At 36.1% G+C, this 140,936-nt stretch overlaps 16 protein-coding genes, 1 non-coding gene and 1 pseudogene across 18 annotated transcripts in view; 8 read left to right on the forward strand and 10 right to left on the reverse strand.

Moving 5' to 3' along the window:
- LOC116105423 (ACT domain-containing protein ACR6-like) overlaps positions 1-797 on the reverse strand; it is a 2,397-nt gene extending 1,600 nt beyond the window's left edge. Inside the window, exons 1-4 of the mRNA XM_031391850.1 lie at positions 640-797; positions 329-374; positions 132-246; positions 1-41 (exon numbers count right to left, since the gene is read on the reverse strand). The exon at positions 1-41 is cut by the window's left edge and continues 27 nt beyond it. Of these exons, the coding sequence (XP_031247710.1) occupies positions 1-41; positions 132-246; positions 329-374; positions 640-686 (249 nt within the window). The 5' untranslated portion in view covers positions 687-797. The remainder of the gene's footprint in view (positions 42-131; positions 247-328; positions 375-639) is intronic.
- A 3,976-nt stretch (positions 798-4,773) lies between these two features.
- On the forward strand, positions 4,774-9,476 carry LOC116105432 (recQ-mediated genome instability protein 1). 2 transcript variants are annotated; one of them, XM_031391860.1, is made up of 9 exons: positions 4,774-5,295; positions 5,448-5,618; positions 6,140-6,285; positions 6,848-7,104; positions 7,525-7,646; positions 7,725-7,853; positions 8,209-8,319; positions 8,396-8,524; positions 8,666-9,476. In XM_031391860.1, the coding sequence occupies exons 1-9, from the start codon at positions 4,774-4,776 to the stop codon at positions 8,837-8,839; spliced, it is 1,761 nt and encodes a 586-aa protein (XP_031247720.1). In that variant the 3' UTR covers positions 8,840-9,476. The 2 variants fall into 2 exon arrangements, with proteins under 2 accessions (XP_031247720.1, XP_031247719.1); XM_031391859.1 differs by having other exon boundaries at positions 7,504-7,646; positions 8,666-9,475.
- Positions 9,477-9,579: 103 nt separating this feature from the next.
- Positions 9,580-11,275, reverse strand: LOC116105408 (11-beta-hydroxysteroid dehydrogenase 1B-like). Its single transcript, XM_031391836.1, has 6 exons — positions 10,937-11,275; positions 10,658-10,850; positions 10,490-10,575; positions 10,272-10,403; positions 10,026-10,190; positions 9,580-9,924 (listed from the first exon to the last, which is right to left on the reverse strand). Exons 1-6 carry the CDS (start codon positions 11,117-11,119, stop codon positions 9,598-9,600), a joined length of 1,086 nt encoding a protein of 361 aa, XP_031247696.1. The 5' UTR covers positions 11,120-11,275; the 3' UTR covers positions 9,580-9,597.
- Positions 11,276-11,591: 316 nt separating this feature from the next.
- Positions 11,592-13,566, reverse strand: LOC116105442 (11-beta-hydroxysteroid dehydrogenase-like 4A). Its single transcript, XM_031391869.1, has 6 exons — positions 13,344-13,566; positions 13,055-13,241; positions 12,874-12,959; positions 12,592-12,723; positions 12,364-12,492; positions 11,592-11,956 (listed from the first exon to the last, which is right to left on the reverse strand). The coding sequence occupies exons 1-6, from the start codon at positions 13,524-13,526 to the stop codon at positions 11,693-11,695; spliced, it is 981 nt and encodes a 326-aa protein (XP_031247729.1). The 5' UTR covers positions 13,527-13,566; the 3' UTR covers positions 11,592-11,692.
- Positions 13,567-30,671: 17,105 nt separating this feature from the next.
- On the reverse strand, positions 30,672-32,771 carry LOC116105427 (annotated as a pseudogene).
- Positions 32,772-34,804: 2,033 nt separating this feature from the next.
- LOC116105426 (11-beta-hydroxysteroid dehydrogenase 1B-like) lies at positions 34,805-36,775 on the reverse strand. Its single transcript, XM_031391853.1, has 6 exons — positions 36,489-36,775; positions 36,189-36,381; positions 35,990-36,075; positions 35,634-35,765; positions 35,387-35,515; positions 34,805-35,271 (listed from the first exon to the last, which is right to left on the reverse strand). The coding sequence occupies exons 1-6, from the start codon at positions 36,669-36,671 to the stop codon at positions 35,089-35,091; spliced, it is 906 nt and encodes a 301-aa protein (XP_031247713.1). The 5' UTR covers positions 36,672-36,775; the 3' UTR covers positions 34,805-35,088.
- Positions 36,776-37,967: 1,192 nt separating this feature from the next.
- Positions 37,968-39,511, reverse strand: LOC116105445 (11-beta-hydroxysteroid dehydrogenase 1B-like). Its single transcript, XM_031391873.1, has 6 exons — positions 39,329-39,511; positions 39,016-39,208; positions 38,834-38,919; positions 38,605-38,736; positions 38,368-38,532; positions 37,968-38,264 (listed from the first exon to the last, which is right to left on the reverse strand). Exons 1-6 carry the CDS (start codon positions 39,509-39,511, stop codon positions 37,968-37,970), a joined length of 1,056 nt encoding a protein of 351 aa, XP_031247733.1.
- A 1,241-nt stretch (positions 39,512-40,752) lies between these two features.
- LOC116105406 lies at positions 40,753-41,646 on the reverse strand. Its single transcript, XM_031391834.1, has one exon. It carries the CDS (start codon positions 41,540-41,542, stop codon positions 40,982-40,984), a length of 561 nt encoding a protein of 186 aa, XP_031247694.1. The 5' UTR covers positions 41,543-41,646; the 3' UTR covers positions 40,753-40,981.
- A 3,406-nt stretch (positions 41,647-45,052) lies between these two features.
- On the reverse strand, positions 45,053-46,461 carry LOC116105437 (HVA22-like protein e). The gene is made up of 4 exons (XM_031391865.1): positions 46,201-46,461; positions 46,081-46,107; positions 45,833-45,955; positions 45,053-45,727 (listed from the first exon to the last, which is right to left on the reverse strand). Exons 1-4 carry the CDS (start codon positions 46,245-46,247, stop codon positions 45,436-45,438), a joined length of 489 nt encoding a protein of 162 aa, XP_031247725.1. The 5' UTR covers positions 46,248-46,461; the 3' UTR covers positions 45,053-45,435.
- Positions 46,462-48,548: 2,087 nt separating this feature from the next.
- LOC116105440 (palmitoyl-acyl carrier protein thioesterase, chloroplastic-like) lies at positions 48,549-50,846 on the forward strand. The gene is made up of 6 exons (XM_031391868.1): positions 48,549-49,044; positions 49,472-49,605; positions 49,787-49,900; positions 50,001-50,178; positions 50,305-50,373; positions 50,464-50,846. The coding sequence occupies exons 1-6, from the start codon at positions 48,640-48,642 to the stop codon at positions 50,722-50,724; spliced, it is 1,161 nt and encodes a 386-aa protein (XP_031247728.1). The 5' UTR covers positions 48,549-48,639; the 3' UTR covers positions 50,725-50,846.
- A 13,348-nt stretch (positions 50,847-64,194) lies between these two features.
- LOC116105435 (protein NUCLEAR FUSION DEFECTIVE 4-like) lies at positions 64,195-68,519 on the forward strand. Its single transcript, XM_031391863.1, has 3 exons — positions 64,195-64,657; positions 66,116-67,023; positions 67,506-68,519. Exons 1-3 carry the CDS (start codon positions 64,334-64,336, stop codon positions 67,990-67,992), a joined length of 1,719 nt encoding a protein of 572 aa, XP_031247723.1. The 5' UTR covers positions 64,195-64,333; the 3' UTR covers positions 67,993-68,519.
- Positions 68,520-68,923: 404 nt separating this feature from the next.
- Positions 68,924-69,777, reverse strand: LOC116105436. Its single transcript, XM_031391864.1, has one exon. It carries the CDS (start codon positions 69,674-69,676, stop codon positions 68,936-68,938), a length of 741 nt encoding a protein of 246 aa, XP_031247724.1. The 5' UTR covers positions 69,677-69,777; the 3' UTR covers positions 68,924-68,935.
- Positions 69,778-71,661: 1,884 nt separating this feature from the next.
- Positions 71,662-73,727, forward strand: LOC116105415 (calcium uptake protein, mitochondrial-like). Its single transcript, XM_031391841.1, has 7 exons — positions 71,662-71,986; positions 72,142-72,209; positions 72,294-72,517; positions 72,602-72,685; positions 72,824-73,037; positions 73,116-73,412; positions 73,484-73,727. The coding sequence occupies exons 1-7, from the start codon at positions 71,662-71,664 to the stop codon at positions 73,697-73,699; spliced, it is 1,428 nt and encodes a 475-aa protein (XP_031247701.1). The 3' UTR covers positions 73,700-73,727.
- Positions 73,728-74,536: 809 nt separating this feature from the next.
- On the forward strand, positions 74,537-78,740 carry LOC116105433 (zinc finger CCCH domain-containing protein 16). The gene is made up of 10 exons (XM_031391861.1): positions 74,537-74,783; positions 75,055-75,247; positions 75,397-75,497; positions 75,599-75,694; positions 76,606-76,699; positions 77,050-77,270; positions 77,437-77,543; positions 77,626-77,857; positions 78,275-78,347; positions 78,453-78,740. Exons 1-10 carry the CDS (start codon positions 74,740-74,742, stop codon positions 78,492-78,494), a joined length of 1,203 nt encoding a protein of 400 aa, XP_031247721.1. The 5' UTR covers positions 74,537-74,739; the 3' UTR covers positions 78,495-78,740.
- Positions 78,741-79,843: 1,103 nt separating this feature from the next.
- LOC116105443 (leucine-rich repeat extensin-like protein 2) lies at positions 79,844-82,302 on the forward strand. Its single transcript, XM_031391870.1, has one exon. The coding sequence runs from the start codon at positions 80,027-80,029 to the stop codon at positions 82,070-82,072; it is 2,046 nt and encodes a 681-aa protein (XP_031247730.1). The 5' UTR covers positions 79,844-80,026; the 3' UTR covers positions 82,073-82,302.
- Positions 82,303-85,059: 2,757 nt separating this feature from the next.
- Positions 85,060-88,946, reverse strand: LOC116105425 (probable protein phosphatase 2C 44). Its single transcript, XM_031391852.1, has 5 exons — positions 88,570-88,946; positions 88,159-88,410; positions 87,800-88,076; positions 86,769-86,923; positions 85,060-85,553 (listed from the first exon to the last, which is right to left on the reverse strand). Exons 1-5 carry the CDS (start codon positions 88,639-88,641, stop codon positions 85,416-85,418), a joined length of 894 nt encoding a protein of 297 aa, XP_031247712.1. The 5' UTR covers positions 88,642-88,946; the 3' UTR covers positions 85,060-85,415.
- Positions 88,947-105,750: 16,804 nt separating this feature from the next.
- LOC116105416 lies at positions 105,751-107,728 on the forward strand. Its single transcript, XM_031391842.1, has 5 exons — positions 105,751-106,090; positions 106,339-106,538; positions 106,593-106,931; positions 107,124-107,462; positions 107,555-107,728. The coding sequence occupies exons 1-5, from the start codon at positions 105,751-105,753 to the stop codon at positions 107,726-107,728; spliced, it is 1,392 nt and encodes a 463-aa protein (XP_031247702.1).
- A 10,001-nt stretch (positions 107,729-117,729) lies between these two features.
- Positions 117,730-117,836, forward strand: LOC116105447. The gene has a single exon (XR_004124083.1). It is a non-coding gene; the product is annotated as a small nucleolar RNA R71 (small nucleolar RNA).
- Positions 117,837-140,936: the final 23,100 nt, after the last annotated feature.

Consider the following 140,936-nt stretch of genomic DNA (forward strand, 5'->3'; position numbering starts at 1 on the left):
ATCTCTGATCTTTTTCCCATCCGTGTCAGTAACATAAAACACTGGAAAGCAAGTTTCAAAATTAGAAAATTACATAAAACAGAGAGATTTTTTTTTTTTTTTTTTTGTAAAGTAAGTGAAAAAAACCATACCATCCATTAAATATCCTCCATCTGAAGATACGTATGCTTTTGTTATAAGAAGGTTGAGGTCTTTAAGAACTTGGACAACTTCAAGCAAATGACCGTGCCTATTGACCCCATCAACCTAAAAACCAACAGCTGGACGTTGAAGACAATGGCAAAGAGATATTACAATTTCAGTTACATCGAAAAATTGCAGTATTTACCTGTATAACAGTGGCATGCTCACAAGCATCGTTGTCAATCATCACTCTGAAAAAAAAAAAAAAAAATGCACACATAAGAAGAAAATCGCAAAAATAGAGAGCTGGGGAAGTTTCAAAATTCTCTTTCTCAGGCCACATAAACAAAATCAATGTTGCAAAATACAAAATAACTTGAACTTTTCGGCCAAGTAAGAATTATCTTGAGAACGAACAAAACATACAAGTAGACATGGCAGAGCTTGTCAAAACAACTTGAAAAGCAAATTCTCTCTAAACCATAATCTAATTTTTCATATGGATTCACGGCGTACCTTGGAGGGTTCATTCTCCTGATAAGCTTTGCAAACTCATCTTCCATTGCCAAACCTTTTCTTTTTTCCTTCTAGGAACTCCAAATTTAGAAATAAAACTAGCTAGGAGGTTATAACTGAAAAACATAGAGATGTGCTTAGGCTTTTATACATGAAGATTGAAGAGTAACGAACAGGAACAGACTGTTAATTTACTCATATTTGAGTAATAATAAATGAGTTGCGTGTTGTGTAGTGATTGGGCAAAAGAAACAGTTAAGAGACATTATAAAGCTGGCCTCTGCCCCACCCCATCTTAGGTGAAGTATTAGCTTCTTTACTTGTATTGGTGTCCGTACCCTTTGCGGGAATCTAAATCCACGTGAGAGGATCTATTGATTCACGTGCCATAAATTTTAGATTTTTTAGGATTAGGATAAAAAAATAAGCTCAAAGTAATTATAATTCCCTAATTGCGGTATTTATTAACAAATGTTTTGAATTAAAATTATTTAAATATTGTTAAGGAATTCGAAAATTAGTTGAGGTGCATATAAGTTGAGCCGGACGCTCGTATTACTAAAAAGAAAAAAAAAACTATATAAATAATTATAACTTGTCAAGTAATGTTAATTAATTGATTTGATTATAAGATTGTGATGGATTAATATTTATGAATATTATGAAATTGTAAGTAGTGGATAAGGTTACGGATAGGATGTTAAAGGGTAAGATTAAAAAACAAGGAATGAAAACAGTCTCATCCCTGAGGTTTGGTATAAGTACATGTTAGTCTTATATAATATTTTAGTAACATTTTGGTCCCTGTCAGTGTCAGTTATATTTTGGTCTCTCAGGGTTTTATTTTTTTTTTTATTATGTCAAAGGACCAAAATGTTATTAAAAAAATGATGAGACTGAAATTATTTAAGCCAAACAGAGGGATGAAATTATAATTTTCCCTTTAAACAATGATGTTGAGATATGGGTTTATGTAATAGAACGTTGAGATGAGGTCTGTTTCTTAAAAGGATCAACTTGGAAAGGTACTAAAGTGATAGAGAAACAATGAACGTGGCTACATCATTCAGTGACAGTTGTATCTATTTAAAACTGACAAACCGTCTATTTTTTGAGTTTGTCTTGCCATCAATTTTTGAGTCTTAGGCAATCAGAATTTGATAATGTTATTGGGCTCAACAACTTTTGATTTTATATTTTCTTAAAGTTATAATCACCCATCTACTGTTAATAACTATTAAAGAAAGAAATTAAATAAAAACTACTAAACAAATCCCTGATGATGGTTGAATGAATCTTAATAATTATGATGTCGTTTCTATGTTATTTCCATGATTTTAAATCTGATAATCATTAAAAAAATAAAAAATGAAATCGATAATGTTATCAACCTAAATAATAGCATATTCCTATCAAACAATGAAAAACTGTGTCCCAATAAACGAGAACCAAATGTTGTCTAAAAATGGACATAAATGAGGTGAGCTGCTCATTATGAGATCACCCGCAATTTAGGTTGAATAGGGTGCAGCCGCAGCATGCATTTACAATATTGGTGTAAGAATTGGATAGCTAGCCAGCAAGGCAGCAACTACAAGCTAATCAAATCACCAGCTGTCAATAATTTGAGATTTAATTAATTATGGAATAACAAAAATGAAACATCACGGTTGATCCACGTTGCCCCATCACAAAGTGCTTTTTAATAAGGCCATTAATAGGGATAGTTGGTGCTTTTTCTCGCGGCCTTGGAGAATAATGTCTGCTCAATTCCTGATTCACTTTTAGGAGTTGAGACGGTTGTTGCAGCAGTTGGGTTATAATTTCCGTCTTCAGACAATATTATTTCAAGGATTTGTATTTGTTATTACCCTCCACAATATCTTGTTTAATCATACTCCCACTTAAAATATTTTGTAGACAATTTCACACCTAAGCAAATCATGTGTTTTCTTATTTTTAATATTATTTAGTGTAATTTTGACAAAGAGAAAGTGAAAGAAGAGAAAATGCTGATAATGAGGATGACATTATTGGGAGACAAAAAGATTTACTTGTTTCTTTTGGTGAAAAGAAAAAAAAAATGTGAGAAGTGATTGTTTGTTTGTTCTGGTAGATGAATTAGATTATAGATTTATCACGAGCAATCATGGTGAAGTAAATTTATGGGAGGATTATTATGGCAACCAGAGCCACAAACTCTCATGAATATTCACTCATCAGCTTGAGATCATGAGTTAGACAATGCTAATTAATTGACTCCTTGAAACCCAGATTCATTTCTTCTTTTTGATTGGCTTGTTGTCGCAACTTCAACCATGCTCTGGTAGCTAAATTTATTAATTTAAGAGTTGTATTTGTATCTCCTACTGAAACACAGTTGTAAATGTAATAACTGTTGTTAAATATTTGCTGTTTCCATCCAAATGCTTTGCAGGAGTCGGCAGCCTGGAGGTAGGTTCTTGCAGTTTGTGACTGTTACCTACCAAATCTCTGTACTGTTAGTTTCATTTTCCATTATACTCTCCTATTAAGCTTGTTTTGTGTCAAAAACTTGCTTATAAGATGAATTAGACAACGTTCACTTTCAAAACAGTCTCATAATAACTCGTTTTAACATGAAGTCGAAAATCAAGTAGAGAGTACTAAAGGCTGAGGCCAACCCAGTAGTGAGCACTTCAATTTGGTCCTTGCATGAGAGCCTTCTCAAATGAAGGAGCTTTTTTACTTTCATAAAACTATAGAATTTATGATTTTAAAGCAAGAACAACACCTTTACGCGTTCGAAGGAAAAGGGTACAATACAACTTACAACTTACAACTTACATCCAACTGCATATATTAACAACAGGGAAGTAGGGGACTTTGACTTCACCTGTTTATTGGATAAAAACATAAGAACTACTAAATATTTAGCACTAACATATTTAATTGGGATTAATTATACGATAGGATTGATAACATTATCATCCTTGACAATTGTTGGATTGACATTAAAAAAAATATTAATCTAACAAATCTCGAAAATCAATAACGTTGTCCACTCCATAGTCCACACCATATATAACAGTTGTCCTATCAGCCTAGGCAAATGCAGAATTTTCCCTGTGATGCACAGGTTGCGCTGAGGTATTTCTCCTGCAGGGCCTTTTTGCATTGAGACAGTGTGCATGGGTTGAGTTGGATCCCAAAGGCACACTCCCCAATATCTGGACCCAAAACCAATAGCTTCATCACCATGGCAAGCAAAATATGACTCAGATTCACTCCTTTAGTACCTCCCATTTATAACTCTGAACTTTTGTTGGGCACTGTTTTTGTGTCTTGGGAAAGAACAACACATATTACACATTTATAGGGAGAAAACAAGTCCAGAATGACCTATGGCTATCCCATTTTCTAAGATAATAAATTTAAATGTATTATGAAAACAACCACATAATGAAGTGAATGATAATATACCTATAATATAAAAGCTAATCAATCCCATTCTATTTCAGTGTATTTTGCTTACTTCTACATCCACCGAAAATTATTGAAATCCAGACCAATGACAGATTAACATATGGTGTAGACTGTAGAGTATGTGCTACTATATATCATTGATTCATTCAACTATATCGACTTACATCACATGTGCAGCAACCACTTTCTACAATGATGCTATTTTATAAAAAAAAGGGATCACTCGGCATATGTTGAGCAATGATTATAATGATTTAATTTTGTTCCCCTTCAGAAAACATCGCCTGCCCTTGGAAACATTTTGCAAATGTTAATGAGAATTACTTGTACAATTGTTCATACACAGCCTCATTATTGTTATTGTTCCAACTTCCTAAGTAATTATTCTGCTCATCTCCTCCACCGCCAAATCGAACTGTGCGCATTTTGAAATGGGTCAACCCTAAATGTCAGAATAATTTGTAGAAAGGAGAGTTTTCGTTGATAGCACTAAGAATAACCGACCTTGGGCCTAAACCTTCTCTAAAACGGGCCGAGTAAACGGGTTGTCTAGGTCCACATTTACATTTTCCCTCTCAAAAAAAGTAATAATTTTTTTTTTTTTTAAAAACCTGTACTACCATTTAAGAAGAAATGGAGGGAAACACAGACTGCAGCAATCTCTCAAAAATGCCCAGACGACGCCTCAGAATCAACTGCTCTTCTGATTCTGAACAAGAAGAAGAACCAAATCAACCACAATCCACTCATTTCTATCAAAATAACCAACAACCTAATACTACTCACCCACCCGTCAATTTATCCCCTTCAACTCCTAATCCTAATCCTAATCCTAATACTAACCAGAACCCTAACCCTAATCCTTATCCTCCCGACCCCTTACCTATCTCCGACGAAGACGATGAAATTGACTCCTTCACCGAACCCCCAACGACAGCACCCGAAAATTCTCCGATTGCCGATATGCTATTGACTCTTGGACTGAGGTTGAAGAGAGATTGGCTATATTCTTGTGTTCAAGGACTCAAGAGTTCTGTTTCAGGATTCTCAAACCTCGATGTTGCGGCAAAAGCAAAGCTCTGTTTTCAGCAGTTTTTGTTTTCGGACATGAATTATTGTGGTGCTGGTGTGCTTCCAAACAATGTGGACTCATTGCATCTGGTGGATCTCAAGGGACCTTTTGTTTTGCAGGTGTGTGCTTTTTCATCGTATTTGTTTCATTTTCTTTTGAATTGATTCACTTTGAAAGTTTTTAGCTATATTCAGTGTAAAATTTTAAACTTTGGAATTTGTGATTTTTTTTTCTTTAAAGGTTTTATTGGTATTGAATTTTATTATTCCAGGTTGACGAAATAGTTAATATCAGCTGTCCTCTACGAGGCAGGTTTCAGGATACAGCTTCTGGTATCAAGAGGTGCCTCAAGTTGTCCATGACAGATGGTGCTCAACGTGTGTTTGGCATGGAGTACAGGCCAATTAAAGATCTCAAAGTTTTGGCGCCTGCTGGATTGAAGGTTTTCATTTTTTTATTTATTGACCGTCACCTTTTGCTAACAGAGAATTTTAATTTGGGGCTGATAGTATCTGGATTCAAGATTAAGGGACTCCAGAGTTGAATGTCTATACTATATTTTGAGATAATTCATTTTCAAAAAGGTTTACTTTCCCTTTGGAATGCAGCAGAAGGTGCATAGACAATGAATATTATTGTGTGGTCATGGGTAATGTTGACATTCCTGACAAATATATTGAAATGGTGAAGGTGCTTACTGCGGATTTGAGGCATTTGAATTGTTAGTTGAAGGCTAATTTAACTGTAATATGATTGTACGTCAAATGGTACTTGGAATTCCTTTTCCGCAGAGGTTAATTGTAATTTTTTTTTTTGGTGGTATATTGGCTGTATCCTCTTGTCATGCCGTATAGTTGTTATATTTGCAGCTTAATTGTTTCTTGACTTGACTAATTCTTAATGCCAAGAGATGACAAATCTCTCTTCGCTGTGCAGTAGTTTATATTCCTCTCTGGATGTTAGGTTGTCATTTGTAATGTACATATACGGCATGGACTGCTAATGCTGGTTCCTGAAGCTCTAGAAGTCCTTGGAGGAATGGTGCAGCAGTTGGAAGTGGCGCGTCAGCATCTTGTTGAGGAAGTAAACAAGCCACCGAGGGGCAAAAGGTATTTTTTGATCCTGTTGCAGATTTCCAACATATTGCTGTTTATGTTGTACCTCATAATGTTACCAACAAGATGTTTCTTCCCCATATGTATTGCCTTATACATAACTTGATTCCATTGCATTTTCACTCTCAACATCTTGACAAGCCATGTTATCAGTGGAAAGTAAAATTGGTTGCTGCCACAGAATTCTGTTGTGGGATTATCCACTTCCAAAGCTTTGTATACAGACAACTTCTGTTTAGTAATTTTGTTGAGGGATAAGAGTTTGCTTATTATAGCAGATAACAGATGCATGCTTGATTTCACAGTAAATATGCAGGTAGAAGAATTTGATTAACTCAGTTTTAGACTGTTGTGGTCTTAGAACTGTTGCATGGTAATATCCTTCTCGACTCTTGAGGAGTATGGTCCCAATATAATACGGTCACTTTCTTTTTCATTTTTGTAACGTGGTATCACAGGTGGATTTTAATAACAAATAAATGTTGTTTGAAATTCCACTGCCTGACACCTTTACGTGCTTGATCATAGGATGATCATTTTTTCTAACCTAATGCAGAACAAGGACAGGAGTTGTTCCTTCTTTAGCTACTAGGGCTACCCTCGCTGCATGGCCTTCAAATGGGTTCAATGTTACTGGGCAGACCAATAGTTCAATATCAGAGAATGCAACTTCCTTCCAAGCAAATGAGCAAGCCTGGCAGACCAACGGTTCAACATCACATAATGCAACTTCTTTCCGAGCAAATGAGCAAGACTGGCAGGCCAATAGTTCAGCAGCACAGAATGCAACTTCCTTCCAAGCAAATGAGCAAGGTTGTTATTTCTTATTATCATTAGCACCTTTTATTTTTATACTCTTAAAGGGGTTGGGAAATAAAGGGTTCGGGGGCAATTAACTTATCATCCACAAAACATTTTTAGTCTGTCGAATACAAACAATAAGTTTATATAGCATACTTAGGTGTACGTGTGCTAGACAAGCCGTGCCATCTTGAGGGGGAATGCTGGGAATCATAAAACGTGTGCTTTTGCATTCTTAACTCTCTCTCTCTCTCTCTCTATTTAAATTTTAAAACCATCTTAATTTAATTGATCACTCCTCCTTTCTTTTCTATCTTCTTTCTTATATCAGATATAGGGTCAAGTCTGTGTAGAAGGAAGAGCTTATGATGATTTATCATGTAAAATATCTCTTTTGTTAATGGACTGCAGCTGCTCCTGTGGTTTCATCAGGCACTGCTATCAGTCAAAGAAATACGACTGTTCCCATCAATGGGGTTGCTGTGGCTAATTCATCATCTGGAGTTGTCGTGGATTTTGAGGAGATGCATATAGATGCTGTTCCCACTAGCCGGGTGAATACATTGTCCAACTCAAATTATGATTTTGTATTCGATGTTGAGGATTTTAATATGGTTCACGATGTTAATAAGGTGGAGGAGGTTGAACACCCACTCATATTATCTGGAGAACGTGAAATTCCATTCACTTATTTGGCGAGTTTGTCAGCAAAGTGGGCTGCTATGAAGGAGAAAACCCCTTCTGTTCAGGGTAAAATTAAGGTTTGTCTAATGGATTCATTTTTTTTCATGATTAGATTTCTTATCTACTTTTGTTGATTATCTTTTAGCATTGAGCTTCTAATAGGCTATGACATATTTTGCTTGGCTCCTGTCATCCCAATTTAATGCAATTCATTCAACGGAGCTTAATATTAATAGGACTACTATTGTGTAGGTAATGAATTTCAAATGAAAAAAATTTAATGTCATATAAATTTTTAGGCTGTAAAATATTCTTTGAAATGAGATCTGCTCATGTCTGTTGTGGAAAAATATTAAACAGTATAATATCAATCGCCCGCCAATCGAATTATACACATATATATATATTTGAATTTTGAATTATATTTTGCAGTGCTTTTTAACCGGTGTTAAGAGATTCCAATATAAAGGGAGGGAAAGATATGAGCTCCTGGTTTATGTTGATGATGGTAGCCTCATCTCTGAAATCCTGATTGACCACAATGTGAGTTGGATTTTAAAAAATTGATGCTATGAGGTTGTTAAAAATTGAAATGTTGATTAGCTTTATATTTTTTTAGGTTGTACAGAATGGAATAGGTTATTCTCCTGCGGAGGTCACTGCTGCTCTTTCCTCATCAGATACGAAAACAGTTAGTGATATGAAGGAGACTTTCAGACAGTTCCAATTACTTTTAGTGACTTTTGAGGTAATATAGGTTAAAGTACACAATATTTATAACCTTGTGCTAGATGATTAATATGACTTGCTAAGTGATGAAATTTGTTTGTAATGTAACCAAATGTTTCATATATCTCTAACTCTATTACCTGGAATTTTTTTGTTGCAGGGAACAATGCTTGTGGAGATGAACGAAACGTCTCCTCGACCAATTGTCCTTGAGATGACCCAGGGCTGTCCTTCATCTGATGCACGGTTGCTTCTGAGAAGAATGAAGCCCCCTCCTGCTCGTGCCCAGACTCCACCTTGTCCGTTTATGAATCCCATTGAAATTTCTCCTTGATTTGACCCCACTTTTAACGCCCTTGTATAGTTGCTTGAGATGGAAAGTTGAAGGACGATGAAAATTAGTTTCAACAAAAATCTGCAGTTGTTCCCGATTGTATATTGTTCTTGGTGATTCTTTAAATCGTTCACGAATTGAATGGAACTTGTTCCCGATTGTATATTGTTCTTGGTGATTCTTTAAATCGTTCACGAATTGAATGGAACGGCATGAAGATTCAAATGATGACAACTGTTGCCTATCCATTCCTGGTTGCTTGGTTGAAGTTTGCTTGGTCCATCAGAATAAAGATGATTAAAATAACTGGATTAAGCCATCATTTGTGCTAGAAAGAATTCCGTTGACTGCTGTCTGTCGTATGGAGAAAAGTGACTATATCTTAGGTGAAAATGCGAAGCCAGCCAGCTACAATGTGGAGACCAATCTACGAGAACAGGATGGAATTCGAAAGCTGCCCCATCGGCCTCATTCATAAACGTGGTATGTCTTTTCCTTCCCCAAATTTATGAAATACCTTTTGGATTGCTTGATCTTAAATCATGTTATTTAAGTTTTTTTTTCCTAAATAATCAGCGTCAATGCTCAATTTTTTAGATAGAGCAATGATTGTTTCTCTTGTAAGATGCTGGAATAATTAGTTATGAACTTCTAGAGATAACTCAAGCTTTACACAACATATGCAAGTTTTATATCCTGCAGAGACTTTAGGCATTTGATATTAGAGAAAACAAGATATGTTTTCCCATTTTGATATACTAAAATGGGGACCGCCTATACCTTTGATGATCTAGACGAGCCGTGAGCTCATGAAATGAAACTGTATCTGGGGTTAGAAATTCCTTTATTCCTTTAACCAGGTCCAGTAACTTCTTGCTTGGTGCATCTCTCTGTGAAGTCCCAGGTCCAGTCACTAGCAGCATGTTGTTGAACCACACTATTATCTCTGGCCAAAACGCTTTCCAGAAAAATGTCACCCTGACCCAAGATGGCTCTGTCAAGTATTTATCTCCGCGGCATGCACTGTTAACAATAGCTCGTGCACATTTTTTGGTTGATCGTACTGGCATCAAACTTACTTGAACCTTGAACAGCAAAACTCAGTTAGAGGTGACAGAATAAAATTAGAAAATAGCACAAATGTGATTTAATTACATAACAATCAAGCATGTGAAGAGTAGCTTACGTCTCTTATTTCTTTGTCTGCTTCCAATTTGCCTGCTTTGTTTAGGAACTTCTCTTCAGTCATTTCTGACTCTATCACCCCGGGAGTCACGATTGTTATTCCAATGTCATCCCCGTATTCAACTCTCAATGTCTCGTATAAGGCAATTACGGCTGCTTTGCTTGCCTGAAGTCATAGGAAAATCTTAATTGATTAACATTAATAGTAAGAGATTAAGGAGAGAATGCGGATCAAAGAGTTTCCTACACTATAGAAGGTCATTCTTGGCACAGGTAACCATCCAGCAGCAGAAGCAATTGCAATGATCTTTCCTTTGCTCTGCTTTAGAAGCGGAATTGCGAAGTAGGCGCTATATGCTGAGCCCCAAAAGTTGATGTCCTAAGAAAAGATGGTGAAAATGTTTAGCAAAATTTAATTGTCCAAGAATTCGTCCGAAAATATTAGAATGCGGTAATGAGTATTACCATAGCTGGCGCAGCTCTCGTAATATCTGGGTAATCTTCAAACATGCAGACTGGAGCGACACCAGCATTTGTCACAAGATGGTCCACTGTTGACATAAAATTTCATCAATCAAACAATAATTTCCTGAAAGAAGCCACGAAATTGCCAAAGCCCCTTACTCTACTTACATCGACCAAAGTGTTTCACTGTTGCCTCAACAAAATGTTTACAGTCTTCAACCTTGGTAACATCTCCGGGGATGACAATAGCAGTAGGTGAGCCAATCAGCTCTGCTTGACTTGCAACTTCTCGGAGCCGAAGCTCTCTTCTGGCAATTAAGGCTAAACAAGCCCCTTTCCTAGCATACTCATAAGCAAGATGCTTCAAAACAACACCACTACACATATGAAATCACTAATAAAACATAGGTTAATTCAGAAATAATTAGTAAATAGACTGGTGCAAACCTCGCCAATGCCCGAAGATGCTCCAGTAATAAGTACAACTTTCCCAGCCACATCTTCACTGAATATGTTTCTTATAGTGGACAGGAGAAACTTGAATAAGAAATATGGTGGCAGGAAGAAAGGCAGTGTAACAAGGGCTACAAAAGGAACTGTAATGTTTAAGAACTTATTGATCAAATCCATAGCTTCTCCACAATGAGAAGAGAGAGACAGAGAAGCTAGAGTTCCTTGTTTGAGTAACTTAGAAAATTAAAGACTGGAGGTGTTACACTTACTGTCGCTATGTTCGAGATATAGATCTGAGTAATGGATGGATATGGTGCAAGTGCAACGTAGCAGCGTTGCATGGAGAGGAAACTAACACGTTGGTAGTTTGCTCTATCTTTTACCTGGCAAAACAGTGACGGTGGCAGCCAGACAAACCTTCTTTCTACCTGGGCTGGGCTCCAAGGAGTTATGGGTATATGACAAAAGGCAATTTATAGAACTTAAATACCTTTTATTGTATGAGAAATGTCATATAAAAATGTTATATATATATAGTATTACTTAATTTTTAATCTCTGCTCAAATACATTATGCAAATTATGTTTTAATCATATACTGAGTACATTATATTATAATTTGGTTTGAAAAATGACCCTAGTCTGCCAATATTTAATACTGTTGATGCTCATTTATTAATTAACTTCGCATGAATACACACGTTTAACAAATGACACCTTGCCATTTGGTACACAAGCTTGATGATAATATCTATTCTGCCTTTTGCTCAATAGATTGTGTTAAGCTCCCTTTCAAATTCTTCTTGCCAGCTGCATTTCTAATTGAAGTCCTGGACCGGCTGACGCGAAATGCTAAGCGGTTGCAATACTCGATCACCTCAGGGCAAACCGCCTTGAACAGGAATAGAACTCTAACCCAAGATGGTTCCACCAAGTACTTGTCCCCTCGGCAAGCGCTTTTTACAATTGCCTTTGCACATTCTTCTTTTGTTTCCGTGGGGATAAAACCCAAACCCTAATCATTCATCAATCGTTTATACAATGATTAAATTTAATAATACATGTTTCCGAATGTATATAAAAGTTCGTAACATTACGCAGATGATTTCTATCTAGAATTTTCAATCTGACAAGAATTCAGACAATAATATGATTATACAAACATATCAAATGGTGGATTTCGCCATCATGCTGGGGGTGTAAAATTATTAGGATTTTTTTTCTTTTGTTTTGTAATAAAAAAAATTATATATAACCTTATTTTTTCTTATTAAATTCATTGTGCTCAATACATATCACATATGCAAAGTGTACTATATATTAGATATTCAATTAATCCTTATAAATACAATTATAGCAATTGAAATATATTTGATCATCCCCCATTATGGAATAACATCTACCATTAATCCAAAGGCTTACCTGGGCGAAAGCTTGATCTAGGGTCATTTCTGATCTGATAAGGCCGGGAGTTACAATGGTTATGCCAATCTCCCATCCAATCTCCGTTCTCAGTGTCTCATAGAAGCTAATTATTGCTGCCTTGCTCGCCTGAACCCAATAAGATAAACACAATCATCCATCGGACACTAATAATGAGAGGTAACTAAAACACAGCCTTTTTTTGTTTTTTTGCAGATTTTGTCTTACATTATAGAAACTCAATCTTGGAATAGGATACCATCCACAAGTTGAAGCAATAACAATAATCTTCCCTTTGCTCTTTCTGAGATGTGGAATTGCAAAATGGGTGTCATAAACGGTGCCCCAGAAGTTTATGTCCTGTAAATTCAATTCTGAGTTGTTACTTACATTTTATTTAATGAATAATTGTGAGTTGTGTCTCTTGTTTGTACCAAAATAAAAAATTTCAAGATCTTGATCTAGCTAAGGATATGGTGATATGCAAATTATGTGGCGTTGATGATTTACCATTGTTGGAGTAAAATCGGAGATACAATGGACATTCTTAAACAAGCGTCCTCTTGCTACTCCGGCATTGTTCACTAGATGATCCACTGTTGCAGTAACCACATAATAATTAAAACATTCCGACCCTAAAACTATTTACATTGCAAGAGAAGACCTTATTAAAACAGTAGCACATACGTACGTCTGCCAAAATGGTTGATCGCAATGTCAACAAACCGCTTACAGTCTTGTATGACCGAAACATCAGCAGAAACAGCAACAACATCCCGGGAGCCAAGATGCCGAGCCCTTTCTACCACAGATCCCAGAGGTTTCAAGTCCACTAGGACTAAATTTGCTCCTCTCTTTGCATACTCATAAGCCATTTGCTTCAAATTTTTAAAACAATATCATCATCAAGATCAAGAAATAGTATTGTAAATAAATATAAGAAATATGGTTAAACATATAATTTCAAATATGGTTCCAACCTCGCCAATGCCTGAAGCTGCTCCAGTGATGACTACCACTTTACCGGCCACATTCTCACTGAATATGTGTCTTTTAATACAATGAAGAACCTTGAAAACCAGATATGGTGGCAATAGAAAAAGCAGTGCCACGAATGCTATGGGTGGAAGTAAAATGTTCATCAACTTGTGAAATAATTCCATAGTTAGTCTACAAAAAACAACAGAGATTAGATGTTGCAATTGTTCCAGCACTTGGTCCTTTGGAAAAATAACTTTAGCAAGCTTTTAAAGGATGATGAAAGAGACAATTCATTTATTTTGGATAGCGAGATTTCCCCCAGACCTTTAATATATGGGATCCACCTCTATTATTGGAGTTGTTGAAGATGTACTAGTTTTGGAAATAGAATAAGATTAAGGTCTGTCTATTCAAATGGGGAGATGATTAGTTTACTACTAACATTCAAATTTATCCGGCACTTTTATTTTATTTTTGACTTTCACTTCTTTAAGCTTATTAATTTTAATATTTGAGCTGATACTACTTGATCTGTTCTTGCTACTTGAGCTGATACTACACATGAAGAGGTTGAAATCAAAATCATGGAATCTTCTTCATCTTTATCAATGTTTACAGCTCCTGTAAATACCTCACTACCTAGATCTTCTTCTACCTCTAAAATAAATAGCCTTCATGAAATTTCCCATCTTCTCGGAAACCAAAAAATCCAAGAATCCATTCCTCCTATTGTAAACCCATACACAGCCTTTACTAAACCTTCCACTTCATTGCGAATCATATTAATTAATTGGATATCACTATTCATTTAAAGGGTGATAAAGTTTGGTACCAACCAACAAGCATTAATTTTCATAGGCTTTTTAGTTTCATATACAAAAACTTTTGGATCCAGAACACCTTAAGCAAAACTCGCTCTTCCGGGCTTCTTGATCTTTAGTCTCCTTAATTTGAATATGGCATTATTAAATGAAAAATGCTATCCTTACAAAGACCCATACAAAGAGGGCTACAAAGTGACATCAGTAAGAAGAAAAAAACAAAGAAAAAACAGAAAAAGAGAGAGAGAGAGAAATCATGAAAATCAAGGGTGGGGATTGTCTTTGTATGCCCCATTTGTATGTGTCTTTGTAAAACTAGCATTGCTCTTATTAAATACGATAGATTATGTACAAGAATAATTATTCACCTGTACTGAAAATACCAATCTCATATTTGAGGAGATCATATAAAGAGGGGGATCGATCTATGTAGCATAATGTTATGCTTAAAAAATCAAGGCTGACGTAGGCTTATGCCAGCGAGGACCAATCAAAGTTTAGGAAGACATTGTGCCGTTCAGGTGCTACCACGTCGATCAAGAACGGAAGGTGTAAGGCTGTCAACAACTTGGCAGGTAGAGGTCTGACTAGTGAGTGGTTGGGAGTCACCCACCTGCCCAAGCCATGTGCGATTTAAGGATATCTTCCGTGCAATTAGCTAATGGAAAGCAAAGTAGGAACTGTACGACACCTGCCTGCTAGCAGACTCGTAATCATTACCTAGAAACCTCTTACTATAAATAGAGAGCTCCCCTCTCATTTTTCGAGATTCTGATTCTGATAATATAAACACTGTCTCTCCCTCTTTGTATTTCTATTTCTCTTATCGCTACTTGCGATCTGATTGTAATCTTTCATTTATAAAAAAGACAATGAATGTAAGATTCGCTTGAGCATCCGAACCACTTTAAAAATCGTCTTCCTTTTATTCATTTCTTTTTCCATTCACATGTAATTTCTAAATCTGCTTAGCATCTTACATGTATGAATAGTTAGTGTCAAAATCAAACATTAACACATAATCTCAATGTTTAACTTATATGGGTAGCTTCCTTTAAGCCAAATTAGCGTGTTTACTTGTTTGTACTAAAAATTAAGCCAAGTATAATTTACTTATTTTGATCATAGATTCAGTTAATTAAGTAGTACATGGAATCATAAATTGGTTCGAAAAGTAACCATGCAGTTATCTTCTAGCAAATGACAGCTGCTTTCTTCGCAGTTGGTGACAAATTAAGCTTGATGTTGATAATGTATTATTGCTGTGCTTGAGTTTTTGGTAAAAAGATTGGGTTATAAGCTCCCTTTAAGCTTGATTTTGCCATTTGCATATGTAGTTGAAGTGGGAGCTCGGCCCAACGGCAGCCAGTTGCAATGGTCGACCACCTCGGGGCAAACCACCTTGAACAAAAGCAATACTCTAACCCAAGATGTCTCCACCAAATACTTGTCCCCATCGTCAAGCGCTCTTTACAATCGCCTTCGCACATTCTTCTTCTTTTGCTTCCATGGGAATATAAATTTTATCCTAACAGTGAACAAACATTGATTCAATTCTTAAGTAAATATTCACACGTTGCCACGATACATGCATATTATTATTATTCATAAGATATCCCTAACTTATGTGGATAATAATACGCAATGGTTATTGATAGGAACCACTCACAATTATAGTAAAGAGAGTTTTGAGTACAGTAAACCAGTCACATCTAGTAAAAGTGAAAGTCAATGAATATTGTTGACCGTTACGATAATCAAGAAAGATACAGACCATAAAATTAGTTGGTGGGTGTTGGGATGAAGTTTTAATACAGAGAAGGGTTACCTTGGGGAAGGTGCATGTCATTATTTGTCGACATCTCTAATTTAATACGATGATTATGCCAATATCCTCGCCAATTTCCATTCTCATTCTCGGGGTCTCATAAAAAGCTGATAATTGCTGCCTTGAACCAATTAATAACAACAATTTTATTAAACAGAAGGTGTTAATGAGAAGCAATATTAATCATGTTATACACTTCTTAACTAAGTTGTTTGTTATAACTATTTTATAAAATTAATCGAGTTATGTTCTTAATAAAAAAATTTGAAGCAGGAGACCTGACTCAATTACCATTACTGGAGTACAATCGGATATACGATCCGCATTCTTGAACAAGCCTCCTAGTGCAATGCCGGCATTGTTCACCAGATGATCCACTGTTGCATAAACCACATAATCATCAAACCATAAAGAATTTTCGGTATATATAAAAACTATATACAACAAGAAAAAGAATACAAAAGTTAGACCATGAAATTGGTAGCTTAATTTAATAGGAGTACTGGAGTGTTACTGGTACATACATCTGCCAAAATGATGGACTGCAGCATCATCAATAAATTGATTAGTCTTATGTGATGGAAGCATCTGCACGGACAGCGATAACATCTGGAGAGCCAAGACGCGGAGCTCTTTCAACCGCAGATCCCAAACGCTCTTCTTTCAAGTCAACAAGAGCTAAAGATGCTCCTCTATTCGCGTACTCATAAGCAATTTGCTCCAAAATTTTAAAAGAAATTATTTATCAGTAAATAATAATATAAATAAGAGGAGTGTTATTGTCTGTATGAGCTGTCAATTATTGAATTGATTTTGTACTGATTTCGTAATTACTTCCAGGAATCTGTTAGTTGACTAGTCTTGTATCTAAATATAGAAACAATTTGTTTCCTTTTTAGGATGTAATTATCTTCATATATTACCTCTGATTTGGAGAAGAATACGCACATGATTATTCAGCATTGAAACTTTTGTTTGACATGGTATCAGAGCAGGTTCATCTCCAAGAGAAGTTGTGTTAACAATTGAATTTCTTTTTCTTTTCTTTCGAAATTCGTATTCATATTCTGAATATTCACCACTGTTGTGAATTCTATGGCTGTTATCATAGGCGTATCAATAGATCTTATCCGACCACCAGCACCACAAGTTGTTGTTCATCAAGACAACTCGGCATTTCCAATCGGAATCACTCTGGATGAGACCAAGTACTCATTATGGTCTCAACTCATGGAGATGCGGATCGGTGCTCGCAACAAAGCTGGTTATCTTACTGGAGAAATGAAGAAACCAGCACCTAGAGATCCTAATCTTGGATCATGGATTACTGAAAATCACAAAGTCAAAAGTTGGTTGATTGATTCAATGAGTCCATCGCTGATGCAACGATTCATTCGTCTCCCTACAGCTAGAGATATATGGGAGGCTGTATCGAATACATTCTATGACAGAACTGACCAAACCTGTATTTTTGAGCTGAATCAGAGATCTTTCTCTACCAAACAGAATGGGCGACCATTACCAACGTATTACAATGAACTGGTTTCCATTTTCCAGGAAATCGATCACAGGACCACCTCCCAAGAAGGAACATTCGAAGGGGTGTTACAGCTGCACTCTGCAATGGCTAGGCTTCGAGTTCATATTTTTCTAAGTGGACTTGACTTAGAGTTTGATCAGGTTCGTGGAGAAATATTGCGAAAAGATCTGAGGCTTGATTTGGAAAGCACGTATGCTTATGTTAGAAGGGAATACCAGCAGAGACAAACAATGGGAGGCTCTCATCCAATTTCTGAGAACTTCGCCATGCTAGCCAGTCATAATTGATATGGATCTTCGAAAAACTGGGGCAATCAATCATCTAGCAAGGTTAACAATCTGTGTACACTCACTGCAGAGAAAAAGGTCACTCACAACAACGCTGCTATGAAATCATTGGCTATCCCGAGTGGTGGGATTTCTCAAAGAAGCCCCGTAAGAAAATGGCTGGGAAGGCTATGGTGACAGAAACAAAGGACGAAGAACAACCACCGCCTACAGCAAATGTTGCCCACCCAGGTATTATCGGTAAGGCATTTGTATTTTTTGTAACTTCTAAGAATAGAACTTGGATTATTGATACGGGTGCATTTGATCATATGACTAGAGATTTTGGCCAATTACAATCTGTTCTTCCATCTTCTCAATCTATTATTTACACTACAAATGGAAGTACTTCTCCTATTATTGGGAAAAGGTCTGTTACCTTGACTAATACTCTTACATTAGATACTGTTCTTGTTGTCCCATCTCTTGAATACAATCTTTTGTCTGTTAGCCAAATTACCTCCACACTTGCTTGCACTGTAACTTTTTGGCCCACTTTTTATGTCTTTCAGGACATCCTAACTCGGAAGATTCTTGGTTATGGTGTTAGACATTACTTGGAATTGATAGAAAATGAGGGACAAAATATCAATCAGGCAAATCAAGCTACCAATGAAGACAAAACTCGGGTAAATTTAATGTTTGGTTATGACATCGGAGATTAGGACACCTTTCTTTTGGTTATCTTAAAAATTACAACCACATCTTTTTTCAACTTTAAATGATTTAGATTTTCATTATGACATTTGTGAAATGGCTAAGAGCCATCGCACCTCTTATTTACCAAGTTAGAACCTTTTGTGGTGATTCATTCTGATGTTTGGGGTCTTGCAAAAATTTCTTCCCTTTCTAAAGCTCGTTATTTTGTAACATTTATTGATGAATGTACTAGAATGATTTGGGTGTCTTTACTTATCAAAAAAAGTGATGTGTGTCTAGCTTTTCAAAAGTTCCACAAAATGGTAGGTACTCAATATCAAAAGTAGATTTGTGTACTCCAATCTGACAATGGTACTGAGTATATGGATGCCTCTCTTGGCAATTATCTAAACATTCATGGAATTCGTCATCAAACCTCATGCACTTACACCCCACAACAAAACGGACTAGCTGAGAGAAAAAATAGACAACTTTTAGAGGTAGTTCATGCTTCTCTTTTTGGCATGAACATGCCTCGTTTTTATTGGGGAGAAGCTGTAAAATCTGCAGCTTATCTCATTAATCGAACCCCTTCACGAGTGATAGATTTTCAAACTCTCCAACAAAAAATGCAATCCTTACTTTCAATTCCTCATCTTCCTAATCTTGAACCTCGAGTCTTTGGTTGTATTGTTTACGCTCACATTCCAAAAAGTTTACGAACTAAACTTGATCCATGTGCCAAACGCTGTGTTTTCATTGGCTATTCTGAACTTAAAAAAGGTTATAGGTGCTATGATCCATAAACCCAAAAATTACATGTGACTTTGGATGCCTCTTTTCATGAATTAGAGCCTTATTATTCAAGGGGAGTCTCTGAGCATTCCTTCCAGGGGAGAGTTCTAGTGAAGAGAATGTTCTACAACAAAATGGAGGAGGAGGTGAATTTGTAGAACTAGAAAACATAGTCGAAAAGCTTCAAAATCATGATGGAAATGAGGTTCAACAAAAGTGTGATCCCCCCAATTTTCTGGACATGTCTGAAGCACTACCAAGGCCGCCAGAGTTACTCATGTCTACACCATTAACTGAAGAATTAACTGAGAGTGTTCCTCCTTCGGTAATTTCAAATCCAATGTCTAATGAGTCTAATGAAATATCTGTTTCTGCAGAAAATATAGATCCTAGATATCCACAAAGGTCAAATAGAGGAATTCCAAAGAAACAATATGAACCTGATCCCAAAGCCAAAACTAAATACCCAATTAGTAACTATATGTCATCTCATAGGTTGTTTGAATTATATGCACTTACTATTAATCAATTATCCACTATATCTATTCCTAGTAGTGTACAGGATGCTTTGGAAGATCCCAAATGGACTAAGGTGATGAATGAAGAGATGGCAGCTCTACAAAAAAATGCCACTTGGGAACTTGTTTCACTACCTAAAGAAAAGAAGACAATTGGATGTGGATGGGTGTTCACAGTGAAACTCAAAGCAGGTGGAAGTATTGATAGGTATAAAGCGAGACTAGTGGCAAAGGGATATACACAAAGGTATGGAATAGACTACCAAGACACTTTTGCACTAGTAGCCAAGATAAATACCATTCGCATTATTATTTCTATAGCAGCCAATCGAGATTGGCCCTTGAAACAATTCGATGTTAAAAATGATTTTCTCAATGGAGACTTGGAAGAAGAAGTTTACATGGAGGTACCTCCTGGTGTCAAACGTAGTTCCATGTGTGGAAATGAAGAATGTAAGCTGAAGAAGTCCTTACACGAACTGAAACAGTCACCCAGGGCCTGGTTTAAGAGGTTTTCAGCGACAATGAAGGCAGCTAGTTATAAACAGAGTAATTCAGACCATACTTTGTTTATAAAACACAAAGAAGGAAAGTTAATGATGTTGATAGTGTATGTTGATGATATGGTATCAACAGGAGATGATTTGTCCGAAATGAAGGCACTACAAGAACATTTGGCTGCTGAGTTCGAAATGAAGGATCTTGGGCAGCTTAAATATTGATTGGGGATTGAGGTGGCAAGATTGAAACATGAAATTTTTCTTTCACAACGAAAATACGTGTTAGATCTTCTCACTGAAACTAGAATGCTTGATTGTAAACCAATAGAAACACCTATAGAGATGAATCACAAGCTTGGGATTCTACCAGATCAAACTCCAATTGATAAGGGTCGTTACCAACGGCTAGTTGGGAGGTTAATCCACTTATCACACACAAGGCTAGACATAGTGTATGTAGTAAGTGTTGTAAGCCAATTCATGCATACGGCAAATAAAGAATATATGGATTTAGTCTATCGAATTCTGAGATATTTGAAGTGTGCTCCAGGGAAAGGTTTATTGTTCTCAAAAAATGATGTCTCAAACATTGGAGGATACACGGACTCTAATTGGGCAGGTGACCAGACAACTAGAAGATCGACGTCAGGTTATTTTACATTTGTTGAAGGCAATCTCGTCACTTAGAGAAGCAAGAAGCAGAAGGTTGTGGCAAGATCAAGCACTAAAGCTGAATTTCAAGGAATGGCCCAAGGTGTGTGCGAGATGTTATGGATCAGGAACATATTTAAAGATTTGGGGATTGATTATGCAAAACCCATGAATCTTAACTGTGATAATAAAGCAGCCATAGAGATTGCCCAGAATCCTGTACAACATGATCGCACAAAACATGTTGAAGTAGATCGTCATTTCATCAAGGAGAAGCTTGACGAGAAAACTATACAGTTTCCATTTGTCCAATCCGAAAAACAGTTGGTTGATATGCTCACAAAAGCAGTATCAGTAAGGGTGTTTCATGACTTAATTGATAAGTTGGGCATGATAGATATCCATGCTCCAACTTGAGGGGGAGTGTTTGCATGAGCTGTCAATTATTGACTTGATTTTGTAATTACTTCTAGGAATCTGTTAGTTGACCAATCTTGTATCTAAATATAGAAACAATTTGTTTCCTTTTTAGGATGTAATTATCTTCATATATTACCTCTGATTTGGAGAAGAATATGCACATAATTATTCAGCATTGAAACTTGTGTTTGACAGTTATTGAAAATATTAATTATGATAATGATTTATGCAGACTTCGCCAATTCCTAAAGCTGCTCCAGTGATGACTAATGCTTTTCTGGTGACATTTTCACTTCATCGGTGTCTCTTAATACAATCAAATCTAGTATGACCTAGCACAATTTAATCAAAAGGAAGAACGACGTTTTCCCACCCAAGGTTTGGCCAGGCGACACTTTGCACCCTTCAAGTTTCAAAATGACACTTTCCCACCCTTCATTAGGTTCTGTTATTTATTTTTTTGTTAATATTTTATTGAAAAGATGAAAATACCCTTAAATATTTGACTTTATAAATTTTTTATTATTTTATAATCAGCTACATAGTCAAATATTAGAAAGTCAAAAAAGAAAAAATAGTTAACCCTACCTAAAAATTTAGGAGTAATGTTATGAAATTGTTTAAAGTTAAGTACTTATTTATTTATAATGTCATCAATATTTCATCACTATTATTTAATAATCTACTATATTTATAATGTTTTTTATTTTTACTAATTAACATAAATAAATCAACATTCTTAATTAATTAAATAAAGAAAGGAAAAAAAAATCTTTACACTTGAACTAATAAATAATCGAGTAAAGACTTTGATTTAACTAAAATTTAATTTATAATAAACTAATAAGAAATAAACTATTTAAGGGTGTTTTCATCTTTTTAGTCAAATATTAGCAAAAAACACTAACAGAACCTAACGAATGGTGGGAAAGTGTCATTTTGAAACTTGACGAGTGGGAAAATGTCATTTTGTGTGGGAAAATGTCATTCTCCCTAATCAAACTAGGGGTGTTCACGAGCTGAGCCGACAGAGTTTTCGGCTTAACGAGCTTGGCTCATGAAATGGGATAAAGAAAAGAGCCGAGCCGAGCTGCATATTTTATGGCTCAACTCAGCTCGTAATGAATTTAAGGGGCTCCAAAAAATTCAATTTTTTAAAAAAAAATTCCTAGGCAGCCCACCTGATGCTTTTTGTTCATGGATCAGATTATTTTTTTTTCTTAAAATGGAAAGATTAGGAATAAAGAATGTGTTTGAATGTAAGTGAACTAAATACGGGTTTTGTAATGGTTTTGATGATTAATTGGTTATTTGGTGTGGTTGTAGAACAAAATGGGGGTATATCTGAGCACCCCCACTAATACTATCAAAGTTCTATAAGTCTTACGCGAGCTCCACATTTCAAAATACAAATTACTATCTTTTTGTAAGTTTCATGTTGCTCTTCAAAATCAATATCTACCAATATAGTATGATTCACCCTAAAAGTAAAATACTCACAGTATCTTCCATTATGGCACACCAACCTGGCATGGATGACGCCCCATATCAAGGACTCTCATTTTCGCCATCCTCAGACAACTTCTCAGTCCCACAGATTGCAATTTTTTTCTTCTCATGTCCTCATATATCACCCAACAATTAAACCTACTTAAAATAAACATTAAATGAAATGCTGTTGCTATTAACAATTTATCATTCAACATACTATATGTACCACAAATTAAGTTAAGTGAACTAAAGGTTTTTTCTTTAGTTCACTTGACTTAATTAAGTTTTCATCAAAATAAAATGGGGGGTTAGCATAACTATACATCAAGTGACATCCCCAACCATCAAAAAATATATATAACAGCAAAATAAAATATATAAATTGTCGAATGACTGGAATCCTCAAAAGATAATTGGATGTATGTCCACTGTAGCCCCACTCCTCATACAAACAAATTAATGTGAAACACATTAAGTACAATTGTCATTTTATATAAACCGTAAAGATGAAAATGCAAACCTGAACACAAAACTAATAAATATAGACCTATAGAATCCTACTGCCACAACCAATAACTCACGGGTGATCAACCAATCTGCTGCCTTCCATCACCTGACAGGACAGGAAGCTGAATCTCCAAGTGATCCTCCTCTTTCTAAAATGAAAAAGAGATAAAAATAAACTGTATGTTAGAATAAAGTAATTTTAAATATTGAATTGAACGAAAAATATAATCAGTGGAACTTACTTTGCACCCTTTCTTCACTCCATTCAAAGTGTGACACCAGTCACATCCACATAACAACATCTCCACCGTAGCTGGTGACAAAGAAGCTCGGTAGCTATCAATAACACTACTCCGAGCACTGAATGCAGACTCTAAAGCAACCGTAGTGATCAGGGTGGCTAGTATCTCATGAGCCATCGTAGACAATATAGGGTACTTGGTTGAATTTGTCTTCCACCACTGTAAGACATTGAATGAGTCATGATCCCCCACACACTTATGACATCCCTTTCCCAAATAACAATCCAACTTAGACTTACTAGGCTCAACAGTTTTAACCACGTCCAAAAAACTGCTAAAATCACCCCAGGTTTGGGCTCCCTCAACCGTAGCCACCTTACCAATGGCTCCATGTCCATCCTCTTCTGATGTAGAAGCACGGTGATAGTCACACCTTGATTAGCTTGAACGTACTCCTCATATAATTCATACAATGCATCCCAGACTGTCATCATATTTGCCCGCACTTCTGCCTCTGAATACATCTTAGAGAATGCCCACTGAATAACCCTCATTTTCAACCGAGGACCCAATACAGCAGCCACAGACATCAACACATTACATTCCCCCCAATATTTATCAAACTTCTCTTTCATTTTCCTAACCATTACTCTAATAAAATCATCTTCAGATTCACTTTTACTATCCAAAATACATTTCACTACACACACCTCCTTCAAGAATAAATTAGACGTCAGATAATCATTTCTTGAAATGAGTTTGGCTGAACCACTAAATACTTTTAAAATGTCGCAGACTTTCTCCACTTTCTCCCAATCCTCGTCACTCGAATTATTATGATAATTGATATCTCTCTCTTTCAATCTTGGAAAAACCTTTTTGAACTTAATTGTCATTGCCAACATTTCTTAGGTAGAATTCCACCTTGTTTACAATGGAGAATAAGTTTTCGAATTGGCAATTTAAGTTATTGTACAATCTCAAAAAATACCTTTAGCCTACTTTTTGAACTGTTGATATACAACACACTCTCATAGATGTCATCAATGATGTGCCTAATTTAATAAAGTTCATCTTGAACAATCAGGTTCAAGATATGTGCACAACATCTTACATGAAAAAGTTTACCTCCACAAAGGAGTTTCCCCGAAACTTCAAAATTTTCCTTCAAAACCTTAATCGCAACATCATTACTTGAAGCATTATCTACAGAAATAGTATATACCTTATTTTCAATTCCCCATCCCATTAGGTACTTGAAAATGCCATCCGCAATCGCAATACCAGTCTGGGGAGGAGGTAGATGAACAAAGTTGAGGATACATCTATTCAGCCTCCAAGTACTATCTATCTAATGCCCGGTTAACACCATATACTCCATCTTTTGATTCCTTGAATTCCATAAGTCTAGAGTCAAACTGATTTTTGTCACACTCTTCAACAAAGTCTTCAATTTGACCTTCTCACTTTCATATACCTTCATACAATCTTTTTTACAAGTATGGCGGGAAACCGGAGTCCATTCAGGAATCTCATACTCCATCATATTGTTCAAGCTCTCTTCCTCCACAATTGTAAATGGATGCTCATGCATGAGCACCTAATGGGCGATCAGTTCCCTCATTTTCAACATGTCAAACTTCCCATTTAAAGCTAGCAAAATAGTAGTTGCAACATCATTACCGGCACTCGAAAAACTAATATATTGTTGCCTCATGGAAGTTTTTCTCCTTAAACATTGGCTTAAATGTCAATTAAACTGGGTGGTGCTTCCGATGGCATTTATACACAACTTTACTTTGCAATTGATACACTTTGCCTTTTTAGTACCATTAGGGAGTACCACCTCCTTAAACTCCATCCATACCACTGATGTCTTCGCTCTTTTTTCCTTCTGAATTGGATTTTCATTCTCATCACCATTATCTGGGCTACTAATACTTTGCTCCGTATTTGTTGTGGTTGCATTCAAGTTAAGGTTACTGCCAAGTGTATTAGTAATTGTATCTTGTATTGTAGGGGTGCTTGAGAAAGTACCCTCCATTTACAAACCTATAAATGAAAAAAAAAAAATTAGCAATTTAATGCAAAACCAATATGAAATAATGTAAAACTATTACATTGCACACACATCAAACCAATACATTATACATTGCACATCAAACGTTACTATTAGAGTCATGAAAGTGACTCTATTTTGGTGATAAAAATACCCCAAGTGTGATTAAATTGAAGTATATTGAGGCAATTAAAGAATTTATGAATTTATTCACGAAAATCGCTTCCTAATATTTTTCTTATGAATTTAACGTGTTTGAAATGATTTTGGAAAGGATATGAGTTGATATTAGGTTGTGATTTATGGATTAGAGGTGATTTTGTCTCATTTATGCTGTTTAGGGGGTAAACTGTCATATTTATTAGGGCTGATTTTGTCACGTTTCAATTATGCAGGGACCAAAGTGATATTTTGCATTTTATTCTATAAAAGAAGATGAAAAGTCGCGTTAACAGGGAGGCTGTTCACCCAGTTTTCCGGCGAGCTCCGACGACGATTCATCTTCCCCGACCACCTATCATCTTCATCAGCCGTCAACGCCACCGTGGGAAGTGAAGAGCTGCCGTGACGTTTCATCTTCCACCACCGCGATGCTTCGCATTCCCGGCTAGATTTCACCGTTTTTCGGCGATGTTTCAGCTCCCTAAGACTTGATCTTCATTCCCCACGGCCGGATCTAGCATTTCCAAGCTTCAACTGCCGCAAAAACTGTCGGAGTCCGCCATTTTGCCGCCGCGCCTCTTCATCTTCCAGCCGAGATCATGCTCATTTCCAATGACTTCTCACCTCCCTAGGACCTGATCTGAACTCCCCATCACCAGAGCTTTCCATTGGTGCCTTCGGATCCCATTTCTGCCACCATTTTTCGGGAAGACCCGCCGGAAAATTAACGTTTTCCGGCGAGTGTGGCTGTTCGTATTCCGGGTTGTCCATTGATTGTTTTCGGCCCTTCTTCGCATCATATCGCCGTCGGTTACCTCCTCTCCGCCATGATCAGCTCCGTTTCCACTATTTCAGCCTCCGTCATCACCACCATGAGGGACTGAGCCACCGGTTGTCTGTTACGGTGTAGGCGAGATCGAGATTGACTCCATTGATCTCCTCATCAACTCTCGACTAGTTGGATGAGCCCGAATGTTGGACATTTGGTTAAGTTTCTTGTATTCAGATTATATTTGTTTTCGTTTCAGTTTGTTTGCGATGCTTTAATATTATTCTGATGCTCGACGTGTTGAATTGATAATGTACATTGAGAACGTTTATTGATAAATAACTTTTAGCATAATTGAATGTCGGTTTGAGATTATTGAATGTTGATTATGACTTTAAATTGCTTCGGTACTGATTGCAATCAAGTTGTAGTAGCGTTTAATATCATTTCTACTAGGAATGCATTTGTTGTGTAATTAGTTGATTGGATGATACAGGTTGATAGGTTGTACTTGTTAACATTGTACCAACTAGTGGTGTTTAAGGGTTTAGCGTTTTTCGGTTAGTCGATGATAGCCTTTAACCAATCGATCTGTAACTAAGACGACGGGGAGACAGGATAGATTATACCTAACTTGCCGGAAGCCATTTTATTGATTTGCCTAGCCTTGTAAGATTAGGAAATTGAAGAGCGAGGAGAGGAATTGTGAGAGTTGGTCTTGAGTCAAACCGAACCCGTAGCGACAACGCTTTTAATATTGTGTTTTAGTTAGCAATTTATTTGATGCTTTTTAATTTCCTGCAAGTAATTAGTTTCCTTAGTTTTAATCAATCATTCTGCCAATTTCTCTTTCGTTAACTCAAAAATACATTAGGTCATTAATCTTGCTCTCTGTGGATTCGACCCTACTTACCGCTAACTACGATATTTAGGTTTAATTTTGTGACTGTGACGACCGGTTCAACAAAATTTTGATTGAATTTAATCACACTTGAGGTATTTTTATCACCAAAATAGAGTCTAACAGTTACGCACTAGATATTACATCTAATTTTGTCAATTTGAACCAATATTAATTGTCACAAATACATCCTGACATTCATTTATTATTTAATTAGAGATGTTGGTTGAAGAATTAAATGCTCTATTTATTCATTCAAACCCATTTATTCTTTAAATGACTTTGTAGAATTATATGTCTTATGCCTATTTATATTACTACATAAATCATAATGTCTTTAATACCAAATTAAAGATTCCTTCAAAACAAGCAAATCCCCTACTGACTAGTGCAAGAGATTTCAACTATGAAGACTCTTTACTGCCCTTTACCCTTTTGCAATTTAGTCTTCACTGCCCTTTACCTTTTTGCAATTTAATATATAACAAAGCCCCTAGTCCCCACCACCGAATGCACAACCACAAACACAAACAAATTTATAAATTGCACTTCTGCTATTTATTGTAAAACAAATCCCCACAAGTACAAGTCCACAACCACAGTCCACAAACAAATTAACAAACTCCTTTGCAATTTCAATTTTCACGTAAACAAATGTCCCACAAGTCCACAACATAACCACAACCACAACCACAACCACAAACAAATTAACAAATTCAGTAAAGCAATTTAAACAAACAATGAAACAAACTGGCCTACAGGCTACAACAGACTGCTCTTCACAAACATTACACAAATGTTAACCAGGATACCAGATCAAGGGCTCAACGGTTCTTGTGTGGGTTTCACAGCAACACCAGGACAGTCAACGACCACAACAGAACCCTGATACAAGATTCCCTGAATTGTTTCACCGAAAAAATCCCCCTGTTACAAACAAACAATTCACCAAAATCATTCTTAAAATTCCATTGAAATAGTTCACAAAAATCAATCACAGATGGGTTTCACAAGCAACAACAACTGAGAAGCTCCAAAACAAACAACCTTCTCGCGAGAAATCGACGGTTGACGGTGTCATAGATGGGTTTCACGGCGAATAGAGAAAAGGAAAGGAATCGCGGCCAAGCGTCGACGAGAGTTCAATGGGTTTGACGGCGACAACTCTGCGACGAAAATCCGAAGGAGAAGACGGTGTTGACGGCGACTGGGAGTTGTGCTGCCAGTTTTAGAGTTTGGGATGACTTTTATGGAAAATGATAAATTGTCGACATTTTAGGGATTTTAATATCGGGGGCATTTTGTCATTTTTTAAAACTTTTGTTGTAAAATTTTCATTTTAATCTCCTATACTTTAGAAAACCCCCAAAAAGCCCCAGTTTTTTCGAGTCAGGCTCGGCTTGCAAGCCTAACAAGCCGAGCATGGCTCGAACTCGGATTGTTCTGTTTCACGAATTGAGTCGAGCTGAGCCAGCTTGTTATCAGACGAGCCGAGCCGTTAACAAGTCGGACTCGAGCCGAGCCGAGGCGGCTCAGATCGTTAAGCACTCCTAATCAAAACGTAAAATTCTAGACTATTGAGTCTAGTACGATGTAGTATAATGGAACTTGAGAAAAAATATTTAATTGTTCCATTAAAGATGTAGATAATAAATCACATGTCGTTTAGATAAAAACTTAGGTAATTGACTATATTTATCCAAACCTTCATTTATTATGTTTGTGGGTTTGGTTATCTACTACTTCCATGTATTTATTTTCTAACAAAGCCTCAGCAAAAAGTTATTCAATAGCAAACAGTGTAGTAATATAACATTTACTGTCTTACGTCTATGTTTTTTTGTATCAACTACTTTTGTTAAAATCTCTTATAATGATATATAAAAGATGTTGTAGATTAAATAATAAGTAATCATTATAATTATCTTATCGTCTTTGTTATTAATAAAACCTCATAGATATTGAGACAAATCACTGATTAAAAAAAAAAAAAAATTATTCTGAATTTAGAGAACAACTGCTTTTAAATAGTTTAAAATTTTATTTATTATAAAATACAAGACATTTTTAAATTGACTGTCTTGAAAACGTTATTCTGCATATTTTAAAGTAAAACTATTTTATGAGTTGGTAATGGAGGCAAATGATCCAATGCCATATCAGCAATTACACAATTAATTCTTTTGAATTTAAAACACCATAACCCAAAGAGGCTCTCCCACAAGCTTTCTGATTTCAGTGTGCCTTGGACTGGACGTATTTAATTATATATACGTAGTTGATCATATCGAGAAGAAACTCCATAATAGAAATATAGGATACCTTAGAGCAATGATTTTGAGTCCTCACATACTTGATCTTTGAACCCCATCATCATTATAAAAGAGATTAAAAAATGCAATTTCATGCTTGATTCTTCATTTACTACTAAACCATTGTAATGCTTTGAAAACGGCAGATTCTGTGGAAGACATTTATGATGAAAATCTATCATCTTTAATTTATAAAAATAATAATTTATTATAGAATTAACAAAATTTTAAAGAAAAATTCAATTTAGGTGGAATTCAAAGTTTGCTGTTTAAGGTGGGGGGCTGATGAAAAATTTGATGGGCTCTAAAAATCAATTCCCAATACCTTAAAAGCATAAAGACCAGGCACTACACTGAAACTAATTTATTATTATTATTAATTTTTTTTTTTTTTAATTTTTAAGTTTCAAATTAAGCTGTGACGTGAAAACATCACAAAGGAATTATGTAATTTGTGTTTTAAGCCTGAATGAACGGTGCACAAGGGCCATTCTAACACACAACAAAGTTACTTGGATCAAGGAGAGAGCCCAAATGGTCAAACAGTCAAACCAAGGCTACCAATTTCTGGTTCAAGTCACCTGGACTGAAAAAGCAAAAGCAAGTAGCTCTTCGTCACGCTCCAACAAGACCACTCACACTGACCAATGATTCCATTCATCTTTTATCTCTAATCATATAACCCCGTTTCCTATCAACTTCTTTACAGTTTGCAGAACTTTGTTAATAAATTTCCTGAATAACTTCTCTGAGTTCACGTACCAACTCTTGCAATTCTGTTTTAACAAAAAAATTTAACCACAGGGATTATGAAGCTCAAATGAGTATCATATAACTACACAAGTATATTCCATAAACCATTCATCGGAGTTCTCTTAACTTTCCCCAGTCTTGCAAATTGCAATGATAAATTTAAAGGGAATTAAATATAAAACAAGAATAACACGTTGTTGCTAGGCATTTTTCTTTAAAGTATTGGGTCAATGGATAAAAAGCAAGCGGCACAACCATTCCAGTACTTCGGGGCAAAGAAGCTTCAACACAAACAATACTCTGACCCAGGATGGCTCTGTCACATACCTTTCTCCACGACAAGCCCCGCTCACAATTGCCTTGGCACAAGTTTCGGTCGACTCAGCCGGTACAAACTCCATTCGGGTCTGTCAAAATAATTCCAAAAAATGGAAATGACAAGGAGAGAGCGATAAGTTTATGCAGGTAGGCTAAGAAGTAGCAAAAGGCCTAATTGGCATACCTCCGATATAAATTCGGGTTGCGTCATCTCTGACTCAATGATTCCAGGATTCACTATTGTTATGCCAATATCCGAACCAAATTCTGTTCTCAATGTATCAAATAAGCTTGTTAGTGCTGCTTTGCTTGCCTGAATCCATTGCGGAACCAGAATTAATCATAATCAGCTAAACAGAGAAAAAGAGAAACTGAATAAATCAAATTATGAGGATATATATCTAACATTGTAGAAGCTCAATCTCGGTATAGTGAGCCATCCAGCAGTTGAAGAAATGACAATAATCTGCCCTCGCTTTTTCTTAGGTGTGGAACTGCAAAGTGCGTTGCATAAAGTGAACCCCAGAAGTTTATGTTCTACAACCACATCAAATATTGGTAATCTTTTAGCACTGATAATGCAAATTGACATGTATATAAAAGGCCATACTCTTAAGGTTCTCTTCAGTGAAAAAATGCATATATTACTTGGGAGTCGTAATGCACACCCCATTCTAAATTCTTGCAATAGCAATCGCAATATCTAAGATTGATACCAGAGTTATTAACATGGAAGAAAACAGTAAAATCATTGAATGAACTAAAGTATGAAATTTATTACTTGATTCTTGGAGAAACTAGTGCAGTTATAATCTTGTTATTCCTTTTTTTATATCTTCTCATGATTTCCAATATCAAACCACAATAATATGACTTAGTTCCTTGAAACATTTGTGAAGTTATAATCTTATTACTTAATTCTTGGAGAGATCTGTGTAATCAATGTTGTATTTCCCATTAAATTCATGTATCAGTCTCCTATATGAATGCACAGGTACATAACTCCATAAAACTATGAAAAACAATTAACCCAAAAACAATATTATTTACACATGGCATTTCTCTTTAGGCTAAAAAATATGTAAATGTAAAATGCGTTAAATACATACCATAAGAGAATGGAAATCGGAGATTGAATTGACATCTTCAAACATGCTGACTTTAGTAATGCCGGCGTTGTTCACCAGGTGATCCACTGTCTCATTAACCAGGCATAGAAATCAACTTTTTGTTTGTTTTTGTTATCTAAAGGACAAAAGTTGAAAAGAGAATTCCATGTGTACTTACATCGACCGAAATGATTAAATGTTTCATCTACAAAGCGCTTACAGTCTTCAACCTTAGAAACATCTGAACAAATCACTATAACATCCGGTGACCCAAGCTCTCCAGCTTTAACAGCCACTTCTTTAAGACGACCTTCTCTTCTTGCAACAAGAGCCAAGGAAGCTCCTCTTCTAGCATACTCGTAAGCAAGATACTTGAATTCATTTAGAAAACACAATCATATATATGGTTTTATTAATTGGTTATAATAACAATGAAAATTATGAGATTCATATAAGCAATATGATTGGAGGAGAGCATTCGATCTACCTAGCTACGAACCTCACCAATTCCTGAAGATGCTCCAGTGATTAGCACCACTTTTCCTGCCACATTTTCTCTAAATATAGATCTTTTTATATAGTGAAGACACTTGAAAGCAAGATATGGTGGTAATAGAAAACAAAGCAGAAGAAATGTTAAAGGAGGAAGAAGAATGTTCAAGAAGTTGTGAATGAAATCCATGGCTTTTTGCTACCGCGTGTAGACAGAGAAAAGAGCAGGGGAGGTTGAGCAGTTATAGTTACTGCATACAATTAAAATATTTAACTCGAATTCACAGCCAACTACTCCACCTTAATTAATGTGCCATTTATATATTTTTGAAATCATATTTGAAGATTCGAATTTATGCGTTTTGCGAAATTATCCATTTTAAAAATAAGAATTGTTGGAAGATAATAAATCAATTAATAATCATCAGAAAGGTACTTCTTGTGAAATATGATGGAGGTAATGGAAAACATAGGTTGTCACTGGACTTGTGTGATTAAAGTTGTGAATATGATCGTAACACGTTTGCTTAAACTTTTTTTATTTTTTCACAGCTATGAACTTCTTGTAATGGGTTTTACTACACTATTATTATGTAATTACACATATTATAACCTAAAGAGATTGGGAAAGCGGGAAGAATGTATCTTATCATTTATGCTTCATCTCATAATGTAAAATTTATGTATAAGTTGGAAGAATGCGATTACCTATGTTAAGAGGGTGTTTGTTTGAGCTTATAAGTTAGTCAAATCAACTAAACTCTAAAATCAAATTGACATGATTGTTTATAATTTTTTTGAGCTTATAAGTCAAAAAATAAGTTGGGAAAACCTTTATTATTATTATTATTATTATTTTTGCTTATAAACACTCTGTTTATAAGTTACTTTAACCAAATATATTACCATATTATCCCTATTTAATATAATTATAATTCATTATGTTTGTTCATTAGTTTATTTTGTATAAATAATTCAAAAATTATTCATATAAATTTTTAATAAAATATTTGTCTATAAAGTATTTGTTTATTTAATTCTAAAATTTATTTAATTCTAAAATTAAATTATATTGTAATATGATTGAAATATATTGTGATGATATTATAGTAAAAATTTGAGTTAATATAATTTATTATTTGATAAAATAATATAGTATCATTTTTTATTATTTTAATAATAAAATATGACTTATAAGTCATATTTTTCAACTACTTATTAATTACTTGTAAGCATTTTAACTAAACACATAACTGTTTAAATTTCAAATACTTATAAATTCAAATTACCTTATAAGCATTAACTGTTTATAAGATAATTTTTATAAACTCGACCAAATATGCTCTAAATAAGTAGAAATTTTTCGTTGGTTACTATCAATTTCTTAATTCAATTTGCAACAAATTTTCATTGCTTTCTAAAATTTTACGTAGGAACTATCGCCAGGAAAAAAAAATATTTAATTTATAAATTATATTTAAATTGGTTGGAAATTGGAATCATGTGTGTAACAGACAAGCACAAAATGAAAAGTGAAAAATAAAAAGCACAAAACAAAACAGCATACACGTCAAGGCTCTCATTCGGTTGGGAGCGTGGGTGAATATTTGGTTGGGTGGAGAAATATATTGGATTAATCCCAAGAGATGCATATATGTTTTAAGTAATGTTATAAAGAAATCTTATAAAAATCTTTGTACAAAGTGGTCTGATAAAAAAGAAATAAAAAAATGATTATAATGAGTTTGATTTTTCATTTTATTATTCCATTCAATTTTTTGTTACCCATTTGTTATAAAAGTCTTTGTAACATTTATTTGTACGTATATTATCAGTGAAGCATATACTATTAACAGATTTATTAGGCATTAAACTCAAAACTACTTATTTTTAATTTTAAATTAAGCTGTGAACAAATGGATCGTATAAAAGCCTGAATCACTTGGATTGGCACGGAGCCTAAATTCCGATACATGCATTTGACCAGTCAAACCAAGGCTACCAAATATGGTCAGAAGCTGGACTGAAAGAACTTCGTTTGATAATTCTTGAATATCTCCACTATATATATTAATAGCATTAAATTAATATATATATTAATGTAATTAATAGCAACTCTGTTTATTGTTTGGATTATATCTTCATAGTTCAGAAACTTAACCCACTATTCTTTTTCCCATGTCTTCCTATATAAGACTTTAATAACGTGTTTGATTGCTATATAAAGATTATTAAGATTTTAAATTGCAGGTCAAGAAGACAACATATGTTTCACAATAAGTCTGCCTTTAGCAATGGCTACTCTTTGCATCCAACATGATTTATTGCATGGCATAATAATAGTAGAGTAATGCTATAATTTTCCACTTGTTTGATACATAGCCACTACCTCATTTTTTAAATGAGAGTAAAATTGTTATAAAGCACATCGATAATGAGAATCCCAAAGGTGTATCACATAACTTGGGGTGCTAAAGTCAATAATATAATTATATGAAATGGTGGGATACTAAGGAGACTTCAAAGGCATCCAATTAAATGATAGGAAAAAGAATAACAAGATGTCGCTAGGGATGATTGTTTAAAGTCGTTCATTTCACAAACAACAAGCGGCAGAGCCAATCCACAAATTCAGGGCAAAGCAGCTTCACCACAAACAGCACACTGGTCCAGGATGGCTCTGTTACGTACCTCTTTCCACGACAAGCCCCGTTCACAATTGCCTTGGCACACGTTTCGGTCGACACAGCCGGTACCAAGTCCTTTTCGAACGTCTGTTAAAATCATTCAAAATAAATCAATATTAAAAAAAAAAAAAAAAAAAAAAAAGGACAAGGCAAGAAGATAGCCATAAGTTAATGCAGGTAAGAAAAAGACTAATTGGCATACCTCCGATTGAACGTAGCGTTGTGACATCTCTGACTCAATCCTTCCAGGAGTCACTATTGTTATTCCAATATCCGAACCAATTTCTGCCCTCAATGTATCAAATAAAGTTATTTGTGCTGCTTTGCTTGCCTGAATTTATTGCAGAACCAGTACCAGATTTAATCATAATCAGCTAATAATAAGTAGAGAACACGAAGAACTGAAAAATTTTATATTACAAAAGCTATATATATATATGTATCTTAACATTGTAGAGGCTTAATCCCGGCGTAGGGAACCATCCAGAAGCTGACGAAATGACAATAATCTTCCCTTTGACTTTTCTTAGGTGTGGAACAGCGAAGTGGGTTGCATAGACTGAACCCCAGAAGTTTACGCTCTGACAAACACATCAAATATCAGCAATCTTTAAGCACAGTGATGCATATTGACTCGTAAGTGAATCCACATTTGAACTCTTTTGTTTACGCTATTCCTTTAATGTTTCATTCATCAATCTCCTTTAGAATCGCACATTTACGATTTCCAGGATATGCCAAATCACTTTGGGCTTACAATTATGCCAAGGTTAAAAATTAAATGTAAAATGCGATAAACAAATACCATGAGAGGATGCAAATCGGGAATTGAAGTGGCATATCCAAACATGCTGACTTTAATAATACCAGCGTTGTTCACCAGCTGATCCACTGTCTCATTAACCATACATATTGCAGAATAGTACTATTCAATATTTTGTTTGTTCTTGTCAACAAAAATCCGAAAAAGTTAGAAATTAAAGAGATCGAACAAGTGTACTTACATCGACCAAAATGATTAAATGTTTCGTCTACAAAGCGCTTACAGTCTTCAACCTTAGAAATATCTGAACGAATCACTATAACGTCTGGTGATCCAAGCTCTTTAGCTTTAACAGCCACTTCTTTAAGACGACTTTCTCTTCTTGCAACAAGAGCTAATAAAGCTCCTCTTCTAGCATACTCGTACGCAAGATACTTTAATTCATTTAAGAAACACAATGATATATATTAGTTATCAGAATAATAAAATTATGAGATTCATATATTGGAAGACGACATTCAATCTAGCTATAGCTACTAACCTCACCAATGCCTGAAGATGCTCCAGTGATGAGCACAACTTTTCCGGCTACATTTTCTCTGAATAGAAATCTTTTCATACAGCTAAAACACTGGTAAGCAATATATGGTGGTAGGAGAACACAGAGCCAAAAAAACGTTAAAGGAGGAAGAAGAATGTTCAAGAACTTGTGAATCAAATCCATGGCTTAATTTTGTGATTGCTACAGTGTAGACCGATGAGAGAGGAGGAGAAGGTGAGTAATTGTATTTATTGCGCACACTGTAAGCAGATCCATGAAATGCTTAATAAACGAGGAGGCAGAGTAAAATATTAATTTAGGAAGTTACATTAATTTATAGAGGTCTAAAGTCAAGTTTCAATCTTAAAGAATGAAAAACTGGATCCTATAAGGACAAAAATGATAAATAAAAAAATCAGAGGCCTGGCGTGTGACGCCACCCCTTGCTGTAAAGCACGATATATAAGTATATAAATATTATTAGTCGCTCAACTACTCAATCCTTTTTGACCTAATATTATAACTTATCTTAGAGAAATTAAGTTTAAGGATTAAATAATATTATTGTTTTTGTCTGGTTAGAATGATAAGTATTATAAGAAACCCCGTTGTATTGCTGAATCTTAAATGACGGATCAAAAGTAAAAAAAATGAAGAGAAATTAGAAAGAAATGAAATTAAAAATAGAATGTTAATAGTTACAGATAGCAACTCCACTAATGTTTTCGTCAAGACTTGACTTTATTAATCCACTCTTTTAAATCTTGCTCTTAGGCCCAATTTATTATTTTAAATCATGCTCCTAATGAAATCGCATGTGTAAGGGTATATTGACAACAAATGCAATAATTATAAATATATTATATGAGTTTTGAAGGGGCGGTAATGTTAATTTTTAAAATCTGTGGATGACCAACTTTTCATTTAAATCCCCCTACTTGCTATATTATAGGAGGGAAAAAAAAATATTCAAACTTTAAAAACCTAACGGAATTAAAACTAACGAACGGTTTGATTAGAGTTTTCAGATTCTAAAAAGCTACAAATCCAAACAAGATTCTTAAAATATTACATGGAATTATATAATAAATATATAAATAAAATTTATATTTATATTTTAGCATAAATTAATACCAACTTAATATACACTTAATTTAATGTAAAAAGAAATTTTCTTTAATTTTAATTTTTTATTTAAAAAGTAAAAAAATAAGCCAACCAATCGAAATCAATTTCATTCAAAACTAATTTAAAAATAAGTCAACTAATGGAATCAATTTAATTAAAATTTGAATTTGATAAAAGATCTAAATAAAACCCGAACCAAACGTACACACTTCAATGTAAAGAAAGATAGTAGTGCAGCTGCATTACATCCTAGTATACACACATAATATAGTTTTATTGTCTACCAGACTATAAAAAACTCTAAAACAACTTGGCTCCTTTCAACGGTATTATTATTTTTATTCAAGCAAGCTATTCTTTCTTGCTGTCAGGAGATTGGATAGTGGATGGGTATAGAACTCTCTTGGCTCCAGTAAGGTCCAGGACTTTCTTGCTGGGCGCTTCGGTCGGTGGAGCTGGAGCCCCTGGCTCACTCAGATAAGACATTCTATAAATCCACTCCAGCAAATCAGGACATAACACCTTTAACCAATATGTAATCTTGAACCATGATGGCTCTGTTAAGTATCTATCTCCACGGCTAGCACTATTTACTATTGCCCTTGCACACCCACTTACTGATCCAACTGGGATTGCGCTTATTTGAACCTAATCCCCATCAAAAAAATATTTCAATTTAATCAAACACATTACTAAGAGTGATAAAAACTATTCCTAGCATATGCGATATAAGAACGGAAGAATATCTTACATCTCTCATGTCTTGATCGACTTCAATTTTGCCTGCCCTGGTGAAGAATTTGCCTTGGGTTAATTCAGACTCTATGAATCCAGGAGTCACAATGGTTATGCCAACATCTGACCCAACTTCAACTCTCAATGTCTCAAAAAAGCTTAGCATCGCCGCCTTGCTTGCCTGAGGTCATAATATAATTGAAATGTCAAAAACTATTATAAAAAATTGAAAGGATTAGAGTGAAGTAGTTACATTGTAGAAGGTATGTCTGGGTGCAGGCAACCACGAAGCAGAGGATGACAAAACTACGATCTTGCCTTGGCTACATCTGAGGTGTGGAACTGCGAAGCGAGTAGTATAAACTGAACCCCAGAAGTTTGTATCCTGTTAAAAATCATGGGACTCAGAAACAGTACCTGCTACTTAATAGACCACTGTACTCGTAAGCTCTCTAATTGATATTAGTGGAAGAATGAATTACCATTATGTACTTAAAATTAGTGATATCATCCGTTTCTTCAAACAAGCAAACTGCACTAATGCCAGCGCTGTTCACCAGATGATCCACTGCACCACGTACCCATGCACAATCAAATTAATTAATACACTATATATTTTAAGAAAATCACTACTCATTAACTTTATAAATTTGGTCTTACTTACATCTCCCAAAATGATTAACTGTTTCCTCAACTAGATGCCTGCACTCATCAACCTTTGAAACGTCAACACGAATGGTGATAACATCAGGAGAACCGATGTCACGGGCTGCATCAGCAACTTCTTCCAAGCTTCTTTCTCTCCTAGCGCAAAGAGCTAGGCAGGCTCCTCTACTAGCATACTCATAAGCCAATTGCTAAATATAAAGCATTAAATAAATTAATCAAAGGTCCTAGAATTATTATACCAGCGACAAAGGCTTTCACAAAATGATTAGTATAAGATATAGGAAAGGAGTTGATTATTAATTAATTACCTCTCCGATGCCAGAAGAAGCACCGGTAATGATGACGACCTTTCCCTCGAGATTTTCACTAAAAATGCTGCCGAACAGAGAAATGAAGAATTTGTAAGTAAGATATGGTGGTAAGAAGAGGCACAAGGAAAAGAAGGTAAATGGAGGAGCTACAAGGTTGAGAAACGTGTGAATAAAATCCATGACTGACTGAAGCAAGAGAAAAAATAAAATTTCATAATCGAATCTCGATTATGTTATTGTGTTTATAGTGAGGGGAAGGGATAGTGGTGGAAGGAGTGATAGAAGGTGCTGGCACCGTTGCATGGAAAGGATTCGACACGTTGTCTCAGACAAACCGCATCACCTCCCCATTTGTCATGTTATCGTGACTTTTGCCGCTTCAAATTTTAGAATGGATAAACCATACGTGTTTCAGTTTCTTCACTTAAAACTTTAAATTGAAGTTTCATGATGAGATTTCGCTGCAAAAGTCTTTATATTGCAATTTGCAGCTTAAGCTAGAAATAAAATTTGCTCAGTCAGAAATTCAGATATGGACCGCCTTAACTGGGCTGAACTTCTTGTTCAAACTCTAATGTCTAGTGAACCCATTAGCCCATGATACAACAAATTAAAATTGTGGGCTGCCTACAATACCCTGTTACCAATTTGAGTCCAAACAGAAGAATATGAACGAATAAACTCAATCAAAAGTTTATTTTCCGATTTTCAAAGAGTAATGTTGCGTGTACAAACAAGTCTTATAAAAATTTATGTATAAATTGATGTGATACAAAATAAATAAAAGAGTGAATATGATAAGTTTGACTTTTTATATTCATTAGCGGATCTAGAAATTTCTACTAGAGTGAGCTAAAGTAAAAATTAATTATACATTAATACTTTTGTCTATTAATATTTTTGTTAGGGTGGGCCAAAATATATAAATTATATATATTAATACTTAAAAAAAAAAATTTAAGGTTGGGCAAAGTGGCTGGATCCGCTCCTGCATTCATCCATTCATTTTATGCCACATCAGTCTGTACACAAATCTTTGTAAGATTTATTTGTACATATAATATTATTGATTTTTAAATAGATAACTTTATAGTTATTATATCATATGTAAATAACAATGTATACTACTACCACTGTTAAATAATTAGTTGACTCAAAATTTTAATTTATTTCATAAAACCCCAAGATTTGTATTTTTAAATTGTAACTGCAAACATCATGTATACATAACTCTGCATCTTGCATTTTGTTATGTTATTGTAATAGCACTTTTTCTTAAGGATTAAATACCTTTCTTTTTTTCCTTATCTTGATGTAGTTATTTATAAATTTATATCCGCAACCGCAAACAGTTGTTTCTTAAGCTATATATAAGAATTCCTTCTGAAACTTCTTCTGTAAATTTGTAATAGAAGGTTCAGATAACGGGCGGGAGCAATTACACCATGCACAACTACAGAGCAATCACTATTACAAATATAAAACTAGGAATGAATCTTCTCAACCCACAATTGTCTAACTATATATACTTGATTGCTGGTGGAAATAAAAGAGCAACTATTACTGTAACGTAATTCTGAACAAATTTGTTTATAAGATCTTATTTTTTAGATCCTTCCAAACTCGGGAAATTCTTTCTTCCCTGTATCATTATCCACAATTTAAAAGTCTAGCTTCGAGCCTTCTTCGTCTGTTGACCCTTGCAATGAAATCTTCAGCTCTTTTGTTCAATTCCTCTGCAGGGAAAGCGGACTGACGGTCAACTTTTCCTTCTAATTCCTGTCTTTCATTATTCTCCAACACTACATTTTTTTCGGAGCAATATTTCTCCTGTTTTTTCTCTTTAATTTTTTCCACTTCAAGAGTAGAAAAATTCTGATGGGCTCCAGTACATGTACTCTTGCACTTGTTAATGTACTCATCATAGTACACCTTGCTTGCTGAAGAAGTGTCTGAAGCAAAGAACTTGGATTCTCTTATAAGGATAACAACGATGAGGTTGCCCACTATGAACAAAAGTTTGGGGCTGATTATCATGAAACCAATTTTTGGGAGAGAAACAAACAGAAGCACCTTCATAGAAGAACATAGGGAGGGAAACCAAAAGGGGCTGGAACAGAATAGACTACAAGTTAATACTGTTAAAGAGTAAATAAAAAAACTCTCAAGTTGATTCTTCTTGTATATTTTCATGGCTTGAATCTTTTGCATCTTGGCAAGATACAAGTTACAAGAGAGGTTAACTAGAAGAGTTTAAAGAAAATTGTGAAGAAGAGACTAGAAGGGTTGAGATGCAAACTTCAAAACAAAAAAAGATGAATTGCCATCTGACGGAACGTAAAGCAATGCAAAAACAGGATTATATAGCGGGGAAAAGCGGGGTGTTTCTGGTAAAATGTGTGCTATTACTTTGTTTTTACTTTTATATGGGCGGGCCGGGCGAGTACTTTTTTAAAAGCCATGGGAGATTGATTATGCTTATTAGCGAACCTACTTTTCTATTTAGGATACCTTTTGCTTTCCCATAGCTGATGTTTTTGAATCCCTCAGGATCAGGTAACTAATTAGTACTAACAGTTTGAAGGATGAAAATTCTGTTTGAATTACAACCAATTAACTAGAGATAAACTGTCGTATATAGTTAAATGTTCCAGAATAATGTAACTAAATCCCTCTTAGGGCACATGAACCAAAATTGTATAATTGAAGAGCAGAGGAATAAGTGAAGAGTTACTTTGGATCACACATCTTATAATGTAAATTACTTAAACCATAAACAATTGTTAATTTGGGAGAGACGTTTGAAATTTGCTTTATTGATTGTGCGAATTATTAGGTCAGTGTCAGCAGAGGATATTTACTTTATTCAAACCTAATGTTTGTTGAGAGTAGCACATAGTACCATAAAAGGAGAAGTCCACTTACAAAGCATTAGTAATCTCTTTTCATTTTGTGATAGATGTTAAGTAATTGGAAGAGAAGTAGAGTCTTGTTGAAGTTGCTTTGCCTTTTCCCTCCATAATTCATTATGGTAGAAGAAGGGGCACATTGTTGAGTGGAATAATAATAACAATACATGAGAAGTGGGGCATAAAAGTTATTGTCAGAAATGAGGCACGTTTTGATATTCGATCCAGCTGCAGAAAAAAAGAATTACAAATCTACCTTACTCCTTATGATTTAAGTTTTCCTCAAATTTATGGATTGGCCAATCTCAGAGATAAATATCTATAGTAACATGGTTACTTCAAAAACCAGTTCTTTTGTCTTCTTGATGATATGTATTCATGGAAAGGTGAAGAAAAAAATTCTATCTTAATTCATTCTAGTTAATGTAAATATATTTTCAACGTCGTTTGTTGAAGTAGGTATAATCTCATGCAACATATAAACTGACATAAATTGAAACTTTGTAATTTTTATTGATCAGTTGCTTAGATTGAATTGTATTGAGAGTGTGCATACATCTTTATCATATATGTTCTAAGAACAATACATTTTTGTTTATGGCAAAAGAAAAATGAGATAAAGGGGATCGTACAAGTTCAACAAACCAAGGCGTACTGGTAAAGTACAGATGATTCTTTATGTTCTTAACTGTCTTAAATCCCATTGTCAATAGCTTGTGTATTATATTAGAGCATGAAAACAATTTATTAGTAAATGGGCAAATTAAGAATTTAAATTAACTTTGTCATTTTAATAGACAGAGAAAGCGCCACTTTATCGAATTCTGGGGAGATACATCGTTGATCTGCTGATGTGTATTTTTGACTATGAGTGTATGCCTCCTTTAATTTCAAACCTTTCGCCTTAAGATTTTGAAGGCCATAATAAATTATAGATACGCTCTATGATTTGATTACTGGTGTTGAAATTGAAAAAGATGGACTATATATGCTTTTTTTTTTCCGAGTGAAGATTTCTTTATTTATCGAGATTATCTGAAAACTTCATGCCTAATGTCTCTGTGTTTACACGCATGCGCACATGAGACAGTGAAGAATGGCCTTTTGCCATAACCCATAACCGCTTCATAATTTGAGGTTAAATGATAGCAAAACAAAGAATTGGGAAACTGTTGGTGCTAGTGAAAAATTGATAAGCGCTAATTAAATCCTTCTTTTGACTAATAAAATCAACAAGTTGAGCTAAAGGTACAGATAGACTGTGAAAGTAGCTTTTATTAATTAAACTGATAAGAGAAGAGAACTTCAAGAAATGGGTTTGGTTGGGAGATATGAAACTTCCCTGCGCTACACCAAAAGAATTATAAACAGGAGCACATGCAAATGTGTGTATATTATGCAACAATACGTCAACAAATACCTCCTTGTCCGAAGCGTTCGTGTACATGTACGTAGATTTCATCGATTAGAATAAAAGATAAAGATAGCAAGTAGTGGGATAAATTTACAGGCTGAAACCCATTATTGCTGATCTAAAAAGTAAGAGATGCCACTCTCCTTCATGTTTTGAATGCTTATATACATATATTTTACTCTCTTTTTCTTGCACATGAGGGACCGCCTCTGTTTTCAGTCACTTTGTTTAATTGTCCATATCTCATTTCAGATTACTTTGCTCCAATCCGTCATATTTGTTCAAGATCCCTGCTTTTCAAGTAGGATTTTACAATTACAAGAAACATGGCACAGAATCCACAGATATAATATTTATTAGAACCTATGGCTTTAGGACGAGACTAAGCACAGATTTGATTCTCTCTTTTCTTTCGTTTTTTTTTTTTTTTTTCCACCTATTGTCCATATTCCTTCAGCTAATTGCTACAATACACCTATAATATATACCTATTCATTTGTTAACTATAATAATGATTACCAGTATGAATTTTTCATAAAAAAATTTGATGTGAGATTGTTGCATGATGATCATATTATTATTAATACTTGAGACAGATGAAATTGAAAAGAAGGAATATAATGTGACATGTTTTAATAAAACTATTGATAAAAGTTTATTAGTTTTTTTATATGGATGAGTTCTACAAATTTACAACCCCGTTCCCTTATATTTATGGGCTTCATGATGGTAATGAGGAAGGCCTAATGGAAATGGATCGTTTGGCGTAAAGCCCAGCAAACATGTCAAATCTTTTAACAGAAATATTTTCGAGTAATGAGTTATTAAATTTGGGTTTACGAATATGATTCCTCTAGTCACTCTCTCTTTCGTCAGTATAGTCTTATCGCTCGTTTCATGATATATACATGTCAACAGTTCCAGTATCACTTACATGAAATGCGCAATGAAGATGTTGACCGTTCCCTTGTGTTTACATTTTGTAAAATCAAATGGGAATATTTTCATTTGAAACAATTCTTTTTTGTTCGTTATGTGGTAGATACGAAAAGGAATGTCTTTTTAAAACAAATTATTCAAAAAGGCAAATCAATTTTTTTTGGGAAACTTATTCCTTACTTGTATAAATCATTAGGTTAAGGTTTATGATTGCGGAAATGCTCAAAAATAATTCTAATCACAGGCAAGTTCTGGGCTGAATTCACGTCACTTAGATTACTTATTTTAAGAAACTAATGCCTATTATAAGAGTAATTAGATACCAAAAAAGCCATCGAATAGTAGCACCATTTAATTTTGTTCCTTATATTTGCTGTACTCATAACAAAAATACAGTGCAGGAAAACCGAGAACGTGATCGGTTAAACCCGTATTGAAATAATGGAGCAAGTGTGAAAATGAAAAATTGGTGGTAGGTTAACTTGTTATCAAGGGGTCCATTATTGGTGACAAATTAACATTCATGATAATGAAAGATTTGAAGACTAAAATCACAAAAGCCTTGAAATAAAAGCAGTTAACTTATTATACACGGATTAAAAGTTTAACATCTTATACAACAACCGAAAGAAACATCAATAAAAAAGCGAAGGATGGATATCAAATTCAACTCATTCACACGAGCCAAGGGCGATTCAGGTTGCTCCTCTTTAGTATGCCTCATGCTCTGCCTGTCCACGTCCACATTAACAACATTTCGTCAGAAAATTAATACTCAAATCTTATTTATTATTTTCACGTCTTTCACATATCAGAACCCTCGAACAAGATGAACACACAATCTAGGAAATAACAATATTACTATATATATATATAAGAATTCTATGCATCTTCCACTGCATATTCTTATAAGAATTCAGACTTACTTTCTTTGGTACAACGAAGTTCACAAACTTTTTCTTGCCCTTGCCACTGCTGTCAGGAGATTTGTGATGGGGGGGTTGAACATTTCCTCCTGTGTACTGCTTTACGTGCTGTCTTACAAACCTATCATAAATAAAAGCTGCTCCTCTGAACTGTGGTAGAACCAACCATACAGTGAACATTAACTTCACTGTGTACCAAATTGGTATCCTGAAATTCAAACCAACCAATAGACAAGTTTAACCATTTTGTGATATGATTGGTGAGTCGCTCTATCTCTCAACAAGTTTGTTTCGAATTCAAGTTTCATCTTACCACTCTAAAACTGACTGCAGTAGCATCTCCGTAAGAGTCAGAAATGAATACAAGATCCAATAAGCAAGCCACTGCTCATCATCCACTTTCGATGGGCTTTCTATGGCTATAACTGATGCATATCTAAAATAAATCCCCACACACAAAAACAAATTAAAAGAAATTAATTATTTGATCACTAACAAGATTAAAAAAATAATAATAATAATTAAGAAATAAACGACAAACAAGTCTACAGGGTCACTTACAAGGGGTACAATAACATCAAAACCGGCCTGCACATATTACACTCAAATGTTTGAGAAATCAAAATTAGAGTATTAATTTAAAAAAAAAAAAAAGGAAGAAGAAGGGGAAAGAATCAATACCCAGCTAGTGAATGAACGTGAGTGAGCAAAGTCCAAGAACGACTCATCTTTATGATTTTATCTGCTGTAGCTGCTGTAATATTATTGACGGGTTCTGACTGAAAGAGAGAAAACCAGGAAGGAGTGAGAATAAAACAGAGTAACTGATTGTTGAAGAAAACGGTTGATGGTTATCAAGAGTCAAGACAAAGTTGGGTGGGCCATTTGATGGTGCAATTAAGAACTATTTATATAGAAGAAGTAGAGACACGTGGCAGAAAAGAATTCAGTATCGGATTCTGCCTTCGACGTGTTGAACTAGATTTAGCACCGTCCAGATGAGCAGTGATATAAATTAAGTGCATTCTAGGCCTGTGCCACTGCAACTTTTTTTTTGGGTTGTCTTACCTTAATCAATCTGAGATGAAAATCTAATGGCTTTGTTCTTTTCCCCAAACACAAGCCACGTGTCCAAGTGTTTAATGGATAAGAGTCGGTGACACGTGCCGTTAGACATGCCGATCCAAGTAACAGACGGTTTAATCAATGCGATTGACAGAAACAATACTTTTTTCAAAAAGGTAATGTAATTGGACCAGTTGTGCATAAGGGTCCATTAATGATAGGCGCAGCCCAAGTCTCTTTTGAGTGAGGGTCCAAAACCTAGACTTGTCTACAACTGACTCAAGGGAATGATCTAAGATAAATAATTAAGAGTGGAGTTATTCAAGCCTTACTTAAATTTTTTAGTAAACATAATTTAATTCTAATATTTTTGACCTAAATCTAATATTTCTAATCATGGTGATAAACAAGAAAATAAATAAAAAAAGAAACGATCACTATACTTTTACTCTTTTATTTAAATAAATTGATGGTTTAACAGCAATTGTGAAAATTCATAGAAGCAAACAAAATCAAGTAATTTGAAGTGGTTTACTTGAACCATAGTAGATGTAACAAGATGTAAAATATTTTGGGAGAGTTTCATGGAAACTAGGGGAAGTTTGTTTAGTAACTAAGAAAGAATAGAATAGAATTAAATAAATAGATTCTAATCTTACTAGAAGTTTAAAATTTTGTTAAAAGGTTTTTTATATGAATAATCCATCTCGGTAATTTTGAATTGATTATATATTTTTAAATTTAAAAAAACTAATATTATGACACAAATAGTGTTTAAGTGGGGTTTAAATTATAATACTCATCATTAATTAATATGATTAGGTATGATAGGCCGTAAAACCCAAAAAAAAGTTTGAGCAATGGTCGAAGAGGCCCAAGCCCAAGTATTTTTTTTTAATTTTATTATTTATTATTTCATATTTATAATGCAGAGACCCAAGTTAATTATGATTGCTAAACTGTAATTGACAAACTTAACAAGTTTAATTCATTATGAAGGTGTAGCAATCAGAATTGGTATATTGATTATCTTCAACATTTAAAGCTGTACATATTATTAGTACCTTCAGGCTGGAATTTAACTCTATAAACCATATATTCTGTTTACAATAATAAGACTAGTGTGTAAATATTAGCCTACCCATGTTATCGCTACTCATTAATTGTCCGATATACAGTAAGGTGCAGAAGATTACTTAGTTCAAATTATACAATGGTGAAATAAATCTCTTCCCCTTGTTGTTGGATAATAAACCTTTTAACTACTGGGGTTAGTTATTATACTGAAGAGGTCTTGTGTTCGAGTCGCATAAGAAGCATCTATCACATTTGTACAATTACCTTAATCTATTGGGTTTATAGGGTATTTCATGGCTTTAAATATTAGATAGACTCCGGTATAAGCATAAATACCTCATATACCTCCCAAAAAAAAAAATATATATATATATATATATTAGATATATATATATATATAATTATTATATTGCCTGAGATGAATATAAATATTCGTACATTTTCCATGCTATGCCAGGTAAGCTATATATATATATATAGCTATGTCATTCATTACTATATATCTTTTGAATTTTGTCACACGTCGATTATCCAAAATGTTACAAGAGTTAGAATACAGATGACCAACCCAATCTCTTAGCAAATCATTTTTCTCTCCCAATTCTGAACCACTCCAATTGTAATTTGGATATATCCAAAGAACAAACACATGTTATTTAGTGTTAACATACTCGAATTTCCTTAATAAAATTCCACTCAAATTCCTCCAGATTTTCGCATAAGCTATCTACTGAGACCTCTCCATTTCTTCCCCACCCATCAAAGTGGTTCAACTGCAAACCCCATCTCCTTCCTGTTGCAATTATTTATTTTATTTTTTCACCCCCAAGTTCTTAAGAAAGAACTTCCCCTTTCTTAGGCTTTTTGAACAAGTGGTTACACCAACTAAAATTTGAAATTTTAGGATTTGATTGGCTTAAATTAATATTGTTGGGTATTAATTATTAAAAGCTACTTTGATTCATCATCCCTTAGAAAATGATATCCGTGGCACGAACAAGTTATGTAAGATTATCCTTTCCAGAGAATTTATTCAAGGAAGAGAAGGAGATCGTACCCATGGCCATGGCCAAGGTCGGGTTTTGTTGCTCGTTGAATTTGATCCGACCAAAACATGGAAGGCTTTTGGTGATAGCAAGTGCTAGTAATGCGAAGAGCCTGGACATCATGAATGGAAAAAAGGTGAATGGAATTCACGTTAATGAAGAGACTCGTCATCAGCGGCTACTTAATCAAAGAGTTGCTGACGCACCCCTCCATGCATGTTTGCTTGGAAAATTTGTAGAGGATAGGTTTTTGTATAGACAAACCTTCATTGTCAGGTCATATGAAATTGGACCAGATAAAACTGCCACTATGGAAACACTCTTGAATCTCCTTCAGGTTGGTTTTCTTTCTCATTCATTTTCTCGTTGTTACTTAACTAAAAGCCTAGATAGCCTCTGTATATATAGGTCATGCCACCGATCAAAACCATTTAATATATAAATCTGCACTTGAAACCTTATGAGTGTACAGTTATTAGAAAACAAATATTTGATGAACTTAAATTAATTTGAAGGTAAACTCTATGAGTTTTAAAAAATTCCTTTGTACATACAGATTTTTTTTATTGGTTCAAAATATATATCGGGAATGCCTGCAGTATTTCTGAAACGGTGTTTCTACATAAAATAAGAAAATTTCTACACATGATTCCGTATGTAGTACATGAACATGACATATTGGAAAAGAAATTGAGAATAACTAACAATTATGAAGAGGTTAATGAAGTTTGAAGGTGATTGATATGTGTGTGCTACGAGTGTAGGAGACAGCTCTGAATCATGTAACGAGCTCGGGACTTGCTGGGAACGGGTTTGGTGCTACCCGAGAGATGAGTGTTAGAAAACTCATCTGGGTCGTCACTCGCATCAACATTCAAGTACAGAGATATAGCTGCTGGTATATTTTCTCCCATTATACTCATTGAAACATGACAATTAAATTTAACATTATAAACGTATAGGACATTACATATTAGTATAATAATTAGATTGAATAGAAATTCTCCTACTCCTAGTTTTGCTGTGTTTCGATCCAAGGTATGATGCTGACTAATTCGAAATAACAATTAAATTGACAGGGGAGATGTTGTTGAGATAGATACTTGGGTTGATGCAGCAGGAAAGAATGCGATGCGCCGGGACTGGATTATCCGAGATTATCGTACCCAAGAGATAATAACAAGAGCAACAAGGTGCACCACATTCATATATGCGGCTTCTAGTAGTCTAATTCCAATAAAATGATTCTTATTCTTCCTAGCTAAATGCTTAACTACTATTACTACCATGTAGCACCTGGGTGATCATGAACAGAGAAACAAGAAGATTATCAAAGATTCCTGAACAAGTAAGGCAAGAAGTGTTACCATTTTACCTAGGTAGAGTTGCAATTGCAAAAGAACAAAATGATGTTGGGAAAATTGACAAGCTTACTGATGAAACTGCAGAGAGAATTCGGTCTGGTTTAGCTGTAAGTACAACACTACTCTCCACAATTGTATTGGTTGCTTATTGCTTTCCTATGGTAGTAGAATGAATTATTTGAGAAATCTTTGCTGTTCAATGCTTCATAAATTGGTGCTCTCTTGTTGTCCAGCCAAGATGGAATGACATGGATGCCAATCAGCATGTAAATAATGTCAAATACATAGGATGGATTTTGGAGGTAATTCTCAGAAATTAAATCTCACTTCACATATTATAGAACATACATTGTCTTGTTTCAGGTTTTCACTAATTCCTAAGTTATGTGCAGAGTGTGCCAATACACGTCTTAAAAGATTACAATCTGACAAGCATGACCCTGGAGTATCGACGTGAATGTCGCCAATCAAATTTGCTAGAGTCCTTGACAAGTTCAACAGCCAGTGTCACTGGAGACCCCAACAATAATTCCAATAATCGCATTGCAGACTTGGAATACACACATCTACTTCGTATGCAAGCTGATAAAGCTGAGATAGTCCGAGCCAGATCAGAATGGCAGTCCAAACAAATAACACAAGCCATCACTTGATGTCACAACTTGTTCTCAAAACCACTTAACGCACTTTTACTTTAATTTGCTATACAATTTGTTGCGAGTAAAACTTCTCAGGCTATATATGCACATTTTTGCAAGTGCAATTATGTTTATTATATATGTTTGATGTACCGAGCTCTTAAGTTTGCCATTTATGTAATGAAAAATGAAACTTATGCAGAGATGTATTGTAAAAATAAACAACTAGCCGTTCCAACCACAACAAATCGACTCAACAGTAAACTTACTACAAATAAATTCCCAGAAATATTTGTTTTAACAGAGGGCAACAAGAAAGATACAAAACCTTCATTGATCTGTTAATATAAATTCCATTTGGAATCTTAGCTGGACATAAGCATTTTAATTCTCAGTTAAAAATTCCTATACATCAGAATATTCACATGAGTAACTTGATGGTCAGAGTGATTTTTGTAAGTATCTGATGGAATATGGAAGTAAATCATGCAAATATGGAAAGAAGATTGTTGGAATTAAGCAACTTGGAATCAAGCAATTGACATGATTTCCAGGAGTAACATCAGGAAATTTTTTACTGTCAAATATTCTACATTTATAACTCTGATTACATCCCTTGTATAGCTTTACATTTTCTGTATAAATTGACTCAATCATGTGAACTCAATACATAAGAAATATACATAATTTTTCTCTCTTTTCTGGCATTCCTCAACAACTTTGTTTGCCCCTTTTGCCACTCCTGCTCATATTTTAACAGTATCCTTCAATTTCCATACACTAGATTCATCAGTACATGTTACTCAATTATACATCACACAGTATATAAGAAGCAAATTAATTTGGTCCTGACAACAAAGGAAGAAATAATATATAAAACAATATCAGTGGACCTATTTGGATTTTACAGTTTCACTTTCCCTTGGGACAGAGGAAAATACAACTGCTAATTGTGCTGTGTATTTATCTGTCTATCAGATTTTGATGTAAAGGCAAGGAAACTGAAATTGGGCCTACGTTTTATGAAGCAGATAAAGTTTTGGCCCAATTTATTTTATCCCAGAATTGTCAGCCCTCTACAGTTTTTGAAAACATTTTAAAGTGTAGAGCACAGGAGAAGAGGCACTTTGAAGCGTTGTGCTTAGTGTCAAAGATCCTTTTGGTTTTGGTTGATTAAACTTTTTGTGGCCACGACCATTGCTATTCTAGCTCTATTGATAGGTAAATCATTGAATCTGCAATTGCCTAAATGTGAAGGAATTTAGAGAAGAATAATATATTTATATATTGTCAAAGAGAATGATGAATGATTTTGTTGAAAGTGAATAGTTGTCAGAGTGGAAGTGGGGAACCCAGTGGTTGATAATATTGTATAAATTAAATTTAAATATCAATAATTCCATATCCTTTCTGGCATTCTCATCATTCTACCATACATTGAAGTGACATGTGACCGAAATGATTGAGAAATGCATCTCAATAATGTCCCCTCTTAATCTTATAATAAAATTAATTTATTATATTAAAGAATCGCATCCGTTCTTTTTCTTGATTCCACATTATTTTACATCAATTTTTTCACCTTTTTATCATAAAATATTATCAACCCATTTAAATAAAATATGCTACTCCTCTCCTCCTATATTCCACTTGTTCCATTAGATATTTAGATCCCACTCAAAGAGGTATTAACTCAATATTCTAATCGGATTTAATATGGACCAGACGAACATTTTTATGTTTAAAATCCCACCCAACTTCCAAATTGATACTGTCATGACAACTCAAATTAGGAGACTCAGTTTATACATATTTTAATTAATTTTTTAGAATTTTAAAATTATTGATTGGGTAAGAATGTTAATAGTCATTCTTATTAATATTTGTACGGACTTGAATTCATGAGTTCATGAAACCTCTTTTTACTCTTTTATAATCATATCATCCAATAGCGGTTTATTTACTATTTTTCTTTATTGATATTATCTGATAATTTAAAAGAAGGAAGATTTTTATTATTATTTTTTTAACTGAAATTAGAGTTGAGTGCGTTTATTAAAAAATTGTTATCCAATATATGAGCTGTGATGTTCTCCTTGTCTATGATAACATGAGTAACATCAATTCCTTTTAATAACATATAACATAATTTCTGCCTAATTAGTGAGTTGAGCTTATCTTTCAAGACATCACTCTGGCTAATGCCCTACACGGCTCTTCTCTATCTTTGACTGCACTCGCATGGTTGTGCTTGGTCTGGTCATGAGTCAAATATTGTCGTAATATATGTATATATATACACAATCATATAAAAGAAAGTGACGGTCCATTTATAATAATAATAAAATTATGCATACTGCAATACATACTGAAACTGAATATGCTTGGTGTTGGTGGTCCATAAGAGTAAGCTGGCTAAGTAGACAAGACAAAGAAGCAATTAGTGTGACCACGTGATCACCACAACCATACTTTTGTCATCGTCACTCTCCACCAANGGTAAAGTTCAAAATGGTCTATACTATTGGCTCACTAATTCCGTGGAAAAATCTAAAAACTTTTTGTCTTGTAATACTTAAAATAAGTTCTCTGATTGTAATATAAATTTTAATAAAAGTTCCTTGATTTTTCACCAAAGATTGGGTCATAGTGCCTCTGTTCCACAACCCCATTGTTCGGTCTGTCCTCTTGCCAAGCAATCCCGCACCGTTTTTCTACATAGCACATCAACAACTACCTGCCTTTTTTCCCTTGTTCATATGGATATTTGGAGACTCTATCACACTCCTAACCATGATGGCTCCCGATTCTTTCTTACCATAGTTGACGATTTATCTCGAGGGACATGGGTTTATCTCATGTACTCTAAAACCCAAACCCATTCCAAAATTCAAGCATACATTTCCATGATCAAAACACAATTCAATCTATCCATTCAACGAATACGAACGGATAATGCCCGTGATTTCTTTAATCACTATTGTTCTTTGTATTTTTCCTCTTTAGGCATTATCCACGAAAGTTCTTGTGTTTACACACCCCAATAGAATGGTATAGTTGAAAGAAAACATTGACACCTTTTAAAAGTAGCCAAAGCTCTTAAACACCAAGCCAACAAATCAATCACCTTTTAGGGCAAATGTGTGGTCATAACCACTTACCTAATCAATCGAATGCCTACCAGAGCTCTAAATGGTAAGACACCCTATGAATTGCTTTTTGGGAAACACTCGGATATTAGCCATCTCAGAGTGTTTGGTTGTTTGTGTTGTGCTACTAATCTTGGGACTTATGACAAGTTTGGTTCTCGGGCTACTCGTTGTATTTTCATGGGATATCCTATGCATCAGAAGGGGTATCAGTTATATGATCAGACAGGAAACACATTTCTGATTTCCAGAGATGTGATTTTTCATGAAGATTCATTCCTTTTTATGGATACTCCTACTCATTCCACCATTCCTCCCCAGTAGGCATCATTTTTTCTGAAAGATTACCCATCTCCTTCCGACACATATTTTATGATACCACCTACAGCAGATCTGGGTACTTCTCCAACCACAGTTGACTCTACTAGTGTTCCTATAGATCCTATCGAAGAATCTTCTTCCTCAAAAGACTCTTTCCCTGCTAATCCTGTCAGTTCCCCTGATCATTCGAGGCCGACCCCCCGTCGGTCCATAAAGTCCACTCGACCACCCATTTGGATTGCTGATTTTGTCTGCCCTACTGTTCAGACTACCTTAGGTACTCTCTACCCTACTACCAACTATGTCGGTTATGATTGTCTTTCTTCTGCCCACAGGATCTATATCAGTCAAATCTCCGCAGAACAAGAGCCATCTTGCTATTCCGATGTTGTTCCTCATGCACAGTGGAGGCAAGCCATGGCTGATGAACTCCATGCTCTGGCACAAAATCATACTTGGGACATTGTACCTAGGCTTTCTCATCGGAAACCTATTGGATGCAAACGGGTGTATAAGATCAAACATCGGGCTGATGGGTCCATTGAATGCTACAAAGCTTGTTTGGTTGCAAAAGAGTTCACTTAAAAGGAAGGGTTTGACTACCAAGAAATTTTTTCTCCCATTGCTAAACATGTCACTATTTGAGCTTTTCTGTTTATTGTAGTTATTTGTGATTGGTCCCTCCACCAAATGGATGTGCACAATGCTTTTCTTCATGATGATCTTCATGAGGAGATTTATATATGGATCTCCCTCCGGGCCTTCGCCGCCAAGGGGAGAATAATGTATGTCGGATGCGAAAGTCCCTCTATGGTCTGAAACAAGCATCTCGCCAATGGAATGCTAAAATCCCAGAAGCTCTTATAGACATTGGTTTTGTTCAATCCATAAATGACTATGCTCTCTTCACATGGCATAAAGGTACCTCATTTATTGCCTTAATCATTTATGTGGATGACATACTTATCATAGGGAATGATGCACTTACCGTTCAACCCTTAAAAGAACACCTCAACAGACATTTCCACATAAAAGATCTACGAGAACCTAAATATTTCCTGGGAATTGAGATTGCAAGATCCCCCACTGGCATATCCCTCAGTCAGAGAAAACATGTTCTTGAGCTAGTATCAGATTCTGGATTATCTGCATGTAAACCAAGCATGATTCTAGTGGAATAGAACACCAAACTCGCAAGCCAGCAATATGATAAAGAAATGTCATCATCAAAAGATGATCCTCCATTGAAGGATCCCACCATCTATCAAAGACTTGTGAGAGGGCTAATATATCTCACCATGACACGACTAGACATAAGTTATGTCATTCATATCCTAAGCTAATTCATGCATGACCCGAAGGAATCCCATGTGGAGATAATAACTAAAGTACTAATAATAAGATATATGAAAGGTTGTCCATGTTTAGGACTTCTTCTACCAAAAGATGGGAATTTGGACATAACAACCTTCTATGACTCAAATTGGGTATGTGTCCCATGCATGACAAGAAAATCTCTCACTTGTTACTGTATAAATCTTGGGGGATCCTTGATTTCTTGGAAGACAAAGCAATAAAGAGATGAACTCACCTGGGTTGATGAGACTAATTGTAGAGAGATTTTTTATTGACGATATCACTATCTTCAACAAAAGCCGAATACAGAGCTATGACAAAAACTACACGTGAGATTGTTTGGATTCTTGGGTTACTAAAGGATTTGGGGATACAAACAAGTAAACCTATTTTCTTGCATTGTGACAATAACGCTGTAAATGACACAACGGCAAATCCTATATTCCATGAGAGGACAAAGCATATTGAGATTGATTGTCACTTCATTCGAGACAAAATTCAAGAAGGGGTAATCAAGACAAAGCATATTCAAACTTTAGAGCAACCAGTAGACATTTTTACAAAACCATTGTGTAAGAGACAACATTCATTTTTGCTTCACAAGCTTGGAGTTTTCGACATCTACAAACCACTAGCTTGAGGGGGAGTGATGGAATATGGAAAGAAAATCTTGCAAATATGGAAAGAAGATTTCTGGAATTAAGCAACCTAGAATCAAGCAATTGACATGATTTCTAGGAGTAACATTAGGAAATTCTTTATTGTCAAATATTCTGCATTTAAAACTTTGATTACATCCCTTGTATATCTTTACATTGTCTGTATAAATTGACTCAATCATGTAAACTCAATACACAAGAAATATACATGGGCCCCTTTAGTTCACTATTTTTACCCTATCCTATGCTATCCTATTCAATTATCCTATCCAATCTTATTCAAATACACATTTGTTTCAATATTCAAAATTCTCTTCAAAATACAATGCTATTCTATTCAACTCAAAATATTTAGATTATTTTTAACCCCTTAGGTTTGTTAATTTAACCACACCCTCAACAATAAAAGTTTATAAATTGACAAAAATACCCCCACCCACTCACATTTGCCATATTCCAACCATCATTGCCGGAAGGTGGTCGAAATATTTCATAATGACGCACTACCGGCTGGATATGACCAGTAGTGTGCCGATCTGGCCTTTTCCAGATTTGGCTATTGATTGACTCTGCAATTGACTGGGTATTGCTAATCTGGAATATTTAATGAGTCGAGTGTCATCTAAAAGGTGAGGAGTGAAGTCTTACAATGTTGGAATGAAATGTTGCGTAATATCTTGTGAATTGTTGGTTAAAATTATGCTTAAAGTAGAACTCTTTAAACATTGTTATTTAGTTTTATTGTATATTGGAGGAGCTTTTGATAGACATGGCTACTTGAATGCAGAACATAAACTGCATTTTTTGTCTCTCAAATGAATATACCAGCTTTGGTTATGAATAAGGCCGTAAGTGTTACAAATAAAAATTTCAGTTTCTCCACTTATGTTGTCATCAAGACAATGCCATGATCTTTGCTTGGACAAACATTGAGGATAATTAAGCACATTCAACTAGCTTCTGTGTAATATATGAAAGAATGAGAAGAAATAGGATTAAATGTAAGTATCCCTACACTTGGTGGTGGAAATGCTAAGCCTGAGGTAGATTAAAAACGCTGCTTGGAAGAATTATTTCTCTTGTCCTGATAAATTGAACTCAATGATGATATGTAAGAAGCACTTTAATCAGTGGGTTGGCTAATCCAATGCACCAGTCATCAGACAGCTTTCATGTCCACCCTTTCTTATGCTTTATTTTTTATATTCTTCACTTGCTTTTACATATATTGGTCATTGTCCAAGAAAAGAAGTATATATTATAGCTCATGAAATTAAGAATATTATTTCAGAATCAACAGACTTTGAATTATATATAACTATTGAATATATGTATATACTATACATATATAGTTATTTTTGTACAAAGTTAATTGTGAGTTAGTTGGGTTCGATAGTTAGTTAGATGGTTGATTAGTTAACTACACTTTTGTATTAGCTGCTACAGTACAAAAGATGGGATACAATTGTAATACACTCTAATCGAATGAATGAGCAATAGAACTTTTTCCCCAATTTCTCTGTTTTCTCCAATTCACCAGATTACATGGTATCAGAGTATTTTATCAAAAATTTCAACTTTTCAATCAAATTAAGCTTTAAGTTAAGCTTCAAGAATTGATCTCTGACGATTCTACATTTGAATCATCACCAAAATTCGTTCAAATCATTACTGAAATTCGTTCAAATCATCACTGAAATTTTGATCTATCTTCTACCATGGCAAGCTCGGCTGAAGAATCCATTATAGGTCCAATTGATTCTAATTCTCCAATGTACAATCATTCTTCAGATACTCAAGGAGCTATGTTAGTGTCTGAGCAACTAATTGGGACTAAGAATTACGACATTTGGAGTCGAGCAATGACAGTCTCTTTGCGCGAAGAACAAATTAGGCTTTGTCGATGGAACTTGCAAGAAACCTCTTATCAATTCTGCTCTAATTGCACAATGGAAGAGGTGCAATTCTCTTTTTCTTGCTTGGACATTCAACATAGTATCGAAGGAGATATTCAATGGCATCGTTTATTTTACAAGTGCTCATCAAGTATGGCAAGACTTACAAGAGTGTAAGTATTTTGGTTTTGTCAACTTATTCATTTAGATTGGTGCACAACTAAATTGCAGTGATCACAACACGTCTGACATATTTTATTTTAATATTCATGCATATTGCCCCTACTTAATTAAATGTGATTATATTTCCAGTTGTGGAAAAAAAATTTGTGGACATTATATATTATGTGAGCTGGAAAAGATTTTATTTAATTATGATTTCAAGAATCATTTTCTAAAAGAAGATTATGATTTTAAGAATTCTTTTCTTATAAGGAGATTATAGATTAAAGAATTATTTCCTATAAAGGAGTTTAGGATCTCAAGAATTCTTTCCAAAACAGGTTTGGTTTCTTGTTTATCCTTTCAAAGTCGTTCAAGTATAAATAATCCTTTTATTATTGTGATTTTTTTTTTAAGGAAGCCATATTATTTACCTCCATTATTCTCTGAATATTTTCTTTGAGGTTGTTTAGTTTTTGTAGGTTCCGATATGCTTTGGTAGGCTTTGAATTATCGTGTTTTGTCTCTTATTGCATGAGTTGATTCTGGAACGTTGTTCCATATTGAGATTTGGACGTGTTTGAGCTACTGCTGCCGAAGTAATTCATCATTGTTAAAACTTGAGAGGAGCTCAAGTGTGACCTGGTGGTCTCATGGAGGAGAAGCTAGATTATAAAGATTTGAGGTTCAACCAAAGAACGAAGATTAAAGTGTTGTACAAAGAGGGAGTTTTTACAACTGATACTTATTCTTGTCTTTGTAATGGAACACATAATTATTTCATATTGGATTAGCTTCTTCTGGACTTGGTCCCATGGATGTAGGCATGTTGCTGGACCATGTAAAATTGAGTTGTGTGCTTTATTTTATGTCGTAGATGGTTTATATGTTTAATCATTAGTTTAACAATTCATTAAGCACAACGTAAACAAGTAATCTTAATTCCGCATAAGTTTTAATCAACATGATAAGGGTTTAAAACTTTCAAAGAGCAATATCACAAAGTCAACGAGACTAGAGTGTCTGGTATACATTGTGAGATTGCTAATCTTACACAAGGAATGAATATAGTGGCAATTTATTACAACAAGCTCAAATCTCTTTAGGATGAACTTAATTCTTTGGTCAATCTACCTTCACCAAATAGTGCTTCAACTAAGGCGTATCTTGATCACCTGAATCAGCAAAAGTTGATACAATTTCTAATGGGGCTTAATGACTCTTACTCCATGGTACGTAGTTAGATTTTGCTTATGTTGTCATTGCCCTCTGTCAAATAGGCCTATTTCGTAGTTAATTAGGATGAAAGCCAAAAGATATTATCTGGCATTAACATCAACTCTGAAGTCACTACTACCCTCTATGCTCAAAATAATTCAAGAACTCAGAGTCAAAATCCAAAGTATAAATGGAAGAAGCTTCACATTGAATGTGAGTACTGTCATATTTCTGGACACAAGAGGGAGACCTGCTACAAATTGCATGGGTATCCTGTTGACTACCAGTTTACTAAAGGGAAGAATAATTCGAAGGCTAAGTTTTCTACTAATCAAGTGTAGTCTCAAGGTTCGAATCAAAGTTCTGAGAATTCTATCACTCCTTTTGGACTGATATTGTCAGTAAAGCAATACAGTCAGATCCTTCAGTTGCTAGGAAAAGAAAATATTGTTCCCCCGATTGCAAATCTTGCAGGTACTTTTTCAGCCTTACATTCCTGTCTTGATAATCATAATTGCATTATAGATTCAGAGGCTATAGACCATATGACACATAGTTTTTCTAGTTTGGATTCCTCTATTGCCACATCATCATCTTCACATTCACCTGTAGGTTTACCAAATGGCACTGAGACTCACATTAAACACATAGGTTCTGTTATTTTGGATGGTGGTGTTCACTTAACAAATGTTTTGCATTTACCAGATTTTAAGTACAACTTACTTTCAGTTTCTAAGTTCACTGCTTCCAGCAATTGCTCCATTACTTTATACCCCAATTTTGTCTAATCCAAGATCTTTGGAATGGCAAGTTGAAGCGGATTGGTAGACATAGCCAAGGGTTATACTATTTTGATTCACTTTCAAAAATAAGGTTGAATAAATCGATTTGTAATGTTGCTAATTCTGCTGTTGTCAATTCTGTTTTGAACTCAAATAAAAATTGTGCTTCATCTGATTCTTTAGTGTCATCTAACACTCATAAATTGAACAATGTTGAGCATTGGCATCAAAGATTGTGACATGTTTCTTATTCTGTTTTGCCTCTTATACATCATGAGTTAAAAATATTTCATCCTCATCATTGTCAAACAAGAGTTCCATTTCTCAAACATACTTCACATATTGACCAAGTTTTTGACCTTTTACATATGGATGTTTGGGGTCCATACAAAACATCAACTCACGAGAATGCTATGTACTTCCTTACAATTGTAGATGATCACTCTTGGGTCACTTTGGTGTTTCTTATGCAATACAAATTAGATTCTTTTCAAAACATTAAGCATTTTCTTCAAATGGTCCAAAACCAATTTCACATGACTCCCAAATGCATTAGGACAGACAATGGCTTGGAATTTTTTAATCAAAATTGTCATGATTTATTCACTAATAAAGGGATAATCCATCAAAGTTCTTGTATATATTCCCCTCAACAAAATGGTGTGGTTGAGAGAAAACATAAACACATTTTAGAGGTTGCAAGAGCTTTAAAATTTCAGTCTAAAGTCCCAAACCACTTTTGGGGTTATTGTGTTCAAATGGTAGTCTATCTTATAAATAGACTTCCCATTTCACTTTTTAAAGGTCTTTCCCCTTATGAATTTTTTTATGGAAAACCACCTAAACTGGATCATTTACAGGTGTTTGATTCCTTGGCATATTCTACCATTCTCACTTCAAAAGATAAGTTGTCTCCAAGGTCTAAACCTTCTGTTTTTCTAGGATATTCCTTAACTCAAAAAGGTTATGTTCTTTATGCTTTAGAATCTCATTTAATTCATGTCACTAGGGATGTTGTCTTTTATGAACACTTATTTCCTTTTACTTGGAATACACTATCACAACCTCCATTTTCCACTCATTCTAACTTCTTAGAATTAGAAACAAATTTTCCTTCTTTTGTTTCATCCCCTGATAATGTATCACCAATTGTCCAAAGTACAGAACCTAATTCTAATCCTATACACCTCTAACATGCTGAACCTAGTTCTAGTCCTATAAACCTTGATTCTCATATGACCTCTACACCAATTTCTCAACCTATTCTGGTCCCTTCTAGAAAATCCACCAGGCTTACCAAACCCCCACTTTGGACATATGATTTTGTATGTCCTACTCTCCCAAACACTTCCTCAGCTAAACTAATCAAATACCCCATAATTAATTACCTTTCTTATAACCAAATTTCCAGTTCTTACAAGGCTTTTTTGTCCAATTTTTCCTTTCTTACTGAGCCTACTAGTTTCACCCAAGCTTCTGAAAACCAAAATTGGATTGATGCTATGAAAAAAGAAATTTAGGCTTTAGAACTCAATCATATTTGGTCTTTAGTTCCCCTATCTCTTGGCAAAGTTCCCATTGGTTGTAAGTGGGTTTACAAACTTAAATACAAAGCTGATGGCTTTTTAGAAAGGTAAAAGGCATGCCTAGTAGCTAAGGGTTACACTTAAAAGGCTAGCATAGATTATGATGAAACTTTCTCTCCAGTTGTAAAAATGGTCACAGTGGTGCTATTTTAGCCTTAGCTTCTATGCATCAATGACCTCTTTACCAGCTACATGTAGACAATGCTTTTTTTCAAGGGGATTTGCAAGAATAGATTTATATGAATTTGCCCTAAGGGTTTGCTAAGTTGTGTGTGTGTGTGTGTGTGTGTGTGTGTGTGTTGGGGGGGGTGGGAGGGTGGGAGAGGGAACATCTTGTTCGTAAGCTCCATAAGTCTCTTTATGGGCTAAAACAAGCTTCTAGAGCTTGAAATCATAAGCTTACAACAACCCTATTATTTGGAGGTTTTTACCAATCAAAATCTAATTATTCTCTTTTTGTTAAAAGGGACAATTCTTCTATGGTGATGATACTATTTTATGTGGATGACATAGTCATCATAGGGAATAGTTCAGCCATGATTCAGCAAACAAAAGAGTTATTACACTCCAATTTCAAGTTGAAAGATTTAGGCCTTTTAAGATATTTCTTAGGCTTTGAGGTAGCAAGATCATCTAAAGGCATAAGTATTTGCCAAATAAAGTATGCCCTAGAACTAATATCAGAATCTGGTCTTTCGTGCTCTAAACCATCTTTGATTCCTATGGACCAGAATTTGAAATTTACTTCTAAAGCCTATGATCAGTTACTCAATGATGTTGATGATCCACCATTATCTGACACTACTATTTTTCAAAGATTGATTGGAAAGTTGTTGTACCTATGCATGACCAGGCCTAATATTTGCTATTATGTCAACCTGCTAAGTCAATTTATGCATAGTCCCAAAGAGTCCCATCTAGCTGCAGCTCTCAAGGTTGTTAAATACATAAAAAATGCTCCTCGTTTAGGCTTGTTTTTTCCTACTCACAATCCCATGAAGCTGCTGGCTTACAGTGATTCAGACTGGGGTGCTTGTCTTATGACTTGAAAATCTGTCACTGGATATTGCATTTTTCTTGGTGGTTCTCTCATTTCTTGGAAGTCCAAGAGGCAAGCTACTATATCTAAGCCTTCCTCTAAAGCTGAGTATAGGGTTATGGCATCTACGGTTTGTGAAATTATTTGGCTCACACAACTTCTTGCTGATCTTGGTTTTTCTCATCTAACTCCTGTCACATTGCATTGCGATAGTTAGGCTGCCAATCACATTACTTCTAATTCCATGTTTCATGAGCGTATGAAACATATTGACATTGATTATCGCATTGTTCGTGAGAAGCTAAATGATGGGTTGATCAAGACTGCCCTACATTCCTAGTTCTGAACAGCTAGCTGATCTCTTTACAAAGGCCCTTGGCAACAAGTCTTGTCACCATCTCTTGCACAAGTTGGGAGTTCTTGACCTCTTTTACCCACCAACTTCTTGGGTGGGGGGGTGGTGGTGGTGTTTAGGGGTATTGAATATATGCATATACTGTACATATATAGTTATTTTTGTACAAAGTTAATTGTGACTTAGTTGGGTTAGATAGTTAGTTAGATGGTTGATCAGTTAACTTCACTTTTGTATTAGCTGCAACAGTACAAGAGATGGGATACAGTTGTAATACACTCTAATTGAATGAATGAACAATATAACTTTTTCCCTAATTTCTCTGTTTTCTCCAATTCATCATATTACAATAACTTGATAGATTTTATATTTCCTACTAAGTTCGATGTACAAATGGACATGTTTAAAGTTAAGCTGCTAAGAAAGCTTATGTCGACATTGAAAAAGAATAACTTGTAAAAATTCAAATTCTATTGCTATAAGTAGCCGGCACCGATAAGGAAGCCAATTTGGTGTATTGGTTCCTCTGCTCAAATGGCTGAAACTTGGAATGATGTAATATTTGCCTCATTTCAGTTGATAAGTTAATTGTCATTTTAATTTGAAAATGGGCCATTTTTGGAAACTTCGTAACTGACAAAGGCAACCAAAAGAGGCGGAAATGACCATGAGATAGATTCCAAATCCAAAACGTACTATGCAAATGAGGAGGAGAACTTGTAAGCAAATCCAAACAAAATCCGGCTCTCTATAGTCTATACGCGTGATTTCTAAGTTTGCCATAAACATAGTAGCATGATTTGATAACAACACACCCAATGAGCTGAGCTTCAATTTTGGGGCAGAGATAGACATTGTATGAGATTTTAATCCTCTATTTATATAAAGAACAGTCCCCTGAGGAAGCAGAAAAAGATAAAACAAAGAAGTTGACGTGAACAAAACAGAGTAGCAGCTGCAAAGGTGTCCAAATGACATGTCATCAACACACTTACAAACTAATGCCAACACACTATCTCTTTCCATAATAAATCAATAAAGAAACTCTATTGTTCAAGATTCAATAATACGAAGAAACTAGTAAGCTCCTGACCAAGCATCAATGGTAAGCCTGAAAGCAGGAAGCAGACCACCATGGGTGGGTCTAGGAGCAGCAGTTTGGCTTCAAATAGCTTCGGGGAATGCATACAACTTCCCTCTTTATTCCCATTCTTTGAAATCAGTGCTTGGCTTTAGCCAACACCAACTCACAATGCTTGGTGTTGCTAATGATATTGGCGAAAACGTTGGCCTCCTTCCCGGTATTGCCTCAAACAAATTACCTCCTTGGCTTGTTCTCTTCATTGGTTCTCTTGCTTGCTTCTTTGGTTATGCTGTTATCTGGCTTGCTGTCACTCGCACTGTTGAGTCCCTCCCTTATTGGTTGGTGAGTTCATTTTTCTGTGTCTTTAAATCTTCCATCTCACCCCAACTATTTTATGTTTTCCTTTATGTAATATTGATAGGAGTTTCTCAAGAGAGAGCGATCTTTGCATCTGGGCTTCAGTGACTTTTCACTGTCATATTTGTAGTTTCCAGCATTTGGCTTCAGATTATACTGGATTTGTTGTTGATCTGTGGTTTTTAAATATTTTTCTTCTTTGCCTAATAATTATTTGTATTTGTATTCTAAATGATATATCTATTTTATCTACTGTTTCTTAACCTTTTAATTTTTGATAAATTTTGATAGACAAGGATGAACAAAGATTAAAACTTTGCCTACTTTATTGCAGCACTCTTTGTGCTTAACAATGGTTCCTCAAGGGGTTTTACATCCAACTTAGTTATAATAGATCTTTGCCTTGGCTATTGTTGGACTCTGCATATAATAGGTTTAGTTTGTTGCATGAAATCAGAGCAGGAAGGTGTGTGTTAGTAAAAAGCCTCAAGAGAGGTTTACTTGATCTCATTGATCTTGTTAGATTTTTTGTGGAATAGAGTTGGCTAAGCTCCATATTTGTCTCAATTTGAACTAGTTTTATCATCTGAAATTACTTTTTATTTTTTTGGTAACTTCATCCCTGAATCTCTAAATTGTGCGATTAATTCTTGATTCTTTGTTTCACCATATGTGAGACAGCTTAAGCTTTTTTACTTTCTCAGCTAAGCAGTTATTCAACCTAGTAACCAGCTTTGGGAATCTGAAATATTCATTATTTCAAACTCTGAAGTTGAAAGCTTGCAACATGATTAGTAGGAATTGCCTTCTGAAACGTAAGCTTAATTCTAAATGTAGTGGCAGATGTGTGAGGTATAAGTAAGGGAGACCTCAATAAATGATTGAAGAAAATATATTTTATGTTTGAAGCATGAGTAAATGACTCTACATGCTCAAGCCTGCCTTTCATGTTGATTATGTGATCTCCCACTCTCTATCACAGCATGTGCACTTTATGCCAATTTTACTAAACCCAATTTTCATCATCAATTAGCCTATATATTTGCTACACTAACAGAAGTTTTGCAAAGAGTCTTTCTACATTTTTTCTGATTGTTTTTAAAGAGTAAAATGAAATTTCATAAAGTTTGTGACTTTATATTAGTTACTTGAATATTTGATGTTTATTCTACCCAAACCGAAAGTTTGAGGCTTAATCAAGTTGAGTCATTTATGGCCATGAGATGTTACAAGCAAGAAAAAACAACCATTTTTTTATTTTTTTATTTTTTTTTGTGAAACTTCTCAGTTATATCTTACCATAAGTTACTTTGGAAGTCAGATATGTGGAGATTTGGGTGCTGGCAATAGTTATTTGAGGTTCTATAATAAAGCTAGCGGAAACTTTCTACTATAAGTTACTATTATAAGTTTATAAATCATCTTTCCTTTGTGATTTCACAGTTATGGATTGCACTTTGTGTTGCCACCAACAGTAGTGCTTGGCTGAGCACGGCTGTGCTTGTAACCAACATGAGAAACTTCCCTTTCAGTCGAGGCACTGTCGCTGGTATTCTCAAAGGTTATGGGGGACTCAGTGCTGCTGTATTTACTGAAATTTATAGTATGCTGCTCAATAATTCCTCTTCCAAGCTATTGCTGTTCCTTGCACTGGGGGTTCCTATTCTATGCTTCATGATGATGTATTTTGTTAGGCCTTGTACTCCAGCTTCTGGTGAAGACTCCAAAGAGCATGGACACTTTCTTTTCACCCAAATAGCTAGTGTTGTGCTTGGCTTCTTTATTCTAACAACCATAGTATTGGATCATATGTTTCATTTAAGTGCCTCAATGTCTTATGCTTGTCTTGCTACAATGATCATCCTTCTCATGGCTCCTCTGGCTATTCCTGTAAAGATGACATTTTTCCGAAAGAGAACTAGCAAATCAGAGATACTTGACCAACCATTTGGGTCATTGGACTGTTCAAATCAAGGAGGAAATGCAGACAAAACAGAGCCACTGCTGGAGCCATCTTCATCAACAACAGACTTAAGAAGCTTTCACGAGAGCAATGATATGTCAGAGGTTGCTATGCTTCTTGCTGAAGGTGAGGGTGCGGTTAAGAAGAAGAGGCGCCCCAAAAGAGGGGAAGATTTCAAGTTTAGAGAAGCTGTAATCAAGGCAGATTTCTGGCTTCTTTTCTTAGTTTATTTTGTTGGAGTTGGCTCTGGAGTAACAGTTCTCAATAATCTGGCTCAAATAGGGATTGCACAAGGTGTGCATGATACAACAATCTTGTTGTCTCTCTTCAGTTTTTGTAACTTTGTGGGTCGACTTGGTGGGGGAATTATTTCTGAACATTTTGTCAGGTCAGTACGGTCAGAGTAAATACATGTATTATTGATGCATCATCAGTATATTAGCCTTTCCTTCTGGTTCTTTGCTTCAGTGGCAAAAGTTTGTCAGATAAGTATGAGATGAACTTAACCAAAAAAAGGTATGAGATGAAAAGATAAGAGGCAAGTAAATGACTTTGAACTTCCACAAAGTTCAATATTTGAGCCATGGACTATTGAAATGATTTCCTATTCTAAATATGTGGTTTAAACATTGAAAATACAGAGTCAGTCTAGCATTCCAGTTTCATTTTTAAGCATACCATGTGACAAGTGTTAATTCAGCTCGTAGTCTTTCTAAGATTTTTCTATAGCAGAATGATTGGATCCTTGTCATCATTAGTTGAACTTAATTCTGGAGGCACCCTAAACATATAGCATATTGTAACAATGTCTATTATTTCTTTTTGTTTTTATGTTCATCATAAATTTATGGGTGTTTTTGTTGCTAGCAGGTCAAAAGCAATTCCCCGTACAATCTGGATGACTTGCACTCAAGTAATCATGATCATTACGTACCTACTGTTTGCTTCTGCTATTGACGGTACTCTTTTTGCTGCAACTGCATTACTTGGGATCTGCTATGGTGTTCAGTTCTCTATTATGATTCCAACTGTCTCTGAGCTTTTCGGCTTGAAGCATTTTGGTATATTCTATAACTTCATGTCATTAGGAAATCCTCTTGGTGCATTTCTTTTCTCTGGCCTCCTAGCAGGGTATATATATGATAATGAAGCAGCAAAGCAGCATGGAACTAATCTGCTCAATCCCAATGTATCTTGCGTGGGTCCCAATTGCTTCAGGATCACCTTCTTGGTTCTGGCTGGTGTCTGTGGTGCAGGATCCATCTTGGGCATCATCTTAAATGTTAGAATAAGACCTGTTTACCAAATGCTTTATTCTGGGGGTTCCTTCAGGTTGCCTCAGAGCTCAAATAATTGAGAAGATTGAAGTGGATCATGGAAGCTACAAAACTTTATAAGCTATTTTGTTGGAGCACGTCATAGTTGAGGTACTCATCAGCATTGCAGTTCTGACGAAGTGCCAAACATGAACTCAGCAGATCATAAATACTGATACAATTAAAAAGTGAATATTTAAGTGTGTGCGATTGCTATAACATGTATATGGTATAGCTTTGTAGAATATGTTTGCGATCTAATAATTGTTTTTATGTATTGGTCATGGTAAAACTGAAACATGCTCTTCAGCTAATAATCATCTGGAAGACTAGCTTGAATGTCTATGGTGTAGAAGTTTTTTACTTTCGCAGCAGGGTTGACATGTTCTGGTGGCCCTATTTTGTAGACTATACTACTTTATTAAGAGATGTAGAAGCTGTAGTGGTAGTTATGAATCTTTATTGAAGCGGCTAATCAATGCATGTAGATCTCAACTGCTTCTTGTTCAGTACTCAAGAACGAGACAGAGATGTGAAGAAAAGAAAAAAAACTGTATGTGTTTGTAAATTGTAACATGGTAAAAGAACATCCTTTGCTATCTGGCCAAATATTTGTAAACTCAGAATCAGTCACCATTGCAAAATAGGGTTGTATATTTATATGGGTAATAAAAATTTGCATTGCCAAATCATTAAAAAGAAGAAGATGAAGAATTTGAGGAGCATGAACATCCTACTACTGTGGAGTGTGGACAGTATTCAACCATCTATAACTTCTATATGTTACTCACAAGTCCACACGCTGGAAAATGCATTACCTCGCAACAATTCAACCATGGATATAACGTGCAAGAAATATCTTTAACTACATCTTAATCATATATATATATATATATAGATGAAAGTGGTACGAAGCACACAAGGTTTATCTCTAATTTAAGAAACAATACTAGAGCATTTGCTAAAATTTCAGACAAAACTGGATCATGTAGGTTTCAGATCTTGAAAAAGAGCTGGCCATAGTGAATGATCATCATAACCACCACCCAAGTTTTCCTTGGTGTTGCTGTTGTCTGTATATATCCTTGGGCTTGGAGGCCGTCTATCCATAGGCCCAGATAACTTTGGACTTTTATTTGCGTACATACGTCCATCCAGAGGCCCAGAAGATATTGGGCTTCTGTAGGTGAACAACAATCTCTCTTGCATGTTACTATCCAGAGGGCCAGACAACTTCAAGCTTCTATTGGTGACAATCAACTTGTCTTGCACCAATGGCAGTGGCCCAGATTTTGCTATCCTCATGGTTTTGATTGGCTTCTGTTTCTCTGCCTGAAACTCCTTTTCACTCTTGTTCTTCCTTGTTAATGCTCCTTTCCAATGCTCTTGGTAACGAGAGGGTGGGGGTGGCTCCGGCAAGGCCTTTGTCGATCCAACTTCGTGGAAAACCCACTTGTTAATACGCTTGCCAATCTTTTTCTTGGTGTTGTTGATTGCCAAAATAAGCCTGCAAAGGGTGTTAGGACCTCCTCGAACTTCCTTCCTGGCAAGCTTCAGTATTTCTAGCCTATGCTTGGCCACTGAAATGCCCATACTCTGGAGAAACTCATGGTTGAAGTAGGTTAAATCCTCCTTTTGGAGCTCATTGCGAGCAAACGCAAGGCCGTATTCATATATTAGTGATGGGTCAAGGCTGCTCTTTGATAACCAAGAGAACCAATCCATGGCTAGCTAGTGTGAGAGATGGATGGTAATCTCATTGGGTGCTCATATATACATGTGAGTGGAAGTGGTCCTAGACTACTAGAGCGAGCTAGACACATATAATAATACAAAAAGAAGAGAAAGAGGATAAGAGGGTGAAGAGTAAGTCAATTAATGTGGTGGGTAAGTATGGGAAAGATTGAGAGTATCTCTCTTTATCAAAATTTGTATCTTAGTTGAGTGATTGAGAGTGACATAAACCGAAATTGTGGAAGTTAGGAACTTACTCTATCTTGTGTACAGTAATTGATTACTTCTCAATCGTAAAAAGGCCTTTTTTTTCTTTCTTGAAGTTGATTAACCAAATATGCTTCTTACTCGCAAGGAAAATACTTACATTATCAGCGCATTTGCTATCAGAAGGTAAATTAAGGCTGGCTTAAAACTTACTTTTTTTTTGAAAATTTACAAAGTTTGGAGGGGATCTTTACAGTTACGAACTGTAATATTATTATAGGAGCAGAAATAGTCAAACATATCATCTATGAGGTAAAATAAATTAGAAATTGGAACTTTACATTGTCAAAAGTCAAGTTCTCTGGGGAGCAAGGGCCCAAAAGTAGCTGGTATTCAAGCATATTAAATCCAATAACCTACCTAAACATATAGTGCGAATAAACAGATCAAAGTCTAAATGCATTTCATTAATGTCATTTTCTCTGTTTTGGTTGAAACATAATCGTGGTAGGTAAAAATTAGATATGCAGGGCTTAAAGTCAGAAACGGTTCCAAGAGTTGGAATTTGAAAACCCATATTAATTTCCTCTTTTACTATATTTGCCGTCTTCAACTAGAAGTCAGAGAGAGAGAAGGAAGCTTTTGATGGTACATTAGATGATACTATAAGCATGCTGACTGATAAAATACTGATAATTAGAGGCTCTTCAGGGTCCCAAAAATTGACAGGCCATTCATGCACATCAAAGTCTACTGCACGCTGATGGATAATTATAAATGGAAATGAAAGGATAAACAAGATGTGTCTACTATTGCAAAAGAAAATTGTTGTGTATTAATGATTATGAGCTGTCTTGATGATAATATCAGTCACTATACTACCCTAATTATCCTATCAGATTAATTTGGAGAGAATTGGAGCCTGGCTTTGAAAAACTTTGCAGGTTGACACCGCTCAACAGGAGCACTATTATCGATACTATAAGTTGAGTGGATGTGGATCTATTTTAATGATCAACAAGTCTGCAGGCCAAAACCAAATTTAATTAATACTGAACTTGAAAGGAAAGATAAAGCTGTAAAAGGTGGCAATTTAAGTATGAAAATAAAGAGAAATTATAGTACAAACGCACATGCTCTGACGAAGAGCCCTTTACAGAACATGGTGGTTGAGAGGTCTAAATGAAATTCCAGAGGCATTACTTAATGATTGACAACAAAATCTGTAGTTTATGTATAGCTGAGTGCAAAAGTGCCTTGTACCTGGTACTCGGTTGGAGAGGAGTCTATGGGTCAAATCTCTCAAGTGCCTCTATTAATGGAGTTTGAGGCGAAGCGGCCCCAACCTAAGCTTGAGCTTGAGCGCGAGGAGAAAGACTTTGCATAATACATAATAATAAACAAATAATACTAAAGCTTATCAATTCAAAAGCATTCATAATTTTCTCATTATTAATGGTATTACATGGCTTTTTGGAATATGTTGATACTAACGAAAATAATAAAAGAAGTCAAGGAAATTGTAAATTATTATGTTTCTGTTGTACATATATGAAAGATAGAGGACAACCTTTAATTGGATATCAACTAACTTTTGAAAATGGCGAGCGTCATAAACTAAATCTCAGTCAAACCGTTAATAAAAAGAAGACCCGTATTTCCCGGTCAACGAAATCCGTACTTCATTCCATCTCCACTCAAATTTGTATTTTATCATTTGCGCTTTTGTCCCACAATCAATCTCTGTGTGTTCTGACAAGAACCAGACTATGTTTTCTTGGGCTTCACTCAGAAAATCCTCACTATCTATTGCCTATAATCAGCGGCTGACCGTCACTCGTCCATGTCTCAACCAGTCTCAAAGCTTCACCTCATCCTCCTCTGGTGATCAGAATAAGAGTGGAGATACATTTTTGAAACAATTAAGATCATTATCTTCTAGGGTTGTTGTTGCTGGGTCAATAAGTTTGGGTTTTTTGTATTGGTTTTCCCCGCCTAACGTGTTAGCTGATTCTCCGAAAGAGGCATGGGCAGAAGATGACGACCAACTTCGACATTCAGTACCTGAGAAGAATGGCAAGTTTCTGTTCGGAGGTAATACCATTAACCAATTTATATATATATATATATTTGCATTACATAGAGAGTTACAATTTGCAATCCTTAGCATTTAGATGTCCACATACATAAATCTCTGTTATAGTGGATATTACTGGATCAATGTTTATCAATTTGTCTTACTTTTCCAGATGCATACAGGAGAAGAATTTTTTTCAATTATGAAAAACGGATTAGGATGCAGAGTCCTCCAGAAAAGGTATATATACACCGCGGAAAGATTATTTGTCATGTCGTTCATTAAATTAATGTAATGTTATTAATTGCCTTATCGCACTTGCAGGTTTTCGAGTACTTCGCGTCTTTTCGAAGCAATGCAGGAGAGGTACTTATGACACCGGCAGACTTGATGCGAGCAATTGTTCCTGTATTTCCTCCAAGTGAATCTAATCGTGTTAGAGAGGGATTCCTAAGAGGGGAAAGGGTTCCTGGCGAGTTACACTGCGCTCCTTCAAAATTTTTCATGTTATTCGACACTAACAATGATGGACTCATATCTTTTCCAGAGTACACACCGTCGTCTCTTTGATCACTTTAATTCACCACTTTTATTCCCACTTGTGTGTAATATAATGGACTTTCATGTGCCAGGTACATCTTTTTTGTTACACTACTCAGCATTCCTGAATCAAGCTTTTCTGTAGCATTTAAAATGTTTGACCTTAACAACAACGGGTGAGTCATTTGTGCTTCAATCAAAGTTAATTCTCCTTCGTCTTTTTTATTTTATCTCATACCCAAACAAGTTGATTGGCATTTATTTATTAAAGTTTGCGCTCTAATTCATATGCTTATGTATCGATGTATTAACAGAGAAATAGACAGGGAGGAATTCAAGAAAGTGATGAATTTGATGCGATCACAAAACAGACAGGGCGCCCGCCACAGGGATGGGCGGCGAGTCGGGTTCAAAGTTGCGGAACCTGTGGAGAACGGGGGCCTGGTAGAGTACTTCTTTGGTAAAGATGGCAAGACATGTCTACAACATGAAAGATTTGTCCAATTTTTAAGAGACTTGCATGATGAAGTATGTGTTAATTCCTCTCTCTGATATTTTGATCATTTTATATTCGACTTTTAACAAACAGAATTCTCATTTTCATAGATTCTAGAATTGGAGTTCGCCCATTATGACTGCAAATTACGGGGTAATATATCAGCTAAAGATTTTGCATTATCCGTAGTAGCATCGGCTGACATTAGCCATATAAACAAGTTGCTTGATCGGGTTGATGAACTAAACAATGAACCACACCTTAGAAACATTCGGATAACATTTGAGGAATTTAAAGCTTTTGCAGAACTTCGTAAGAAATTGCAGTTCTTGTCTATAGCCATTTTCACTTACGGGAAAGCGAATGGGGTGTTAACAAAGAAGGATTTTCAGAGAGCTGCATCACAGGTGGAATAATAATTTAATCTTTTTCTAGCTAACTCTACAATATTGGTGGCATTAATTAATTGAAGTTGCAGGTATGTGGGATCTCTATCACCGACAACTTGGTGGACATAATATTCCATGTGTTTGATACAAATCGTGATGGAAGTTTAAGCTCAGATGAGTTCGTTAGAGTTTTGCAAAGACGGGAATCGGACACTACGCAGCCTAGAGAGGGAGGCTTCAAGGGATTGATATGTTGCTGGAAGAAATGTGCTACTAACTGCTCTTCTGCAAAGCTGCTTCTTTAGTTTTATTTAATTATATATTCAATTATCATATATACATATACCCATTTTATCAAAAGGAAGATTCTTCAATGTACACCACACTCCAATCTTCCCAAAATTTATGATATTATTGTACATGAATCAAAATTTATTAGAATCTATAATGAATTACCTTCTCAAACTCAAAGTCTTTGTAGAATAAATTTGTTTTTAATTCCTTTTTGCTGATGATGGATGGTAAAGGTATATATTACTGAGTAAACTGACTTTTTCTCACTAAAACAATGGTTTAATAACACTTTCTCATCCACGTACTTTTAAAATATAATTTTATTACCCAAATTTCTATTCCCTTTTTAATTTCGACATCGTTACAACCTCACACTACCACAATTCTCTTTCTTGATTATCACTCGCCAAAGTCCTTCAAACCCTACTCTCACTAACATCACCAATTGCCGGCAATCAATTGATTAGGGTTTATGCAATCGCCCCTCCTAAGTCAAATTCTGATTAATCCCAGTTATTAAAATCCAACATTCTATCACCAAAAGATTTATCGACTTCTCTTCTTCAAAAGCCTCAATAGTCTATATCGAGTTTACTCTCTATTCATCACTGGAATATAAATTTAGGTAATAAAGTGATATTTTAAAAGTCTGAAAAAATATCATTACACTATTATTTGGATATGAAAAAGTGGTTAACTCGTATGTTACTTAAATAAAATTACTCAAAATCACATCATAACCTGGATTAAACACCCCAGTAATATCATAAAACAGGAAACAATATATATATAGGCAGGGTAAATAAAAGAAATAAAGATATTAAAAACTAAAATAGGTATGTTTGTGAGTTGATAATTTTAAGTGCGTGCTATTTATTTTCTTAGAAAAATCAAGTAAATAATCTTTAAATTAAAAAGTAGAGAATCAAATTGTGGGGGTTTTGAGTCAGTTTGAGGGGTTTGGCGGGCACTGGGCACTGGGCAGTATAAGAGAAAGAGAGCAGTTTCCAGTAGTAATTAGTTAGTGTAGACATAGAGACAGAGGGAGAAGATGCAGTTTAGAAAAGAACTCTGCAGAAATTTTCAGCGCGGCAGGTAATTTCTTCTCTCCTACTATTAGTCGCAGGAATAGATTCATAACATTGACTGTCATTGAACGTGTATTTCTCCATGTTATTGATTCTTTTATTTGTTTATCACCAGAATCTAGTAAATTTTTTTTTGTTTTTTTGTTTTTTATTGTTATTAAAATTTTTCTGGAGATTTTGTTAAGAACTGGAAGATAAATCTGGTCCAAAGATGGGCTTTTTATAAGTTGAATATCTACTTCATATTTCATTCGTAATTTTTGCTTTTCCTGTTCCAGCTGTCAGTATGGTGAAAGATGTAAATTTCTTCATGTTACTCAGCAACACCCAAAATCTAACGCCATTGGATTTGGCACGCAGGCTGCCTCGCAGCAGCACCAACAAAAGTCCAATCCTTTTGGATTTGGTGTTCAGAACAGCCCTCAGTCGAAAGGACCCAATAATTTTGGCAATAAACAGAATCAATTCAAGGTTTGTTCTCTTCCTAGTAAGTTCTATCAGTTGTATGGAAGCTTTCCATTGACAATTTGTTAAGATAAATTTTAGATGACTTCAGTGCTTCCTTGTGAACTAACAAAGAAGAAAAGTCTAAATTCATGACATAATTTATTTTGGATCAGCCTTTTGAGAACAAGTGGAGTCGATTCTCCCCCATACCTACAAGTGGTGCCCCATCGTCATCACGACAACCTGAAAATCATTCCCAGTCAACAAATCACAAGTGAGTAGTCGATCCAATGGTTTACTAATTTCTGTTTGCAGCTTTTTACTTTTGTTTTTCTTCTGACTTGAGTATTGTATCTGACAAAATGTGAATCAAAGATGCACAGATCCTGAATCTTGCAAACGCTTAATCGCTGAAGATTTTGAGCACGAGAGCCCACTTTGGAAGCTTACGTGCTACTCTCACTGGAAAAAGTATGCTTTACTATTTGCATCATCAATAGTCTTTTAAATTGAAAGATTCAGACTTTGTTCTCATTTTCTGCTGTTGCTGATCTGGCTTTGAATTTTATAATTTTTTATGTGTAATGAATTTTTCTTGAGTTTTCCTCTGTAACTTTGAAGAAGAGGATTAGTTTCTATAACAACTTTCATTATTTTGCAAATGGATGCAACAAGTGGAAGTGTGGTTGATGCTATTGTGTTGCTCTAACTCAATGATTTTAGATATTAGAACTTTATTGAAAGGGTAAGTGAATACAACTATTGGTAAAATCTTTGCCCTTTGAGAATGATATATTGGGCCTACAACGTTGCCAACAAAAATCCCTGCAAATTCGTTCACTAGTTCCATGTGCTTTGTCTTTTCCACCTCTAATTGGGCAAATCTGGCGGTAGGTGCATTTGCAATCCTAGCTCTGGAGAGGTTGAGTGTTGACAGTTCATATGATTCATCAAGTCATTTTAACTTGGTGAAGTAAATGATTCTAAATTCATCTTCTTAGTGTGGTTTAGCTAAATATATTTGATGAACATGTACGAAGTTGCAACTTCGAACTGCTGTCCTTTAGCATGTGTCAATCATATATAGCAGTATATTAACAATTATAGAAACCAATCTTTTCACTAATAATTTTTTATATGAAATGGAATTGATGTATATATTACCAAGTGAAAATCATGGTCTGGCATAGTTTGTAACTGTCCAAGTACAACCCCATCCTCTGAAGAAAATAAATGATATAGTGAGCATTATTTGCTGCTCTAATATCCTTTTGTCCCTATTCAGATTACACCAAGAATACTAGGCTCTGCTTCTTTATGGTAATCATGAGAACAAATTGGGATGACCCCTTGCATTCTAAACTTTAGTCTTTTGATTGCAGTGCTCCATGTGACATTGTTGGTGATGTTAGCTATGAAGAATTGCGGGCAGCAGCATATGATGATGCTAAGCGTGGGTTGAACTTGCAGTCTATAGTAAGAAAATCTGGCAAACCATAATTTTTGCTTACACAATTCCATGTTCATAATTGTTTATAATACATTTTCACTTCTCATTTTGTGCAGCTGTTGAAATTCTATTAGTGCATAGATTTTTTTTCTCAAATTTTATGTTGGTACATCCTTCTTAAGATATTACTTTAGAGTTCTGTAATTTTGAATTGCATTTGAGTAAATACTTGGTGGGCATTGCCAAATAAAAACATTTGGTGAAAATAATTTGTTAAAGACTAACTTCTGGTATTGTTATTAGAAATTAGATTTGTAGATGTTGCAGAAACATTTCTTTCTTTGCTAACATGATGATTAAACAAATCTTGTTACAGGTTGAGAGAGAAAGGAATTTACTCAATTCCAAGTTAATTGAGTTTGACAATCTTCTTCGCAATCCCTATACAGGGCCCGTCAACCCTGGTCTTGCTAGCCAAAGACAATTTCTTGTGGCCACTCAAAGCGAACACTCTTCAACCCCTCAAAACAATGCCCCTCCTTCAGTTTCCAGTTTTAGTCAACTAGGATCATCGGTTAATATGGGGTTTGGAACGAGGCAAGAATCACTCCTAGAATCTGACTTTGTTCTCATCTTCATGGAAACCATAGTATCTGTTGGATTGTAATATACAATAGCTACTGCTGTAGTTTATAGAATATACTAAATCCTGATTCCAAGCTTACTGAAGGATTTTAGTAACTCATCTATTTCTTATTCTCAGGCCATCGACACCATCAAATAATGCCTTTGGACAACCAACTAATAACTCATATTCTAGCCAGACATCAAGTATATTTGGGACAAACAATTTGCCATCTGCTAGCGCTGGTACAATTATGAATGTTTGATTATTTGATATTGCTCATGCACAACATTTATATATGGCTTCTGTCTACTGGTCATATGATAGGTCCATTCGGTAGCCAACTTTCAGCGCAGTCAGTCAGAAGTTCCTTTACCTCAAACATGACAGGCTTTGGCAACAGTGGAGTAATTGGTGCCGGAAGCAACAAATTTTCCAATCCATCAATGTCAACCAATAATTTTAGCTCATTGTCATTTGGTAATCAGACTGCCCTCCCTGGTGCCCCTGTTTCATCTTCAAATGCAGCTGAGCAAGCAACTGTGAACATTCAGTTAATGTGAGTTTCTTGACAAGTTATATTTTTAATCCTTTAAAAAGAATTTTTCAAGAATTTCCAAGTTTCAATGAAAGAAATTTTGTTGTCATAATTCAACTATTTTTCACTAAATGAAATAATTATTATGACCTCTTTTGATTTTTGTTAATGAACATTTTGAAACCACTGAATTTCTCAATACAAAGTTACTTGTTTTAGCTTGAAACTTGTTTTGTTACCAAGAGTTGTACCATCAAAATTTCAAATATGAGTTCTCTCATTGGCTTAACCATCAGTCATCTCGACTTCTCTTTTGTTTGATAGCAACTCAAGATTTGTTATTGATAGAATTTGTAAACGTTTAGCTGCATGCTGATTTCTTTTTTTTTTTCTCAGAATGTTAATAGTTATCTTTGGCTTGTCTTCTGAATCCTACAGGAAGAACTTGCAAAGTGAAAGTGTCACAGGCGATTCAAGTGTTTGGTTAAAAGAGAAATGGATTCCTGGAGAGGTAGATTACTTTAAGAATGTTTAGGTTTAGTGACAAATAATTGATGAAAAATTGTCCATTTTGTTTGGCAGTTGTCTGATACATATTTCTTTTTCTCTAGATCAGATTCCAGAAGAAGCACCGCCAGATGCATTTTGCATGGAATGACATGTGAAGATTGCTTACAAATACAAAAGCTCACTGGTAACGGTATTAGCTGCTGTTAGATTGTAATGAAATTAGAAAAGAAGGGATCTGTTTTTGATTAACCTAAACCTCATTTGGTTTTCCAATGACTCTCTTTGGGCGTGTGCTTTATGTATATTTATACAATACAAAATACATAGTCATAGGTTTAAGAAGGCGATGGTAATCCAATGTAAGGGCAGAGACTGTAGATACATTTCTTATTTATTCAATGGGGAGCTACTGGTAGATTAGATTGAAGATTCGAAATAGATATGTAGATATCATAAATGTTAAATTATTTTATTAATTGAATGTTGTCAGATTGNGGTATTAGCTGCTGTTAGATTGTAATGAAATTAGAAAAGAAGGGATCTGTTTTTTTGATTAACCTAAACCTCATTTGGTTTTCCAATGACTCTCTTTGGGCGTGTGCTTTATGTATATTTATACAATACAAAATACATAGTCATAGGTTTAAGAAGGCGATGGTAATCCAATGTAAGGGCAGAGACTGTAGATACATTTCTTATTTATTCAATGCGGAGCTGCTGGTAGATTAGATTGAAGATTCGAAATAGATATGTAGATATCATAAATGTTAAATTATTTTATTAATTGAATGTTGTCAGATTGACATAAAAATTTCATCCAGCCACGTTTTTGTAGATAAAAATTTAAAGCTAAAGCGTGTAATCAAACGCGGTTTCAATTTGAAATTGATTCGAAATTTTTTGAAAAGGTCTTAAAGATCGTGCAGACAGTGTATAATGGGACACCCCCTGTCCCCTCTGGCAAAATTAACAACAAAAAAACAAACACTCTTGAGTTGAGTTTAGCTCATCACTTTCTTATTTAACACAACATAACTCTGTTCCTCTTCGTCCATCATCTTGAATATTGACACATATATCTTTTACTGCATCAAAAACTAAACGCATTTCGTTAACCCCACCTCCTTACTCAATAATACGAGCTGAGTGTAATATTTAAATGTCAGACACAATTATATATGACGCGTTATTCATATTGGACTTATTTTAGAGAAGATGCTAAACAACATAATTACTTTAGGCATGCCGCCCTCTTGGCTCTTTCGGATTACAGTAAGTGCATACACACATACTGCAAAAGGTGTAATTCTATTTTTTCCACTTGGTCCAAGTCACTGGGGTAACTGATAAAGACAGTGCCTGACACGTTCACAAACCTCCAGCTGACTCATCATCAATGTTGACTCTCTCAGACTCAAATTGGGTCTGGTTTTTATTCTTTCCAAATCTTCTACTAGACGTGCCATCATGTCATTATTTATTTATTTTTCTCAAAGTAAAACTAAAACATAATAAACAAGAATAGAATAGAGGTTAAAAAACAAACCACCGTCAACCAAGGCTTAAAAAAGAGTTTATAAAACAAAGCATAGGGAGATGGGTTTGGCACACCGTCCAGCGTATCACATCTCATGATACAAACACTCTCCTTCATGTGACTTTCTGGCTCTGCCATTTGCAATGTCTCCTCCTCGTCTCTTATTCATTCTCTTCTTCCTTGCTTCCTCTTTCTTCTTTCAGATCTCCTCTGCAGCCCATGACAATGTAGATCCAAATCTCAACTTTGAAAACCCAAGACTACGCGAAGCCTACATTGCTTTGCAAGCTTGGAAAGATGCCATTTATTCTGACCCATTCAACTTCACCTCCAACTGGAATGGCTCTGATGTTTGCTCCTACATGGGTGTTTTCTGTGCACCTTCTCCCTCCAATTCCTCCATCAGGGTTGTTGCAAGCATTGATCTCAATCATGCTGATATTGCTGGCTACCTTCCACCTGAGCTCGGCAGACTCACAGATCTTGCTATCTTCCATATCAACTCCAACAGATTCTGCGGGGTTGTCCCCACAAGTTTTCGCCGCTTGAAGCTCCTCTACGAGCTCGACCTGAGTAACAATCGTTTCGTTGGCAAGTTTCCTGAGGTGGTTCTTTCGCTTCCACAACTCAGGTATTTAGACCTTCGGTTCAATGAGTTTGAAGGTTCGGTTCCATCAAAGCTGTTTGACAAGGATCTAGACGCCATATTCTTAAATGACAACAGGTTCCGTTTTGGAATCCCTGAGAATCTTGGAAACTCTCCTGTGTCTGTCTTAGTATTTGCCAACAATGATCTTGGTGGTTGTATTCCAAGTAGCATTGGAAAGATGGGAAAGACTTTAAACGAAATCATTCTCATGAATGACAACCTCACAGGCTGTTTACCTCCCCAGATCGGAATGCTTAAGAATGTAACGGTATTTGATGTGAGCTACAATCATCTACAGGGATCTCTACCATCAAGCATCGGCAACATGAAGAGCTTGGAACAGCTCGATGTTGCCCACAACAGCTTCACAGGTGTTATACCCTCAACTATCTGCCAGCTTCCAAACTTGCAGAACTTCACCTACTCTTTCAACTATTTCACGGGAGAGCCACCAAGTTGTGCTGCTACTACTACTGGAGGAAAGGTGGTCAACGACGGTACTATGAATTGCATTCCCGGCAAGTCCGATCAGCGATCCTCTAAAGAATGTTCCTCAGGCGCAGCACGTCCAGTGGACTGCAGCAAGTTGCAATGTAGCAACAGCGGTGGAGGAGGAGGAGGCGGCGGCGGAGGTTCATCAAGCCCCGTGCCAAGATTGTCGCCTCCCCCACAATCAAAGAGAAGCCCCCCCGTTGGAAAGCCACCTGCACCAAGTCGAGCTCACTCACCTAGACCGTTTGTTAGTCCATCCCCACCACCTCCTACTTCAAAGTCTTCACCTTCAACAAGATCACATCCTCCGCCACCTCCCAAATCATACCATTCACCACCTTCTCCTCCTCCACCAACCTACTCTCATTTTGGATCACCACCACCTCCTACTCACAGGGTGTCACCAAGAACCAATCTTCCACCACCTCCTCCACCAGTATATCAGGTTTCCCCCAAGCCCAATCATAGACCTCCACCCCCTCCTTATCAACATATAACACCACCAACTCATCAACATAATACATCACCTCCACCTCCTACAAAGAAAGTATCCCCAAGTACTCATTATGCTCCACCACCACCACCAACACCTGTTGAATACTACCCGCCTCCCATTCAACATACGGCACCTCCACCAAGTGATTCAGCTGAGGCTCCTGTGCCAAGTTATCATACTTACAGACCGCCACCACCACCAAAATATGAGCAGTCAACACCACCACCACCATCAGAGCATTACCCACCAAAGACAGGAAATCCACCTCCTGAATCAGCTCAACCGCCATCACCACCTCCATCAACTGGCTGCGTCATTCCAGAACCACCACCACCAAGCCACCACTCAATGCCATCACCATATGCAGCACCACCTAAACAACATTCCCATCCACCATCATGGCATAACCAAAGTCCTCCGCCCCCACCCACACCCACCCACTATGAAAACACACCGCCACCACCACCACCCTCACATGACAACACACCATTGCCACCAATTGTTGGAGTGTCATACGCCTCTCCTCCTCCCCCTGTAATCCCCTATTACTAACCGTTCTAAATGACTGTTTCAAATTCAGAGAAACCTAAATGCGAGATATTTACATTCTTTTGTTGCAACAATTAGTGGGGCATAACCCAGTGCAGTGCAGCAATGATCCCTTCTATATTGTGTGTTTTTTGTTAAGCAGTATTTTATTTTTTATTAATTTATTTTCTATATTTTCTTTCTAAGAGATTGCTGTGTAGCAATAATATATATTCCATCACCTCTGTTAATTATCTTCGGTATTCTTATTATGTATGTGGTACGAGTAACGAGTGTCTTGAATACCTGAACTAAATTTGTTATACGAGTATTGTGTATAATTGGGTTTTAATTAGAGATTCATAAATTTTTCATGTCTTAACTCTTATGTTTTTGGAATGCGTGAAGAAAAGCAGAGACATTACTTGTCCATGTGCTCTCTTGAACCTACAATATTTTCTGAAGATAAAGCCATATTAACATGCAAGATCCATGCTAAAAGTTCTAGAAAAAAGTTAATATAAGCTAGGAGTCTAGGACCCACTATGGTTTTGAAAGTTAAATGTTCAAAAATACGTGTGATATAATATTATCTTTTTCTTGCTGGAGATGGAAGCAAAGCAATACACACTCTTCGTATCATTTAGGATGGAAAATGACAATAATAATAATAATGTCAGCTAAAAGATCAAACATACTGGGACGGGCTGGATGGGAATATCTCTACGTGTGATGTGGGCCACTAGGTTTGTCCCTCGGTTAGATCTTGAGATTTGAGACGCGGAGGGAGGTTGGCTGGCTCTGGGTTTAATGAGGCTATGCAGATCCAATAGGATGCAATGGACGAATATATTTTTCATACCCCCAATATTGGGAAAATTTTAAAGAAGGATAACCACAAGTTAACTGTTGTATCAAGTTCTTCACAATTCTGATTCCGATGACGAGATAAATTAAGTCAAAGGTTGCAAATTAAAGTGGGTCTAGAAGTTTGTGTATCAACACAATTTATCGGCTGATGCTGGAAATATTAAGTTTGGAATGAGTATAAATTTGTTGCAATCTTGATGCAGATTTCCAACGTAGCACAAATTTTCTTAAAGGGCGTTTGATTGAGGGTTATTCCTCGGTACTAAAGTAATGTTAATTTTATATTACTTAGATTATCACGTTTGACTGTTAAGTTATATAACATTTCAGTAATCTATGAAAATCAATAATAATTACTATCAATTATATAAGTGATAATTTGGGCCATGTTTGACTTATTATTTTTATCCCTATTCCTAATCCTATTCTCCAAATAATGTTTGGCACATTATTCCAAAAATATTACTTTATTTTTTTAATTACTTTTAGACCCTATAAGGTTATTAATTTTATCAAATACACCCTAAAAAAAAGTTTAAAAATTATCAAAAACACCCTCGCGACCCATACTTGCCAGATTCCGGCAACCACCGTCGGTGGTAGTTGGAATCTGTACAACGGCCTACCTGACGACCATAAATAGTCGAAAGTTTACCGATCTGGCCGTGAACGACGGTCAAATCTTGGCCATCGTTGACCGAAAACGACGGCCATATCTTTGGCCGTCACTGACAGTCAAAGATGGCCGTCGTTTTGGCCTTTTTCGGCCGTCGACGGCGACGGCAAGCCTTAGATCTGGCATTTTCCGGTTAGATCCGTGGTGGATCTGGCCGAAAAAGGCTATAACGACGCGTTACGACACAGATCCGACCGGTCTATGTTGTAACACAATTTTTCGGCCAGATTCCGACGGTGGTGGCCGGAATCTGGCACTACAGGTGGTGGGGGTATTTTTGTCATTTTACATGTTGAGGTATTTATTAAATTAGCAAACTTAGGGGGTTTTTTTATAAATTTTTAAATTTTACCTCGTAATACTCCCATATTCAATTATCCAATATTATCCCCAAAATCCTATCCAAAATAATAAACGAAATGCACCCTTGAATACTTTCATTTTCTTAAATATTTTAAGATTACTTGGCATTTAAAATAAATTGCAAACCACTTAGGACCACTACCGCCTGCCTGCCACCACCGTCGATGGTTGGTGGCAACCGTCCGCTGACGTTGTCGGAACGACGCATGATTGGTCGGATTTGGCTTACCGTGCACCAATTTGGCCATTTTCAGCTAGATCGATGACTAAATGATTGTAGATCTGGTCGAAAACAACTAGATCCACGACCGTGAGTGACTAGATCCAACACCGAAATAGATTTGACCGTTAATAGCCAGATCCATAGTTGCTAATGGCCATAAATCTAGTCGTTAACTGCCATTGATCTGGCCAATCGTGCATCGTTCTGACGACTGTCGACGGTTGGCAATAACTTGGGGTGGGTGGACGTGATTTCGTTAGAAATTAAACTTTTATGTGGCTAGGTGTTTTAGCAAAATCTCCAATTACAGGGTTAAAATAATGATTAAAAAAATAATATTATATTAATATTTTAAAAGGAGAGCAATTTAATAATTTATATAACATATCCACAAATTTATTCTAACATAACCAAACATATTTTCCTAAACTTTTTTAATAATCTTCAAGATATATCTTTCCAGTAATACAACATTCCTACTAATACAATATGTTCTGAACTAAATGCACCTAAAGGTATGGTTTGCTTTAGCCTCTTGTTTACTTTGTTTTATTAAAATGTTTTCTAAGTAAATCTGACTTTAGCACAATTATTAATAGAATTTGTTATTTTGGAGTGGCCATGAATTTCTGTAAACTTTTGGAAGAATTTTATTAAAACATGAACAATTTACATCCAACTGATTATTTAACAAAGACCAAGGGAGGTAATTGATTTTTGGCCAATCTTTATACATATTTCAAACATTTATAATTAATATAGAAAATTACTATAAAGAAAAAATAAAGACGTGAATATACCTACCGAAATAATTTAATGCCTCAAAATCTACATCACTAATTTGGCACAAACAAGAATACATATACCTATCACAACAGCTTACAAGGAGGTTTCAATACCGTATCTTTTATTTATGTCTACATTGTATACACACTATTAAAATCAATCTTTCTTTCTATTCTATCAGAGCCAATTGAAGAAGTAGCCTCATTAATTGCACCCTGCCCCAGAAACAATCAGATATACGCAAGGAAGTGGCTGATGGATTTCTGAGGATATTTCTTCAGTTGGAGAAAAAAAAAAAAAAAAGCATCACACTGCTATATCAACTTGCTCTACCAAGATTCTCTAATCCAAAAAAGCTATACTACATACATATAAAGTTTTTCTTACCCAATTAATGCTCCTATTTCCATCCACTGGCCCTTGAGCTATTACTCCCCATAACATTGCAATTATCCAAATCGGATTACAATGCATGATATATCATCTTTACTCTTTCTTGCCAAAGCTTCCATTGTTAGACGTTTAGCTGCAGCTTGAGGATCCTTTATAGGTTTGACAATATCCACTGCCTCTTGGTTCTTCATAACCTGTCGACAAGGTCATACCAGTTATTGTACTATAATTTCTCGGTAGCATTTTTTACATGAAACAGCACCTTCATGCTATTACAGATTCACATATCCCCCAATAATCCATATTATCAAAATCAAGTTGATCAAATGATCTCATGATCAAATCTGTTGTATTAATTAAAAGTATACAAGTTGCAGTTGCGGTTACAGTTAGGGTCGATTTACATATGAAACATACTGCACCTTAAGCATTATGCTCAATCACAACCAATAAACTTAAGCTTTTGAGTTTAGCAGTTCAAGTAACTGTACACAATTATTTGTAATTTACCAACTCCCCGGCTAAATTTAGCAATATTCACCACAGATTGACAACATCTAACAAGGTACAACCATAAATTTTGCAATCCCTTCAAATAAGGGGTATTTTGGCTATTTAAATCCACAATCTAATTCAAAAACACTAAAATTTACAAGGTACCCCTACATCATTCTTATTTATCTCAATATGAATAGAATTTCTAAAGCATAAAGAACTAAGAATTCTACAAATAACAAACATGATAAAAACCATGCCATCAACATATAGACTGTCATAGCTACTTAGCAGCCTTTTCCTAACACCAAAAATTCTTCTCCATTGCTCTAAGTTCCATGATTTTGGCTCTAGTCTTTGAAAATTACTCCTATAATTAAATATCCTATTTGCTAGAGGCCTAATACTAGTGTTTGAGCTTTTACCTATTAATTTAAGCTTTTAGGTCAAGTAATAACATGATATCAAATCACAGATCCTAATCCAAACCCCTCAAGTGCCTCCTCTGAAGACTTTGATACTCACGTGCTGCATATAATGGAAATGAACAAGATTTCAAGATGCCCTTTTGATTCTGCGTCAGAAAATCATTTACATACAATTAACTCTTCACAACCTACCTACATTGATAAAATCTTATGTCACTTTTAAGTATGATTTACATTTAACATATTAAGTCCTATAAACAGGGGAAAATTCAATTCTCTATAAACATAGATGATTCCAAATTCTACTAGTCAACAGGTCAGTTCGATAATGTTACAAAAAACTCATGAACCTTTTAGCCTGAGTTCCAATTTGCTGGCAAAAATATGCAATGAAAGATGGAGATCAAGCAAAATATGAAAAAGAAAAATGGGGGCAGGTGGCGTTCAGATAGACTAGAAGCACCAGAAGCTGCTATAACAACTAACCTTCCACAATCCATCGCTTGCCAATATAAGAAACTCGATAGTTGTGTCTATTGGCACATGTCTTACATCAGGATCTGAACTTAAATGTGCTTTCAGGCTTTGATCTCCAAAAGCGCGTGCAACTGCAAGTTGACCATTAACCCTGGGCACATCACCTGAAATAAGAGTTTGTATTTTATCAATTCTAATGAAACCTCAGAAAAGTTCTTTCCAATTAAATCATTATAGTTTCCACTGATCTTCATTTAGAATATAGGTTTGTCTTAATCTTAGATCACCTAAATTTTCAATAGTATTTGTCTATAATATATCCACCAGAATGCAAAATGGGTGCTTCCATCAGTATACTGTGAGCCAAAAATAATAATTTGAAAGTTACAAAGCAAGAATTATACTCAGTCAATTAGTTTGAAGAGATCATTTTGAAAGATCAACAGACCATTGACTTAACCAAAGATTTTTTTTATTGCTCCTTTACCGTACAATTTTAAAAACCATAATTATGCAGTTCTTGTTATTGTAACAAGTGGATTTACAGACATAAAATCTTTTCCCCAACTAAAGGACCATGTTATTTGTTGACTGACCATGGTTTACTTAATGCATTATTGATTAGGAATAACTTTCGTTAGGGGTCCGAAAATATTTTTGAAAGGTTATATCAATTCCTTATATTATATTTATTTTAGATTCAACTTTTATGGGCTCCAAAGCATCTAATATGCATAACTAATAAGGATTTTATTAGAGGCTACACTACGATTCCCTAATTTTGTAGTAAATAAAAATTATAAATTGTGTAATTTATATATCCATGTGAATTTACGAAAATACCGCATCCTTTGCTTCAATTGGAGAATATTGAACAAGTTAACTTCTGTACTAGCAATTTTAGATGTTTTGAAAATGTGAATACAGGGAAAACACATTTAGTATCAGTATTTTGACAAAATATAAGAAAAGCGAAACCTATTTCCCAGAGGAAGCACAAAATAAATGTATTGGTAGCAAGAGAGATAAAGGAATATTACCAGGAAGAGTAGTCACAAAACCGCCCTTCTTCTCAATCCTTCTTCTTTCAGCATGAGGCTCATGGTCAACTGTTAATTGATTGGCAGAGCCCCTCTCACAAACCACAGCTCTTGAATCACCAACGTTAGCCACCCATAAATCTTTGCCATCAATGACAATAGCAGTTACTGCAGTGGAACCACCAGTGCCTAATTGCATAGAATTTTCCAATATAAACTTATCAGTGGAGCGGTATGCATTCTCAATTGCTGTTTTAGGATCTCTCCAGAAATTTGGCTGTGGAACACAAGAAAAATAGTTAATATATTTGAAAGACATGGAAAATGAAAAGAAACAAACCAATGAAAGGAACGCTTACCTCTACCAGTATATTGTTGAAAAGGTTATCTTTCAGATAAGTAGGTACACGATCTCCGAGGTGACCGTCGAAGATGGCAAATAGACCGAGCACGTGATTCTTCCTATTCCTGTATTCGGCAACAAGGTAGTCTTCCATGTCATGCCCAGATTGGCCTTCCACCAAGTGGTATCCATGTGACACTTTATTACTGGAAGACTTACACCTTCCTTTACCAGTATCTGATGATGAAGAATTAATACAAGTACAAATCTGCAATAAAAATCAATCAGCAAGTCAACGGAAAATTCGAATTCCAAGGAATTCATCACATCTAGTAATTTTCTGTTGATTAATGATTGAAATTCGAGATGAGATGCAAGGCAAGAACAGAATAATCTCAATTTTCAGTTTGAAGAGAAAAATTAGTACCTTGATCTTGGAAAAGACGCTGCTGGTACTTGGGCCGGCCCGAGAAACACTTGCAACAGATGGCTTACTCATCTCTCAAAACGCTCCAAACATAAATAACACAATAAAAACTCGAATAAAACAAATTCCTAAGGTCAAGTCTCAAGGATGAAGATGGGTGCAGCAGAAGCCAGTAATATAAAATACAAATTGAAGGACAGGGTTGTTTGTGTGGATGAGTATATGAATAAGAGATGATAGATTTGTAAATGAATGAATGGTATTGGGTACGCGTTATTTGAATTTTCTAATGCCCAGCAACAATACCACCTTTTAGTTGGTTTGTATATATTAGACCAGAAACCTTTTCTCTCTTTCTTTTTCTTCCAAGTTGAAATTTAGGAAAGTTTGAATGAAGCAAGATATTTAATTAATATTGATATCATCACACATATTGATATCATAACCGCGTGGGCTCCACTTCTCTTGCTTCTTTCCTTGAACTTTCCTATGACTGTACCGGTCAACTCATAATAACTTAACTGTATCCTGGATAGTAGGGTTATGAACGATTGAAACTTTATTCTAGAGCGTGAAGCTTGATTAAAAACCCCAAACCCCAAATGCTTGAGCAATATCAATTACTACTTTTATTACGTAATTGAAATTGAATATAGGCTATAAATATTTGTATACAGAGGGGGAGTGAAGAGAGATCCTGGTGAAAGTTATGTTTCTTTATGCAAGTTATTAACCCCAAGCCCAACCCAAAGGGTACAAAACAAAGCCCACGAATGGGTGAAAAATGTCACATATATTTGTGAACATTCCAAAGCCCAATGAAATGGACCTGAAGTGAAATTTCATTTCAGCTTTTAATTGGAATAGAAAAAGGAATATGAATGGAAATGGTAATGAGAATCTGATTAATAGGTTACAAAATTTAATCTCATTTTTTAAGTCCAATTTAATTTTAACGTAATTAGAAAAAATAAAATAAAAAGAAATGCAAGATTTTATTAATTTCTTGAGTAAGTAATTTTCACAGTTTCCAAATTAAAGACGACATACTCAAGATTAATTTGATTAATTTTTAAAGGCCTTCAACCTAAATTCAAACTAGTACCCTCACTACAAATAAAAGACAATCAATGTTCCACCTCCATTAGTATCTGTCTCTCAAAATCAGTATTTGATTGATTATGACAATCAATCTATCACAATTACCCTTATTAACAATTAACCAATAATACTTTTTCAAATAAACATAATCAACTCGACCCAGAACAAGCTCAACCTAGAACAAGCTCAACCCAGAACAAGCTCGGCCTAGAATCAGTACAGTCTAAAGTAAGCTTGATCCAATTGAAGCTCGTTGCAATGACCAATCCTAACAGCTATTCAGATTGAGTTTAGGGTTTAGGGTTTAAGGTTTTAGGGTTTAGGGTTTGGGGTTTGGGGTTCAGGTGTCAAGGGTCAGGGTTCAGGGGTGAGGGTTTAGAGGTCAGGGGTTAGGGGTTAGGGGTTTACGGTTTCGAGTTCGTGGTTTGGGGTTTGAGGTTTAGGGTTTAGGGTTTCGCGTCTTAGGTTTTCTGGTTTTAGGTGTACAGAGTACGGTTTTGGGATTTAGGTTCGGTTTAGAGTTTAGGGTTTAAGATTTGAGTTTGAGTTTGGGGTTTAGGGTTTGGGTTTTGGGTTTTTAGGGTTTAGGGTTAGGGTTTCGAATTTCGAGTTTCGGGTTTAGGGGAATTAGGGGTTAGGGTTTTGGGTTTAGGGTTTTAGGGTTTCGGGGTTAGGGTTTTGGGGTTCGAGTTTAGAGTTTAGGGTCTAGGGGTTAGGGTTTAGGGGGTTAAGGTTTAGGTTTAGAGAGGGATTGTTTAGGGTTTAGGGCTCTCAAATTGCTCCCACTGTCGGAACTTCATCGGCTTCTTCTAGGCGCGTCCGGCGTTGGAATCCGTCAATCCACTCACCTTTCGAAAGATCGTGAAGTGCTCTTTCTACTCGTTCCTTCACCTCCTCTTTTTGCTGCTCCGTTTGTCAAGATTTCGCTGTGAAAGTTCACGGAAATTGCAGACCTAGAGTTCAAGATTAATTTTTAAAGGCCTTCAACCTAAATACAAACTAGTACCCTCACTACAAATAAAATACAATCAATGTTCCACCTCCACTAGTATCTATCTCTCAAAACCAGTCTTTGATTGATTATGACCATCAATCTATCACAATTACCCTTATTAACAATTAACCAATAATACTTTTTCAAATAAACATAATCAACTCGACCCAAAACAAGCTCAACCTAGAACAAGCTCGTCGCAATGACCAATCCTAGCAGTTGTTCGGATTGGGTTTAGGGTTTGAGGCTTGGGGTTCAGGGTTCAGGAGTCAGGGTTCAAGGGTTAGGGTTTAGGGGTTAGAGGTCACAAGTTAGGGGTTTCGAGGTTAGGGGTTTTGGGTTTGGAGCTTGGGGTTTGCGGTTTCGAGTTCTTGGTTGGGGTTTGAGGTTTTGGGTTTAGGGTTTTAGGTCTCAGGTTTAGGGGTTAGGGGTTAAGGGTCATTTTTCCAAAATTTTGACATAAATTTTGACAAAATTTATTGTTAGCAAATAATTAACAGTCAAGGATCGTGTAAAAATTAAATTGTTCAATTTCATTCTTTGATTGTTTTAATCCTAATTCTTAACAGTTAAAAACCGTCAAGGATTTTGGAAAAATGAAGTTCATTTCTAGACTAGCATATTCTTAATCTTGGACAGTGGATTAAGTTAAAAAAAAAAAAAAAAAAAAAAAAAACGAAATCTCAAATTTGGGCAAGCTTCCCACGCTAAAATTTTGGTAAGCCAAATGTTTGCCCAAAACACCCAAATCTCTTCCACCCTAAAGTTTTGCGAAGTCAACGTAGGGCAAGAACAGACTGCCGCCAAAAACCAATCTATTCCACCCAAATCCCAACCCACCGGGTAAAACAAAGCCCACGAATGGGTGAAAAATATCAAATATTTTGTGAACATTCCAAAGCCCATGAAATGGACTTGAAGTGAAATTTCATTTCAGCTTTTAATTGGAGTAGAAAAAGGATATGAATGGAAATGGTAATGAGAATCTGATTAAGGTTACAAAATTTATCTCATTTTTTATGGTAATGAGAATCTGATTAATAGTTACAAAATTTAATCTCATTTTTTAAGTCCAATTAATTTTAACGTACTTAGAAAAAAAAAAAAAATGCAAGATTTTATTAATTTCTGAGTAAGTAATTTTCATAGTTTCCAAATAAACATATCAACTCGACCCAGAACAAGCTCAACCTAGAAGAAGCTCAACCCAGAACAAGCTCGACCTAGAATCAGTACGTCCAAAGTAAGCTTGATCCAATTGAAGCTCGTCACAACGACCAATCCTAACAGTTGTTCGGATGTGTTTAGGGTTTTAGGTTTTAGGGTTTAAAGTTTGGGGTTAAGGTTTCAAGGGTCAGGGTTCAGGGGTGAGGGTTTAGGGTCAAGGGTCAGGGGTTAGGGGTTTGCGGTTTGAGGTTTAGGGTTTAGGGTTTAGGGTTTCGGTCTCAGGTTTTCTGGTTTCAGGTGTACATGTAGGTTTTGGGATTCGGTTCGGTTTGAGTTTAGAGTTTAGGGTTTGAGTTTGGGTTTGGGGTTTTGGGTTTGGTTTTGGGTTTTAGGGTTTAGGTTAGGGTTTCGAATTTCGGGTTTAGGAGAATTAGGGTTTAGGGTTAGGGTTTTGAGTTTAGGTTTTAGTGTTTAGGTTTAGGATTCGGGTTAGGGTTTCGGGGTTAGGGTTTTGGGGTTCAAGTTTAGGGTTTAGGGTTTAGAGTTTAGGGTTAGTTTTAGGGTCTAGGGTTAGGATTTAGGGTTAGAGTTTAGGGGGTTAAGGTTTGGGTTTAGGGAGGATTGTGTAGGGTTAGGGCTCTCAAATTGCTCCACAATCGAAACTTCATCGGCTTCTTCTAGGCGTGTCCGACGTTGGAACCGTCAATCCACTCACCTTTCGAAAGATCGTGAATTGCTCTTTCTACTCGTTCCTTCACCTCCTCTTTTTGCTGCTCCGTTTGTCAAGATTTCGCTGTGAAAGTTCACGGAAATTGTCAATACCTAAGTTCAAGATTAATTTTTAAAGGCCTTCAACCTAAATACAAACTAGTACCCTCACTACAAATAAAATACAATCAATGTTCCACCTCCACTAGTATCTATCTCTCAAAACCAGTCTTTGATTGATTATGACCATCAATCTATCACAATTACCCCTATTAACCATTAACCAATAATACTTTTTCAAATAAACATAATCAACTCGACCCAAAACAAGCTCAACCCAGAACAAGCTCGTCGCAATGACCAATCCTAGCAGTTGTTCGGATTGGGTTTAGGGTTTGAGGCTTGGGGTTCAGGGTTCAGGAGTCAGGGTTCAAGGGTTAGGGTTTAGGGGTTAGAGGTCACAAGTTAGGGGTTTCGAGGTTAGGGGTTTTGGGTTTGGAGCTTGGGGTTTGCGGTTTCGAGTTCTTGGTTGGGGTTTGAGGTTTTGGGTTTAGGGTTTTAGGTCTCAGGTTTAGGGGTTAGGGGTTAAGGGTCATTTTTCCAAAATTTTGACATAAATTTTGACAAAATTTATTGTTAGCAAATAATTAACAGTCAAGGATCGTGTAAAAATTAAATTGTTCAATTTCATTCTTTGATTGTTTTAATCCTAATTCTTAACAGTTAAAAACCGTCAAGGATTTTGGAAAAATGAAGTTCATTTCTAGACTAGCATATTCTTAATCTTGGACAGTGGATTAAGTTTAAAAAAAAAAAAAAAAAAAAAAAAAAACGAAATCTCAAATTTGGGCAAGGCTTCCCACGCTAAAATTTTGGTAAGCCAAATTTTTCTGCCCAAAACACCCAAATCTCTTCCACCCTAAAGTTTTACGAAGTCAAACATAGGGCAAGAAACAGACTGCCGCCAGAAACCAAAATCTATTTCACCCAAATCTCCTCCACGAAATTAATCACAGCCCGTAAACCCTAAATCTCCTCCACCAAATCGGCCAAGTCTCTTCCACTAAATCGTCGAAATCTCTTCCATCGGTTGTTTCTTCAGTTCCTAGTAGCAGCAATAAACAGTGAAGTCGTCACTTCGCCTCCTCCGCCGTCGTAAACCATCACTTGTAAGGTTGTTGTTTTCTTCATTAGATGAACATGTCTTCTGTGTTTGTTTTTATGTTTATTTTTGGTTTTTTTGATGGTTTAGTGTTGTTTTGAAAGGGATGGAGATCAGGGTGATGAAGAGTGTCAAGTGAGTAAATTTAAAGAGTATGGTCTAAACGAGCTCAGAAAAGCGACTAATGGGTTTAGCTCAGCTTATATAGTTTCTGAGAGTGGGGAGAAGGCACCCAATGTGGTTTATAGAGGAAAGTTAGAGAACAATGGTTTGGTAGCTATTAAAAGGTTTACTAAAGAATCTTGGCCTAATGCTCGATAGTTTGTGGTCAGAAACAACACTCCTCTTACTTTGTTTTTATGTTTTGTTGATGAGAAGGGGAAGAAAGTGGGAAATATTTTTTGCTGGTAAAGAAAAAGGGGAATCCGGGTTTAATCCCTTTTTTCGGATCATGGGTGGATGAGGAAAAAATTTGAAAAGATAAATGGAAAATGTAGATACAGTTTATGCTTTGTTTTGATTGCTGACAAAATGAATTCAAGTTTAGGATATCAATTGGGAATTTTCTTTTTGGTTTTTGCTTTGTTTTCTACTTTCTTTAGAAAATAATAGTTGTAATTAGCTTAATGATAATGTAAGTTGTGTTGGTTGGTGGTTGTCTTGAAATAGGTATGGGATTTAAGCGCTCCACTTGTGTTGTATTTGTAAGCTTGTGTTGAAAGTATATTCATGAATAAATTTGTCCTTATTACATCCTTTCTTTTCTAATTTTTGAATTTAATTTATAATTATCCTATAATTTTGAGGAATAAAACTTTGCTAAATTTCACAGTTTGATATGCTTTAACAAACACTAAGTAAATTAAAAAAAAAAAAAAATATATATATATATATATAAATGAAATGAAAAAAAAATTATTTTTTATAAATTAAATTAATCTAAAAATTTAAAATATTTATTTTCTTTTTCCATTTTAAAATAAATTTAATATTTTTTATAAATTAAATTAATCCAAAAATTTAAAGAATTGAAATATTTATTTTCTTTTTCCATTTTAAAATAAATTTAATATTTTTTATAAATTAAATTAATTTAAAAATTTAATCTTTTAAATATTTTTTCTGGTAAAATTTACTTTTCCAAACAAAAAAGTAAATTTTTTTAGAAGTTTCATAATTATTAGTAATTTTATTTAAATGAAAATAAATTATTGAAAAATTATTAAAAATAATATTTAAAACTATAAGGTAAAATTTTAAAAACTAAAAAACCTACTTTAGTTGCTGCGATGTAGTGGTTATCATGTCAGTTATACACTGAGGGTCCCTAGTTCGATCCTGGGCAGCAACATATTTAGAAAACTTAATAATTTTTACTGTTGTTTTTTGGTTTTAAATAAAATTAACTTCCAAAAAATATTTTACAAATTCGTTTTAGTTTAAATTAATTAATTTTTTAAAATAACATAAAATTGAATAAAGTTGAAATTTTTTCGAATTTAAAAAGTAATAAAAATATTAAAAGCTGAAGTTTAAAATTAAGAAAATAAAAAATAAAAAAGGTTCTTGTTTTAATAAATTTTAAATGAATTAATGAAATAAGTTTTCATCAAAATTTATAAATCAAAAAGAAAATGTATAAAATATAAATGATAATAATTTTTTTAAGCTAATTTTTTATGTTAATTAATCCAGAAAATTAATATAAAATTAAAATTTAAACAATTTAAAAAAAAGAGTTTAAAAATGTAATTTTTTGAAAAGAAGAAAAAAATTCAAAATTTAAATTTAATTAATTAATTAAATTTAAATTTAAACTTTTACTTAGCAAAAAAAAAATATTTTTTTTATTGTTAGGAAATAATTTGACTAAAAATAAATTTGGGAAATTTAAGCAATTTTTGCTATTGTATTTTTCGTTTTAAATAAAATTCACTTTTAAAAAATATTTTACAAATGGTTTGAAGTTTAAATTTATTTCAAAAAAAAAAAAAATGAAATTGAAAAAGTTTGAAATTTGTTTCAAATAAAAAAGCTGTCTTTGAAAATTAATAAAAATATTTAAAGTTGAAATTTAAATAAAATAAAGAAAATAAAAAAAAGTCCGTCTTTTCATATATTGTGAATGAATGTACAAAATAATTTTTTATGAAAAATTTATTAATAAAAAAGACAATATATAAGATGTAAATGATAATATTTTTTTAAAAAGAATTTGACACGAATTTTTTGGTTAAATTATTAATATAAAAAAATTTAAACAATTTTATAAAAAAGAGTTTAAAAAAGTAATTTTAATAGTTAATGAATAAAAAATAAAATTATTAAATTTTTTGTAATTGTATTTAATTGAATTTTTTTTTTGAACACAACAAAAAATTTAAAATTTAATTTAATTAATTAATAAATAAAATTTTAATTTAAAATTTTAATAACAATGAAAATATATTTTATTTTACTGTTTGCAAATCATTTTAGTGAAAATAAATTTTGAAAACTTAATAAATTTTAGTTTCGTTTTAAATGAAATTAACTTTTAAAAAATATTTGAATGTTCTAATTTTAAATTCCTTTATATTTTTTTACGATAAAATTAAATTGAAAAAATTTGGAACTTTTTCCAAGTAGTCTTTTAAAAATTAATAAAAATATTAAAAGTTGAAATATAAAATTAAAATAATTTGAATAAAAATAAGAAAATGAAAAATAAAATAAGTTATTCTTTCAATATAAACGAATTTATAAAAAATTTTTTAGATATTTTAAAACTAATCTAAAATAAAAAATTTAATATTTTACTAATTAATTAATAAAAAATAAAAAATAAAAATATTAACTTTTTTATAATTTAATTTAAATGAAATTAATTTTCGGAAGCAGCTAAAAAATTTATAATTTAAACTTTTACTTACCTAAAAATAATTTTATTTTAGTATTTGACTAAAAATAAATAAGGAAAACTAAAAAGTTCTTACTAGGTTTTTTTGTTTCAAATAAAATAACTTTTAAAATATTGTACAAATTATTTCATTTGTAAATTAATTTATTTTTGTTAGGATAAAATTAAATTGAATAAAGTTGAAATTATTTCCAAATTAAAAAGTGGTCTTTTAAAATTTAAAAAATATTAAATTGTGAAACTTAAAATTTAAAAAATATTAAATTGTGAAACTTAAAATTAAGAAAATTATTAATAAAAAAAGTTCTTCTTTTAATATATTTCATTAAAATAAAAAATAATTTTGTACTCAAATATATAAATAAAAAAGAAAAATTATGTTGTAGAATAATTTATGAAACTATTTTTAATATAATTTTTCGTGTTAATTAATCAAAAAATTTAATATAAAATAAAAAATTAAATTTTTTTTTTTTTTTTACAAAAAACGTTTAAAAATATAATTTTACAAGTTAATTAGTAAAAAAATTATTAATTTTAAAAAAAAAATGATGTTTTTAAAATAACAAAAAAATTTAAAATTGGATTTAATAAAGGACTAGTTCGTGTTTGGAAATAATTTTACTAAAAATAAATTTTGGAAACATGAAAATTTGGAAAAGTTTAAATTGATTTAATTTTTTTTATGAATAAAATAAAATCGAAGTTTGAATTTTTTTCTAAATATTTGAATTTTATTTAAAATTAAATAAATAATGAAAAATTTTTAAAATTAAAATTTAAAACAAAAATTTTTTTTTAGTTGTTGAGGGTTCCCAGTTCGATCCTGCGTAGCAACATTTTTAATTTAAACTTTTAATTACTAAAAAAATTAATTTATTTTTGTGTTTGGAAAAAAGTTTACTAAAAAAAATATAGAACACTTAACAATTTTTACTGTTGTTTTTCGTTTTAAAGAAAATTATGTTATAAAAAGTATTTTTCAAATTGCATTCATGTTATAATTAATTTAAACATTTTTCAAATAAAATAAAATTGAAATTTTTTCCCAAAAAACAAAAGTTGCCTCATAAAAATTAATTAAAATATTAAAATTTGAAATTTAAAATTCAGAAAATTTAAATAAAATTAAGAATTTTTTTTTTATAAATATCAAAATAAAATATATAAAATATAAATGATAATAAGTTTTTCAAATATTTTAAAACAAATTTTGTATGTCAATTGACATAGAAATTTAATATAAAATAAAAATTTAAACAATTTTTTAAAAAGAGTTTAAAAATGTAATTTTAATAGTTAATTACTATTTAATTGAAACTAATTCATTGAAAACAACTAAAAATTAAAAATATAAATTTAATTAATTAAAAAATTTTTAATTTAGAGTTTGGAAATAACTTACCAAAAAAATATATATTTTATTTTAGTGTTTGGAAATAATTTACTAAAAATAAAATTGGGAAACTTAATAAGTTTGACTACTGTGTTTTCGTTTTAAATAAAATAAAATTTAAAAAAATATTTTACAAGTTGTTTGAAGTTTGAATGCATTGAAATTGATTTTAAATATTTAAAAGTTGACTTTTAAAAATTAATAATAATATTTAAAAGTTGAAATTTAAATAAAGCAAAAAATAATAAATTGTTTTTTTCACTTTCATATATTTTAAATAAATTTACAAAATAATTTTTTTATAGAAAAAGAAAATATATAAAATATAAATGATAATAGTTGTTTTAAAAGATTTTGAAACAAATTTTTTTTGGTTAATTATTAATATTAGGGTTTAGGGTTTAAGATTTAGGGTTTGGGGTTTAGTGTTTAGGGGTTCAGGTTTCGGGTTTAGGAGTTTAGGGTTTAGGGGTTTGGGTTTAGGGTTTAGGATTTAGGGTTTAGGTTTAGGGTTCGGGTTTAGGGTTTGAAGGGTTTAAGGTTTAGGGTTTGAAGGGGCTTGGGGTTTAGGGAGGAAATTTTTTTTCTCAGTGTATTTTGCTCTCAAATTTCTCCCACTGCCGGAACTTCGTCGGCTTCCTTCTAGTGCGTCTGGCATCGGTAATCGTTGATCCACCCTCTATTGGAAAGATCTTGAGATGCTGTGTCGTGTCGTTCCGTCACCGCTTCGGTTTGTTGCTCCGTTCGTCGGGATTTCACCGTGAAACTTCACAGAAACTGTAGAACTGGGTTTGATTTTTCAGTGGGTTTTCCAATCGAGAATGGCGATGGATGGCGATGACTGACTCCTCTGGGCTTTTTTAGAGTAGATGCCCTAGAGTCAATCAATTATTGTACAATTGACTTTTTGTAATAATGTTCATTGATTAGTAAACGGCATTTTATTCTATATCGCGTAAATCATCATTGTATGTATTGATATATGTCTTTAGAATGGTAGAACCGTGACGAGAGTATCAAGTGTTTCAAATCTTGATAGTGATAACCCTATGAGCATATATGGTGGCCATTCTAGAAACGTCCGTAGCCCCAGTATTATTCTGAAGTAAGGGCACAGAGAATACGGTAAGGATATCATAGTGTTGAACGACTCTGTCGAAAGGCAGTAGCTGATCTCACTTGTGAAGGTTGTTTGGTGACAACTGGGTGCAACACATGGGTGTTTGCTGTAGGCAATTTCACTGGACTGACCTACCAAAGGATTCCATATGGATGGTAACCCCAGTGTCTATGGAACAAATCCTCTAACGAATGGTGGTGCATGTAATCCTTAGACTTGAGATCACCGGAGTGCCTTGTGCACCGATTGGTGTAGTTTGACACTAGCCTAACGCAGTTCTTTTCAGAGCTGTCAATTCAATGGTGATTGACTACATCAAGGAGTGTATCAAGACTATGGTGGATAGACAGAGGATTCATCACTCTTGGGTACGGAAGAAGTTATCTCACGACGCAATTCAGTAAATGACAATAACACTAAAACTGTGGCCACAGTGGGATTGAGTTGTTGCTCTATCCAGTTTATAATACAGGTCATTGGTCCAGTAACTGAATACACAATATCGAGAGTAACCGAAGGTTGACACTATTTCTATGTCTCGGTCTCTTCGAGATAACGGATGATAAAAGGATCGAATTGTATGGTAGCCATATCGTTGACAGGTAGCTACTTTGCTGAATCCGAATCTATCGGGTGGCCATGATGTCTTGCTAGGGGCCAATCTTGGTCCGTGTTTAGTGAGACGATTAATTGATGTTAATCACAATATTACACACTGTCGGTAGGATGAGAAGCCTATGGGTCACACACATAGAAGATAATTTAAGAGCCAGAAAGAAAGAATGACGTTTTCGTCTTTTTAGGCGAAAGGGTATTTTGGTAATTTTACAATGCAATTAAATTTGCTGAGGTCGTAGCCTTTATTTAATTTCTTAGAAAAATTAAATAAACGAGATTACGTTTAAATATGTGTTCGCATATATTTAAATAAATTATCATTATTGTTAAATGTTAATGTATTAAATATATATTAATTGATTTTAATTGAGATAATGATAAACAAAATTAAAATATCTAAATGGGAGTGTTTGGAAACATGGGGTGTTTGGGTTGGAGCCCAAGCCTATTCCATAAAGGAATAGGGCAATTAAACTTGCACTATAAAAGAAAAGGTTTAATTGAGAGAGAGTAAGATTTTTCATTATTTCATTTCACTCATTGAAAGAAAACTTTCCAGCCTCAAAAACACTCTCCGACGCCAAATTGCTTTTTGCTTAGAATCAAAGTATTCTTTGATTTTTCTTTCTTGTTTCTTAAGGCTAAAGAGGATCTAGCAAATCCCTCTTTATTTTCTTACGATTATCTTCGTGTGGACTACATCGGTTCGATCCTACACTTGGGTCGGTAGCGAAACCCATTCCGAGACAAGTTGGAGGAGCCTCCAAACGTGGATATGGTTTCTAAACCTTTAAACTGATTTTCTGCAAATTTGATTATAATGTATGAACTGTAATTTTTGTACCCTAATCTTGGTTCTAAGGAACGATCTATCATGTTATTAATTTTTCTTTTCCGCTGCATCAATGGATCGTTTCCTAACAGGCTTGCTCTTCAATCCCCTCAGCTGTTTGCACCTTGTTAATGTTAGGAAACGATCCATTGAGGCAGCGGAAAACAAAAACAATAATAACAAGGATCGTTCCATAGAACCAAGATCAATGTACAATTTTACAGTTTATACCAAATAAGAATCTGCAGAAAATTAATCTAGAGTTTAAGAAATCATACGCACGTTTTGGAGGATCCTCCAAGTTGTCTTTGAATGTATTTTGCTACCGACCCAAGTATAGGATCGAACCGACGTAGTCCACACGAAGACAATCGCAAGAAACTAAGGAAGGATTTGCTAGATCCCTCTTTAGCCTTAAGAAACAAGAAGAAATGAAGAGTATTTTGATTTTCAATCAAAACCAACTCTGGCGTGGGAGAGAGAGAAAAGGGCTGTGTGTTTTCTCTTTTACAATGAATGAGTTAAAATGAAATTCTCTCTTGCATTTTACAAATAACCTTTTTCTTTTATAGTAAAATATAATTGCCCTATTCCCATATGGAATAGGTTTGGGCTCCAACCCAAACACCCATTGTTTCCAAATACTCCCAATTAGATATTTATTTTAATTCATCATTATCTCAATTAAAATCAATTAATATATATTTAATATATATATATTAACATTTAACAATAATGATAATTTATTTAAATATATGCTAACACATATTTAAATGTAATTTCACTTATTTAATTTTTCTAACAAATTAAATAAAGGCTACGACCTCAGCAAATTTAATTGCACTGTGAAATTACCAAAATACCCTTTCGCCTAAAAAGACCGAACACGCCCTTCTTACTTCCTGAGTCTTAAATTATCTTCTATGTGTGTGACCCATAGGCTCCTCATCATACCGATAGTGTATATATCGCGATTAACACCAATTAATCGTCTCACTAATACACCATACCAAGATTGGCCCTAGCAAGGCATCATGGCCACCTGATAGATTCAGATTCAGCAATAGCTACCTGTCAACGATATGGTTCCGTACAATTTGATCCTTTCATCATACATTACTCGACGAGACAAAGGCATAGAAATCGTGTCAACCTCGGTTACTCTCGACATTATGTATTCAGTTTCTGGACCAATGACCTGTATTATAAACTGGATAGAGCAATAACTCAATCCCATTGTGGCCACAGTTTTAGTGTCATTGCCATATACTGAATTACGCCATGAGATAACTTTCCCATACCTAGAGTGATGAATCCTCTGTCTATCCACCATAGTCTTGATACACTCCTTGATGCAGCCAATCACCATCGTATTGACAGCTCTGAAAAGAACTGCGTTAGGTTAGTGTCAAACACACCAATCAATGTACAAGGCGCTCTGGTGATCTCAAGTCTAAGCACATGCATCACCATCGTCAGAGGATTTTTTCCATAGACACTAGGGTTACCATCCATATGGATCTCTGTGGGTCAGTCCAATGAACTTGCTGCGGTGTATTCGCCTACAGCAAGCACCCATGTGTTACACCAGGTTGTCACCAAACAACCTTGACAAGTGAGATCAGTCACTGCCTTTCGATAGGGTCGTTTAACATTATGATAGCCTTACCGTATTATTTGTGCCCTTCAGAATAATATGGGGCTACGACGTTTCTAGAATGGCTACCATATGTGCTCATAGGGTTCTCACTATCAAGATTTGAAACACTTGATACCTTGTCACGGTTCTACCATTCTAAGACATATATCAATACATATTACAATAATATGATTTACGCGATATAATAAAATGCCTTTTATTGATTATGAACATTATTATAAGAGTCAATTCTACAATAATTGATTGGCTCTAGGGCATCTACTCTAACAGTTGACCTCTGGTTTCTGGCAAAACCCTCTGTTTTTTTTGGGTACTTGGTGTTTTGGTTGGGTTTTTTTTGCCCATTTTGTGGACCTGATTTTGGTGTTTTTTTCAATAGTTTTTTTTATGGTTTGTTGCTGTTTTTTTTTGTCTGCAGATTTCTGGAGAGAGTGTTTTAATTTGGTCATATTTGGTAGACGTTTGAGAAAGCTTTTATCATGCACTCCAACTGTTCGATAAAAGTCCCTTGTCCTGTAGGCTCTGCGCGTAAGCCTGCTACTTGCGCACCACACGAGTACCCAGCGCCTACTGCTTCCTACCACTTTTTGGCCTTCTCAACCACCTTTCTGAAAAACAGCATGCATGCTGAAGAGTGTGGATGGAGAAGAAAGCATAAAAAAAAATGGATTCAAGAAAACGGTTTTAAAACAAGCTTGAGAAAATTATACCTACTCCTTTGCTTTGGATCGATGAGATTAGCTTCAAAAGGATGAAACCCCACACTTTAACACCACCTTGAGAGATTAGAGAGTGGCTGGGGGTTTGAGAGAGAGTTTTGGTTTGTGTTTTTGTGAACAAGTCAAGAATTAACAAAAATGCAACCTTTTGCACTTATATACTTGGGCAATATTGCATTATTTATTTTTCACTTCCAGGCCCAATAAAATCTTATTTTATAAAGGGACCCACGAATTTATATGCTACTCTTTGAAAATCAATATTATTCAAGGTTCCATGTAAACTAAACTAGTTTACATTAACAACCCATAAATTTACCCCTTTTTACCCTTTAACTATTAAAGGTATTTTGTTCTCTCATTAATCTTAACACTTTAAGAATATATAATTAAATATAATTAATTATTGCTTGACCATTTTAACCCTTAAAATGTCACAAATGATTTCTATGTAACATTACTATAGAAATCCCGTTATTACTCTCGGAAGGTGCTAGCCCTCTTCGGATAATCATTTCTCTCTCTCATCCTCTCTAACTTCTCAAGGCTATTGGTGTGACCGTAGGTCCATTGTGGATTAGCCGTGAGCCAATTCTGGATGAATCCGAAAACCTCTGCAGAGGCCCAACGACATAGTAAACATCTAGCAATGTGCCATAGCCTTAACCACGATGAAGAAATACTTCATCGAACCCATTTCAGATCATACGCACCATGCAGGTAAAGTCCCTCCATTGAGATATCCTAATTGAGTATGGATTCATGGAACGTCAAAATCCTAAACTCGATCTTCTACCGAATCGTCGATCAATATGTCCGAACTTGTCATCACAAACTTGCTTTTGTATGACTAATAATAGACTCTGCCAGAGATTCAGTTTTTCTGACATTATCGATGTTCGTCTAGGAACTCGAATCCAGATGGAGTCAACGGTACTCCCGATCCTATATTTTTGAGTCAATGGATCCCTTTTTGACCCATCGTTCGTTTCCGCATATGAAACAAGCATGACCAAATAGGCTTTATTGTACAAAACATGATTAGTCTCGTACTTATACACCGTATGAACCATATGCATCCATATCGGATCCGACTACAATGTCTCAGGTCAAAGGACTATATCGTGCACTGATATAACCAAACGAATAGTCATTGACTACATGCTTTTCCAAGTGATTTGTCGTTATTCGGTCACGTTCGAAAAACTCACCACCGTTAATCCATACCAATGCCCCAGTGACATGACTATCATCGTCATCCGTACTTATATCAACTCATGATATCTTTCGGAAGCATCCGGTATGCCTACTGTGCATATAGTTCCCAAATTATATTGCTTCCGTAGGAACCCTTTTCGATAATTCATTTTACCTATTAAATGAATCATCTGGACAATTCATATACATACTTTATTTTAAATGCATGACTGAATAAAGGAAGCAATTTACATATATGAATTGAAGAACTCTTTCTTCTATTATTTATGATATATATATAGATACAAGACAAAATGCTCTGAAACCGACAACACGAATGGTTTTTAGGGCATACACTAATATACACTAACACTTTCCCTTTCCAACACCAAAACCTCTTCACCCCTGGCCTTTTTTCACAAATCCCCATTGTTTGAACCTTTCAACTCACTAAAACCACACACTTTTTTCCCTGGCACCAAGTATTCGACAAAATGCCCGAACCAATTTCCTCACCCCCAAATAACACTATACCGCATCCAACCCAAACCGAAACTTTAAACACCACCTCCACCACTTCCCAGTAGCCGCAAACTTCCAAAAATTTGGGGAAATCCTTATGGATTGGAGATTTGGAACCATGGATGGGTGACAAGTATTTGTTATCCGTTTTCTCAAATGTGGTGATTCAAGGAGCCAAGGTTTTTCATCACAAAAACTCTTCCTTTGGTTTTCTTGAGTTTGAATCTAACGATATTGCAGGTTCCTCATTGCAATCTTTTAATGGCTTAAAAATGCCAAAATCTAAGAAGCTTTTTAAGCTGAATTGGGCATCTTTGGAGCCCCGTGAAAAAAAGTCAGTTTCTAAGCCACTTTTAGAAAAGAAAAGTATGGGTAAGAGCACAACAACAGTGTCCTCCTTTTGGGTAGATAAAGTTAGAGTGACGGAGGTCGGGTCCTATTTCACCCTTGAAGCTGTGGACCTTGATATTAAGGATGGCATTTTGTATATTCCGGATGATGTTATTGATGACAACGGTGTTGAGTGGCTTTGTTGTATTGTGGGTTATTTCCTGGGGTATTCTATGCCATTTCATGCTACCCGCTCAATTGCTTTTCGTGCATGGGAAGCTACGGGTTTGGAGGATGTTATGTCCATTAGTACTGGTTTCTTCATCTTCAGATTTAGGGACTAGGATGCGATGCATTCAATCCTAGACAGAGGGCTGTGGATGTTTGGGGGCAAGTCGATTGTTTTGTAACAATGGCATGCTCAGTTTTCCTTCGATAAAAGTTGCATTTCCAAGGTTCCGGTATGGGCTGTCTTATCCGATATGGTCTCACAAAGGACTTTGCATGGTTTCTTCTATGTTGGGTTGGTCGTTGTCGAGTGATAAGACAACTTTTGAACGGACCCGTTTAGATTATGCACAGGTATGTGTTGAGATAGATGCAGCCAAGCCTCTCAAGTGCCAATTTGAATTTCAATGTCGGTTATCTACTGAACCCATTCAGCTTATAGTGGAATATGAGTGGACTCCCAAGAAATGCCCCAAATGTTGTGTTTTTGGCCATGTTTGTCACTAACTAGAGGTACCTATTGCACCTATGGCTCAGGGTAAGAGTAAGATAGTTATTAGCTTCCAAAAGGCATCGGGGAGTGGTATTGCAATGCGATATAAGGACCGTAAGCCTTTGAGACAATCAGCTACTACTGATCCTATTAGGGAGAGGGAGAGAGAGCATGAGAGGGATGTTTTAACACCAGTTGGGGTTTCAGTTTCGGATGGGGTGACTACCATACATTCTAGTGTAGCTATAGTTGGGGATGTTTCTTTGGCTTTGATCCCGTATGAGCAGACTGTCCGTGCCAGTAGAGGTGAATTCTCCAACTTTGATTTTGGGTCGGATCTTGACATGCCTTTTCCTATTGAAGATGAGCAGGACCGTATTATGAGCTTCACAAACTACACGGAAAACACTTAGGCTTCCTTTTCGAGTTCTAGGAGCAGGCAATCTACTTCCTCCAATAGGTTTGCCTCGCTTGTTCTGCATAGTGATGATCTCCAGACACCAGATGCCATCTTATCTGGATCAGTTTCCCTGCCACCCCTGGTAAAGGGGAAAGGTCGAGGAAAGCAGGGGCCTAGGCCCAAGTGATTGTCTAGCTTGTTTCTTTCCCCATTCCAATGATAGGGAGTTGGAATATTAGAGGCCTTAATGGCTTCTCGAAACAACGCGCGGTGAGGAATTGGATTTCTGATTCTTCTTTGGGTTTGATTGGCTTGTTAGAGACTAAGGTTGAGCAGTCTCATCTACAGTCGGTGGTCTCAGTAGTTTGTCCTTCATGGCAGTTTTTGTTAAATGCGACGGATTCTATTGCTTGCCGAGTTCTAGTATGTTGGGATCTTTCTCTTTACTCCATAAATAGCCTTCATTTCTCTCTTTAGGAGGTCACTTGCAGGGTTACTCATGTTTCAAAGGGGTCCTCCTTTAGGATTACTTTTGTGTATGGTTCTAACGACCTTGGGAATCATCGCAACCTGTGGGATTGCCTTAGGGATCAGCCGACGGAGTTTGATTCGGAGGGGTTACCATGGCTTGTGTTGGGTGATTTTAATGCCATTTTGGGAGCTTCTAATAGAATGGGTGGTGATCTTGCGTGGTATGGTTATATGGATGATTTTGGATACTGTATTCATGATGTTGAGTTGATTGGGGTTCCTTTTACTAGGCTTCGGTATACTTGCCATAATAGTCAGCATGGCGATGGGATTATTCTACGGAAGGTCGATTGGGTCTTTGCATCGCTTTATTAGTTCATTGATCGTCCAACCATAGTTTCAGAGTTTCGACCTCAAGATGTCTCAGATCATAGTTCTATGGTTGTCCGGTTTGGTCCCCGCCGTGGGAAGGTACCATCCCCTTTTAAATTTCTAAATTTTTGGGCTGATCATGCAAATTTTATGGATATTGTTCAGGCAGTTTGGGACGAGCCCATTGTAGGCAATCCTATGTTCCGTCTTAGCCGGAAATTGGGGTTATTGAAACAGAAGCTCAAATCTTTACATATTAGGGTTTCTAGCCATAGCTCCAGCAGGGTAATTGAGGCCCGGGCTCAATGGGAAATAGCCCAAGAAAATTTGGATCGGGACCCCCTTTCTACTGAGTGTATCTTTGAGGAGAGGAACCTTGCCAACCAGTATTTCAGTCTTTGTCGAGATAATGAGGCTTTTTTTAAGCAGCGATCTCGTGTTCAGTGGCTGAACTTAGGGGATCAGAATACTAAGTTCTTTCATAAGTCGTTGATCCATAGGCAGGTTTGGAACTAATCCACGGTTTGACTGATGGGAATGGTACCCATATTATTGACATTTAAGGTTTAGGGCATTTGGTGGTGGGTTTTTTTCAGGATCTTCTTGTTGCCCCTATTCAACCTCATATCGTAGAGGCTTCCAGGTATTTTTCTGGGCGCATTTCTGCTGATATGATTTCTGCCTTGATTGCTCCTATCACTGATGATGAGATTAGGATTGCTGTATTCTCTATCCCGAATGATAAAGCCCTTGGTCCGGATGGATACTGATGCGTTGAAACTATAACATGCATAAATAGCAAGTGCACTAGTCGCACAAAGTAATAAAGTGATGAGTGAGTATTGTTCCCATGAGGATTGGTTGCTAAGCACTAAGTTTTCTACTGTTTTCAAGTTGGAGCAAGCGAATTTGTTTGGATTAATGGGAGAAAATTAAACTTAAAACTAAAACAAAAATTACTAAATGGTTAAAGCTAATTTATGAAAGCAAGATTAAAAACAAGGTACTATCACTTCAAACAAACAGTTAGGGTTTTGACTTCATTCGGACTCTATGGATTAAACCTTTAGATTATGCTATTTCCATATTCACATGCACTGATTGTAAATCGAATTCTCTAAATTGTAAAACATACGTTCTCAGGCTATGTTTCCCTACTTTTCCCTATTAAACTTCCGCACCCAACAATTTGAAGATTAATAGTTCTAAGCTCATTAAGCACATGGAATCCTAGATTGATTTCATTGATTCTTAAATCTATCTCTAGCATTCAATACTACAATGGTGATTACCCAAGAAGCTTAACATGACTCATTTCTCAATCTCATCATGTTCATCAATTACAAGCAATAAATTCAGAATAACCACACAATCCATGCAATAGCATATGAAAATAATAAAAATCAATTGCTCAATCCATGAGAATCTGAACTACATCAAAACCCTAACCCAAAATGAGTTAGTTTATAGCTAAATCAATATAATAAGCAAGAAAAACAATAAACACAAAGTTCAACATATTAAAATGAGAGAAAAGACAAGAGATCTCCCCTAGTTGAAGAATCCACCAGATTCAATCCCAAATCTTCTCACTTTTCCACTCAAATTCGTCAAATCTAATCTAAGGAAGATGAAAAAGCTGCTCTATAACTAGAAAAACACGACCCTTCTCAAAATGCAAAGTTTTGCTTTTATACCTCGCCCAAAAACCAGACTTTGCTAAAAAGAAACAGTGCGTTTTTAACGAAACTGAAAATTGTATACTTCGCCGCGGTGAAGAAGAATCTCGTCGCGCGACGAAGTAAAAGTAACTCTTGAGCGTGACTCATTTCGCCGCGGCGAATTTTCATGAAGAAGTTTAAAATTACAGAATTGCCCTCCGCTTGCTTCTTTGCTTGAATCTTCAATCTTCGTTGCTCTCCCATTGAAACAAGCTTCATAGTGCTTTACTGTGCTTCAGAACTTTCCCAACTTCTGAGATTTGCTTACTCTGAGTCCAGAAACTCCAATTCGCTCATTATTTGCTCAAAATGTCCATTTTGGCCTGAAACACAAATATAAGAATTAAGTATAATTCAGGCATAAATGAACTAAGAGTACTAAAATCCGGCCTAAAAGCCTAAATAAACAGTATAATCCTCGGATTATCAATACCCCAAACTAGAGACATGCTCGTCCCCGAGCATCAGGTACCAAACAAAAAAAAAAAAAAAAAACTCCCAAACAACGCAAAACAGAAAAATTAACAAAATATTAAAAAGAAAAATATAAGACTCAACTCAACACAACGAACTGCCTAGAATTTATACAAGTCTAAAAAATTGTTGAAAAATTATTACTAGAAAAATGTTCACACTCCAAGAAGTTATAAGTTGCATCGACTATCTTTCTCTATTTGGTCCCCCGAGTAGGTGATCCCCACTTCAATCCACCTTCTGACTTCCTAGATATTTTATGCAAAAATGTAAATTTATCAAATGGCGACAGACTCCATAAGCAATATCAAACTACTCTCCCTACTGAGGATCAGACATCGCTAAGAATCAAAAGGTCTTTGCAAGCTTGTAACATTAGGCTCGGGTAGTGGGCTCCAAAAGAAAAGAAAAAGATAAAAAAACAAAAGAATTTGGTTTCCTTAAAGCAAACACTAAGACTTAATCCAACTCCCACATCTTTTCTCAACCATCACTCAAAATGTCAACCATTTAACAACCTTCAACCACGAACAATTCTTATTGTTGCCATTGTAATGCAATTCTCAAACTAACATATTTTTTTTTCTTTTTTTACATCAATTTAGGTTAAATACCTCTCTTATTCTTCTTGCCTATCTCACAACCCCCAACTATTCTTTTAGTTCATTCACATAACTCTTCAAGTTCCTTGTGTTTGCATTAGGTCCAAAATTCTCCTAAAGGGTATGATAAAGTGTTTAGGGTAGTTGGCTTGGAAAATTTTCGGTTTGCAAGAAAATAAAAAGCAATGATAATCTCATAAGGCTCAAGTGGGTGACTAGGGAACAATTCATTCGTGGGTTGGCTGGAAAGGCTCAAACGTTCCGAAAAATGCCTAAATCATTTCCTCAACAATGTCTATTCCTAGAATTTCGCCTCAAACACTTCTCTACTAAGTTATAGAGTCCACCAACATTATCAAACTTTACCTAACCACATAAAATGAATCTAAGCATGCTGAAATAAATGAAAATGGTGGCTGAACCACTCAACAAACCTCAATCAAAATTCAGTCAATAAACATAAACTTGAAGCAATGCTTAACATTTTTCAATAATAAAATCACAACAACCTAATCTCATCATTGATTTATACAATTCATCATTGGCATACACAACAAAAACACAAAATTAACTACAAAAAAAAAAATTTCTCAAATTTTTCCCACCCCCAAACTAAAGACGACATTGTCCCCAATGTCACATTATGCACAAATTAGGAGTAGAAAAACAAAATCGACAAAGTACGAGATAGTTCCCTACTTAATTCGTGAAGTTGAAGTTTTGCTCAACAATGTGCACACCCGTTCCTTGACTTTTTCATCACCAAAATCTGTAAAAACAATTGAAAACTATGGTGTCCACTGTGTTAGAAAAATTAACTGACTAATATGAAAATATTACAACCCTAATCTTGTCTTTACATCAACTACGAAATTAAAACAAAAATTAAACAACTAAAACAACTAAAAACAATCCAAAACACAAAGTATTAACTGAGTTCAATGTTCGAAATGAAATACAAAAAAAACTAAAAAAAGTGCTCATTCTTCGGCCTCCTCGTCTCCTTCGACATCATCCTCTTCTGATTCGGAGCCCATCCACTCATCTGAATCCCAATCAGCCCATTAGAATTCTGCAGTATCAACCTTGAGCTTGTTGAAGCTACTCTTCTACATTTCATACATCATCTGGGTCTACTCTACTAGACAATCCTGACGTTTTGCCATACGTCTCATCTGACCCATCATCTGCTGCATCATTTCCCTTATGGTGGCTGTGGAATTGGATGATGAGGCAGCGCCTTGTGTGGTTTGCTGCTGTTTTGTCCCTACGCTAGGTTGCTCATCGTTTGGACGTTCAAGGTGCTTGTGATAATAGTTTGAGTCGAGGATTGGGGCAGCGTGTATAAGTGGCAGTGTGGATAAGTGGCTCATCATCATGTACCTCGATTCCTACTCGAGTGCACAAAGCTGTAATGAGATGTGGGAAAGGGTAACTCCCTCACCCTGGTTTGGCTGTATGCTTAATGTTGTTCAGGATTATTTGTCCCACATCCATACTCTTTCTTGTGGCAATAGAATAGAGCAGTAATGCCTTCTCATACGTCACCGTACTATAGTGTGTCTCCAGTATCATCCTCGCACAAATAAAGTATTGCCACAACCGAGCCACCGGTGTCAAGTTAGTTCCCTTGATGCTCTTCTTGCCCTTTTTCGAAACCTCGTAAGTGGTGTTCGGTTTCGTAATGACCGAAAGAATGATATCATCCTCAAACTGTGTCTTCCTAAAATTTGCATAATCATTCTGGTCAATCTTAGGCAAGTTATAAAATTTTGATCACCTTTGTAGTAGATGCCACATCAGTACCCCTCACAAACACAGTACCAGATTCACACTTCGGGAGGTTGGCATAAAATTCTCTCACTAGTGGCTCTACAACCGCTTTTATAGGTGCACTCATAAAAGTTCCCAATGTCTCCCTTGACTCCAATCCATAGCCTGGCTCGCGGTCAATCCACGCTCAAGAATAAATCCTTTATCTTTCCTTTGGGCTGCCCTTTCATAGCGTGTTTGAGCCTACTCACTCACAAATTGGTTGTCTACTTTCTTTCCTTTTTCTTTACCCTTAGACAACACTTTGAGCGGCATCTTTCCAAAACTATCAATCAACTCAACAATTCAACTTAACAACTCAACCCTAAACGCCCTATGAACAACCACAATCAATCCTGCAGTAAAACAACACTTCCAAAATTTGCACTTAGACCCCCAAACTACAACTTTTCCAAACTCAACCAAATGCTCTAAAATTCAAAGCCCACACTCCTCAATATAACACAATGCAAAATCAACACTTCCGCCAACATAAAATCAATGCACACTATCACCAAAATTCACAACTCAACCACAATCAATATTTTCAAATCCACAAATTAAAACTCAAAAAATTGCGATTAAAAGCTTAGGGAACTTGAAATCTTACCAAAACAAGGGATTATTCGCCACTAATTTAGCCAAAATTCATCCTAGATTGCAAAATCCCCAATTTCTTGAACCCACAAATTTCTTCAATTTTTCGAAAAGATCTTGGTTAGATCAAGTTGTTTTGGTGTTTAGAAAGGTTAAGGAGTGAAAAACTTTTCTGGGAAATCACTGGGAAGGCTCTGGATTGAAGTTGGAAATTTTTTCTCTCAAATGGATTTGAAAAGTTTCGCAAAAAATGAAAGGTTGCACAAGGTATTTATAAAAACCAGGTTTCGCTGCGGCGAAGTTCTTCATTTCTAAAACCCTAAAACCAAACCCAGTCGATGCCGCGGCGAAAAATTACAGTAGCACATCGCCCCGGCGAAGAACAATCTTCGCTGCGGCGAATTTTCCTTAGTACATTTTTGCCCATTTTTCTTCGCCGCGGCGGAAAAAAACAGAGACACATCACCTTGGCAAAAAAGATACTTCGCCGTGGTGAAGTTTGGCACTTTTCGAATTCCAAGTTTTTCACAAATGTGCGTCGCTGCAGCGAAGAAACTTCTTCGCCGCGGTGAAAACTAGACAATTCCATTTTCCACCTTGATTCGATAATTCACCCGAAACACCCACAAACACACAAATTAGGCTTCATCTAAAATCATAAGAAAACTAAACAATTAAAAATAAACAACAACAACTAAAAACACTTGGGTTGCCTCCCAAGGAGCGCTTGTTTATAGTCGGAAAGCTCGACTCTTTCAAGTTCTCATGTCGGAATGTCAAGCTGGAGAGGAATTGACTTGCAACTCATCACTCCGTCGATGTATGGCTTCAATCCCTAACCATTGACCTTAAATGTGCATTTTTCTTCATGTGACACCTCCACTGCTCCGAATGGGTAAACTCTTGTAACTATGAAGGGTCCGGACCACCTAGATCTAAATTTTCCTGCGAAAAGCCTAAGTCTAGAGTTAAACAACAACATTTTCTGACCTACTTCAAAGTTCTTCTTTCTTATATGCTTGTCATGCCACTTCTTGGTCTTTTCCTTGTACATCCTAGCATTCTCATAAGCTTCGAGACGGAACTCATCGAGTTCATTCAAAGTCAACATCCTTTCCTCCCCAGCAGCTCGTAAATCCATGTTGAGCTGCTTTACTTCCCAATAGGCCTTATGCTCGAGTTCCATTGGCAAGTGACATGCCTTCTCATAAACCATCCTGAATGGAGACATACCAATCAGAGTCTTAAATGCAGTTCAATAGGCCCATAATGCATCATCCAATTTCCGTGACCAATCTTTCCTAGATGCATTAATTGCCTTTTCTAAAATTCCCTTAAGTTTTCTGTTCGACAGTTTCACTTGGCCGCTGGTCTGTGGATGGTAAGGTGTTGCAACTCTATGTTTCAACTTATACTTTCCCAACAGGGCATCAAATTGCCTATTGCAAAAGTGTGATCCTCCATCAATAATGATTGCCCGTGGTACTCCAAATCTTGAGAAAATGTTCTTTCTCACAAAAGTAATCACTACCCTGACATCATTAGACGGCAATGCAACTGCTTCCACCCACTTTGATACGTAATCCACTGCTACCAAAATGTATGTGTTCCCAAAAGAATTTGGGAAGGGACCCATGAAGTCAACTCCCCACACATCAAATAGCTCAACTACAAGGATGTTGTTCAATGACATCTCATCTTTCTTTGAAATATTACCACTCCGTTGACATTGGTCACATTCCTGAACCATCCGAAAAGAATCCTTAAAAAGGGTGGGCCAGTAAAACCCAGATTGAAGAACCTTGGCTACTATCCTAGCTCCTCCAAAATGGCTACCTATTCCATTTTCATGACAATGCCTTATAATACTTTCCATTTACTCTTCCGGAACACACCTACGTATCATCTGATCAGCACAATGTCTATAGAGGAATGGCTCTTCCCAGAAATAGTATTTCAAATCTGAGAAAAACTTCCTCTTTTGTTGGAAGGTCATGCCAATAGGGAGCACTCTCGCTAACAAGTAGTTTGCAAAATCTGTATACCACGGTGCTTCTTCCACTCTCATCAATTTCTCATCTGGGAAAGTTTCTTTGATTTGGGTTTCTTCTTCATTTCCCTGAATTGGTCATTCAATCCTTGACAAATGGTCCGCTACCACATTTTCTGACCCTTTCTTATCTCGTATCTCCAACTCAAACTCTTGTAGCAATAGGATCCATCTTATCAGCCGAGGTTTCGCTTCTTGCTTTGCTAATAGGTGTTTGAGTGCTGAATGGTCAATGTAGACTATCACCTTGGCACCTAGCAAATATGAACAAAATTTATCAAAAGCAAAAACCATAGCCAACAATTCTTTTTTAGTGGTGGTGTAATTCAATTGTGTATTAGTGAGTGTTTTGCTAGCATATTGAATTACATGCAACACTTTGTTTTTCCTCTGTCCTAACACCACTCCTAAAGCAAAATCACTAGCATCACACATCAATTCAAATGGCAGTCCCCAATCGGGGACTGTAATAATAGGTGCAGTTACTAATAACTTTTTTAGAGTTTGATAGGCATGCATGCATTCATCATTAAAATCAAAAGCAACATCTTTAATCAATAAATTGCAAAGGGTTTTAGAGATCTTAGAAAAATCTTTGATGAACCGTCTATAAAACCCCGCATGCCCCAAGAAACTTCGAATTGCTTTAACATTGGAGGGTGGTGGCAGCTTCTCAATCACATCCGTCTTTGCTCGATCCACTTCTATTTCGTCTTGAGATTCTATGACCAAGCACTATTCCTTCCTGGACCATGAAGTGACAGTTCTCCCAATTGAGTACCAAGTTCATCTCCTGACATCGCTGTAAAACAAAAGAAAGATTAGATAAGCAATTATCAAAAGACGAACCAAAAACAGAAAAGTCATCCATGAAGACTTCTATAAACTGCTCCACCATATCTCCAAAGATCGACATCATGCATCTCTAAAATGTGGCTAGTGCATTACACAAACCAAAAGGCATCATTCGGTAAGCAAATGTGCCATAGGGTCAAGTGAAGGTCGTCTTCTCTTGATCTTCAAGAGTGATGGCAATCTGATTGTATCCTGAATAACCATCCAAGAAACAGTAATAAGCATGCCCTGCCAATCTCTCTAACATCTAATCAATGAAAGGAAGTGGAAAATGATCCTTTCTTGTCGCTTCATTTAAGTTTCGGTAATCAATGCACACTCTCCAGCCTGTGACTGTCCTAGTTGGTATCAATTCATTGCTCTTATTCTTTACCACTGTGATACCTCCCTTCTTCGGAACCACTTACATCGGACTCACCCATGGACTATCAGAAATGGGATAAATTATTCCCGCATATAGAAGTTTCACTACCTCCTTTCTCACCACTTCCTTTATCGAAGGATTCAATCTTCATTGTGGTTGAACTCTAGGCTTGATATCATCCTCCATGAGTATCTTATGCATGCAAAAAGATGGAGAGATTCCTCTAATATCCGAAATAGTCCATCCAATTTCTGATCGATGTTCTCTCATCACCCGAATCAATCGCTCTTCTTCCAAATTGCTCAACTTTGAACTGATGATTACTGGGAATGTTTCCAATTCCCCAAGATACACGTATTTGAGGTGGGAGGGTAAGGGTTTCAATTTAAGCTTTGGAGGTTCCTCATTTCTTTCCTTTGCCTTCTTTTTCTCAAAATCAAATTCCTTAAATTCAAGATCTTGGTTCTCATCAATCAGCTGAAGTGCTTCCAACAATCTAGCACATTCATTCTTTGCCGACTCATCTACCTCTATTGTTCTTGATTTGCCAATACACACTTCTAGAGGTAGTTGCGGAGTGTTCTCTTCAATGGTCTCCGCTACTAGTTTATCTACCACATCAACACTGAAACACGAATCCGACTTGGATGGAAACTTCATAGCTTCAAACACATTGAATGTTACTGTTTCATCTTGAACCCTTAATAGTAACTTTCCTTCTTGCACATCAATGAGTACTCTTCCTGTGACCAAAAACGGTCGGCCCAAAATAAGAGGCATTTCCTTATCCTCCTCCATGTCCAATACAACAAAATCTGCCGGAAAGATAATCTTGTCCACCTTCACCAACACATCTTCAACTATACCCCGTGGATGTTTTATGGACCTATCTGCAAGTTACAACGACATGGTCGTTGGCTTCACTTCACCAATTCCCAGTCTCCTGAAAACAGAAAAAGGCATTAAATTGATGCTAGTATCTAAATCACATAAAACTCGATCAAAAGTAATATCTCCTATAATGCAAGGAATAGTAAAACTCCCTGGATCTTTGAGTTTCAGGGGTAGCTTCTTCTAGATAATGGCGCTGCACTCCTCTATAAGCATCACTGTTTCTTCATCCTCTAACTTCCTTTTGTTTGATAAAATCTTCTTGAGAAATTTTGCGTAGCTCGGCATCTATTGCAATGCATCTACAAAAGGAATGTTAATATGCAATTTTCTAAATATTTCAATGAATTTGGAAAACTGCTTATTCTGATTCTTTTTCTTTAGTCTTTGAGGGAACGGCACAAGTGGAGTGTGATGTGCCAATTTGGGTGGTATCTCGGGAAATGGCAATTTCTTTTTCCTTTGTCTTTACCTCACTTCCCGTTTTTGTTCTTCTTCCCTAGAAATAGATGGTTTCTCTTCAGCCACAATCTCTTCATCTACTTCCTCATCAGATTCTTCCTTTTCATTTGGTGGCTTTTCTTCATTCCCTGCTTGCTCCACCTTTTCCAAAACTATCCCACTCCTCAAAATTATTGCATTTGCTTGCTCATGTGGGTTAGTCACTGTGTTGCTTGGTAAAGACCCTTGTGGTCTCTCATTTACCTTTTCAGCTAATTGCCCCATCTGTACCTCTAGATTCCGAATGGACGCCCCTTGATTTTTGAAATTCATCCTCGTCTCATTCATAAAACCTGTGGTCTCTTGCATAAACTTCCTAAACATGTTCTCCAATTTTGTCACTCTTGGGTCTCCTGGTTGATTATTCACCCCTGTTTGGTTAGTTGGCAATGCTCTTTCGTTCCATTGATTGTTTTGCTAGTTCTGATTGCCCCAAGATAGATTTGGATGATTCCTCCAACCCGGATTATATGTGTTGGAATAGGGATTGTTTGGTTGCCTCTGATTTCCTGCCAAGTAGTTAACCTACTCCGATGATGACGATGATGAAGCAAATGTGTTCCCCACTTGACAGTCATTGCTCACGTGATTACCTGCACAAAAATCACAAGTTAGTTGAGGAGCTTGAATAGAGTTTACCTGCATACTTCCCAATTGTCTCTGAAGTGCTGTCAATTGGGCTAAAATGGCTGTATATGCATCAACTTCATGAAGACCCATAGATTTCTTCGGTTGCATGCTCTCATTAGGTCTTTGATAATTGTTGCTTGCCAGAACCTCAAGCAACTCGTGAGCTTCTTCTGGAGTCTTATTCTGTAGTGCTCCTCCCGAGGCTGCATCCACCATAGTTTGCACATTCACCATCAATCTGTTATAAAATGTTTGGACTTGCATCCAAACTGGCAACCCATGATGTGGACACCTTTTCAGTAATTCTTTGTATCTCTCCCAAGCCTCATACAAAGATTCTGACTCTTCCTATAAAAACGATGTGATATCATTTCTCAGCTTTGCCGATTTTGCTGGAGGAAAGAATTTGGTCAGGAACTTCTGTGCTAAATCATTCCAGGTTGTAATCGTTCCTGTTGGTAATGCCATTAACTATCCCTTAGCTTTATCCTTCAATGAAAATGGGAATAGCCTCAATCTAATGGCATCATCTGACACTCCGTTTGACTTAAAAGTATCAGAAATCTCCAGAAAATTGGCAATGAGTAGATTTGGATCTTTCTTCAAATCTACCCTGAACAGTACCGACTGCTGGATCATCTGGATGATTGCTGGCTTTATCTCAAAGTTGTTAGCTTATACTACTGGTCTTGTAATACTCGAACCACTGCCATCAACTGAGAGAATTGAAAACTCCCTTAGTGTTCTATTTTCTGCCATCTCTATAACTATGACTTCTGGTTCAACTGTGGCCTCTCTTTCCCTTCTTTCTCTGTTAAGTCTTCGAGTGGTTCTTTCAATCTCAGGATCAACAGGAACCACTGACTGACGTCTTGCTCTTCGCATAAACTACACAGAAAAATAGAAAGAGTGAGATCACAAACCAACCCAAAAGAATAACAAAAATTAAACACACAAAAATTAAACAAAAATAAAGCTCTAATCTAGCTAACACAAGAAAATTTTAATGTTAACACAAAACTCAATCCCCGGCAATGGCGCCAAAAACTTGATGCGTTGAAACTACAACATGCATAAATAGCAAGTGCACTAGTCGCACAAAGTAATAAAGTGATGAGTGAGTATCGTTCCCATGAGGATTGGTTGCTAAACACTAAGTTTTCTACTGTTTTCAAGTTGGAGCAAGCGAATTTGTTTGGATTAATGGGAGAAAATTAAACTTAAAACTAAAAAAAAATTACTAAATGGTTAAAGCTAATTTATGAAAGCAAGATTAAAAACAAGGTACTATCACTTCAAACAAACGGGTAAGGTTTTGACTTCATTCGGACTCTATGGATTAAACCTTTAGATTATGCTATTTCCATATTCACATGCACTGATTGTAAATCGAATTCACTAAATTGTAAAGCATACGTTCTCAGGCTATGTTTTCCTACTTTTCCCTATTAAACTTCCGCACCCAACAATTTGAAGATTAATAGTTCTAAGCTCATTAAGCACATGGAATCCTAGATTGATTTCATTGATTCTTAAATCTATCTCTAGCATTCAATACTATAATGGTGATTACCCAAGAAGCTTAACATGACTCATTTCTCAATCTCATCATGTTCATCAATTACAAGCAATAAATTCAGAATAACCACACAATCCATGCAATAGCATATGAAAATAATAAAAATCAATTGCTCAATCCATGAGAATCAGAACTAAATCAAAACCCTAACCCAAAATGAGTTAGTTTATAGCTAAATCAATATAATAAGCAAGAAAAACAATAAACACAAAGTTCAACATATTAAAATGAGAGAAAAGACAAGAGATCTCCCCTAGTTGAAGAATCCACCAGATTCAATCCCAAATCTTCTCACTTTTCCACTCAAATTCGTCAAATCTAATCTAAGGAAGATGAAAAAGCTGCTTTAGACTAAGAAAAACATGACCCTTCTCAAAATGGCAAAGTTTTGCTTTTATACCTCGCCCAAAAACCTAAGACTTTGCTTAAAAATGAAACTGTGCGTTTTAACGAAACTAAAAATTGCAGACTTCGCCGCGGCGAAGAAGAAATCTCACCACGGTGACGAAGTAAAAGTAACTCTTGTGCGTGACTCATTTCGCCGCGGCGAATCTTTATGAAGAATTCTGAAATTACAAAATTGCCCTCCGCTTGCTTTTTTGCTTGAATCTTCAATCTTCGTTGCTCTCCCATTGAAACAAGCTTCATAGTGCTTTACTCTGCTTCAGAACTTTCCCAACTTCTGAGATCCGCTTACTTCTGAGTCCAGAAACTTCAATTCGCTCATTATTTGCTCAAAATGTCCATTTTGGCCTGAAACACAAAATGTAAAGAATTAAGTAGCAATTCAGGCATAAATGAACTATGAAGTATCTAAAATCCGGCCTAAAAGCCTAAATAAAACAGTATAATCCTTGGATTATCAGATACACTTCTTTGTTTTTTAAGCGGGCATGGGATATTATTAGTACAGATTTCAGAGATGCAGTGAGACATTTTTTTGCTACTAATGAAATGCCAAGATGTGTTAATGCCACTAGGATTGCTTTGGCTCCTAAGGTGGAGAGCCCGAGTCATATGACGGACTTTAGACCGATATCTTCTTGTAATGTACTTTACAAGTGCATTTCTAAGGTGATAATGAATCGGTTTAAAGTAATGCTTCTGGATGTTATTGGGAGTTCCCAATCGGCTTTTGTCCCGGGTCAAAGGATTTTTGATAATATTCTACTGACTTGGGAGCTTTTGCGAAATTATCATCTTAAGGGTACTTCACCTCGATGTGCCCTTAAAATTGATATTCGGAAAGCTTTTGATACTGTGAGTTGGGATTTCATCCTTTTGGGACTACGTACTGTGGGGTTTCCTTTGCGTATGGTGAGGTGGATCATGACATGTATCCTTACACCGTATTTCTCTATTGGCCTGAATGGAGAGCTTCACTATTTTTTTAGGTCCCCCCGGGGTGTTCGACAGGGGGACCCTCTTTCTCTTTACCTATTTGTGTTGGCTATGGAGGGGTTAGCTGGAATCTTTCGGGAAACCTCTCACAGCCCTGGTTTTCATTATCATTGGAGGTGTAGGTAGGTAGCTATTACTCATTTGTGTTTTACGGATGATTTGATGGTGTTTTATTGAGCAGATGCTTCCTCTGTTAGCCTGATCAAATCAGCCTTGGATTATTTTGCCAAGGTTTCTGGGTTGGTGACTAATGTAAAGAAGAGCCAGTTGTTTCTTTCTAGGGTTACAAATGAGAAGCAGATTGGGTTACAGTCTATCATGATTTTCCAGTTGGGCCAGTTACCAGTCAGATATCTAGGGGTTCCTCTGATCTCTACCCGGCTTCGACATTCTGATTGTAGGCCTCTGTTAGAGCGAATATTTTCTCGGATTAAACTATGGACGTCGGCATCTTTGAGCTATGCAAGCCGACTATAGTTGATCAAGTCGGTGCTATTCTCCATACAGGTATATTGGTCATCCATGTTTCTTTTGCTGGCAGCTATTGTTAGTAAATGGTCCCGTATACGCAGCGAAAACAAAAATTAATATAACAGGATCGTTTACATGAGCCAAGATCAAGGGTATAATTTTACAATTCATATTAAAGCAAGAATCTGCAGAAATTAATAATCTGTGTTTAGAAACCATACGCACGTTTGGAGGCTCCACCACGATTGTCTTTGAACGTTTTGCTATCAATCCAAGTGTAGGATCGAACCTGCGTAGTCCACACGAAGACAATCTCAAAAGAACCAAAGAGGGATTTGCTAGATCCTCTTTGGCTTCAAGATTAAGAAGAAAAACAAATCAATTGAAATTGATTTTAGGCTAAGAGTGTTTCTGCCATGGGAGTGAAAAGAGAGGGCTGCTGTGTGTGTTATTTTTCAAGGAAAAATCAATTCTATTTATTAATTAACACACACTTTTTCTTTTTATAGTAAAATAATAAAGTTGCCCTAATCCCATACGAATAGGCTTGGGCTCCAACCCAAACGCCCCATATTGCCAAACACTCCCAATTTGATTTATTTTATTTTCCATCATTATCTCAATTAAAATCAATTAATATATATTTAAATATATATTAACATTTAACAATAATGATAATATATTTAAATATGTGCGAACACACATTTAAACGTAATTTCACTTATTTAATTTTTCTAACAAATTAAATAAAGGCTACGACCTCAGCAAATTTAATTGCACTGTGAAATTACCAAAATACCCTTTCGCCTTAAAAGATGAAAACGCCCTTCTTTCTTCTTGGATCTTAAATTATCTTCTATGTGTGTGACCCATAGGCTCCTCATCATATCGGCAGTGTATAGTATCGCGATTAACACCAATTAATCGTCTCACTAATACACAGACCAAGATTAGCCCCTAGCAAGGCATCATGGCCACCCGATAGATTCAGATTCAGCAAAGTAGCTACCTGTCAACGATATGGTTACCGTGCAATTCGATCCTTTCATCATACGTTATCTCGATGAGACGAAGACATAGAAATAGTGTCAACCTTTGGTTACTCTCGATATTATTTATTCAGTTTCTAGACCAATGACCCGTATTATAAACTGGATAGAGCAACAACTCAATCCCACTGTGGCCATAGTTTTAGTGTCATTGCCATATACTGAATTGTGCCATGAGATAACTTTCTCCCATACCCAGGAGTGATGAATCCTCTGTCAATCCACCATAGTCTTGATACACTCCTTAATGCAGCCAATCACCACCCTATTGACAGCTCTGAAAAGAACTGCGTTAGGCTAGTGTCAAACTACACCAATCGATGCACAAGGCGCTTCGGTGATCTCAAGTCTAAGGATCACATGCACCACCATTCGTTAGAGGGTTTGTTCCATAGACACTGGGGTTACTATCCATATGGAATCCTCTGGTGGGTCAATCCAGTGAACTTGCTGCAGTGTAATCGCCTACAGCAAGCACCCATGTGTTGCACCAGGTTGTCACCAAACAACCTTGACAAGTGAGATCAGTCACTGCCTTTTGACAGGGTCGTTTAACACTATGATAGCCTTACCGTATTATCTATGCCCTTACTTTAGAATAATACTGGGGCTACAGACGTTTCTAGAATGGCCACCATATGTACTCATAGGGTTTTCACTATCAAGATTTGAAACACTTGATACCCTCGTCACGGTTCTACCATTCTAAGGACATATATCAATATATATTGCAATAATAATGGTTTACGCGATATAGAATAAAATGCCTTTTATTGATTAATGAACATTATTACAAAGAGTCAATTCTACAATAATTGATTGGCTTTAGGGCATCTACTCTAACAACTATAGTTAGATGAATTGAGAGTATTTTGGCATCATTTCTTTGGAGGGGTACTTCTTTGTTCCCTTCGGGTGCCAAGGTTGCATGGTCTTCTATTTGCTATCCATTGAGAGAGGGTGGGCTAGGGATTAAGAGGATCTAAGATTGGAATAGAACGGCTATTCTTAAACACGTGTGGAGACTACTTAATGATAGGTCTTCTGTATGGTCCTTTTGGGCTCGTTTGGTTCTCTTCCGTGGTTAGTCCTTTTGGCATATTCGAGTTACGTTTGGGGCTTGATGGGCTTGGAGGAAGGTTTTACTTAGTAAGGTTTGGTGCCGGGGTCTTATTGTGACTTGTATCGGTGATGGTAGGGACACCATGTTATGGCAAGATTACTGGCTGCCATAGGGACCTTTGTGTGACTTACTCCCTTTTAGAACGTTGACTTCCACTGGTTTGCCATAGGATGCTGGGGTTTCAAACATTATTCGAGATGGTTTGTGGGATTTTCCTTTAGGTAGTGCTGACCTTTAGCATATCTGGGACTCCATTACAGTGCAGCTTTTAGCGAGTCTTCCTGACCATCTTGTGCGGAAGGGCCACCCGTCTGGGTGTTTCTCTATTGATTCAGCTTGGAATGTGTTGCGAGACAAACGGGATGTGGACTCGATTCATCATCTCTTGTGGTTTCCAGGGCATATTCCATGCCATTCTTTCATTCTCTAGCTCGCTTCTCTTGGTCGGCTTCACACCATGGATCGGCTCAGCTCTTATGGTGTCATTACGTCCTCCCTGTGTGTTTTGTGTAGTTCAACTATAGAGACCCATGACCATTTGTTTTTCAGTTGTGACTTCTCAAGTTATGTTTGGTGGGAGGTCACTACTAGGACGATCACTACATGGCCTACTCTCTCTTGGCTCCCTCAGCTCTAATGGGCTAGCTTGCATCTTAGACACAAAGGTGACTTCAGACACCTTCTTTCCTGGTTGGTCCTCTCAGCCACTGTTTATGTCCTATGGTTTGAATGGAATAATAGAGTGTTTCGTCAACACTGTAGCTCTCGCAGAGATACTGTTTTAGCTATTTGTGATCTAGTCCAGGCCAAGATTTTGGGTTTAGCACCTAAGTACGAGATCTCGACCCAGCTCCGTGCGATATGGCATCTTCCTATTTAGCTTTGCATAGAGCCTGCATGCTCTTTTATGCCAGTTTGTGGCTTTGTGATTTATGGCATCTTCTTGTTTTGTTTTGTGGGGAGCCTACGTGCTCTTTTTACGCCATTTGTGGCTTTGTGGGTTTTCCCATGTGTTTTTTTGACTGAGAATTATCAGTCATCCTCTTAGGGTATGCCCCTCGCTTTTGTACATTTTTTGTCTCTTCTATAAAATACTTACCTTTTCCAAAAAAAAAGTTTAGGGTTTCAGGTTTAGGGTTTAGGGAGAGAGGGAAAAAAAATGAAACATACCTCTAAGTGTTTTGCTCTCATCTCGTTCTCATTGCCGGAACTTTGCTGGCTTCTTCCGAGTGTGTCCAGTGTCAGAATCGGACAATCCACCCATTGTTGGAAGGAGTATTGAACGAGCTATCTGGTAGTTCCATTACTGCCTATGTTCGCTGCTTCGTTCGCTAAGATTTGGCCGTGAAAGTTCACGGAATCTACAGATCTGTTTGTTCTCGCTACCTTAACTTTGCTGGCTTCTTTCGAGCGCGTCCGGTGTCAGAATCAGACAATCCACCCACCGTTGGAAAGAGAATTGAATGGAATATCTGATCCTTCCATCACTGCCTACGTCTAGTGCTTCGTTCGCTGGGATTTGGCCGTCAAAGTTCACGGAATCTATAGATCTATTCGTTCTCGCTGTCAGAATTTTGCCAGCCTCTTCCAAGCGCGTCCGGTGTCGAAAGCGGACGATCCATCCACCATTGGAAAGAGTATTGAACGAGCTATCTGGTCGTTCCATCACTGCCTGTGTTTGCTTCTTTGTTCATTGGGACTTGGCCGTGAAATTTCACAAAATCTCGATCTGGAGTTGCTTTCGTAGTGCCACGACTAACTCTTCTGGGCAGGATCTACAATCCCCACAGTTGTTTCCACCTTGTTGACCTCTGGTTATTGAAAAACTCGCTGTTTTTTCCCATGAACGTGCTTTTTTGGTTGGGTTTCTTTGCCCATTCGTGGACCTATTTTTGGTGTCATTTTCTGCAGTTTTTTTTGTGGTTTCTTGCTGGTTTTGATTGTTCTAGATTCCTAGAAAACATGGTTGCATTTGGTCGGGTTTAGGATGTTTTTATTATGCGCACAAACTATTTGATAAAAGTCCTCTATAGGCTATGCGGGCGCGCCTCGGCGCCTAGTGCACCAACACACACGCCTGCTGCTGCCTTCCCACTCATTGGCCCTCCCGACCACCTTCCCCTTTCCAACACCAAAACCTCTTCACCCCTGGCATTTTTTTCACAAATCCCCACTGTTTTGAACTTTTAAACTCACCTAAATCACACATTTTTTTCCCGCCACCAAGTGTTCGACAAAATGTCCAAACCAAATCCCTCACTCCCAAATAACACCGTGCCGTACCCAACCCAAGCCAAAACTTTAAACACTGCCTTCATCAGCTCCCAACAACCACAAACTTCCAGAAATTTGGGAAAATCTTTATGGATTGGAGATTTGGAGCCATGGATGGATGACAAGTATTTGTTATCCACTTTCTCAAATGTGGCGATTCAAGGAGCCAAGGTTTTTCATCACAAAAACTCTTCCTTTGGTTTTCTTGAGTTTGAATCTAATGATATTGCAGGTTCGTCATTGCAATCTTTTAATGGATTAAAAATGCCAAAGTCTAAGCAGCTTTTCAAGCTTAATTGGGCGTCTTTTGAACCCCATGAAAAAAAGCCAGTCTCTAAGCCAGATGTAGACAAAAAAAGTATGGGTAAGAGCACATCAGAAGTGTCTTCCTCTTGGGCAGATAAGGTTAGAGTGAAAGAGGTTGGGTCCCATTTCACCTTTGAAGCTGTGGACCTTGATATTAAGGATGACATCTTACATATACCAGATGATGTTATTGATGACAATGATGTTGAATGGCTTCGCTGTATTATGGGTTATTTCCCGGGGTATTCTATGCCATTTCATGCTGTTTGCTCAATTGCTTTCTATGCATAGGAAGCTACGGGGTTGGAAGATGTGTCTATTGGTACTAGTTTCTACAATTTCAGATTTAGGGATGAGGATATGGTGCATTCAATCTTAGAGAGAGGGCCGTGGATGTTTGGGGCCAAGTATATTATTCTGCAACAATGGCATGTTCAGTTTTCTTTTTGATAAAAGCCGCATTTCTAAGGTTTCGGTATAGGCTCGTTTGCATGGTTTGCCTTATCCTTTGTGGTCTCACAACAGACTCTACATGGTTTCTTCTATGTTGAGTCGATCGTTGTCGAGTAATAAGAAAACTTCAGAGCGGACCCGTTTAGATTATGCTCGGGTATGTGTTGAGCTAGATGCAGCAAAGCCTCTAAGGTGCCATTTTGAATTTCAATGCCGGTTATCTGCTGAACCCATTCAGATTACAGTGGAATATGAGTGGACCTCGAAGAGGTGCCCCAAGTGCTGTGTTTTTGGTCATGTTTGTCACCAACCAGAGGTACCTACTACAACTATAGCTCAGGGTAAGAGTAAGATAGTTACTAGCTTCCAGAAGGCACCGGAGAAAGCTATTGCAGTGTGATCTGAGGATTGCGAGCCTTTGAGACAGTCAGTCGTTACTAATCCCATTAGGGAGAGGGAGCGGGAGAGGGATGTTTCAGCACCAGCTAGAGTTTCAGTTCTGAGTATAGTTAGAGTTGGGGATGCTTCTTTGGCTTTGGTCCCGTATCAGCAGACTGTTCGTTCTAGTAGAGGTGAATTCTTTGGCTCTAAATCAGGGTCAGAACCTAATTCACCTTTTCTTATTGAGGATGAGCAGGACCACATTATGGGCTTCACAAATTGCACACTAAACACTCAGGTTTCCTTTATGAGTTTTGGGAGTAGGCAATCTACTTCCTCCAACAGGTTTGCCTCGCTTGTTTTGCATAGTGACGATCTCCAACACTAGATGCCACCTTATCTGGATCAGTTTCCTTGCCACCCCTGGCAAAGGGCAAGGGTCGAGAAAAGCAGGGGCTTCAGCTTAAGTGTTTTTTAGCTTGTTTTTATCCCAATTCCAATGATAGGGAGTTGGAATATTAAAGGCCTTAATGGCTTCTCGAAACAACGCACAGTGCGGAATTGGATTTCTGACTCTTCTTTGGGTTTGATTGGTTTGTTGGAGACTATGGTTGAGCAGTCTAATTTACAATCTGTGGTCTCGGTAGTTTGTCCTTCATGGTAGTTTTTGTCAAATGCGACAGATTCTATTGCTTGTTGAGTTCTCGTATGTTGGGATTCTTCTCTTTACTCTATAAATAGACTTCATTGCTCTCTTTAGGAGATTACTTGTAGGGTTACTCATGTTTTCGAGGGGTTTATCCTTTGGGATTACTTTTGTGTATGGTTCTAATGACCTTGGGAATCGTTGCAATCTGTGGGATTCCTTAGGGATCAGTCGACAGAGTTTGATTCGGAACAGCTCCCGTGGCTTGTGTTGGGTGATTTTAATGCCATCTTGGGAGCCTCTGACAAAGTGGGTGGTGATCTTGTGTGGTATGGTTATATGGATGATTTTGGCCAATCTATCCATGATGCTGAGTTGATTGGGGTTCCTTTTAGTGGGCTTTGGTATACTTGCCATAACAGTCAGCAGGGCGATGAGATTATTTTACGGAAGCTTGATTGGGTTTTTGCATCGCTTTCTTGGTTCCTTGATTGACTGAATACAGTTTTAGGGTTTCGACCTCAGGATATCTCAAATCATAGCTCTATGGTTGTTTGGTTTGGTCCCCGTCGTGGCAAGGTACCATCCCCTTTTAAATTTCTAAATTTTTGGGCTGATCATGCAAATTTTATGGATATTGTTTAGGTGGTTTGGGACGAGCCTATTGTAGGCAATCCTATGTTCCGTCTTACACAAAAATTGGGGTTATTGAAACGGAAGCTCAAATCTTTACATATTAGGGTTTCCAGCCATATCTCCAGCAGGGTAATTGGGGCCCGGGCTCAGTGGGCAACAGCCCAAGAAAATTTGAACCGGGACCCACTTTCTTTTGAGTGTATCTTTGAAGAGAGGAATCTCTCCAATCAGTATTTCAGTCTTTATCGAGATGAATAGGCTTTTTTTAAGTTGTGGTCTCGTGTTTAGTGGCTGAACTTAAAAGATCAGAATACTAAGTTCTTTCATAAATCGTTGACCCATAGGCAGGTTCAGAACTGTATCCACGGTTTGAGTTATGGGAATGGTACCCATATTACTGACAGTCAGGGTTTAGGGCGTTTGGCGGTGGGTTTTTTTTTAGGATCTTCTTGCTGCTCCTACTCAACCTCAGATCGCAAAGGCTTCCAGGTATTTTTCTGGGTGCATTTCTCCTGATATGATTTCTACCTTGACTACTCCTATCACTGATGATGACATTAGGATTGCTTTATTCTCTATCTCGGATGATAAAGCCCCTTGTTCGGATGGATACACTTATTTGTTTTTTAAGCAGGCATGGGATATTATTAGTACAGATTTTAGAGATGTAGTGAGACATTTTTTTGCTACTAATGAAATGCCAAGATGTGTTAATACCACCAGGATTGCTTTAGTTCCTAAGGTGGTGAGCTCGAGCCGTATGACAGACTTTAGACCGATATCTTGTTGTAATGTACTTTACAAGTGCATTTCTAAGGTGATAGTGAATCAGTTTAAAGTAGTGCTTCCGGATGTTATTGGGAGTTCCCAGTAGGCTTTTGTCCCAGGTCGAAGGATTTCTGATAATATCTGCTGACTCAGGAGCTTTTGCGGAATTATCATCTTGGGGGTACTTCACCTCGATGTGCCCTTAAAGTTGATATTCGGAAAGCTTTTGATACTGTGAGTTGGGATTTCATCTTTTTGGGACTGCCTAATGTGGGGTTTCCTAAGCGTATGGTGAGGTGGATCATGACATGTATCTCTACATCGTATTTCTCTGTTGCCCTGAACGGAGAGCTTCATGGTTTTTTAGGTCCTCTCGGGGTGTTCGACAGAGGGACCTGCTTTCTCCTTACCTATTTGTGTTGTCTATGGAAAAGTTAGCTGGTATCTTTTGGGAAACCTCTCACAGCCCTAGTTTTCATTATCATTGGACGTGTAGGCAGGTAGCTATTACTCATTTGTGTTTTGCGGATGATTTGATGGTGTTTTGTCGAGCAGATGCTTCCTCTACTAGCCTGATCAAATCGGCCTTGGATTATTTTGCCAAGGTTTCTGGGTTGGTGACTAATGCGGAGAAGAGCCAGTTGTTTCTTTCTAGGGTTACAGATGAGGAGCAAATTGGGTTACAATCTATCATGGGTTTCCAATTAGGCCAGTTACTTGTCAGATATCTAGGGGTTCCTCTGATCTCTACCCAGCTTTGACATTCTGATTGTAGGCCTTTGTTAGAGCGAATTTTGTCTCGGATTAGGCTATGGACATCGACATCTTTGACCTATGCAGGCCGACTACAGCTTATCAAGTCGATGCTATTCTCCATACATGTATATTGGTCATCCATGTTTCTTTTTCCGGCAGCTACAGTTAGACGGATTAAGAGTATTTTGGCATCATTTCTTTAGAAGGGTACTTCTTTGTCCCCTTTTGGTGCCAAGGTTGCATGGTCTTCTATTTTCTATCCATTGAGAGAGGGTGGACTGGGGATTAAGAGGATCCAAGATTTGAATAGAGCGGCTATTCATAAACACGTGTGGAGACTACTTAATGATAGGTCTTCTATATGGTCCTCTTGGGCCAATTTGGTTCTCCTTCGTGGTCAGTCTTTTTGACATATTCGAGTTATGTCTGGGGTTTCATGGGCTTGGAGGAAGATTTTACTTAGCAGGGTTTGGTGCTAGGGTCTTATTGTGACTTGTATCGGTGATGGTAGGGACACCATGTTATGGGAGATTATTGGCTGTAGCAGGGACCTTTGTGTGACTGATAAGAGTGTAATTTACATATTTTTATTCCTTGCATATTATGTTTTTTGTTATGTTTTATGCCTATTTGAGTTGATTAGAGTTTATTTTGTGAGTTTGGCATGGTTGGATAGACTTTAGGAAACAAGTGATAAAAGATTAGGAAATTCCAGATTTTTGTTATTCTGACCAGTGCTGCGTTTTTCAGGTTTTTCATGGAGTCAGATTTCTCGATTGCAAAAGTGTTCTTCAGAAAAAGTAAATTTGACGAATCAATCTTTCCAGGAAGGTATTATGGGCGAGAATCTGAGTTCGTTTGGGTCTTCATTAGTTGTTGCAAAACCGGATCTGGAATCCTAGTCGCGGAAGGATTTCCTAGCTGAGTATTGAATATTCTAACGGGCCTAACTGGAGCGTCAGATATCGAAAGCGGGTAATTCAAAAGCCCAGATTCATCTACACATCCTGGACTACAATTTTTATGAAGTTATTGAGCCCAGAAAAGATCTTTTACATTGCGATAATCCTGGTGCAAGCTGGAGACAAATTCTGTTTTCCATATCTGATAAGATTTTGACAAATCTGGAAGTCTATCTTCTAGGAAATGTCTAGGAAAGAAATTTCGAGATTCTTGGGGTAGAATTAAGGAAAACACATGTTATTTATTGATGAGTTGTTAGGTTAAAAAGGGGGGAGAAGAGACAGCAGTAGTTTTGAGTTTTTTCGGTTTTCTTTTACTTTCGACATCAAGATGTGAGGCTGATCTTTCTTCTTCAGTTCAAGGGGATTTTGAAGCCTAAATTCATGTCATTGGTGTAACCTAACTTCAGTAACATTATTCTTAATCTCGTTTTTATTGGAATTGTTTATGTTATTCTGTTTTAATTGTTTATAATTTTCTGTTTGGGTGATTTAGTAATGGCCTGCTGAATTATTTTATCGGAATTTTATCTATTAGAATTAGGAATTGTGATCCGTAATTGTCATTTTTCTATTCAATGGGTAACACATGATGATAGATGATTATGGAAAAGTTTTCATTCTGTCATCTTGAATAACATAACCTAAGTTAAATAATCCAAGCTTGTGTGATTGTTGCTTAAATTGATCTATTTTCCTAATTCTTAAGGCTGCCATTGAATTAAACTTAGAGAGCTTATTCTAGGTTGTTCGAGGGTTAGGATCTACTTGAAGAGCTTATTGCAGTAGTGATGATTAAGGTAGAATTCGGGTAACAGAGCTTGTTGTTTCCTAGGGTCATTAGTTCCATAATAACGAGATAGAATAGTGTTACAGTTAGTTTGTGTCCAATGCATGTTTAGGTGGATCTTGAACCGAGAACTGATTGTTTTTAATCTGATTTTTTCTTCCATTAGAGACTTCTTTGTTTTACTTTAGTTTGCCTTGATTACAAACCCCTTTCATTACTCTGTTGTGTTGTCCTGTTCACTGTTCACTGTTTAGGGTTTTATTGTGTTGTTTTCATTGTGGCTATTGGCATAGAATATAGAATTTAATCGAATCATTCCCCGTGGGATCGACCCTTGCTCACCCTATATACAATTTAGTAGTTAGGTTAGTAAGGTTAATTAATTTGGTGCATTCGGCACGCTACCAGTGACTTACTCTCGTTTAGAACTTTGACTTCCACTAGTTTTCCATGGGATGCTCGGGTTTCAGACATTATTTGAGATGGTTTTTGGGATTTTCCTTCGAGCAGTGCTGACCTTCAGCATATCTGGGACTCCATTATAGTGCAGCCTTTGGCGAGTTTTCCTGACCATCTTGTGTTGAAGGGCCACCCGTCTGGACGTTTCTCTATTGATTTAGCCTGGAATGTGTTACGAGACAAACAGGATGTGAACTCGATTCATCATCTCTTGTGGTTTCCAGGGCATATTCCATGCTACTCTTTCATTCTCTAGCTCGCTTCTCTTGGTCGGCTTCACACCATGGATCAGCTTAGCTCTCATGGTGCATTACGTCCTCTCCATGTGTTTTGTGCAGTTCAACTACAGAGACCCTTGACCATTTGTTTTTCAGCTGTGATTTCTCAAGTTATGTTTGGCGGGAGGTCACTACTAGGACGCTCACTACATGGCCTACTCTCTCTTGGCACCCTCTCCTCTAATGGGCTAGCTTGCATCTTAGACGCAAAGGTGACTTCAGACACCTTCTTTCCCGGTTGGTCCTCTTAGCCACTGTTTATTTCCTATGGTTTGAACGGAATAATATAATGTTTCGTCAACATTGCAGCTCTCGTAGAGATATTGTTTTAGCTATTTGTGATCTAGTCTAGGACAAGAGTTTGGGTTTAGCACCTAAGTACGAGATCTTGACTCAGCTCTATGCGATATGACATCTTCCTGTTTAGCTTTGCAAGGGGCCTGCATGCTCTTTTATGCCGATTTGTGGCTTTGTGATTTATGGCATCTTCTTGTTTTGTTTTGTGAGGAGCCTACATGCTATTTTTACGTTGTTTGTGGCTTTGTGGATTTTCCCATGTGTTTTTTTGACTGAGAATTATCAGTCATCTTCTTAGGGTATGCCCCTTGCTTTTGTACATTTTTTGCCTCTTCTATAAAATACTTACCTATTCCAAAAAAATTTTAGGGTTTAGGGTTTAGGGTTTAGAGGGTTGAGGGTTTAGGGGGAAATTTTTCTAAGTGTTTTTGCTCTCAACTCGTTTTTCGCTGTCTGAACTTCGCCGGCTTCTTTCTAGCGCGTCCAGTGTTGGAATCGGACGATCCACCCACCGTTGGAAAGAGTATTGAATGAGCTATCTGGTAGTTCCATCACTCCCTGTGTTCTCTGATTTGTTCGCTAGGATTTTGCCTTGAAAGTTCACGGAATCTTCAAATTTGTTCGTTCTCTTTGTCGGAACTTTGCCGGCTTCTTCCGAGCGCGTCTGGTGTCGGAATCAGACGATCTACCCACCGTTGGAAACAGTATTGAATGGACCATCTAGTCCTTCCATCACTTTCTATGTTTTTTGCTTCTTTCGCTGGGATTTGGCCATGAAAGTTCACGGAATCTGCAGATCTGTTTGTTCTCGCTGTCGGCCTCTTCTGAGTGCGTCTGGTGTCAGAATCGGATGATCCACCCACCATTGGAAAGAGTATTGAAAGAGCTATCTATTTGTTCCATAACTGCCAATGTTCACTTCTTTGATCGCTGGGATTTGGCAGTGAAAGTTCATGGAACCTGCAGATCTAGAGTTGCTTTCGCAGTGGGTTTCTCGATCGGGAATTGCAATGGAGAGCCACGACTGACTCTTCTGGGTAGGAGCTACAATCCCCATAGCTGTTTACACCTTGTTGACCTTTGGTTCCTGGAAAAACTCGCTGTTTTTGTTAGTAAACGGTCCCGTATACGCAGCAGAAACGAAAAATATAATATAACAGGATCGTATACATGAGCCAAGATCAAGGGTATGATTTTACAATTTATATTAAATAAAATCTGCATAAATATTCAACATGAGTTAAGAGAAACAAACGCACGTTGAAGGCTCCTCCAAATTTGTCGACGAACGTTTTGCTACCGATCCAAGTGTAGGATCGAACCTGCGTAGTCTACACGAGGACAATCTTAAAAGAACCAAAGAGGGATTTGCTAGATCCTCTTTGGCTTCAAGATTAAGAAGAAAACAAAATCAATTGAATTGATTTTAGGCAATGGTGTTACTGCCGTGGGAGAGGCAAAGATTGGGGCTGCTGTGTGTATATTGGTTTTACAAAGAAAAACTCACTCATTAAAAATCACACACATTTTTCCTTTTATATTTAAAAACAATTTGCCCTAATCCCATACGGAATAGGCTTGGGCTCCAACCCAAACGCCCCATGTTGCCAAACACTCCCAATTTGATTTATTTTAATTTCCATCATTATCTCAATTAAAATCAATTAATATATATATTTAAATATATATTAACATTTAACAATAATGATAATATATTTAAATATGTGCGAACACACATTTAAACGTAATTTCACTTATTTAATTTTTCTAACAAATTAAATAAAGGCTACGACCTCAGCAAATTTAATTGCACTGTGAAATTACCAAAATACCCTTTCGCCTTAAAAGACGAAAACGCCCTTCTTTCTTCTTGCATCTTAAATTGTCTTCTATGTGTGTGACCCTTAGGCTCCTCATCATATCGGCAGTGTATAGTATTGCGATTAACACCAATTAATCGTCTCACTAATACACAGACCAAGATTGGCCCCTAGCAAGGCATCATGGCCACCCGATAGATTCGGATTCAGCAAAGTAGCTACCTGTCAACGATATGGTTACCGTGCAATTCGATCCTTTCATCATACGTTATCTCGACGAGACGAAGGCATAGAAATAGTGTCAACCTTCGGTTACTCTCGATATTATTTATTCAGTTTCTGGACCAATGACCCGTATTATAAACTGGATAGAGCAACAACTCAATCCCACTGTGGCCACAGTTTTAGTGTCATTGCCATATACTGAATTGCGCCGTGAGATAACTTTCTCCCGTACCCGGGAGTGATAAATCCTCTGTCAATCCACCATAGTCTTGATACACTCCTTGATGCAGCCAATCACCACCGTATTGACAGCTCTGAAAAGAACTGCGTTAGGCTAGTGTCAAACTACACCAATCGGTGCACAAGGCGCTCCGGTGATCTCAAGTCTAAGGATCACATGCACCACCATTCGTTAGAGGATTTGTTCCATAGACACTGGGGTTACCATCCATATGGAATCCTCTGGTGGGTCAGTCCAGTGAACTTGCTGTGGTGTAATCGCCTACAACAAACACCCATGTGTTGCACCAGGTTGTCACCAAACAACCTTGACAAGTGAGATCAGTCACTGCCTTTCGACAGGGTCGTTCAACACTATGATAGCCTTACCGTATTATCTGTGCCCTTAGTTCAGAATAATACTGGGGCTACGGACGTTTCTAGAATGGCCACCATATGTGCTCATAGGGTTCTCACTATCAAGATTTGAAACACTTGATACCCTCGTCACGGCTCTACCATTCTAAGGACATATATCAATACATATTGCAATAATAATGATTTACGCGATATAGAATAAAATGCCTTTTATTGATTAATGAACATTATTACAAAGAGTCAATTCTAAAATAATTGATTGGCTCTAGGGCATCTACTCTAATAGTTTTTTACCGAGAACATGCTGTTTTGGTTGGGTTTCTTTGCCCATTCCTGGACCTAATTTTGGTGTGATTTTCTGCAGTTTTTTTTGTCGTTTCTTGTTGGTTTTTATTGTTGCAGATTCTTGGAAAATGTGAATGCATTTGTCGGGTTTAGGATGCTTTTATTGTGCACGCAAACTGTTCGATAAAAGTCCTCTACAGGCCTTGCGCGCGCCCAAGCACCCCGCGCACTAGCACACGCGCCTGTTGCTGCCTTCCCACTCCTTGGCCCTCCCGACCACCTTCCCTTTTCCAGCACCAAAACCTTTTCACCCCTAGAATTTTTTCACAAATCCCTGCTGGTTTGAACTTTTAAACTCACCTAAATCACACATTTTTTTCCTGTCGCCAAGTGTTCTACAAAATGTCTGAACCAAATCCTTCACTCCCAAATAACATCGTGCCTCACCCAACCCAAGCCAAAACTTTAAGCACTGCCTCCATCAGCTCCCAACAGCCACAGACTTCCAAAAATTTGGCAAAATCTTTATGGATTGGAGATTTGGAGCCATGGATGGATGACAAGAATTTGTTATCCGCTTTCTCAAATGTAGCGATTCAAGGAGCCAAGGTTTTTCATCACAAAAACTCTTCCTTTGGTTTTCTTGAGTTTGAATCTAATGATATTGCAGGTTCGTCATTGGAATCTTTTAATGGATTAAAAATGCTGAAGTCTAAGCAACTTTTCAAGATCAATTGGGCGTCTTCTGAGCCCCGTGAAAAAAAGCCAGTCTCTAAGCCAAATGTAGAGAAGAAAAGTATGGGTAAGAGCACATCAGAAGTGTCCTCCTCTTGGGCGGATAAGGTTAGAGTGACAGAGGTTGGATCCCATTTAACCCTTGAAGCTATGGACCTTGATATTAAGGATGACATCTTACATATACCGGATGATGTTATTGATGACAATGATGTTGAATGGCTTTGCTATATTGTGGGTTATTTCCTAGGGTATTCTATGTCATTTCATGCTGTCCGCTCAATTGTTTTCCGTGCATGGGAAGCTGCGGGGTTGGAAGATGTTATGTCCACTGGTACTAGTTTCTACATTTTAAGATTTAAGGATGAGGATGAGGTGCATTCAATTTAGAGAAAGGGCCCAGGATGCTTGGGGGCAAGTCTATTATTCTGCAACAATGGCATGCTTAGTTTTCTTTTGATAAAATTCATATCTTTAAGGTTCTGGTATGGGCTCGTTTGCATGGTTTGCCTTATCCTTTGTGGTCTCACAAAGGACTCTGCATGGTTTCTTCTATGTTGGGTCAACTGTTGTCAAGTGATAAGAAAACTTTGGAGTGGACCTGTTTGGATTATGCTCGAGTATGCATTGAGCTAGATGCAGCAAAGCCTCTAAGGCGCCATTTTGAATTTTAATGTCGATTATCTGCTGAACCCATTTAGATTACAGTATAATATGAGTGGACCCCCAAGAGGTGCCCCAAGTGCTGTGTTTTTGGTCATGTTTGTCACCAACCAGAGGTACCTACTGCAACTATAGCTCAGGGCAAGAAGATAGTTACTAGCTTCTAGAAGGCACTAGGGAAAGCTATTACAGTGCGATCTAAGGACTGCGAGCCTTTGAGGCAGTCAGCAACTACTAATCCCATTAGAGAGAGGGAGCGGGAGAGGGAAAGGGAGAGGGAGCGGGAGAGGGATGTTTCAGCGCCAGCTAGAGTTTCAGTTTCGAGTATAGTTAGAGTTGGGGATGCTTCTTTGGCTCTGGTCCCGTATCAGCAGACTGTTCGTGCTAGCAGAGGTGAATTCTCTGGCTCTGAATCAGGGTCGAAACCTGATTCACCTTTTCCTATTGAGGGTGAGCAGTGCCACGTTATGGGCTTCACAAATTGCATGCTAAACACTCAGGTTTCCTTTATGAGTTCTGGGAGTAAGCAATCTACTTCCTCCAATAGGTTTGCCTCGCTTGTTTTACATAGTGACGATCTCTAGACACCAGATGCCACCTTATCTGGATTAGTTTCCATGCCACCCCTGGCAAAAGGGAAGGGTCGGGGAAAGTAGGGGTTCGGCTCAAGTGTTTTTTAGCTTGTTTTTATCCTAATTCAAATGATAGGGAGTTGGAATATTAGAGAGGCCTTAACGGCTTCTCGAAACAATGCGCAGTGCGGAATTGGATTTCTGACTCTTCTTTGGGTTTGATTGGTTTGTTGGAGACTATGGTTGAGTAGTCTTATTTACAGTTGGTGGTCTCGGCAGTTTGTCCTTTATGGCAATTTTTGTCAAATGCGACGGATTCTATTGCTTGCCGAGTTCTCTTATGTTAGGATTCTTCTCTTTACTCTGTAAATAGTTTTCATTGCTCTCTTTAGGAGATTACTTGCAGGGTTACTCATGTTTCCGAGGGGTTCTCCTTTGGGATTACTTTTGTGTATGTTCTAATGACCCTGGGAATTGATAGAACAACATGCATGCATGAAGAATGGTGGAAATGGAGAAGAAAGCATGAAAGGATGGATTAAAAAAAAAAACAGTTTTTAAAACAAAGCCTGAGAAGAAATTATACCTACTCCTTTGCTTTGGATTGATGAAGATTAGCTTCAAAAGGATGAAACCTCCACACTTTAACACCACCTTGAGAGATTAGAGAGTAGCCGTGGGTTTGAGAGAGAGTTTTGGTTTGTGTTTTTGTGAACAACTCAAGAATGAACTAAAATGCAACCTTTTGCACTTATATATACTTGGGCAATTTTGCAATTATTTATTTTTCACTTCCAAGCCCAATAAAATCTTATTTTATAAAGGGAACCCACGAATTTAATATGCTACCCTTTGAATAATCAATATTATTCAAGGGCCCATGTAAACTAAACTAGTTTACATTAACAACCCATAAATTTATCCCTTTTACCCTTTAACTATTAAAAGGTTATTTTTGTTCATCTCATTAATCTTAACACTTTAAGATATAATAATTAAATATAATTAATTATTGCTTGACCATTTTAACCCTTAAAATGTCACAAATGATTTCTATGTAACTATTACTATAGAAATCCCGTTATTACCCTCGGAAGGTGCTAGCCCTCTTCGGATAATCATTTCTCTCTCTCATCCTTCTCTAACTTCTCAAGGCTATTGGTGTGACCATGTAGGTCCACCGTGGATTAGCCGTGAGCCGGTTCTGGATGAATCCGAAAACCTGTCCGGAGGCCCAACGACTATGGTAAACATCTAGCAATATGCCATAGTCCCTAAACCACGATGAAGAAATACTTCATCAAACCCATTTCAGATCATAAGTACCATGCAGGTAAAGTCCCTCCATTGAGATATCCTAATCGAGTATGGATTCATGGAACATCAAAATCCTAAACTCGATCTTCTACCGAATCGTCGATCAATATGTCCGGAACTCGTCATCACAAACTTGCTTTTGTATGACTAATAATAGACTCTGGCCAGAGATTCAGTTTTTCGACATTTATCGATGTTCGTCTAGGAACTCAAATCTGGATGGAGTCAGCGGTACTCCCGATCCTATATTTTCAAGTCAATGGATCCCCTCTTGACCATCGTTCGTTTCTGCATATGAACAACGCATGACCAAATAGGCTTTATTGTATGAAACATGATTAGTCTCGTACTTATACACCATATGAACCATACGTATCCATATCGGATCCGACTACAATGTCTCAGGTCAAAGGACTACATCGTGCACTGATATAACCAAACGATAAATCATTGACTACATGCTTTTCCAAGTGATTTGTCGTTATTCGGTCACGTTCGAAAAACAGTTCACCAACCGTCAATCCACCAGTGACATGACTATCATCGTCATCCATACTTATATCAACTCATGATATCTTTCGGAAGCATCCGATATGCCTACTGTGCAATATAGTTGCCCAAATTATATTGCTTCAGTAGGGAACCCTTTTCGATAATTCATTTACAAATTAAATGAATCATATGGACAATTCATATACATACTTTATTTTAAATGCATGATTGAATAAAGGAAGCAATTTATATATATGAATTGAAGAACTCTTTCTTCTATTATTTATGATGGATATATAGATACAAGACAAAATGCTCTGAAACCGACAACACGAATGGTTTCTAGGGCATACACTAATATACACTAATAGGAATCGCCGTAATCTGTAGGATTTCCTAAGGGATCAGTCGGCAGAGTTTGATTCGGAGCGGCTCCCGTGGCTTATGTTGGGTGATTTTAATGCCATCTTGGGAGCCTTTGATGGAGTGGGTGGTGATCCTGCGCGGTATGGTTATATGGACGATTTTGGCCAATGTATCCATGATGCTGAGTTGATTGGGGTTCCTTTTACTAGGCTTCGATATACTTGGCATAACAGTCAGTACGGTGATGGGATTATTTTATGGAAGCTCGATTGGGTTTTTGCAACGCTTTCTTGGTTCCTTGATCAACCGAACACAGTTTTAGAGTTTCAACCTCGGAATCTGTCAGATCATAGCTCTATGGTTGTCCGATTTTGGTCCCTATCGTGGCAAGGTACCATCCCCTTTTAAATTTCTAAATTTTTGGGCTGATCATGCAAATTTTTTGGATATTGTTCAGGCAGTTTGGGACGAGCCTATTGTATGCAATTCTATGTTCCGTCTTATGCAGTGAGACATTTTTTTGCTACTAATGAAATGCCAAGATGTGTTAATGCCACAAGGATTGCTTTGGTTCCTAAGGTGGAGAGCCCGAGTCTTATGACGGACTTTAGATCAATATCTTGTTGTAATGTACTTTACAAGTGCATTTCTAAGGTGATAGTGAATCGGTTTAAAGTATTGCTTCCGGATGTTATTGGGAGTTCCCAGTCGGCTATTGTCCAAGGTCGAAAGATTTCTGATAATATTCTGTTGACTTAGGAGCTTTTGCGGGATTATAATCTTGAGGGTACTTCACCTCGATGTGCCCTTAAAGTTGATATTCGGAAAGCTTTTGATACTGTGAGTTGGGATTTCATCCTTTTGGGACTGCCTAATGTGGGGTTTCCTGAGCGTATGGTGAGGTGGATCATGACATGTATCTCTGCACCGTATTTCTCTATTGCCCAGAACGAAGAGCTTCACAGTTTTTTTAGGTCCTCCCGGGGTGTTCGTGTTGTTGATTTTCGCAAGTGTACGAAATCGTACAAGTAATACAGTGTATAAAATACGGATATCGAACCCAAGGGAATTACTATTATCAATTACCAATTAAACTATCCTATTACTATTTGATCAATCAGATTTTTAGAATGATTCAATGGAAAATAAAACAACTTAGACACAAAACAAAAACCGACTTTTATTAACACTTTAGTAGGAAATCAATATGACTAAACCTAGGGCATAGATTTCACACCAATTTAATCCTATGCATTGACAATTATCGTTGACCCAATTAAGTTTATTCTAAAGACCAAACTCCTTAATATTTCGCTAACTTTCTCTCGAACAATTAACAAATTAACTCCTAATTACTAACCCGAATTATCTCTAATCAAATTTAAGCAATTGGAGATCATTAAGTTCTATGAAATTTACCAGAGCCTCACAGATCGCGGTAACATATCTCTAGCGTTCGCTCAATCTATGGTTTTATTATCTTAGACTAATTAGGTTTCATCTCTCGATCTCAACCTAACCCATAAAATCATTCAACTCTAGGGCCCTTAAGAATTGAAAGCTTTAAGCGCAATAATAAAACTTAAAAGAAAACTTAATAAAAATTAGCAACAAGTAATTCAATGCATATTCATAAAATTGGGCTACATCTTAGCCCTAGAAAATAAAATTAGTTCATACTTTCAGTAATAAAATTCATTGTATTCATAAACATGAGAATAAGAAAGAGTAGAAAAACTTCTCTAATTGATGACTCAAAATTGCAAGAATTTCCAATCTC

The sequence above is a fragment of the Pistacia vera genome, unplaced genomic scaffold (assembly GCF_008641045.1).
Source record: "Pistacia vera cultivar Batoury unplaced genomic scaffold, PisVer_v2 Contig499, whole genome shotgun sequence".
NCBI classification, from domain to species: Eukaryota; Viridiplantae; Streptophyta; class Magnoliopsida; order Sapindales; family Anacardiaceae; genus Pistacia; species Pistacia vera.

What these genes read in the sequence shown, in the direction of transcription:
- LOC116105415 (XM_031391841.1), top strand. Translation starts at nt 71,662, where the DNA reads ATGTTTTCTTGGGCTTCACTCAGAAAATCCTCACTATCTATTGCCTAT. An exon ending in TGCAGAGTCCTCCAGAAAAG is followed by an intron (nt 72,210 to 72,293) that starts GTATATATACAC and finishes TCGCACTTGCAG; the next exon opens with GTTTTCGAGTACTTCGCGTC. An exon ending in TAAGAGACTTGCATGATGAA is followed by an intron (nt 73,038 to 73,115) that starts GTATGTGTTAAT and finishes TCATTTTCATAG; the next exon opens with ATTCTAGAATTGGAGTTCGC.
- LOC116105436 (XM_031391864.1), bottom strand. Translation starts at nt 69,676, where the DNA reads ATGGATTGGTTCTCTTGGTTATCAAAGAGCAGCCTTGACCCATCACTA.
- LOC116105437 (XM_031391865.1), bottom strand. Translation starts at nt 46,247, where the DNA reads ATGAGTCGTTCTTGGACTTTGCTCACTCACGTTCATTCACTAGCTGG. An exon ending in CACGTTCATTCACTAGCTGG is followed by an intron (nt 46,108 to 46,200) that starts GTATTGATTCTT and finishes TAATATGTGCAG; the next exon opens with GCCGGTTTTGATGTTATTGT. An exon ending in CTGCAGTCAGTTTTAGAGTG is followed by an intron (nt 45,728 to 45,832) that starts GTAAGATGAAAC and finishes TTTGAATTTCAG; the next exon opens with GATACCAATTTGGTACACAG.
- LOC116105440 (XM_031391868.1), top strand. Translation starts at nt 48,640, where the DNA reads ATGATATCCGTGGCACGAACAAGTTATGTAAGATTATCCTTTCCAGAG. An exon ending in CACTCTTGAATCTCCTTCAG is followed by an intron (nt 49,045 to 49,471) that starts GTTGGTTTTCTT and finishes CTACGAGTGTAG; the next exon opens with GAGACAGCTCTGAATCATGT. An exon ending in GTACAGAGATATAGCTGCTG is followed by an intron (nt 49,606 to 49,786) that starts GTATATTTTCTC and finishes TTAAATTGACAG; the next exon opens with GGGAGATGTTGTTGAGATAG.
- LOC116105408 (XM_031391836.1), bottom strand. Translation starts at nt 11,119, where the DNA reads ATGGATTTGATCAATAAGTTCTTAAACATTACAGTTCCTTTTGTAGCC. An exon ending in AGTGAAACACTTTGGTCGAT is followed by an intron (nt 10,576 to 10,657) that starts GTAAGTAGAGTA and finishes TTATGTCAACAG; the next exon opens with TGGACCATCTTGTGACAAAT. An exon ending in CAAGAATGACCTTCTATAGT is followed by an intron (nt 10,191 to 10,271) that starts GTAGGAAACTCT and finishes CTATGACTTCAG; the next exon opens with GCAAGCAAAGCAGCCGTAAT.
- LOC116105416 (XM_031391842.1), top strand. Translation starts at nt 105,751, where the DNA reads ATGGCTCAGGGTAAGAGTAAGATAGTTATTAGCTTCCAAAAGGCATCG. An exon ending in ATGGGATTATTCTACGGAAG is followed by an intron (nt 106,932 to 107,123) that starts GTCGATTGGGTC and finishes GATATTGTTCAG; the next exon opens with GCAGTTTGGGACGAGCCCAT. An exon ending in AGTCGTTGATCCATAGGCAG is followed by an intron (nt 107,463 to 107,554) that starts GTTTGGAACTAA and finishes GGTTTTTTTCAG; the next exon opens with GATCTTCTTGTTGCCCCTAT.
- LOC116105426 (XM_031391853.1), bottom strand. Translation starts at nt 36,671, where the DNA reads ATGGATTTGATTCACAAGTTCTTGAACATTCTTCTTCCTCCTTTAACG. An exon ending in CATCTTCAGGCATTGGTGAG is followed by an intron (nt 36,382 to 36,488) that starts GTTAGTAGCTAT and finishes AATGAATTAAAG; the next exon opens with TATCTTGCGTACGAGTATGC. An exon ending in ATTTAATCATTTTGGTCGAT is followed by an intron (nt 36,076 to 36,188) that starts GTAAGTACACTT and finishes TTAATGAGACAG; the next exon opens with TGGATCAGCTGGTGAACAAC.
- LOC116105435 (XM_031391863.1), top strand. Translation starts at nt 64,334, where the DNA reads ATGGTAAGCCTGAAAGCAGGAAGCAGACCACCATGGGTGGGTCTAGGA. An exon ending in AGTCCCTCCCTTATTGGTTG is followed by an intron (nt 64,658 to 66,115) that starts GTGAGTTCATTT and finishes GTGATTTCACAG; the next exon opens with TTATGGATTGCACTTTGTGT. An exon ending in ATTTCTGAACATTTTGTCAG is followed by an intron (nt 67,024 to 67,505) that starts GTCAGTACGGTC and finishes TGTTGCTAGCAG; the next exon opens with GTCAAAAGCAATTCCCCGTA.
- LOC116105432 (XM_031391859.1), top strand. Translation starts at nt 4,774, where the DNA reads ATGCCCAGACGACGCCTCAGAATCAACTGCTCTTCTGATTCTGAACAA. An exon ending in TGGCGCCTGCTGGATTGAAG is followed by an intron (nt 5,619 to 6,139) that starts GTTTTCATTTTT and finishes TCTGGATGTTAG; the next exon opens with GTTGTCATTTGTAATGTACA. An exon ending in CTGTTCAGGGTAAAATTAAG is followed by an intron (nt 7,854 to 8,208) that starts GTTTGTCTAATG and finishes TATATTTTGCAG; the next exon opens with TGCTTTTTAACCGGTGTTAA.
- LOC116105433 (XM_031391861.1), top strand. Translation starts at nt 74,740, where the DNA reads ATGCAGTTTAGAAAAGAACTCTGCAGAAATTTTCAGCGCGGCAG. An exon ending in AATATGGGGTTTGGAACGAG is followed by an intron (nt 77,271 to 77,436) that starts GCAAGAATCACT and finishes TCTTATTCTCAG; the next exon opens with GCCATCGACACCATCAAATA. An exon ending in AGAAATGGATTCCTGGAGAG is followed by an intron (nt 78,348 to 78,452) that starts GTAGATTACTTT and finishes TCTCTAGATCAG; the next exon opens with ATTCCAGAAGAAGCACCGCC.
- LOC116105445 (XM_031391873.1), bottom strand. Translation starts at nt 39,511, where the DNA reads ATGGATTTTATTCACACGTTTCTCAACCTTGTAGCTCCTCCATTTACC. An exon ending in AGTTAATCATTTTGGGAGAT is followed by an intron (nt 38,920 to 39,015) that starts GTAAGTAAGACC and finishes TACGTGGTGCAG; the next exon opens with TGGATCATCTGGTGAACAGC. An exon ending in TCGATCAAGACATGAGAGAT is followed by an intron (nt 38,265 to 38,367) that starts GTAAGATATTCT and finishes GATGGGGATTAG; the next exon opens with GTTCAAATAAGCGCAATCCC.
- LOC116105442 (XM_031391869.1), bottom strand. Translation starts at nt 13,526, where the DNA reads ATGGAATTATTTCACAAGTTGATGAACATTTTACTTCCACCCATAGCA. An exon ending in CAGCTTCAGGCATTGGCGAG is followed by an intron (nt 13,242 to 13,343) that starts GTTGGAACCATA and finishes AAAAATTTGAAG; the next exon opens with CAAATGGCTTATGAGTATGC. An exon ending in CCGATTTTACTCCAACAATG is followed by an intron (nt 12,724 to 12,873) that starts GTAAATCATCAA and finishes TTGAATTTACAG; the next exon opens with GACATAAACTTCTGGGGCAC.
- LOC116105443 (XM_031391870.1), top strand. Translation starts at nt 80,027, where the DNA reads ATGTCTCCTCCTCGTCTCTTATTCATTCTCTTCTTCCTTGCTTCCTCT.
- LOC116105406 (XM_031391834.1), bottom strand. Translation starts at nt 41,542, where the DNA reads ATGCAAAAGATTCAAGCCATGAAAATATACAAGAAGAATCAACTTGAG.
- LOC116105425 (XM_031391852.1), bottom strand. Translation starts at nt 88,641, where the DNA reads ATGAGTAAGCCATCTGTTGCAAGTGTTTCTCGGGCCGGCCCAAGTACC. An exon ending in TCAACAATATACTGGTAGAG is followed by an intron (nt 88,077 to 88,158) that starts GTAAGCGTTCCT and finishes TGTGTTCCACAG; the next exon opens with CCAAATTTCTGGAGAGATCC. An exon ending in CAAGCGATGGATTGTGGAAG is followed by an intron (nt 85,554 to 86,768) that starts GTTAGTTGTTAT and finishes CCTTGTCGACAG; the next exon opens with GTTATGAAGAACCAAGAGGC.